Here is a 116,682-nt window from a genome sequence, read left to right as displayed (position 1 = left end):
GTTAAGAAATTGGCCCTCTTCCTTACTTCTTAAATGATTACTAAAGATACTAATATCAGTTTCATTCTTGTCAAACAGAGTCTGTGTTAATGATACTAGTGCTGATATTGTGCATGTTGGCTCACTGGAACCACTCTGGTACACCAGTGGGTCTCAAAATGTGGTCCAGGGACCCTTGTTGTTCCTTAAATAAATAAATGGACCCTTCACGCGTACGTACGCACGCACGCACGCACGCACGCACGCGCGCGCGCACACGCACACACACACACACACACACACACACACACACACACACACACACACACACACACACACACACACACACACACACACACACACACCTTTAGGTGAAGGGGAGGCAGCTGTAATCCATGCTGTCATCCATGCTGGTAAAACTCTTCTCTTCTGTTCAGGAGAACAAACCACACTTCTGTCTTCTGAGTTTGTCTATAAACAGAAATTAGCATTATTATTCCATTAGTTTTCTAGGAGCATTTTTCATTACCTATAACAAGTACCAATCCAATACCCATGTGAAATTTAAACATATCTAGGATTGTATGTGGTTCTCAAAGTGTGGTCCTCTCGGTTCCTTAAGGTGGTTCGGTTCGATATGGACCTTCACAGGTCTGTATCAGAATTTTGTCCGAATTTTATTGAGAGGATGGCCCCTTGAGATGCAGCATCTCGTTTTAGAGGGGGTCCTATACATACAGCTACAACATTACAGCAGTGCAAGTACACAGTACTAAATACACATAGGTGCAACATAACATACAGTACAAATACACAGGACATACACATACAGGTACAGTTAGCTTGCTTGTTTTCAAATGCATGTTGTAGTTACTTTAACAAATGTTACCTGTGTAACTTCCCCTCTAAGGGTTTCTAAGCTCTGCGAGTCTCCCTCCTGCAGGATGTTAAGCTTGGAGCGGGCCAGGTGTAGTGGGGTCCTCCCGGCTCGATCCAGGGCGTCCACGCGTGCTCCTGCACAGTAACATTACATCAAGGATATAATATTCTCTGAAGACATTTACATTAGTAAATGGTTAACCGCTTCAATATATATATCGTCGTTACCTTGATGGTGGTATTGCGGTGACGGAGAAGGTTCTGCCATGAGATACATAGGACCCACAAGACTGTGGGTGACCACAGGGTGGGTGACCACAGGGACCACAACAGGGTGGGTGACCACAGGGCCCACAACAGGGTGAGTGACCACAGGACCCACAACAGGGTGGGTGACCACTCTGGAGGTGTCTGGATGCGACCATGTACAGAAGAGATGTGACAAATTAAGCTAAAGACACAAGTTTAAATACAGAATCTGATCTCACTTCACACATACTGAACCAATTACTACATTATGAGGATAATATATAAGTATATAACTTATATTATATAAGTTTAGTTATATAGCCATATGGCCTACAAAGCCAAAGTGCAGTAACTACGAACACAAATTTCACTGAAAATGGGTTTCAAAGAAAGCAATAAGGTACACCCGCACACTGTGTATCTGCTCGGCACAAGAGTATTGTCTTATTTAATGAAGCAACGTTTCAATCATTTCAGTTACATTCTAAAAATCATTATACGAGAAAAGATGTAAAGACTAATGGTTGTACAAATACATTAGGAAATCAACATAGTCAACAATAAGAGACAAAAAGTCACTGAAAATGGGTTTAAAAGTGTTTCAACTGGTCAGCCAAATGAGATATCGGCATAAGTGATATTACACTTGTTCTTGAGGTAATTGTTTATCCCCCAAAATCCCAATGGCTAATTTCACTTTTGGGATATACATAGTTGGAGTGTCCAAACACATAAGTTACTGCACTTTGGCTTTGTAGGGTTTTTTTTATTTTTATAAATTACCGTAGTTCACAATACTGAGAGCAAAGTTAATCAATGTCCATTCATTGTCCAGGTTAATCAAGAAGCTGACCAACCTATGCTCTCATTTTCATCGCTGGAAGAAAAGTGGATGGCTGTTCTTCCCTCGTGATCTGCAGCACAGGGGTCAATTTTGTCTTGTAGAAGCTTTTGCACTGCAAGGGCATAATTCAAATAATACATATATTACTGTGTGTGAGTGCTATGGAGATGATATCCAAAGCACCCTCCAGCTCATAAAACGCAGTGTTTGTGGACACAGGCCGTAAATCAAAGTCCTTTATTGTGTTCACAATAAACAGCTTATCATTTTGGGAACGTGAAAAACGGGCGTTGTTATTTGGTGCTTTTGCTAATGGTCAATGCCCGTGTGCAAATTCAAATCAATCCAATCAAATCATCCACTGAGGTGAACGGGGCAGAATAGACAGGTTTTTAGGACAGAAATCCTGTAAACAGGTTTTGAGGACAGAGGTTTGCTATTTATAGTATGATAATAATTATAATAAATGAAATGTTTACTTTGTTTATTGTTTCCAGCCTGTCCTTGACCCACATGGGACTCCTTACAGAACGCCTGGTACCCTGTCGTAGGCACTGTTCGATTGGGCATCTCGGGCTGTTTGAATTAAGACAGAGGAATATGAGATTCAAGGACGTATTTGTCATATGAAGTGAAATATTGGTATGCCAGACTGTGCTAACAATGCCCAATATAAGGTAGAATACAAATAAGGTGATACAAACTAAACACATTTTTTAATATATTGAGAATTTAACACACACACACACACACACACACACACACACACACACACACACACACACACACACACACACACACACACACACACACACACACACACAGTAGAAAAGTAGTCAATAGAATAATGGTAGTTGCAGCACTATAACTGTGTCCACTATGAGTGTCACTGAATGGGGCTTCAACGTTACCTTATCTTTATCCTTCTCATGGTTCTCTTCCTTTTCCGTCTCAGTGTCGTTACCATGATGGCGGTGTGACGGTGGAGGAGCAGGTACCGCATGAGCACCCATGAGAAACATAGGACCCACAACACTGTGGCTGACCACTGCGGAGGAGTCTGGAGGAGCCCATGTTTCTGATTCTGATTCTGATGAAGTTGATTCATCTTCTAAGAGATGTGAATAATCAAGCGAAGTACACAAGATTAAATACAGAAAAGTTTGTTGTTAAATTGTGGTGGCCTAGGGCATTAAGCAACTAGTCGACTAGTTTACTAGTAAATCCACTAGTCGACCTTGTTGGTACTAGTTTTATTTTTTCCCCGATTTTGTAGGCCTCAAGATCAGGTAGATTATAGTTATAGTCACCATGTACACAGTTTTTCAATGTACAAATATTAAGTTGTGGCGAGGATTTTTATATTTAAATTCTGAATGTTTATGTAAACGATTTTCGTGTAAATGTAGCGATCGCGTAAAACTGGCTTCAGTTGCGTCATGTTTCAGGGCTACTGAGTTGCTAAATATGTCTTTAAAGTCTTGAATTAAAAGGATGTAAACTACTGCATCATGTTCACCCACCTCCAGATCCACCTCCGTGATACTTCCCTCTTCCAGTCTTCTTCTTCTTCTTCGGTGTACTCTTCTTCGGTGTACTCTTCTTCTTGGGCAGGTGATCATTGTGTGAATCACAGGCACCAAGAAGGACATTTTCTGCTTCCTAATTTAAAATAAGACTGTGTGTTTATACATAATGGCTCACAGAAATCAGTGAGGTCTTCAAAAAAAGTAGTAAGAAATTATCAGAACTGATAACCTAGCGTCTTTAAAGCTGTCTAATGTAAATTAAAAGATAGAAGATGGTTGTGCAAAGATGAAGATTTTAACGAGAACTATTTAACACTGTTACTGAACAAACACTGTATAGCAATGATCACTGGTCTTCCTCACCCTGGAGGTCATGTGATCTTCATCAGCCCTCACCTTGGGGGCGGGGGCGGTCTGTCCTGATGACGTCCCACCATCTGATTCTGATGAAGTTGATTCATCTAAGAAATGTGAATAATCAAGCGAAATACACAAGATTAAATACAGAAAAGTTTGTTGTTAAATTGTGGTGGCTCAGGGGTAGAGTGGCCGGATGCTAACGGCAAGGTTCCCAGTTCGAACCCAGGCTCCCCAGAGTAACGTCAAAGTATCCTTGAGCAAGACACTGAACCGCGAACCCCGTTTGAGAAAAGTAGTCGGGGTGCTCGGATAAAAATGCTTTTTATTAAACAACGCGGGATGCAGCAATGCTAATCGCTGTACCAGCCAATTTCTAACACCCGTGGCACATGTGGCGAGGATTTTTATATTTAAATTCTGAATGTTTATGTACACGATTTTCGTGTAAATGTAGCGATCGCGTAAAACTGGCTTCAGTTGCGTCATGACTGTCATGATAATCATGACAGTCATGTTTCAGGGCTACTGAGTTGCTAAATATGTCTTTAAAGTCTTGAATGAAAACGATGTAAACTACTGCATCATGTTCACCCACCTCCAGATCCACCTCCGTGATACTTCCCTCGTCCAGTGTTCTTCTTCTTCTTCGGTGTACTCTTCTTGCTCTTCTTCATGGGCAGGTGATCATTGTGTGAATCACAGGCACCAAGAAGGACATTTTCTGCTTCCTAATTTAAAATAAGACTGTGTGTTTATACATAATGGCTCACAGAAATCAGTGAGGTCTTCAAAAAAAGTAGTAAGGAATTATCCGAACTGATAACCTAGCGTCTTTAAAGCTGTCTAATGTAAATTAAAAGATAGAAGATGGTTGTGCAAAGATGAAGATTTTAACGAGAACTATTTAACACTGTTACTGAACAAACACTGTATAGCAATGATCACTGGTCTTCCTCACCTTGGAGGTCATGTGATCTTCATCAGCCCTCACCTTGGGGGCGGGGTCTGTCCTGATGACATTTGCTCTGGGTCTTTTGGGGGCTCTGACTCTGCCCACTGCTAATTGAAACAACATGCAATTAATAAACTCAGAGTGTAACTCTGAGAGAGTTGCACCATTTGGTTCCATACTGTATGTACACTCTCAGAGTTACAGACTCACTGGACACACAGGCAGACAGACACACACACAGATACCTTTAGGTGAAGGGGAGGCAGCTGTAATCCATGCTGTCATCCATGCTGGTAAAACTCTTCTCTTCTGATCAGGAGAACAGAAGAGAAGTCTTCTTCGGTCTTCTGAATTTGTCTATAAACAGATTGTTGAGCATTATTATTCCTTCAGTTCTCTCGTAGAATTTTTTGTTACATATTTAAACACATCTAAGACAGTATGTGGTTCTCAAAGTGTTGTCAATGGACCCTGACGGTTCCATAGGGACCTTCACAGGTCTGTCATTTGTGTAGTGTAGAAATGGAGAACAAATCACACTTGAGTTTGTCTATAAACGGAATGTTGAGCATTATTATTCCTTCAGTTTTCTAATAGCATTAAAGCTTAAAACACATTTAGGATAGTATCTGGTTCTCAAAGTGTGGTCCAGGGACCATTACGGTTCCTTAGGGGGTTCCATATGGACATTCTCAGGTCTGTAACTATGAGAGTGTACAACAAATGGAACCAAATGTACCCGCACAAGTGCAGCTACAGGTTAGTAAAAAATAGTTGTGCAACATCAACTGAAGCGTTCAAAATACAACATTATACTTTATACACTTTATAGAAAGTGTAAAAATAGCAGAAATAGTAGAAATAGCAGATCTACAAGCTTTTATTTAAAATAACCTTGGTTTCTTGTAGCTGATGGCCATTGAGAGACAGGGATTTTCCAAGTTGCTGCAGGTGAGCTGCTGCATTGATGGGATCCACATCAGTGACACCGCTGGACGCTCTCGAAGGAGACACCTGCCTTGTCGTGATTCCTACAGCTTTTATAGAACCTGACACACAGAGACAACCGACATTGATTACGGCTAGCCTAAGAAACTACAGTACTAGGATTTTCACAGGTAAGCTTAAAAAATAAATTACATGAACAAAAAAAGAATAATAAGAGTCTAAAGGCCAGTCTAAACTAAAAGTCGAAACGCAACTAGTTGCAACTGAAACTCTTTGCAACTACTACATGACACCGGTCTGCAACTGGTCAGTCCCGACCGCTGCAATTTCTTGCGACTAGTTGCATTGTTGTGAACTGGCCTTAACACTTGGAAGTGAGAAAATAATCTGGCGACCCCCGAAGGGTCGCGAGACTCGCGACCCACAGGGGAGGCAGCACACCAACATAATCACAACTTTCCACCAGGCGTCTGTGTTAAGCCTTCATACAACTTCTTTGTTTGAAACAAATGTGTTTTCTTTAGTGATAATTCCGTAGAAATACATATTATGGAAAAAAATAACTCACCATGTTGTCTGCTATAGTTAGCTTGAGCAAAGTTGGCTTGAGCTGGTCCTGGACCAGCTCTTGGTACAGCTCCAGGCCCAATGGAAGGTGGCATGTTGGGCATGGGTTGCTGCTGCATGCCTGGCATGGGTCTCTTGCCTTGCACAGCCATCAGCAGGTGCTCTGGTAGAGGCTGACGGCGTCTCAGCATCTTTTCGGCCTTGATCTGGGCCCAGAGTTGGTGCAGCTGGTTCTGGTTGAAAAGACTGGGTCGACCTCCTGAACCACTTGGTCCCCCTCCCGCACCGCCAGGACCACCTGGACCCTGGGGACCACTGCGGTTAGGTTGGCCCTTGCCCTGGCCAGGGTTCCTGCTGCCCTCCTTCGGGCCAATCCCAGGGACAGGGGGCCTGGCAACGCCAGGCCCACCTGGACCCTGGGGACCACTGCGGTTAGGTTGGCCCTTGCCCTGGCCAGGGTTCCTGCTGTCCTCCTTCGGGCCAATCCCGGGGACAGGGGGCCTGGCACTGCCAGGCCCACCTGGACCCTGGGGACCACTGCGGTTAGGTTGGCCCTTGCCCTGGCCAGGGTTCCTGCTGCCCTCCTTCGGGCCAATCCCAGGGACAGGGGGACCTACAGGCATCATGGGACCAGAGGGTGGGCCATTGGCTGGGATAGGGCTTGGGGCATGTCCTGAGCCCCCCAATGGAGAGGGATAACCTAGGAAGAACAAGAGTGTAAATATGGTCAGCTAACGACCAGCAATAAGCTTGAAGTGTGTTATAGTAATATATGATGAAGGAAACACATTTAAAGGTCTGGTGACATAAGCTTTATTATTTGTATTTTTCTAACCTCAATTGCACCCAAAAAACCTGAACTTTGAACATTCAGTAGATTTTCTGTGGTCTGGGGTTTTCTGAATAATTTGCCTCAAATTGATTATACACCTGGTAATCAATGTGTTAATACTTTTCATAGTTAGAAATGCATTTTCTTAAATGGATAGTTCCAGATCTCGATTCTGATGACATCACCATCCACAGGCAAATCAGTTTGCGACAACACGTACTCCAAGTCCAGCTTGAGAAGAACACTACACTCTACGTGCTACCTTCACACCCTAACTACACCACAACGACCCATCAATATGATCTATTAAAGCGCATTTCCCACACTCACTGTACATAATTTGGTGTTCATATCTTCGAACAGGTAAGGACTAGTAATAATAATAGTAATAAGAAGAAGAAGAAGAAGAAGAAGAAGAAGAAGAAGAAGAAGAAGAAGAAGAAGAAAGAAAGAAATTAAATGTTTACTTTGTTTATCGTTTCCAGCCTCAAGTCCGCGACGCATGCGGGACTCTTTAAGGAACGCCTGGTACCCTGTAGGCAGTGGCACTGTTCGCTTGGGCATCTCGGGCTGTTTGAATTAAGACAGAGGAATATGAGATTCAACTAGAAGAAGTGCCCCTTGGGGCACAGGTCTCCACCAGGCCAGGTCAGGTTGTGGCCTCCTGGTGGCGCTATAATATAGGCCAATGTGAAAAGCCTGTCATTTCTTCAAATGCCTTTGAGGCAATTGGATGATATGAGGCATTTTGTTCCAAAAATGTGTTTTGCAAAAATCCACCTGTTGGTGGTGCTATAACAGGCCAATGTGAAAAGGGTGGGATTTGGTCCTCAGCCTAGTAGGAAAGTGGCAAGTGCATGAAAAATGTCGCATAATTTGCATGCTGTGTTCATGATATGAGGCTTTTTGTTCAAAACGGGCCAATCTTGCAAACTTTGGAAGCCAATGTTAGCCAATTAGGATGGAATATGAAATATCGGACAGATCCGTCTTGAACACATGACTATACAGAGATACTATGTAACGATGTGCAGAAATAAAAGTTTTACAAAAGTTGGCCTCCTGGTGGCGCTATACAATTTAGGCATTTAGCAGACGCTCTTAATCCAGATCGACTTACAATAAGCGAAAACAAAAAGCATGGCAATACATCACATACATAAAAAGTAGTTATCATGAAACATGCGTAAGCTAAGCGCTTAACAGTGGAATATCTATATAATTAAACTATACATATAAACTATACATACTATACTATACATAAAGTGCTATGACTACATAACATGCAAGTCTGTATAAGTCTGTATAAAATGCTATCTAAGTTCTACATAAAAATCTAAGGGGCTATAAAAGGCAGATGCGAAAAGCACGCACGCACATGCGCACACACACGAACACGCACACACACACACACACACACACACACACACACACACACACACACACACACACACACACACACACACACACACACACACACACACACAGTATATAAGTAATCAATAGAATAATGGTAGTTGCAGCACTATAACTGTGTCCACTATGAGTGTCACTGAATGGGGCTTCAACGTTACCATATCTTTATCCTTCTCATGGTTCTCTTCCTTCTTTTCCGTCACAGTGTCGTTACCATGATGGCGGTGTGGCGGTGGCGAAGCAGGTACCGCATTAGTACCCATGAGAAACATAGGACCCACAACACTGTGGCTGACCACTGCGGAGGAGTCTGGAGGAGCCCATGTTTCTGATTCTGATTCTGATGAAGTTGATTCTGAAGAGATGTGAATAATCAAGCGAAGTACACAGGTTTAAATACAGAATCTCACTTAATGCATACTAAAGCAGTTACTACATTATGAGGATAATATAATGTAAATGGTAAATGGTGCATTTATATAGCGTCTTTATCCAAGGCGCTTTACATAGATTGTGCATTACATTCACCCATTCACACACACACATTCATACACTGATGGCAGCAGAAACCATGCAAGGTACCAACCAGCACATCAGGAGCAATTAGGGGTTCAGTGTCTTGCTCAAGGACACTTCGACACTAACTCTGGGGGAGCCCGGGTTTGAACTGGCGACCTTGCAGTTACCATCCGGAAACTCTACCCCTGAGCCAATAGGTTCTGTGCTTTTTTTCACATGTGCAGGTTCAGTTTAAGCCCAGTGTTGTTTTGTACTTCTGTTGTTAAATTGTACTTTATTTTACCTATATCTAAGTCCTAGCTGGATAAAGGACTAAGGTCTTTCTAGGGGATGAATCAACATTTGTCTTATTACATGGCTTTGTTGAATACTTATTTCTGTCTACCTAATTTATTTGTATCTTATTTATTTGCATCAGTACTTGTTGCCTCTTTATGTTCATGGATACTTGTTCACATATGCTATGTACATAACATAATTTAGAAACGTATGTTCCCTTTCCTTGTCCCCAGATGCTGAGTTGCTTAATATGCCTTTTAAAGTCCTTGAATTAAGACGATGTAAACTTATCTACTGCATCATGTTCACTCACCTCCAGATCCATTACTGTGATTCTTCTTCTTCTTCCTTGGACTCTTCTTTCTCGGTTTTTTTGCTCCCTAATTTAAAATAAGACAGTGTGTTTATACGTAATGGCTCACAGAAATCAGTGAAACAATTTTATTTAATTTTGAATTAAACTGTGAAATTATCTGAGCTGATAACCTAGCGTCTTTGAAGCTGTCTAATGTAAATTAAAAGGTAGAAGATGGTTGTGCAAAGGTGAAGATTTTAACGAGAACAAATACTGTATAGGAATCCTTGTTATCCTCATCTTAGGTATTTTCACTGGTCACTGGTCTTCCTCACCTTGGAGGTCATGTGATCTTCAGCACTGGTCTTCCTCTCGGTCTGCCCTGATGCTATTTGTAACAAAATACAATTAATAGACTTGTTAAATTAATTTCAAAGCCCTCCTAAGTCTGAGAGATACAGACCCTGTAAGAGTCCACTTGGTTCCATTTGTACACTCTCAGAGTTACAGACCTATAAGGATACATTTGGTTCCATGTGTACACTCTCGGAGTTACAGACCTATAAGGATACATTTGGTTCCATGTGTACACTCTCAGAGTTACAGATGGACAGGTACGGGTCTATTTGGAACACCACCAAGGTACCCTGAGGGTTCATTTATATGGCACATTTAAAACAACAGAAGCTGACCAAAGTGCTGTACAGGGTTGAGACAAACAGAGCATCAATAGCACCCATCGGCGCACAGACAAATATGTACACCATTAAAAACACATAAGACGATCAAATGCGATTAAAAGCCAGAGAATGCCATTAGGTGGGTTTTCAGTAAAGATCTGAATACCTCAATGGATTGGGCAGATCGGATGGGGAGAGGCAGACAGAAACGGACACACACACATACCTTTAGCTGTAATCCATGCTGTCATCCATTCTGGTAAAACTCTTCTCTTCTGATCAGGAGAACAGAAGAGCAGTCTTCTTCTGTGAGCTGCTGCATTGACACCGCTGGACGCTCTCGAAGGAGACACCTGCCCTGTCATGATTCCTACACCTTTTATAGAACCTGACACACAGAGACAACCGACAATAATTACGGTTAGCCTAAGAAACTACAGTACTAGGATTTTCACAGGTGTTGCTGCTTCATACAGTACCTGGCCTGGTACATACCCTTGCCTTTCACAGCCATCTTCAGTCTCTCTGGTAGAGGCTGACTGCGTGTCAGCATCTTGTAGGCCTTGATCTGGGCCCTGAGTTGGTGCAGCTGGTTCTGGTTGAAAGGAGTCTGTCCACCTGAAGCACCTAGTCCCCCTCCCACACCGCCAGGCCCACCTGGGCCCTGGGGACCACTGTGGTCCGGCTGGCCCATGCCCTGGTCAGGGTCCCCGCTTCCCTCCATCGGGCCACTCCCAGGGCCTACAGGAATCATGGGGCCAGAGGGTGGGCCAGGGTTTGGGGCATGTTCTGAGGCCCCCAATGAAGAGGGACAACCTAGGAAGGAGTGGAAATAATAACAATGTTTTTTATCGCATCGTCGACCACATGTCTAAATGTACGTATATTCCACAATGTAATATTGTTCCAATGTGAAAGTCCCACCTTGTCAATTGTGTTCAATGTTACACTCAGTAACTTGTCAAAGGCACCAGAGTCCAGACATAAAAATTCACATGAACCTTTATTTATGATAGATTGTGCTCGTATGCAACATATGACTGCCTCTCTGTTGCTAGGCGATTGATAAAACCGGAAATGAACCGGAAGTAAAAATCCGTCTCCATCCACCTCCATTTGTTTAAATTTTTTCAAATGCTTTGATTCTTTTCCCAGATTCAGTTTTGAATCAAGACAAGCTTTATTCACGTCCGATAACGAAAGTATGTTTCGGGTGAATTAAATAAAGATCACTTCCGGCTCGGGAAGACCGGTAAAACAGAATCATAGAGCCTCTTGGGCGTAGGTATCTCAAAAGGAAGCAAGCTTTTGTGACGCACGCGGAAGCTTGCCAAGCTTCCGTGTGCGTCGCTCCAATGAACTGCAGCGGCCAATGAGGCATCTAGGTTTTCATATCTATGAACAGAATCGGACAACACACATTTCGTGTAACACATACCATTTCCAGGTATGTCGAGTTACAGCAGTTGGTTGCCTATCGAATTCTGTTATTGTTCAATTCAGTGTGTGTGTGTGTGTGTGTGTGTGTGTGTGTGTGTGTGTGTGTGTGTGTGTGTGTGTGTGTGTGTGTGTGTGTGTGTGTGTGTGTGTGTTAGTGCTGACAACGAATATTCCATATTCAAATGAATATTCGAATGTAAAAAATAAAAGAATAATTGAATATTTTAAATTAAGATTCAAATTAAAAAAATAACAATAAAATTGCTGTGTGAGTTCTGACGAGACTCTGTGCCACGTAAACTAAAAAAATATAAAATAAAATTGGCTATTAAGATAATTATGAATCATTCAATTGATCTCGCAAGACTCAAGAGAGCGCATTTCTCAGCACCAACCGCGACCCATACAGGACCGGACCATAAGAAAGAGAACGTTTTACAGCATATTAGGCTGCAATATTCATATCATATTCATATTAAAATCATATACATTCGACATTCGAAATCATTCGAAATTTGTTCGAATACATGTGGTGTTATAAAAGGAATATTCGAATATCATTTTTGGCCAATTCTGGCAGAACCTCAGTCAAAACACATGTATCAATAATATGGTCTATTAAAACGCATTTCCCACACTTAATACATCATTTGGTGTACATTCAAAACGGGTAAGGACTAATAATAATAATAATAATAATAATAATAATAATACATGAAATGTTTACTTTGTGTATTCTTTCCAGGATTCCATCCTCCCCGTTCCACCCGGGGTTCCTTACAGAGCACTTTTCGCTTGCGTGGCTGCATATTGGACTGTTTGAATTAGGACAGAGGAATATAAGATTCAAAGATTGGTATGCCAGACTGTGCTAACAATGCCCAATATAAGGTAGAATACAAATAAGATAATACGAATTAAACAAACAGACAATATAAGTACATTTAAGTTTAGAGAACTTAAATGCAATGGAGTATAAATTCACTTTTAGACATCAACTAGAATGTCTGCCCAGTTACACAGTGCGCACGCACTCACGCACTCACGCACGCACGCACGCACGCACGCACGCACGCACACACGCACGCACGCACGCACGCACGCACACACACAGTAGATAAGTAATCAATAGAATAATGGATAGTTGCAGAACTGAGTCCACTATCAGTGGCACTGACTGACTGGGGCTTTAACGTTACCTTATCTCTAACCTTCCTTTTCTTCTTTTCAGGTGGTTTGTAGAATGCCGCCGCCATGGTAGGAGGTGGGCCCAAGAGATACATAGGACCCACAACACCGTGGGTGCACAGCCTGGAGGTGTCTGGATACCATGGACAGAATATATATGTGAATCACCAAGCTAAAGACACAAGTTAAAATACAGAATCTGATCTCACGCATACTGAAGCAGTTACTACATTACGAGGATAATATAATGTAGCCAATAGGTTATGTGCTTTCTTTGTACATTTGCACGTGCAGTTTAAGCCCAGTGTTGTTTTGTACTTCTGTTGTTAAATATTTGTTCAATTGCACTTTAATTTAAAGTTCTAGCTTGAGTCCATTTAAAAGTTCTAGTTGGAAAAGGACTAGGTTTCTTCTACTGATCATGCTCACCCACCTCCCCATCCTTTACTGTGCTCCTTCTCTATATCATCATTCTTCTCCTCCTCCTCATCCTCCTCCTTGGACATGTACAGGTGATCAATGAGGATTATTTTGAGTAATTTCTTAGGTGTGCGTGGTATAGGTGTATAGGTGTGTGAATTCTCCTTGTTCCTGTCCTTCGTCCGAGTACTCTTCTTGCTCTCCTTCTTGGACAGGTGATCATTTTCTTCTTCCTAATTTACAATTACAATTTACAATTTATTTATTTACAAAAAGCATGGCATACATCACATATATAAAAAGTAGTTATCATGAATCATGCGTAAACTAAGAACGTAACAGTGGAGTATCTATGTAAACATACATACTATACTATATAATATATTATACATGTGTACTATAAAGTGCTATGACTACATAAAGTGCAATTCTAGAGCTGTCTACATAACAAGCTATAAGTCTGTTTAAAATACTATCTAAGTCTACATAATGTGCTATCTTAAGGGGCTAGGCTAGGGCAAGTGCTACGGGCCATGGTGGAGTCTGAAGAGGTGGGTTTTCAGACTACGGCGGAAGATTGGGAGTGAGGCTGCAGTTCTGACTGCGATGGGAAGTAAATTCCATAGTTTTGGAGCCAGAAGGGAGAAGAGTTTGGGACGTGTGGAGCGTTGTCCCGGCGTTTTTAGTGAAGGTACCTCCAGCTAGACAATGTTTATATGTAATGGCTCACAGAAATCAGTGATGTCTTCTAGCTGAGCTGATAAGATAACCTAGTGTCTTTAAAGCTGTCTAATGTAAATTATAAGGAGATGGTTGTGCAAAGTAGTCCGGCAGCCGACAGGCTTCTTTTGTTTAAAGTGGGAAATTTGGTATATAGTCTTTTTTATTGGCCTAAAATATTGTCTATATACATACATTCATGTATGCATATAGGCACTTTTTTGAGTGGTGCAAACCACTCCAACAACCAGCTTTGTTTGTATCCGTGTTTGTGTGTACCTGCAATGAGGCCTGAGGCCTACCATTGCGTGGCACATCTATGCACGGAATGTCTATGTTCACAGGCTTCTGTGTGCGGCCTAGAGGGCATCTGAGCATGTGCAACACCATACCTCTTACACCATGTGTCCTTTGGGAAACCGGGCCAATTACCTTTAATTCACCCGACACTGAAACATATCATAATTACGTCACCATCGACAGCCAGTTATAACCCGACATTGAAACATATCTTAATTACGTCACCATCAACATCGGTATATATACCTCCGAGCATACGCATAAAAAAGCCAGCACGACCACAATACTTGCGCATGTAATAACTGGGTGGGGCACGCATTTCCAACTTGCATCGTTCCAAGTAGGCCAGTGCCCAACGGGCACCACTCTATTAATCTATAGGTCAGTCTGTACGTGTGTAATCCACATGACTCGAGAACCGTTCGCCCCACCGTACCCCCACAGGGAGTGCAGTACCTGGTGTCGAGTCGGTCGGACCCACGGTTGTCCAGAACCGCCCCAAAAAGGCCTGGGCTCTGGACAGGGCCCCTGCCCATGGTCCATATATGGAGCTGGCCTGTTCTGACATCACAACACTCCATATTTGGGCATGCCTGACACAGAACTCCATATATGGGCATAAAAGGGACGCAGACAGGGTGGATACATAATAACTGGGTGGGGCATGCATTTCGACACACGTGTTGCACACCACCACAATGATGCGCAACCTCGCTCTTTATTAGCCAATTGGTCACACCTGATCACCCCCCTACGGGCACTGTTCTAGTAATAAATACGTTTAGAAAGTTAGAAGAACTGACCGCTTGAGAAGGTCTGCATGCAGCTTTATCACTCTTCTTCCTCATCTTGAGTATTTTCTTCTTCATCTTTTCATCTTCATCTCTGCGGATGCGACAATTCCAATTGCGTTTTCCATCCGTTGGTTTCCTGCAGAGCAACATCACCACCTTCCCGGGGGATTCCGTAGGTATTTCCTCATCTTCATCACTCATCAGATTCCACGGCCTCGGCGACCTCCGAGTCCGCCGTCGAGGTCTCCTCAAGTTGGCAAGTATTTCGTCATCTTCATCGCTTGTATACCACATATTAGAGGTCATGTGATCTTCATCATCTGATGAAATCCCACCATTTGCTCTCACTCCGCCCACTGCTGATTGGAAAAAAATATAATAATACAATTTGAAAGAGAATACAGTAGATCCTTGTGGGCCCATTTGGTTCCATTTGTACACTCTCGAGTTACAGACCTATAAGGGTCCATCTATCTATCTATCAATTGCGAAATTGTAAGAGAGAGAGAGGTAGGGATATAGAGAGGAGGGGGAGAGAGAGGGGTAGAAAGGTAGAGAGAGAAGGGGGGGCGAGAGAGAGAGGGAGGGAAGCGAAAGAGAGAAAGAGATAGAGAAGGGGGAGAGAGAGGGAGAGGGAGAGAGAAGAGGGGGGAGGAGAGAGAGAGAGTGAGAGATATATGAACAGTGAACAAGGAATGACTGGTTTTATCTTTTATGCCCCAGACAAATGGAAGAAATTTAAATCCAGGACTCTCTGAAACTGGACAAACTGGTCTCTAGAGTCCTTTAAGGCACTACTTGAGGATTCAACACAGCGATTGTACTTGATTTTTGTGTGGATGTGCAGGCCTAGGTTGCTATGTGAGGGCTGCGTGGCGGCCCGAACCTCTAGTGTGGTTACATTTGTACACACCTATAATGAACCTATAAGGGTTCATTTGGAACCCCCTCAAGGAACCCTGAGGCTCCCTCTGGACCTCACGTTGGGACCCACTGAATGAAGGCATGAGGAGGATACAGATTACTTTTCAAAGGAAACAGAGCGTTCTGTTGCCATTGAGCATCTTTCCTAAGGAGGGAAGTCCTACTGTGTAACATCCATCTGTAGTGTTGTAGCAAAACCTGTGGCCTGTCGGTCTCTCTGTCTGTCTGTCTGTCTGTCTGTCTGTGCCTATGGTCTGTTGGAACTGCAATTGCCAGAATTCAGTTCAAAGCACAAACAATAGGCCATACAACAGGAAATATTGTTAAGAAATAGGGCTCTTCCTTAATTCTTTCCTTCACATGTGTTACCAATGATACTAATGAAGACTCCATTCTGGTCAAACAGTCAGTGTTAATTATACTAATGAAGGCTCTGTTCTGGTCAAACAGAGTCAGGGTGCTGATATTGTACATGTTGGCTCACTTGAAACCCTCTGCCAGTGGATCTCAAAGTGTGGTCCAGGGACCCTTGTGGTTCCTTGAGGGGGTTCCAAATGGACCCTTTACGGGTGTGTAACTCTGAGTGTACAAATGTAACACACAAATCAAAAGTTATTTATATAGCACATTTAAAACAACAGAAGCTGACCAAAGTACAGGGTTGAGATCAATAGTGAGTGACCATCGGCACACAGACAAATATGTACATCATTAAAAACACATAAGACAATATAGTGCAATAAAAGCCAAAGAGAATACCGGTAGGTGGGTTTTCAGACACGCACGCACGCGCACACACAGTCACACACACACCTGTTGTAATCCATGGTGTCATCCATGTTGGTAAAACTCTTCTCTTCTGTTCAGGAAAACAAACCATTTAAACAGAAACAGACATTTTATTGTTGAACATTATTCCTTCAGTTTTCTAGTAGCATTTCCTTCTGACCATAACAAGTAATTTCTCAAGTGTGTCTCAAAGTGTGGTTCAGGGACTCTTACTGTTCCTTATGGGGGTTCTATATGGACCTTCACAGGTCAGTAACTCTGAGAGTGTATAAATGGAACCAAACTGACCTGCACAGGTCCATTTGGTTCCATTTGTACACTCTCAGAGTTATGGTAGTCCTTGTAATTAAAAGGTTGATCTAGGAATAAATAAGAATTCCACTAATAATTGTTAAAAGTCCAGCTACAAGTTATAGTAATGTAAATAGTACAGTTAGTATAAAACAGCCTGCATGATAAAATAGCACAATTGTTTTCTACTCGGTCCGTGTCTCATAGGCTGTGGGCAGTTCAGAAACCCATCTTCCAGTGACATTATTGATGGGGAATCCAAGCTAATTCCTGAAAAGTTACGATGCAATAATGAAAGCCATCATTCTCACGATAATACCAATCTAAATATATATTTAAAAAAATCTTCTTTTAAAACTAAATCTGCCTAACGATGTCAATGCAAGACGGGTTTCTGAACTGCCCATAGCTCTCACAGATAAAGCTCAATAGAAAACAATTGTGTCATTTCATCATGATCCTTAGTGAGGGCCAATTATATGAAGATAGGTCCATTCTGACGATCATGAACAAAGAAAAAACATATAGCCTAGATTTAAAAGATGGTCATCTAAAATGATAGCGACCAGTGGATCAGGTGATATTTGAGACAGGCCTACCTCTCTGTCTCTCTGGAGCTCCGTCTTTGTAGCCTGGCTAATAAGCCAGACTAATAGCCAGACTACCGTCCCTGGGCCTAGCTCTCGTCCATGGAGCTCCATCCCTGAGCCTTCGTCCATTCTGTGCGGGTCGATCTGCACATAGTCTTTGTGTAACTTCGTCTCGGGGCCGAAATCTTCTCTGTGCACTTTAATATCTCGGCTTATATCCTCTGTTTCCGGGGTGTCTTCTGCTACCGCACATGTCTCTGGAGCTGGAGCTACATCCTCTTTGCCTAAAACCTCTGCGTGTAGCTCCATCTCTCGGCCTTCATCTTCTGTGCGTAGATCCACGTCCAGGCCGCCGTCATCTTTCATCGGTTCGGCAGCGTCTTCCGTGCGTTGTGACGCGGGCGTTTTGCGTAGCCACACATGTCTCTGGAGCCTAAATCTGGTTTTGCCTAAAACCTCTGCGTGTAGCCCCATCTCTCGGCCTTCGTCTTCTGTGCGTAGATCCATGTCCAGGCCGCCGTCATCTTTCATCGGTTCGGCGGCGTCTTCCGCGCGTGGCGACGCGGGCGTTTTGCTTAGCTCTGTCTCTGGGCGCGTGTCGTCCCGGTCCGTGTCCGCCTGTGGGATGTCTGTGACGCCTGTGAATCCGGGGGATTCCGTAGGTATTTCCTCATCTTCATCACTCATCAGATTCCACGGCCTCGGCGACCTCCGAGTCCGCCGTCGAGATCTCCTCAAGTTGGCAAGTATTTCGTCATCTTCATCGCTTGGGATGTCTGTGACGCCGCGCGTCTCGTCTTCACGTTCCTCTGAGATCAGTGCAGACAGAACCTCCTGGGCCGTGACGCTCTGGAGAGGGCGGAACGCTCCCTGCTCTTCCTCCACGCCTCTCATCTTCTCCTCTGGCGCAGTCTCCTCCTCCTGCTCGTCCTCAGCAGGAGCCGGAGGGCCTTGTGGCTCTGCTACAGAGCTCTCTCCTGGCGGTTCTACGTGCGGTCGGGGTTCTGTCGCCGAGGCCGTGGAATCTGGTGCCGGGGGAGGTGGTGCCGGTGAGACGGGCGAGGCGGCGTCGTGTAACGTCGGGTCTTCGGGCTCGGGGCGAGCTGCCTCGTCTGAACTCTGTCCCACCTCGGTGTCCATCTCTACGGCTTTCCCCTTGGGCACCAGTACGACCACCTCGTCGCCCACGCTCACCATCTCCGGAAGGACAACCTCACGGCCGGCGGCGGCGGCCAGCTCCGATCTCTCTGCTTGTTTGTCAGTTGTCGACTGCATGGAATCAGGCGCGTGGGACGGGGTCTCGGCTACATCTGCCTGCTTGACTTCCTCCGGTACTTGGGTCTGAACCTGCGGTTGATCCGCTGCTCCTTCCATGACCTCTACGCCTGCTCGTATCGCAGGCTCGCTGTCTGTGATGACTTCAACGGGTGGAAGGGTTTGAGCCACGACCATACAAATGTAACACATAAATCAAACGTTATTTACAGTATATAGCACATTTAAAACAACAGAAGCTGACCAAAGTGCTTTACAGGGTTGAGATCAATAGCGAGCGACCATCGGCACACAGACAAATATGTACATCATTAAAAACACATAAGACAATGGATTGGGAAGATGAGAGGGAGAGCGACACACACACACACACACACACACACACACACACACACACACACACACACACACACACACACACACACACACACACACACACACACACACACACACACACACACACACACACACACACACACACACACACACACACACACACACACACACACACACCTTTAGGTGAAGGGGAGGCAGCTGTCATCCATGCTGTCATCCATGCTGGTAAATTTCTTCCCGTCTGTTCAGGAGAACAAACCACACTTCTGTCTTCTGATTTTGTCTATTTAAACAGAAAGAGACATTTTATTGTTGAGCATTATTACACCTTCAGTTTTCTAGTAGCATTTCCTTCTGACCATAACGAGTAATTTCTCTTGTGTGTCTCAAAGTGTGGTTCAGGGACTCTTACTGTTCCTTATGGGGATTCTACTGTATATGGACCTTCACAGGTCTGTAACTCAGAGTGTATAAATGGAACCAAACTGACCTGCACAGGTCCATTTGGTTCCATTTGTACACTCTCAGAGTTATGGTAATCCTTGTAATTAGGTTTGAAAACCGTTGATATAGGAATAAAAAGGAATTCCACTAATAATTGTTAAAGTCCAGCTATAAGTTTGTAAAATAATAATGTAAATAGTACAGTAAAGGTGGTTGCACACTGGACGCGTTTTTCGGAAAACCGATGGAGAAACACCGCTAAAAATCAGAAAAACGTGCTCGGTGTGTGGGGACCTTACGAGTATAAAACAGCCTGCATGATACAATAGCAAAAACAAATCTACTCGGTCCGTGTCTCATAGGACTGTGGGCAGTTCAGAATCCCATCTTCCAGTGGCATCATTGATAAGGAATCCAAGCTAATTCCGGAAAAGTTACAATGCAATAATGAAAACCATCATTCTCACGATAATACCAATCTAAATATATATTTTTAAAAATCTTGTTTTAAAACTAAATCTGCCTAACGATGATGTCACTGCAAGACGATTTTCTGAACTGCCCACAACTCTCCTATGAGACACAGACTGTGCCATTTCATCATGAACCTTAGTGAGGGCCAATTATATGAAGATAGGTTGAAAAGTGGTGACGTCATCCTTTAATTCCATTCTGACGATCATGCACAAAGAAAAAACATATAGCCCAGATTTAAAAGATGGTCTTCTAAAATGATAGCGACCAGTGGATCAGGTGATATTTGAGACAGGCCTACCTCTATGCTGGTCTCCTCTTTGGTCTCCTGCTGGGATATGATCTCGTACCCTGGTTCCTCAGGAACCACCCACGGAGCCTCGTAAATGTCTCTCTGGAGCTCCATCCCTGAGCCTTCGTCCATTCTGTGCGGGTCGATCTGCACATCGTCTTTGTATAACTCCGTCTCAGGGCCGACTTCTTCTGTGTGCACTTTAATATCTCGGCTTATATCCTCCGTCTCCGGGGTGTATTCTGCTACCACACGTGTCTCTGGACCTGGAGCTACGTCCTCTTTGCCTAAAACCTCTGCGTGTAGCTCCATCTCTCGGCCTTCGTCTTCTGTGCGTAGATCCATGTCCAGGCCGCCGTCATCTTTCATCGGTTTGGCAACGTCTTCCATGCGTGGCGACGCGGGCGTTTTGCGTAGCTCCGCCTCGGGGCGCGTGTCGTCCCGGTCCGTGTCCGCCTGTGGGATGTCTGTGACGCCGCGCGTCTCGTCTTCACGTTCCTCTGAGATCAGTGCAGACAGAACCTCCTGGGCCGTGACGCTCTGGAGAGGGCGGAACGCTCCCTGCTCTTCCTTCACGCCTCTCATCTTCTCCTCTGGCTCAGCCTCCTCCTCCTGCTCTTCCTCGGCAGGAGCCGGAGGGGGTGAAGGCCACCTCTCGATGACCTTCGTGGCCATATCTGCAACGGCTCCTGGCGGTTCTACGTGCGGTCGGGGTTCTGTCGCAGAGGCCGTGGAATCCGGTGCCGGTGGATGTGGTGCCGGTGAGACGGACGAGGCGGCATCGTGTAACATCGGGTCTTCGGGCTCGGGGCGAGCTGCCTCGTCTGAACTCTGTCCCACCTCGGTGTCCATCTCTACGGCTTTCCCCTTGGGCACCAGTTTGACCGCCTCGTTGCACACACTCACCGTCTCCGGAAGGACAACCTCGTGGCCGGCGGCGGCGGCCAGCTCCGATGTCTCTGCTTGTTTGTCAGTTGTCGACTGCGTGGAATTTGTCTATTTAAACAGAAAGAGACATTTTATTGTTGAGCATTATTACTCCTTCAGTTTTCTAGTAGCATTTCCTTCTGACCATAAGAAGTAATTTCTCTTGTGTGTCTCAAAGTGTGGTTCAGGGACTCTTACTGTTCCTTATGGGGATTCTATATGGACCTTCACAGGTCTGTAACTCTGAGAGTGTACAAATGGAACCAAACTGACCTGCACAGGTCCATTTGGTTCCATTTGTACACTCTCAGAGTTATGGTAATCCGTCTAATTAGGTTTGAGAACCGTTGATCTAGGAATAAAAAGGAATTCCACTAATAATTGTTAAAGTCCAGCTATAAGTTCGTAAAATAATAATGTAAATAGTACAGTAAGAGTATAAAACAGCCTGCATGATAAAATAGCACAATGTTTTTCTACTCGGTCCGTGTCTCATAGGAGGACTGTGGGCAGTTCAGAATCCCATATTCCAGTGACATCATTGATGCTAATCCAAGCTAATTCCTGAAAAGTTACAATGCAATAATGAAAGCCATCATTCTCACGATAATACCAATCTAAATATATATTTTTTTAAATCTTGTTTAAAAAAATAATAATCTGCCTAACGATGATGTCACTGCAAGACGAGTTTCTGAACTGCCCACAACTCTCCTATGAGAGACAGCCTGAGTAGAAAACAATTGTGTCATTTCATCATGAACCTTAGTGAGGGCCAATTATATGAAGATAGGTTGAAAAGTGGTGATCCTTTAATTCCATTCTGACGATCATGCACAAAGAAAAAACATATAGCCCAGATTTAAAAGATGGACTTCTAAAATGATAGCGACCAGTGGATCAGGTGATATTTGAGACAGGCCTACCTGTTTGCTGGTCTCCTCTTTGGCCTCCTGCTGGGATATGGTCTTGTACCCTGGTTCCTCAGGAACCATCCACGGAGCCTCGGAAATGTCTCTCTGGAGCTCCATCCCTGAGCCTTCGTCCATTCTGTGCGGGTCGATCTGCACATCGTCTTTGTGTAACTCCGTCTCGGGGCCGACATCTTCTCTGTGCACTTTAATATCTCGGCTTATATCCTCTGCTTCCGGGGTGTCTTCTGCTACCACACATGTCTCTGGAGCTGGAGCTACATCCTCTTTGCCTAAAACCTCTGCGTGTAGCACCATCTCTCGGCCTTCGTCTTCTGAGCGTAGATCCATGTCCAGGCCGCCGTCATCTTTCATCGGTTCGGCAGCGTCTTCCATGAATGGCGACGCGGGCGTTTTGCGTAGCTCCATCTTGGGGCGCGTGTCGTCCTGGTCCGTGTCCGCCTGTGGGATGTCTGTGACGCCGCGCGTCTCGTCTTCACGTTCCTCTGAGATCAGTGCAGACAGATCCTCCTGGGCCGTGACGCTCTGGAGAGGGCGGAACGCTCCCTGCTCTTCCTCCACGCCTCTCATCTTCTCCTCTGGCTCAGTCTCCTCCTCCTGCTCGTCCTCAGCAGGAGCCGGAGGAGGTGAAGGCCACCTCTCGATGACCTTCGTGGCCATCTCTGCTACAGAGCTCTCTCCTGGCGGTTCTACGTGTGGTCGGGGTTCTGTCGCAGAGGCCGTGGAATCCGGTGCCGGTGGAGGTGGTGCGGCATCGCGTAATGTCGGGTCTTTGGGCTCAGGGCGAGCTGCCTCGTCTGAACTCTGTCCCACCTCGGTGTCCATCTCTACGGTTTTCCCCTTGGGCACCGGTTCGACCAACTCGTTGCACACGCTCACCGTCTCCGGAAGGACAACCTCGTGGCCGGCGGCGGCGGCCAGCTCCGATCTCTCTGCTTGTTTGTCAGTTGTCGACTGTGTGGAATCAGGCACGTGGGACGGGGTCTCGTCTACATCTGCCTGCTTGACTTCCTCCGGTACAAGAGGCTCAGCTTTAGCCTCTGAATCAGGTTCAGAGAACCTATCTGCAATGCTGCTTTCAGCCTCTGGTGTCTCCTCTGCGATCACCTCCCGCAAAGCTATTTGGACTTGGGTCTGAACCTGCGGTTGATCCGCTGCTCCTTCCATGACCTCTACGACTGCTTGTATCGCAGGCTCGCTGTCTGTGATGACTTCAACGGGCGGAAGAGTTTGAGCCACGACCATACAAATGTAACACACAAATCAAACGTTATTTATATAGCACATTTAAAACAACAGAAGCTGACCAAAATGCTTTACAGGGTTGAGATCAATAGCGAGCGACCATCGGCACACAGACAAATATGTTCATCATTAAAAACACATAAGACAATCAAGTGCAATACACACACACACACACACACACACACACACACACACACACACACACACACACACACACACACACACACACACACACACACACACACACACACACACACACACACACACACACACACACACACACACACACACACACACACACACACACACACACACACACACACACACACCTTTAGGTGAAGGGGAGGCAGCTGTCATCCATGCTGTCATCCATGCTGGTAAATCTCTTCCCTTCTGATCAGGAGAACAAACCACACTTCTGTCTTCTGATTTTGTCTATTTAAACAGAAAGAGACATTTTATTGTTGAGCATTATTATTCCTTCAGTTTTCTAGTAGCATTTCCTTCTGACCATAACAAGTAATTTATCTTGTGTGTCTCAAAGTGTGGTTCAGGGACTCTTACTGTTCCTTATGGGGGTTCCATATGGACCTTCACAGGTCAGTAACTCTGAGAGTGTACAAATGGAACCAAACTGACCTGCACAGGTCCATTTGGTTCCATTTGTACACTCTCAGAGTTATGGTAGTCCTTGTAATTAAAAGGTTGATCTAGGAATAAATAAGAATTCCACTAATAATTGTTAAAGTCCAGCTACAAGTTATAGTAATGTAAATAGTACAGTTAGTATAAAACAGCCTGCATGATAAAATAGCACAATTGTTTTCTACTCTGTCCGTGTCTCATAGACTATGGGCAGTTCAGAAACCCATCTTCCAGTGACATCATTGATGGGGAATCCAAGCTAATTCCTGAAAAGTTACGATGCAATAATGAAAGCCATCATTCTCACGATAATACAAATCTAAATATATATTTAAATAAATCTTGTTTTAAAAAAACGATGATGTCACTGCAAGACGGGTTTCTGAACTGCCCACAGCTCTCACAGACTGAGTAGAAAACAATTGTGCCATTTCATCATGAACCTTAGTGAGGGCCAATTATATGAAGATAGGTTGAAAAGTGGTGAAGTCATCCTTTAATTCCATTCTGACGATCATGCACAAAGAAAAAACATATAGCCTAGATTTAAAAGATGGTCTTCTAAAATGATAGCGACCAGTGGATCAGGTGATATTTGATACAGGCCTACCTCTTTGCTGGTCTCCTCTTTGGCCTCCTGCTCGTACCCTGGTTTCTCAGGAACCACCCGTGGAACCTCGGAAATGTCTCTCTGGAGTTTCATCTCTGTCTCTGCCTGGCTAATAAGCCAGACTAATAGCCAGGCCACCATCTCTGGGCCTAGCTCTCCTTCACGGAGCTCCATCCCTGGGCCTAGCTCTCGTCCATGGAGCTCCATCCCTGAGCCTTCGTCCATTCTGTGCAGGTCGATCTGCACATCAACTTTGTGTAACTCTGTCTCGGGGCCGACATCTTCTGTGTGCATTTTAATATCGCGGCTTATATCCTCCGTCTCCGGGGTGTCTTCTGCTACCGCACATGTCTCTGGAGCTGGAGCTATATCCTCTTTGCCTAAAACCTCTGCTTGTAGCACCATCTCTCGGCCTTCGTCTTCTGTGCGTAGATCCACGTCCAGGCCGCCGTTATCTTTCATCGGTTTGGCAGTGTCTTCCGTGCGTGGCGACACAGGCGTTTTCCATAGCTCTGTCTCTGGGTGAGTGTCGTCCCGGTCCGTGTCCGCCTGTGGGATGTCTGTGACGCAGCGCGTCTCGTCTTCACGTTTCTCTGAGATCAGAGCAGACAGATCCTCCTGGGCCGTGACGCTCTGGAGAGGGCGGAACGCTCCCTGCTCTTCTTCCACGCCTCTCATCTTCTCCTCTTGCTCAGTCTCCTCCTCCTGCTCGTCCTCGGCAGGAGCCGGAGGGTCCTGTGGCTCTGCTACAGAGCTCTCTCCTGGCGGTTCTACGTGCGGTCGGGGTTCTGTCACCGAGGCTGTGGAATCCGGTGCCGGGGGAGGTGGTGCCGGTGAGACGGGCGAGGCGGCATCGTGTAATGTCGGGTCTTCGGGCTCGGGGCGAGCTGCCTCGTCTGAACTCTGTCCCACCTCGGTGTCCTCGGGGACGACATCTTCTGTGTGCACTTTAATATCAGACAGATCCTTCTGGGCCGTGACGCTCTGGAGAGGGCGGAACGCTCCCTGCTCTTCCTCCACGCCTCTCATCTTCTCCTCTGGCTCAGTCTCCCCCTTCTGCTTGTCCTCAGCAGGAGCCGGAGGGTCCTGTGGCTCTGCTACAGAGCTCTCTCCTGGCGGTTCTACGTGCAGTCGGGGTTCTGTCGCCGAGGCTGTGGAATCCGGTGCCGGGGGAGGTGGTGCCGGTGAGGCGGGCGAAGCGGCGTTGTGTAACGTTGGGTCTTCGGGCTCGGGGCGAGCTGCCTCGTCTGAACTCTGTCCCACCTCGGTGTCCTCGGGGCCGACATCTTCTGTGTGCACTTTAATATCTTGGCTTATATCCTCCGTCTCCGGGGTGTCTTCTGCTACCACACATGTCTCTGGAGCTGGAGCTACGTCCTCTTTGCCTAAAACCTCTGCGTGTAGCTCCATCTCTCGGCCTTTGTCTTCTGTGCGTAGATCCCTGTCCAGGCCGCCGTCATCTTTCATCGGTTCGCCGTCCCGGTCCGTGTCCGCCTGTGGGATGTCTGTGACGCAGCGCGTCTCGTCTTCATGTTTCTCTGAGATCAGAGCAGACAGATCCTCCTGGGCCGTGACGCTCTGGAGAGGGCGGAACGCTCCCTGCTCTTCTTCCACGCCTCTCATCTTCTCCTCTTGCTCAGTCTCCTCCTCCTGCTCGTCCTCGGCAGGAGCCGGAGGGTCCTGTGGCTCTGCTACAGAGCTCTCTCCTGGCGGTTCTACGTGCGGTCGGGGTTCTGTCGCCGAGGCTGTGGAATCCGGTGCCGGGGGAGGTGGTGCTGGTGAGACGGGCGAGGCGGCATCGTGTAATGTCGGGTCTTCGGGCTCGGGGCGAGCTGCCTCGTCTGAACTCTGTCCCACCTCGGTGTCCTCGGGGACGACATCTTCTGTGTGCACTTTAATATCAGACAGATCCTTCTGGGCCGTGACGCTCTGGAGAGGGCGGAACGCTCCCTGCTCTTCCTCCACGCCTCTCATCTTCTCCTCTGGCTCAGTCTCCCCCTTCTGCTCGTCCTCAGCAAGAGCCGGAGGGTCCTGTGGCTCTGCTACAGAGCTCTCTCCTGGCGGTTCTACGTGCGGTCGGGGTTCTGTCGCCGAGGCTGTGGAATCTGGTGCCGGGGGAGGTGGTGCCGGTGAGACGGGCGAAGCGACGTTGTGTAACGTCGGGTCTTCGGGCTCGGGGCGAGCTGCCTCGTCTGAACTCTGTCCCACCTCGGTGTCCTCGGGGCCGACATCTTCTGTGTGCACTTTAATATCAGACAGATCCTTCTGGGCCGTGATGCTCTGGAGAGGGCGGAACGCTCCCTGCTCTTCCTCCACGGCTCTTATCTTCTCCTCTGGCTCAGTCTCCTCCTCCTGCTCGTCCTCAGCAGGAGCCGGAGGGTCCTGTGGCTCTGCTACAGAGCTCTCTCCTGGCGGTTCTACGTGCGGTCGGGGTTCTGTCGCCGAGGCTGTGGAATCCGGTGCCGGTGAGACGGGCGAAGCGGCGTTGTGTAACGTCGGGTCTTCGGGCTCGGGGCGAGCTGCCTCGTCTGAACTCTGTCCCACCTCGGTGTCCTCGGGGCCGACATCTTCTGTGTGCACTTTAATATCTTGGCTTATATCCTCCGTCTCCGGGGTGTCTTCTGCTACCACACATGTCTCTGGAGCTGGAGCTACGTCCTCTTTGCCTAAAACCTCTGCGTGTAGCTCCATCTCTCGGCCTTTGTCTTCTGTGCGTAGATCCCTGTCCAGGCCGCCGTCATCTTTCATCGGTTCGGCAGCGTCTTTTGTGCGTGGCGACGCAGGCGTTTTGCGTAGCTCCATCTCTGGGCGCGTGTCGTCCCGGTCTGTGTCCGCCTGTGGGATGTCTGTGACGCCGCGCGTCTCGTCTTCACGTTCCTCTGAGATCAGAGCAGACAGATCCTCCTGGGCCGTGACATTCTGGAGAGGGCGGAACGCGCCCTGCTCTTCCTCCACGCCTCTCATCTTCTCCTCTGGCTCAGTCTCCTCCTGCTGCTCGTCCTCAGCAGGAGCCGGAGGGTCCTGTGGCTCTGCTACAGAGCTCTCTCCTGGCGGTTCTACGTGCGGTCGGGGTTCTGTCGCCGAGGCTGTGGAATCCGGTGCCGGAGGAGGTGGTGCCGGTGAGACAGGCGAGGCGGCGTTGTGTAACGTTGGGTCTTCGGGCTCGGGGCGAGCTGCCTCGGAACTCTGTCCCACCTCGGTGTCCTCGGGGCCGACATCTTCTGTGTGCACTTTAATATCAGACAGATCCTTCTGGGCCGTGATGCTCTGGAGAGGGCGGAACGCTCCCTGCTCTTCCTCCACGGCTCTTATCTTCTCCTCTGGCTCAGTCTCCTCCTCCTGCTCGTCCTCAGCAGGAGCCGGAGGGTCCTGTGGCTCTGCTACAGAGCTCTCTCCTGGCGGTTCTACTTGCGGTCGGGGTTCTGTCGCCGAGGCTGTGGAATCCGGTGCCGGGGGAGGTGGTGCCGGTAAGACGGGCGAGTGTAACGCCGGGTCTTCGGGCTCGGGGCGAACTGCCTCGTCTGAACTCTGTCCCACCTCGGTGTCCTCGGGGCCGACATCTTCTGTGTACACTTTAATATCTCGGCTTATATCCTCAGTCTCCGGGGTGTCTTCTGCTACCACACATGTCTCTGGAGCTGGAGCTACGTCCTCTTTGCCTAAAACCTCTGTGTGTAGCTCCATCTCTCGGCCTTCATCTTCTGTGCGTAGATCCACGTCCAGGCCGCCGTCATCTTTCATCGGTTCGGCAGCGTCTTGCGTGCGTTGTGACGCGGGCGTTTTGCGTAGCCACACATGTCTCTGGAGCCTAAATCTGGTTTTGCCTACCACACATCTCTCTGGAGCTGGAGCTACGTCCTCTTTGTCCTCAGCAGGAGCCAGAGAAGGTGAAGGCCACCTCTCGATGACCTCTGTGGCCATCTCTGCCACGGAGCTCTTTTCTGTCGCCGAGGCCGTGGAATCCGGTGCCGGGGGAGGTGGTGCCGGTGAGACGGGCGAGGCAGCGTCGTGTAACGTCGGGTCTTCGAGCTCGGGGCGAGCTGCCTCGTCTGAACTCTGTCCCACCTCGGTGTCCATCTCTACGGCTTTCCCCTTGGGCAACGGGACGACCGCCTCGTTGCACACGTTCACCGTCTCCGGAAGGACAACCTCGCAGCCGTCGGCGGTGGCCAGCTCTGATCTCTCTGCTTGTTTGTCAGTTGTCGACTGCATGGAATCAGGCACGTGGGACGGGGTCTCGTCTACATCTGCCTGCTTGACTGCCTGCTTCCTCCTATCTGCAATGTTGCTTTCAGCCTCCGGTGTCTCCTCTGCGATCACCTCCCGCAAAGCTATTTGGACTTGGGTCTGAACCTGCGGTTGATCCAGCCAGACTAATAGCCAGGCTACCATCTCTGGGCCTAGCTCTCGTCCACGGAGCTCCACATTTTCTGTGTGCACTTTAATATCTCGGCTTATATTCTCCTTATATCCTCCGTCTCTGGGGTGTCTTCTGCTACCGCACATGTCTCTGGAGCTACGTCCTCTTTGCCTAAAACCTCTGCGTGTAGCGGAGCCTTCGTCTTCTGTGCTTAGATCCATGTCTATCCATGTCCATACATGTCCATAATTTTTCATCGGTTCGGGAGCGTCTTCCGAGTGTGGCGAAGCGGTTGATCTCTCTGCTTGTTTGTCAGTTGTCGACTGCATGGAATCAGGCGCGTGGGACGGGGTCTCGTCTACATCTGCCTGCTTATCTTCCTCCGGTACCAGAGGCTCAGCTTTAGCCTCTGAATCTGCAAAGCTGCAATGCTGCAATGCTGCGATCACCTCCCGCAAAGCTATTTGGACTTGGGTCTGAACCTGCGGTTGATCCACTGCTCCTTCCATGACCTGCTTGACTTCCTCCGGTACCAGAGGCTCAGCTTTAGCCTCTGAATCTGCAAAGCTGCAATGCTGCAATGCTGCGATCACCTCCCACAAAGCTATTTGGACTTGGGTCTGAACCTGCGGTTGATCCGCTGCTCCTTCCATGACCTCTACGACTGCTCGTATCGCAGGCTCGCCATCTGTGACGACTTCAACAGGCGGAACAGTTTCGGCCACGACCGGCGCTCCGGTCGACATCTCGGTTTCAGCCGCGGCTTCGGCACTGACGACCCGACTTATTACAGCCTCAGGTTCTTTTGCTAGGGTCGGCACCTCCGACTCGACGGCCTGCGTCTCGATTGGTTTCTCAACGTTCTCGCCAGCGGCCACGGTTTCAGGTCCAGACGCCGCCGCTTCCTCAGACAAAACCTCAGTGGCTGGTGCTCGTTCAGGTGAATCTGTAGCCTCTTGTGCTCCTTCAGCTGAATCTGTAGGTTCCAGTGAAGTTTTATCAACATCCAGTGTTTCAGCAGCGACCTCTGCATCTTCTGACTGCTCGTCAGTTATAAGGAGCACCTTCTGAGCTGCGTTCACCTACAGGGTTGTCACGATGAGAACATTTTAGTCTACGATCAATTATCATACAAATAATAAGTGTGATTTAATCCTGTTTTTGGCATACTTTGTCACTGTAGGCTTTGTAAACAAAAACATTGCACAAAGCAGATATTGCAAAAACAACACAAATAACTGACAATTTAGTAATTGACTAATAACTGACAAATAATAATAATTATTTGTAATAACTTGACAAATAATGAATGTACTATGACCAAAACAGACCATGCATTTCACAATTGTATACTTATCATAAATGTTCACAAATAGCGGAAACAGTAGATCTGCAAGCTCACAGCAAGCTCAAATTATTCCGATTGTGCCATTGTGTAGTAATATTGTGACGGGCCTAATCTCACCTCAGCCGCCGTCTCCTTTTCGGTGGTTTTGTCCATTTCTTTGCGTCTCTGAGACGGGTGTTGACCTTCACTCACACCAAGCTCCTTGTCTTTATTCTCTGCGTCTTCTTTCTGTTGGACCTTCCTCTCCTCGGTCCCTTCCGGTTTAACGTCCACTGTGTCAGCGAGGCTCTCGATTGGCTCAGCATGGTCTACCGCTGTCTCTCGTATGATCTGGCAAGGCAAGGCACGTTTATTTGTAGAGCACATTTCAACAACAACGGCAATTCAAAGTGCTTTACGCAAAACATGAAGCAAAGGAAACAAGGTATACGTTTGAATTCAGTCAAAAGGAAGAAAAAACAAGTTAAACACCCATCTCCTTAATAGGAAACACCCATTCAAGACAGACACAGAAAAAAACAACGTAAAATGACATTTGAATACGTAATAAGTAACAAATAAAACGGCAATATAAGAGAGTAAAATTACAGTGCAGAAGAATAATTAGAAAAATCACAATAACAGTCAGTGGCAAACCTTCGCTGTGATTTAACAGAACTGAGAGTTGTAGCAGTCAGGCATGCAGTTTTCATCAGGTGGAACATGCATTGTACCTGATCGGCCTCCTCCTCTGCCTTTTCGCTTCCGGTTTCCAAACTCTGTTCTTCTGTCTCCTTGCACTCCGTCGACGGTGGGCGACACGCGTCCTCTGTAGGCTCGGGGAACGCCTCTGCACTGCTAACGGCCACCATGTCTCGGCCCTCTTCGTCACCCGGGGGTGTTTTAGCTTCGACCGCCTCAGCGGTCAGCTCTGTTCTCTCTCCGTCTTTGTCAGTTGTTGACTGATTGGATTCAGGGAAGTGGGACGGGGTCTCGTCTACATCTGCTGCCTTGACTTCTTCTGGTACCAGAGGCTCAGGGTTACCTTCTGGTACCAGAGGCTCAGGGTTACCTTCTGGTACCAGAGGCTCAGGTTTAGCCTCTGAATCAGGTCCAGGGAACACATCTGCACTGCTGCTTTCAACCAACGTGCCTTCGTCCTCTTTGTCCTCTGTGACAGTTGGCTCTTGTCGTCTTTCCTCCTCCGGGACTTCTGTTACTTGTACCTCGGGCGTCGCCTCTGTGATCCCATCCAGCGGAGCAATTTGGACTTGCGTTTGAACGTGCGTTTCATCCGCTGCTGCTTCCAAGACCTCAGCTTCTTTCTCTTGGATTGGAACCTCCTCCGCCTCCTTTAGTTCCTCTTGGGTTGGCACCTCCGTCGTCTCCTTTAGTTCCTCTTGGGTTGGCACCTCCGTCGTCTCAGTTAGTTTCTCCACGTTCTTCAGGCACACAGCTTCCTCAGAAACAACTTCACTCACTTCTGCCTCTTCAAGTGCATCTTTAGCAACATCCAATGCTTCTTCGAGCCCCTCGTCGGGATAAATGAGCATCGTCTGAGACGCCTCCGCAGTTACAGGCACCTCGGCTGCCGTCTCTTCAGTGGTCTCGTCCTTTTCTTTACGTGTCTGAGATGGAGGTTGACTTTCAACAACAGCCTCCTCTTTAATCTCTGCGTCTCCTTCCTCCTGCACATGCCTCTCCTCTGTCTGGTCTGTCTTAACGTCCACCTCTGTCTCATCTGTCTTAACGTCCACCTCTGCCTCGTCTGTCTTAACGTCCACCTCTGTCTCCTCTGTCTCGTCTGTCTTAACGTCCACCTCTGTCTCGTCTGTCTTAACGTCCACCTCTGTCTCGTCTGTCTTAACGTCCACCTCTGTCTCGTCTGTCTTAACGTCCACCTCTGTCTCATCTGTCTTAACGTCCACCTCTGCCTCGTCTGTCTTAACGTCCACTGCGTCGGCGACGCCTTTGATCGGGTCAGCCTGGTCCGTCTCTGCCTCTCGCTTGATCTCCTCCATCTCTTCCGTCGCGTCCGGCTGTGGTTCGGACGTCCCGTCAGACTCTTCTGAAGCGGTTGTGAGTGGAACGGCCTCCTCCACCATCACTTCCTGGACAACAAGGCAGAGACAACGATGGAAATATGATGTTTCCGTTAATTTCCTCCAGACATTTTATACAGATTAATGCAAACAATTTACTTTAGGCATGGCAGACACTCTTATCCATGAGCGACTTACAATAGGCAAGGCAATCACATACATATAATACAGAGACATTGCAGTGCCTCAAGAACCTAGCATCTGTCAAACAATATACTATCAAAATAATCTGTACATTGAAACTATAGGACACCAGGCAAACAAAGAACCCAGCATTCTAACATTTATGTAAACATAATAGGCTCTAATGAAGGCTCTTCACTCTGTTCCATTCTGGTCAAACAGAGTCAGTGTTAATAATGATACTAATGAAGGCTCTGTTCCATTCTGGTCAAACAGAGTCAGTGTTAATGATAATAATGAAGGCTCTGTTCCATTCTGGTCAAACAGAGTCAGTGTTTTTTTTTGTTTTTAATATATTTTTTTTGCGGCTTACGCCTTTTATTGGTTTTTGAAGGGACAGACAGTAGGCTGACAGGAAACGGGAGAGAGATGGGGGAAGACATGCAGTAAAGGCCGTGTCGGGCTCGGGAGTCGAACCCGCGGCACACTGCGACTGGATTACCAGTCGGGTGCCCAGACGGTTACGCCACCGCCTGGGCAAACAGAGTCAGTGTTAATGATACTAATGAAAGCTCTGTTCCATTCTGGTCAAACAGAGTCAGTGTTAATGATACTAATGAAGGCTCTGTTCCATTCTGGTCAAACAGAGTCAGTGTTAATGATACTAGTAATGAAGTCTCTGTTCCATTCTGGTCAAACACTTGGCTCACTGGAAACACTCTGCTACACCAGTGGGTCTCAAAGTGTCCTTGAGTGGGTTCCAAATGGCCCCGTACGGGTGTGTAACTCTGAGAGTGTACATGGGAGTTATGGGGGTCCTTGAAATTAACACTCACATGATGGCTAGAAACCCACCTACTACACAAGCAGATTTCAGTTGCATTTCAGGTCAACTTGACGGTGTTTTTCCTGCGATCCCATTGGCCACTATCTCCCCCAGGGCTTAAGCGCTCCGACACCTTCTCCCACCCGCGGCGGAGGTTGCTATTGTATTTTAAATCGATTAACATTCCAACCTAATTCCTACCGAACATTTTGGCTAGTCTTCATTTGTTAGGCTACAGGCAGACAAATAATATCTAACTATATATAAGGATGAGAATGGGTGACTGGGATTGGAAACGAATCTGATATAAGATCCAATAGCCATGTAAAGTCTTTTTTAGATATATTTTTGAGGGGTGCTAGCCCCTCCTATACACAAGTTTAATGTTTGTCTTTAGTTCAAAGTTTGTTTAGTAAACGCATTGACAATGAAGGGAAAATGTACGTCATAATGTGTCGTTTACGTCATATTGTCTCTTTATTGTTAATGGCGTTTAATGTTGTCGGCTGCAGAGCAAGGGACGACGTGCAGAGAATTAGTGTTGTAGTACTGGAGTCCTTGACTCGTCTCGAGTCTGGTCTCGAGTCCACATCAGCCCTTAGTAGCTTAATGACTATAGTATTACAATTGTAATGTATTTTGTATGTCCAATGTATTTGTATTTATGTATAAATAGAAGTAAACTAAATGCATTTGAAATTAAAACTAAATGCAGAAGGAGGAGAGGACACTGGAGCAGCACGGACATTTAAACCTTTTATTAGGTGCAAATATACAAGAATTGTATCTTATCTTGTATATTAGCACCTAATAAAAGGTTTAAATGGCCGTGCTGCTCCAGTATCCTCTACTCCTTATAAAACTAAATGCATTTGAAATGAAATACTTACTTAGTAATTACTTTTCAGGATTCCATTAAAAAAAGCTAAACATAATTCAGGATTCGATTTTTTTTCTCCAAAACTTGAGCTTGTAGATTGGCTCTTTTTGCTACTTTTGTATATACTATACTTTTGCTATAATTGTAATAATTATTACATGGCTCGGTTGAATGCTTGATTTTGATTGGTCAATCGCCAAATTCAGCGGTGTGTTATTTCTTGATGATAACAGACCGCTCTGCTCTATAACAGACTGGTGCCTAAACAAAGGCTCGGAGCACCTGGCTGCAGCCGCTGCACTGCTTGGATTTTATGCTGTACCCAGAGCCATAGAGTATGACAGTTACGACAACTCTGTTCACTTCATGGGGCCAGGCTCTTCTGCATAGACTTCTATTGTTTTACACCGGAAGTTTACGGAATGCATTGGAGTCTATGGGCTCGCGCGAGTACATGAACCACAGACCTGGCTGTTTTCTGCCCCCTCAATGTCGTAACTCTGTCTTACTCTATGGCTCTGGCTGTACCCAAAATTACAGCCATGTAGACTTAATACACAATGTCATTTAACTAAACAACATGCGTTCAAGAATGTTTTTGAAAACATTTGAAGCGAGAAATAGACGAGGCATTACCCGAACATTCCTCACTTTCTTGTTTCCGAGGCGACTCGTTGCGCTGTGCGGGCCGGGGCAACTTTAAATACTTTCATTACCGTCCGTAAGCAAAGGAAATACTTTGTTTTGTTGTCACTTTTGCGTCATTTTATTATTTTATATTTATTATATATATTTATTATTTAGTAGCCGTGTAATAAGCGGGATAATGTCTGGCTAGGTGGTCATTGTTGGGAAATAATTCACCTTCAGGGTGATTAACCACCCTGTCAGTGAACTATCTCCAAACAATGACAACCTAGCCAGACATTATCCCTTTCACCTAGTGGTTTCTGCCTGACAGTATATGCAATGTGGCCCTCTGTCTGGAGTGAGTGTGGAAATATAGTGTCTGAAATTTCTTTATTAGGAACAATCCCTTGAGATGAACCATCTCGTTTTCAAGGGGGTCCGCTGGAGTGAGTCTTTAAATATAATGCTGGTAATTAATTGCATTTTTTATAATGAATTGCATTTTATTTTTTTATCAAGTGCTCAAAGCGGCTTTACAATGGTTCATTCATTCATACATCGGGAGGTGAAGAAGTCCTCAGTTCCCACATTCAGACACCAATGGAAGCTAGCACCAACTCATTGCCTCCAGTGTCTTGCCCAAGGACACTTCAACATGTAGACATGGAGGAGCCAGGATTCAAACCACCGACCCATGGATAATTGGACGACCTGCTCTACCTCCTAGCGGGCGGCCCTAAACTAAATAGTGAACCTATGAGTGTGGAGTGAGTGTGGAAATATAGTTTCCCTCTGGAGTGAGTGTGGATGAATGTGGAAATATAATGAACCTCTGAGTGACTGGCCCTCTGGAATGACTGTGGAAAAGCTATATGGTGGCCCTCTCCACTGTTATGATTTATGACCTCAGCTGCATGATTCAGTGGCAAAACATCAATCTGCATAAGCATATTAATAACCATGACATGATGACTGTCCGCGCTACTTTATCGGAGGGACTGACTGTATGTGCAATATGATATGAGATGTATGCTTGTTCCTGCTCATTCTGTTCTTATTTATCTTTGATACCATAATCTGCTAGGGACATCATAGATCCACTGTTCTTACTGTATATATTTCTCTGTGTGTGTAATAAACTCCAGAATGTATGTGAATGTATGTACGTTGTTGTGTTGGCATATGTTCTCTGCGACTGCAACTTGATAGAACCTCACCCACCACCCCTTGATTTTAGAGGAAGACTTCTAGAGACCTGTGGTCAGGTCACTCCTTCAAAACCGCTCTCAAAGGGCACCTACGGACGGCTGCAATTCGAAACTGGCCACTGTAAAAATCTGAATCCCCCCCCACCGCCCACCCTTTTCCCCTCACTGTATATGTTTCTTTTCCCTTTTTACCTCCTTTATCTCTAAATGTTTTGATGAATTGAACAAGGTGGACCCTCTTGTAAACAAGTGTAATGCTTAATTGGGTTGTCCACTCACAGTTAACAGTCTTTGTATTGAGTTTGTGCTTGAAATGTTCTGTAATTCTGCAAACTGTTGCACCACCAATATTTCATTCAATCAATAAAATGGTAAATGGTAAATGGTGCATTTATATAGCGCCTTTATCCAAGGCGCTTTACATAGATTGTGCAATACATTCACCCATTCACACACACATTCACACACCGATTGCGGTGGAAGCCATGCAAGGTACCAACCAGCACATCGGGAGCAATTTGGGGTTCAGTGTCTTGCCCAAAGACACTTCGACATGTAGCCAGGAGCCGGGATTCGAACCGCCGACCCATGGATCATTGGACGACCTGCTCTACCTCTTGAGCCTTAATCAATCAATCAATCAATCAATCAATCAATCAAACCCAAATCATTGCCCCCTGTCTGGCCTGTCTATCTCTTGAGTCTGAGGTGGCTGGAGCCCACCTTGTGCATCCCCTTTCAGTTACCCTTTTCACATTGGCCTATTATAGCGCCACCAGGAGGCCACAATGCCTGACCTGGCAGAGGTTTTAATGCGTACAGATACACACACACACACACACACACACACACACACACACACACACACACACACACACACTCTCTCTCTCTCTCTCTCACTCTCTCTCACACACACACACACACACACACACACACACACACACACACTTTGAGTTTTAACTCCCAACATTTCCACCGCTCGCTCTGCAGCGGCTGAATGCGCTATGCTTTCTAGACACGGCTGCAACCACAGCCCGTGGCTTTCAATCACCGCCTAGGCCCGGCTCTTCAAACTGGATGAACACACCGACTTCTATGCATTTTTACTTCATATAGGCCCACGCTATAGAAACACCAGATGTAGTAAAATGCACGAATTCATTAAATGTTACTACCTCTGTGCGTTCAACGATTAACGCCGGTTCGGTCATCTTCTGTAGACAACAATGCGTGGGCTCGGGCCGCCGGCGTGCAGCCTGGGCATTGCACCCTAGGCTGCAATGCCAGCCGGACAGCGTGTCGCGGGTTCGAATCCCGATCCCGACGAGCTTTGCTGCGTGTAACTCCCCATTTCTTCTCAGTCTACTGTCCGAATCCTATCTATAATAATAGGCATAAAAGCCCCCAAAAATATATATATAAAAAGACAATGCGCGTGGACCTGGGGGAGGGGCCTACCGAACGTAACCAATCGGCGCCAAGAACATTATGTAGCCATGCTATGTTGTATCAGCACCAGAGATGAGGATACAACATGAAGTGATGCTTAATAGTAATAGTTAATAGTTTAGCTTAATTGTACAGTATTTAAATTTACATAGATTACATAAAAATAAAAAATGCATGAAAAACATATATGTACTAGATAGATAAAGCAGACAGGAGGACAAGTGTTTCATAAATATATCCAAAGGTAGTTTATTAACTTGTTGATTTTAATCAGATATATCCATTTACAACAATAAACGTAATCATGTTTACAGCACGGCTCACATTATGGACATTTCATGCAAGTTAAGAAAGAAAGGCAGAATGACACAGAAATACATTGTTGAAAGGAAACCAATACAACTCCGTCAATATACATTTGAATGCTTTAAGAAATATTTTCTTCTGTTTCAACACATGACTTTGCTCATAATCATTGGCAAATGTGAATTTATCTGCAAAGACACAATTTTTACACACACACACACACACACACACACACACACACACACACACACACACACACACACACACACACACACACACACACACACACACACACACACACACACACACACACACACACACACACACACACACACACACACACACACACACACACAACTACCTATCCCCCAGATTCTGTTTCTGTAGACTGAGTGATGTGAAGCTGGCCAATAAATCAGTCACCTCATCCACCTGAAAAGGAAAAGTAACTTGGTGAAAAATACACATACACAATACATATATTTGGACTTGTATCATATCATCGCTGTCAGGCAGAAGCCTTGTATCCCCAATTCCCAGTTTTTTGTTTTTGTTCTTCATGAATTAATCTAAATCAATCTACAAGCGGACAATGTGTCACATCGTTATGCTTTGTGAGCTTGTAGATCTGCTACCAAAGTAGCGTGCCCCAGCCAGTGTGATTTCTGGTCTAGAGGGGCGGATTCAAATTTGCCAGCGAAAACAGCCGGTGGATCCTATTGGTTCACCGGTCTTTCCATTCCCTGAAAAGTAACGGGGACATACAAGGTTTCCGCCAACAGTGACAATGTGTGTTGATGTGAGTGTCTACGTACCTGTTCTTTGGTGCGTGTGTGTTGAAGCTGTGTGGAGATGTGGTCCAGTCTCTCTCTGGCTTCACTCTGCCCCATGAGGTTCAGGTATTCCCTCAGCATTTGAATAATCTGTAACAGATGAGGACAGACAGGAATTTTTAGCAAAGTTCCCTGTGTCAGACATCAACATGTGCTCATTTTGCTTATAGTGGATTCCCTTTGTTGTCTCCGTCCGGCCGAAAGGCATGGCCGAGACTATGTTTTGCACCCTGTCCGTCTGAACAGGTAATCTCCGGCATCGTTAGCCCTATCGCAGCAAAACTGTGCACACACTTCCTGGATGCCAGAGCATCATCAAGTGATGATAGTCAAGTGATCAAGACAGATCAGTCAGATTTTTCATATTCCATCCTGATTGGTGAATTCCAAACATTGCTGGCCCACAATAACCTACCTGACCTGGCAGGAGGAGACCTGTCCTCCGAGGAGCACTTTTTCTAGTTTGAAGTTTGAACTACTGTACTTTAATAACATGCGCACGTTGCACAATCCATGTGGAATTGCATACATGTTTACATAATCTGAAAATGCATATCCTCAACAAATCATTGCAGCTTCTAATACACACAATGTGATTTGTGTTGTCTTGTCCAGTCTGACTTAACAAATGGAGGTGTATGTAACTTGTGCCAGGATAGTTATTTAGTTATGATTTACCTTCTGCCTTCTATTACTAAGATCTAGCACAAACCCACTTCCCAAATCCATCAATATACCTCCTCTTCATCCCCTCACTCCTCATCAAAAAAGTTGAGAATGGTAGAAACAAAGAATATCAGAATTTAGGGTAGTTTTAGAAGAATGCTTAATATTTTAATATTAAATAGCTGATCTATAAGCTTGTGATCGAAAGTGTTGAGCTTGTAGATCTGCTATTATCGGCACACACTACCTGTGTAACTTCCCCTCTAAGGGTTTCTAAGCTCTGCGAGTCTCCCTCCTGCAGGATGTTAAGCTTGGAGCGGGCCAGGTGTAGTGGGGTCCTCCCGGCTCGATCCAGGGCGTCCACACGTGCTCCTGCACAGTAACATTACATCAAGGCTATAATATTCTCTGAGATGACATTTACATTAGTACATGGTTAACCGCTTCTTTTATCCCTCTAAACCAAATCTCTTCACCAAAAATAGGTGAGCTTTCACACAGTGGCTACTTTTGTCTAATGTTCACCCCAGAATAGGTTAATTGGGTTCAATTCAGAATTCAACATGTAAATATTAAATAATTAGAATACATATCCATTATCCAACATTCTCACCTCCTCTCAGCAACGTGGTGATTACAGGCACATGGTTGGTACAGGCCGCTTCAGACAGACACATAGACAGAAAGAATGTTAACACAATGGTCACCTCGTTGATGTCTCAAACGAATGAACAAGCAAGGATTAGTTATTAGCTCACACTCGGACAAAGGGGGGAATTTTTTTTTTCTCTAATGTTGCATCACTGTAATGTGCTTTCATTGTATGAAGTAATTAGCTTTAAAATGGTAACTGGTGCATTTATATAGTGCCTTTATCCAAGGCGCTTTACATAGATTGTGCATCAATTAACCCATTCACACACTCATATTCATACACCGATGGCAGCAGAAACCATGCAAGGCACCAACCAGCACATCAGGAGCAATTAGGGGTTCAGTGTCTTGCTCAAGGACACTTCGACACTAACTCTGGGGGAGCCCGGGTTCAAACAGGCAACCTTGAGGTTACCATCCAGCCACTCTACCCCTGAGCCACCGCCGCCCCTTAATTAATTTCACATCCATTAATTAGCTTTCATTTGTACACTCTCAGAATTACAGATCCATAAGGGTCCATTTGATTCTGATTTCTATCAATCACTTAGTTGGGGCACACCCCACAGACTCCCCTCAAGCAAACCTGGGGGTCCCTGGACATCATCATGTCATAGAATGAACAGGTGTTTTCTTATAGCGGTTGTGTAAATAAAAGTGTTGTGATATTCATGGCTGAGCTCCATTCCACAGTCCACACAGAGTCATGAGTTGTTGTTCTGGTGATCTGTCCTACCCAGGTGGAGAGGGGTGTTTCCCAAACCATCTCGCTGGTTGGGGTCGGCACCGTGGCTCAGGAGCAGTTGCACTAGAAGACCAACAAAACAGGACAGAGATCAGTTGTTACACTTTACCTAATGCTAGTAAACAACAACAGTAGTAGTAGTAGAAGTAAACAGAAAGCCAATGCTAAGAACTGGAGGGGGTAGAGACATTGATTGATGTTGAGCAGATTTCGAGTCAAGACGATGTTTTTGGAAATGCGCTCTGCCTCTTTTGCTCTCAGTCTCCACACAGAATGTTTACCTGGATGTGAACCTCGCATCAGCAAAGCCTGCTCAATCATGATTGGTCAATACTACTCGGATTGCAAACGAACTACAAACGGAAACAAGAACATTTCCAACCCCAAAAATATTGTCCCTTGCCTAATGCTTTTTATAGAGATTAGTTCACAATACTAAGAGCAAAGTTAATCATCCATTTTCCAGGTTAATCGAGAAGACCTACCTATGCTCTCATTTCCATTGCAGGAAGAAAAGTGGAGGGCTGTTCTTCCCTTGTCATCTGCAGCACAGGGGTCAATTTTGTCTTGTAGAAGCTTTCGCACTGCAAGAGCAAAATTAAAATATAATTCATATATAAATTAAAAGTCTTTATTGTTTTGTAAAACTCAAGAGTTCTATTGTTTCACAGCGTCTTTACATTGACTTAGCCTGCACTGCAGTTAAATCTCGTACCTGTATCGATGTCGTTGCCATTGGCTGCCTCTCTGAGTCTTTTCATAGCTGTAGGGGTGAGATATGCAGTCAATTGAATTAATTGTCTACAAAACATAACATAACCCTATTTTTTTTAACTTTGTTTTAGGACTGTGTCAGGTGGCAATAGCCAGTCTACAAGCTCAGAAGCATCACAATACAATGTGTAATTGTGAGCTTGTAGGTGTTCTCTTTTCACTACTTTAGTTATATGTTTTTGAAACATTTTGACAAAATAGCCAGTTCATATCGGAACAAATGGCACACTTTTACAGAAATGTCTTTCATTTTTTAGTACAGACAGGTATTTATAAGATAGACTGATAGACCAATTTATTCATGTATCAAGAGATTGTAATTTTCTTTGAAGGGTTGTTAATGACTAACTATACAGATTGCAGTGCAAAGCATTATTAATTCGAAGTGTATATTTGTACGTCTAATGTTTTGATGAATTGAACAAGGTGGGTGGACCCTCTTGTAAACAAGTGTAATGCTTTATTGGGTCGTCCTCTCACAGTTAACAGTCTTTGTATTGAGTTGTGCTTGAATTGTACTGTAATTCTGCAAACTGTTAATAAATATTTCAATCAATCAATCAATCAATTCCTTCCTTTACCATAAATATCTTGATAAGGGCAAGAGCCCTGGTTCCGTACAGCTCTACCATGCCTCCTGGCTCTGTTCCCTGTCATCTTCCCCAGTTTGCTGGGTACACCAGCGCCCGGTTCAGGTCGACTTGTTGGTTCCCATAATAAATGCAGGTATCGAAGTTCTTGATCGGCCGTCTTCCCGGTTCGACCGAGTATAACGTTCCCCTCCCCAATTCCACTTATCCCGAACCCGACCGTGGCGGTGGCCCCATCACTTCTCTCCTCGTTGCTGCTGTTCTGCTGCTCGGGTTCATTCGGGGCTTCGGTCTCCACCATGTATTCCCCCTCGGAGCTAGAGCGGTCGTTATCTGAAGCGGTTCCAACAATTGGGCTCCACCCGTCCATATTAATACCGAAACATATGTAGGCTGTTTTCAGACTTTAGACGGCTGTATTTGCATATGGTTCCTGCTCTTGCTTCGTCCACAAGGAAACAAACCCGTAAATGGTGTCCACAGTTGAAACTTCGAAGCTAGTGCCCACTGTCTGCTGCATGGCATGTAAACAGACACAGCTGTCTTCCCCGCACTGTTTACCTACTTTTACGTTCCTCCGATATGTATTTTATCCATTTGATCTCGAACCAAAATGTCCCCTATTTTCCATTTCATCGACTGAAATGAGTAAAAGGCACACCCATTGTACGATCAACAACCTCCAACAATAACGACGACCAATCAGACATCATGTTGTTCATTCATTCTGATCCAATAGCATCAGCGCAACCAGGCAACCAATCAGATGGGCCCTTTGCTGGGCGCATTGTGTATACTGTATACTATAGGAAATTCCATTGTGGCCATACAGTAATTAACACACAATCTGGCATCATTCTTTAATGCCTGCTTGAACAGAAAAAGTCATAAAATTCTATATATATATATATATATATTATAAAAAAATAAATAGTGCATAATCAACAGCTTTTCACATAAAGAAATCCCACCCATCCACCTATATAATATACATAAACATTCAAATGTATGCTGTCATGTAAAAAAATAAAATAAAATGGTAAACTTTAACATATACAAAATATTTCATTAGTAATAACCTTTGAACTTTCATGGGCCATGGCAGCTATCTTACGGTGGTTTCACAAACAACATATTTGGCATTATGAGGTGAGTTAACATGCACATCAGAGGTAGAGTCCAATGGACATAAAAAAGGTCACCCACTGGCATAGTATACTATGTTTTAAGAGTTAAGATTTTGTTGTCAGCAGTCAGAAATCAAGTTTCAGTCCTGAAGAGACAGAGGCTCCAGCTCGCGTCAGGAAATGGGGGAATGAGGGGTCAGCCTTAGAGAATTGGGATTCCTGCTGTGCAGACATCAGTCCAGCATCACGGGCATGCTGCCACAGCTGTCTGGTGCCGACAACACCCTGCTTCTTCAGATATCCTTGCCGGCAAAACAGAGGTGGCTTGTGATGGGTCAGAGATAGGCGGAAACATGACTCTAAGGGTGGCAGAGAAAAACAGGAAAGTTTAAATGTTTAATGTGCATGAAATTGTGAACATAGAAACAAGCAGTGTATCAAAAGGGCATGTCTGGACATCCAGTCTAGGTGATGTGACATCCAGGTAGTGATGCATCGAATATTCGGCCGCAGAAAATATTCGGCAGAAGATGGCTAAAAATGCATTTTCGGCCTATTCGGTTTCTGCCCGAATAAGCAGAAAATATATCACAGAATAGTGTATGCAATTAATGCATTCAAAAGGGCTGAATAAATGTTTTATGGACCCATAATAGTGATTATTATTTAAGTTAAGTTGCCATAACCATTTATTTTGCCATAAATCAGGTAAGGTACGGCCATGACAGCAATGGTAGGAAAAAATATATATAATATTAATCATATTCGGATATTCGGTATTCGGTTTTCGGCCAACTGTTTCCTATATATTCGGTATTCGGTTTCAGCCAAGAATTTCCCTTTTGGTGCATCCCTACATCCAGGTGATGCGCTGCGCTACCTGCATAGAAGGCCCTGAGGTCGGTGTGGACACAGTGTTCCAGAAAGCGTCGCAGTGGCTGGCTGTGAGAGATGGGACCATCCCACTCTGTCAGGAAGTCCTCAATCATGTGGTGCACTGCCTTGGGCCGTGGCAATGGCCAACCAGGGGGTCGGTGCCTCATGTCACTCTCTGTTGGAATAAATACATAGAAACAGATTCAGATTCAGAAGTATATTGGTAGTAACGACAGAGGATTCACTGGATAAAACTAAAGTGAGCAAATTGGTTTAGTGATGTATCGTACATTTAAAAAATATGATGAATTCTTATTTATAAAAATGTTTATAGAATTAACGAAAATGTTTTGTCTGATGCATTATTAACCAATGAATGTTTTTGACTGGAGCATTATTAAGCCCTTTCAAGATGTCCGTGCTTTGTCGCACGACTATGTTGCACATCAAAAATAGCAGACCGGCAAGCTCACAACGTTTCACAACACATTGTGAGCTTGCAGGTCTGGTGTATCCAACGTGTGACACCATCAAGCAACAAATAGGCTGATCTAGGTTCAGATAACTGCAGCGGAACAAGGCAGCAGGCTGTTGGGATCAATGTAAGCTCATAAAAAAAACTATAATTTTAATGGTTGTAAACTATTGCAATGTTGTGTTACATTAACCAAATACTAATAATAATAGAATAACATGGCATTTTCCCAGCCGGCCACGGTGGCCGGTGAGGTTTTTGAGGGGCGCTAGCCCCTCCTATATGCCCAGCTTTCCGGGTTTGTGTAAACACAAACATTGGCTTGTGATTGGCTGATCACCCCATAGCGATGATTTGATTGGCTGAGCAAAGTACATAACGTTGAAGCTAAAAGTGAGGACAGAAAAGTGAAGACGGAAAAGTGAGGACGCAAATTGTGATTGGCCAGAATGAGATGATGTATTATGATAAGAGCGCCCCTCACTTCTTCAATATAGACAGACGAAACCTTGGCTTATATTGACTGTACAGGTAAGTATTTATTTTGACTTGTATTGAACTGTACTTTCCTGTGATTTACAAGCTTAATAAACTATTCAATTCGATCAATCATACATACCAGTAGGAAGGCTGTCATAGTGGTACAACACAGGGTGCAGGAAGTTGGACCTCCATGCTCGGGTCCACTCTGACTCTGCTCTCCCCGGCCCCAGAAAGTCTGTGCGGTTCAGCCCATACTGCATGACCAGAACCAGCAACCCATGCCTGGACACCTTGTGTCCAGAGAGAGTTGAGAACTGAGGCAGGGCTTGTAAGGGGAACTCCTCCAAGTACTCACAGTGAGAGCTGAGGGGCGAGGAGAGGAGGAATAGTGAAAACATGTCATGGAACAAGGCAAAGTATTGCAGGACAATCCATAATCCCCCACAGGGTGAAGCTGTGATTGTGATTGAGTTTAAAAACTCAGTCAGTGTGACCTCTTTTGGTACGTAGAGAAAAATAAATAAACGCCCACACACTGAGGGCCAAGTGTGTTCGTATAGACGCTCCGACAAATCCAGATGCACCGCGGTGGAGGAACTCACAATCTCTGTGGTCGTAGGCAGGCACTTTACCACTGCACCACCCGAGCGCCATGGTAATGATAAGCTACTGGTAATCATTCTTAACCCTCTGTGTGGGTTTACGTGTTAGATTGTGCTTGTTGTAAGTTGTAACTTGTTTTTTTGTGGCTTTCGCCTTTATTTAATATTTTTTATGGAGGGATAGAAAGTAGGCTGACAGGAAATGGGGAGAGAGATGGTGACATGCGGTAAAGGCCGTCAGGATCGGGAGTCGAACCCGTGGCACACTGCCAGCCAAGGTGCCTGGACCGCTGAGCCACGGCCCAGGCCAACACTGACATTTCTTGTTCAAACCATTCACAACATCCACTTACCCTTTAAGAAGTATGATGTCTCCCAACACACCAAACATTTGGTATGGTCCAGAGGCTTCATTGACCCGCTTCAGAATCCACGACTGTAGCTGAGTGGTCAACAGTTTAGTGAAAGGCCACACGTTGCTATGGTAACGTTGCTCAAGTACACGATGCACTGCCCGCACTGTGGTAGAACATGGGTGTAGATATGAGCTGTACATCAAATAACACAATCTCTCTCTCTCAAGTGAGAGAGAGATAACAGTTACCTTGCCAAATTAAATATACTTCAACATTTTCCGGTAAACAATTGAGAAATCAAAGGTGTGACCTTTACATGCAATTACATGGAAAATCAAGCATATGCAAGTATTTCCAACATCTTTGCAAAACCCTAAATAAAAGTATCTATATGTTGAGGGGTGTTACCTGTGTAACGGAATCCATGGATGAACCCCCCAGCTGATGTACGGTAGTCTCTGGAGTGGGAAGCTGTCCCCAACACAAACAAGCCTGGGGTGCCGCGTCCCTCATACCATGCCGTCACCCCTGGCAACCTGCCTCTGGCTCCCTCGCTGCTGGGTGGGCGGGCAGAGCTTGGGGAGAAAATCATTAGGAAATACGGACATTATCTAAATGAAACAGCCCGGAGATGTTTGAATTGATTACGTTGTCTGCCGAGGGCGGAGATTGGCCCAAAGACATATAATTAATTGTTTGATATCAGTGAGCTATATTACAACTATATTACAATCTAGGAGTGCCTGTTGTGCAACTTTTGACATCATTTCCGGTTTGTGCGTCATCAAAAGTGTTCCCCCTCCATAATAGCGGACGGGAGGAGAAATCTTCTAACGCTAATAACTCTGAATCTAAATCAATGATTCCAATTGTAATCAAAGATCGTGTTTTTGAAGGCCGGCGATCCCCTCTGCCATCTCCACAATCAAGATGGAGTCCTGTGTCACCTTGAAATGGGTTCTGAAGCTGCAAATAGCTGGGCACACGATTTACTGGTTCCAACTAATGTCAAACTGAACAGCTGATGATCTAGGTCCGTCTCGGTGTAAAAATAATACAGAATTTAACACGTTAAAACTTTCTTAACCTTCATACCCATCAAATATGGTGAAGTTGAAATGGAAGCCCAGGCATCGGATGACGCGGTCATAGGGCTGACGCAGGGAGAAGTTATCGCTATGATAAGCTGGCAGGTTGGCTGACGTCACCCCGGAGCCGTTCCTCTCCTGTGGGCCGTCCAGGAGCTCAGCCAGTGTAAGGTACAACTGCTTCCTCTTCTCCTTTCTGCCAGGCCTCGGCTGGCCCTTCTTTCTGCCCGATCTCACCCTTTCATCGTCTCTCCGCTGGACGATGGCGATGTCATCCAGGCCTCCCTCTGCCAGCCCATCAAGGGACTTGAGCTGGTATGTGTCCAACAGCTCATTGTTCACGGCTCTGAGGGGAAAATAGGTCAATTTGACAAGTCAAAGATGAAAGGCCTGTCAGCAATGCACAATTCAGTGAGTCCTGTAAGCCCACATGCCTTGTATGCACTCCTGTTAAGTGTTAAATTGTTCTATTTTTGGGTCGTCACAGCACCATGAGAAGATTCCTAACCCAAGTGTGGTTTACATTAGAAATAGAAATGAAATAAGGGCATGCCGTTATTAGCCATTTAGGACTGAGACCAGATTTTACTAAATGTCTTCTATGTCAGTGGTGCTCAACCTCCAAATATGTTTTCTATTTTTAAATAATTAGCGTTGTTGTTCCAGGGACCATGAATACAATAAGAAAGTTTCATGGAACTGTGGCACTAGAATGAACACTGGTTCACCTAAATCAGCAGTCATTCTCTGGGGCTCATGAAAGTGCACAGCAAGTCCACAGACAGTCCAACAGATGACAGACCAACTGTCTGTGCTCATGATCCTTAAACCTAAGTTTGCATACATGTGTCACACACCAGGCAGCTACCAACGTGTCAAGCTTTCAGACCAACTATTTTCTGTATGCAACACCAGGCACGTAACTAAGTATAAAATAGGCTTTAGAGTCCCACCACTAAAACCATTCAATTCATCAATTGCATAGTACCTGAGATCTCCCACATAATGCGTTTGCCAGGCCAGTCGAACAGGACTGGGGCTGTAGAGATGGATTCGGCTCGCTCTGCCCAGGATGCTCTGGGCCGTTTCAAAGGCAGAGTTTCCTTTGCCCAGAATCAGTACTGCTTGGTCTTTGTAGTCCTCAGGATCTGTAGAGATGGACTCATAACCCTCAGCCAGCTCAGAACCAACAAACTGAACCTTCTGTGGATCCCAGAGCCCTGTTGACACCAGGAGGACCCTGGGAGTGAGAAAAAGTTAAATGCAGTTATGCAACCTCTTGTTTTGTGTGTGTGTGTTTTTTTTTCCTTTTCATTTCCCCCACAATTAATTCACTGCCGTTTCCCCGTGTGTACTGGGGTGTCAATGCAAACACCTACTGTTGGTCTGGTGGGGGTGTGTAGACAACCGGATAAGAGAAGGGAACCCGCACACTCATCTGCTCCAAAAGGTTTATTTATTGACGACGTTTCGAGCCAAGGCTCTTCATCTGGTCAAAACCTCTCTGGGTGATGTGCGTATTTTACTATAGTTAAATACAACCCACATGACTCCTCTGATATACATGGAGCGACCAGCTGCTAATTTTCACCTAACAGCAAGAATTTACATCAGCAGCATAATGGACACAGCTAGTCCCCCACCCTGACCAGCCAGCAGGGGTCACTATTAATACAGCAACAACAACACATCAGTCATCTCAAGCCAAAGGCATGCTGCCATACTGTATTTGACCACATACATAAGATACCTAAAAAAAAATCACCCATGTGACACTCAAAACACTCAAAATTGTCCATTCATTGTCAATGGCATTTAATGTTTGTGTTAGTGTAAGTTTGTGTTTACACACACACACCAAAAGCTGGAATAAAGTAGAATCTGCACACTGGATTTGGCTACATGGGTGACATTTCGAGCTACCTTGCTCTTCCTCAGACTGAGGTCATGTTGTGAGCTTTCAGATCTGCTATTTTCAGATAATTCTTAACACCACAAATATTCTGAGGTCCCTGGCACAAAATCTTTTCAGATGGGGTTTGCAGCCAAATACATTCTTCACAATAAAATGTTCGAGAACCATTTCTCTATTAAACGGTTTAATTTGGACATGCTAAATACCTGCATGTATAGTCCAGGCCACGCTGATCAGTAAGTGTGTACATCCTGCCTCTAGGTGACAGCGATGCTCTGACCTTGCCAATGTCCACTCCGTAGTGGACCCTCAGCCCCAGCTCTTTCACAAACATGGCCAGGTAGCGGAGGAAGGCGTCTGCCGACGGGTACAGCTCCTGGCTCACTCGTTGTAGGAGGAGGTCAGGCCTGTCACTCAGCAGCGAGTTCCAGTCGTGACGCAGGTTGAACTCTCTGTTCCGTCTCCCCGTGTAGATCTTGTTGATACTAATGAGCTTCCTGTGTCTGGGATATCTTGGTACAAAACAACAGAACAATATAAGCACTCAAACGATCTGTGTCAGATAGAACCCTGTTTTAGCACTTAGTTGACTTCATTGAGCCATTGATATCCCTCATTGTGTTTTATTTATTACTTCTTGTATAATTGTGTAAAATGCATTATTATTAGTAGTATTATTGCTATCACTGGTATGGTATTGATAATTGTTTTTTGTTTGTTTTGATTTGATTGATTTGAATATTGACTCACTTGGCACCTACTGCACATGCACAACCTGAAACTATTAAATGCGGTACCTATAGAGCCGATTGTTACTACACACTCACTACTGGCAGTGGCAAGCATCAGACGTTTGGATACTTGGGATAACACTATCCTGATCTCACAAGCTAATTGTTCCTATTCACAAAATTACATTATATATGTTATGTTGTTTTGACACCTACATTTTGAAGAAGCTGCCCGGTTCAGAGTTTCTCTCCAATATGATATAATCTCTTTGAGCCTTGGACAGAAAATGTCCCATCTGCAGACCAGCTGGCCCTGCTCCAAGGACACAGTAGTCATAGTGATGAGTGCTGTTGTGTTGGTGCTGGTTTGAAGAACAGTGGACCAGGCCAAGGATGACCAGAAGATGGAAGAGAAGGAAGCCTGAATCCATAACCTGTAATAACATGACGAGGGACAAGATAGTGATGACATGAGAGTGGGTGTGGGACATTTGAATCCATTATACAATTCAAGGACACCAAAGCCATCTTCAATCTCTTGTTAATTCATCTGCACAACCGAACAGTATTTCTCATGCTGCATAATGCTTATACATTTTCTTATGACTGCTGTATTTACTGTATTTGGCAGCCAATGGCGAAGCGTTTTCATATTTTTACCTGCCGACTTGAGCTATATGGTGGGTTGAACAGTTACAGTAAAAAACTGGCCTAATTAATTTTGATCAGTCGGTATGCTATAGACTCGATCGTACTGTACCCGCATTATGGCTTCAAACCCAATAACCACAGGACAACGCCACCTATCACCGTAGGCTACAACTATACAATGCAGTTGAATGTGGTGTGGTGTAATACGTAAAAACAGCAAGTCCAAACTGCGTGGATCAAACTCATTAAACTCCTGGTCCGACAAGAAACATGTTTGAGGATGAAACCAGATGTGTAGTGCGTATACAAGTTTAAAAAAACAAACTACCTTTTACTGCAGTCGACCCCTCTCTCCCAAAATCCAGTGGCTTAGCATTTGGCTGTGGAAGACATTTCGTCAGAGAAGAGAATCTACATGTTGGCAATTACTTGCATTTCATAATGCTAAACGATGATCCCCTCCGAGTTATAATATGTCCCCCTCAGCCACCAGCAGCGGACCAGCAGAGCCATTTCCCCCTGGCCCCGAGGAACACCAATGAAATGCTGGATATTAAAAGGGGGCGTGGTTATAAGAATAGAACTCAATGGCATAGATTAGAACAGAATGGAACAGAAAGAATATAGAACAAAACTGAATAGAATAGAACATAAGAAAATATAACAGAATTACAGAATAGAAATTAGAATGAGATAATAATAGAACTGAATAGAATAGATTAGAACATAATACAATACGATAGCACATAATACAGAATAGTGTTAATACTTTTTTTCTTTCATACTGTTTTCAAACTGCTCAGAGTATTCAATCAATTCATCTAAAGGAAGAAATGACAATATCACTGCCTATATAATGCTGCCACCCCACCAATTATTGTATTGTGACGATAAACACTTTGAACTTGATATTTGTGGCAGCCACAAATATTTGTAAGGGACCACAGACTATGCAATCACTGAACTCTGTTTGAAAAGCCCTTAAAGTGACTCAGTATTTTTATTTGTGCCCTGTCATGTTTTCTCCTCAGGCTCCTTCGTCACCAAGTGGGTGAAACTGCTTCATCATGTTAGGCTTCAGACATGTGAGGGATGTGTCAGCACTCACACTTCCTATTACATTCAGCAGCTTTGATATAAAACAGGGAGAGCAGATCAGAGGCAGTAGAGTTGACGGTTCACACTTCACGCAGAGCAACTTTACAAGATACACTTCAAGAATCATTCAACTGAGGCTACGACACAGGTAAGTTAATGTTAAATTGTTGTAATGTTTGTTACGGTGCATGTTTAGTTTTAGATTTATCTTTAAGTCTTACTAAATATGAATTAACCATGATGACATGGTTTGCAGCACTGGAGACAATGAAGAGCGCAAGGAGAAATGACACAGATTCCTCAGGATACAGGTATTGTATTCACCTCATACTTGACTCAAAGTGAATATGCACAAAAAATGTTACTGAACCATTTTAGCTAGGAACATTCACCTTCCAGGCTGTGTTCTCGTGTTTTCAAAGTTTCTTTATATCCACAGTGATTTGTCAGAGCAGATCAAGGCAGCCACTAAGGATAGTCACATCAGAGCTGAGAACACACAACTGATGTTGAGCTACCAGAAGGGACAAATCACTCTGCCACAGTACAAGGTGAGCTCAGCAGATTCACAGCATTTAGAGATCATCACAAAGAGTTTGCAACACCCCTCAATTATCCATTTGACAGAGAAAACGAGATTATCAGTCTAATAGGCTATACGGTAAATCATTGCTGTCAGGTGGAAATCTTGTATCACCATATTTAAACTTTGTTTGTTTTTGTAAATGAATTCCCTACTACTTCATAGTATCTTGTCACAAAAGTGCAACACATTCTGAGCTTGTAGGTATGCTATTTTTGCCATTTTTGTTTTTTTTTTAAAGTGAAAGTGGTTAATTCATTCCTGTCTGTGGATTTTATAAATATTTAACAAAAAAGTATTAACAAGAGCTTGCGACTGAATAACACGGTACATTGGATCCATTAACACTGGTTCTTTTTTTCCATTTTACGGTTTAGGACATACAACGTACGTTTCTGCCAACAGTGACGAAATGTGTTTCTCTGTTCCAAAACAGCTACTTCTCTGTTCCCTGTATGAGATCTACAAAGTGCTGGAGCAGGAATTGGACAGGAATGCCTCGCACCCAGCTGTTGTGCCAATATACTTCCCCCAGGAACTGGCCCGTCTGGAATCCCTAGAGAGAGATCTGGAGCACTTCTTTGGACCAGAGTGGAAAAAGAAAATAATCGTTCCTGCAGCCACACAGAGATATCAACACAGACTTCAGCAGGTGAGTGCTGAAAGAATACAAAGGGGACACTCTCAGAAACACTATGCTGTCATGTCTTTGGAACTGATAAGTGATAAAGGTTGAATCGCCCACACATCATTTATATAGAACTTTTTACCTGTGTGTTATGTAACCTCAACAAGAAAGCCATTGTTTCTATATCAGTAATCATATCAATGATCATCAATTTTGACTGTACAATCAATACAAATATAGAGAGAGAACTAAGTGGCTAGTTATTTTCTCAGATTGGCAAACACAACCCAGCATTGCTCGTGGCACATGCCTACACCCGTTACCTTGGTGACCTGTCAGGGGGACAAGTGCTGGGGAAGATTACCCAGAAATCCGTGGGGCTGAGCGGAGGAGACGGCGTGTCATTCTTCTCGTTCCCTGGCGTGACCAGTCCCACTCGCTTCAAACAGCTGTACCGCAGCAGAATGAACAGCATCGAACTGACATTGGAGAAGAGGGAGGCTGTGCTGGCAGAGGCTGTTGCAGCATTCGAATTCAACATCCAGGTGACTGAATGAAGGTTAATCACTTTCAGCCTGACACCCCTATTTGGGGCATGTGCGATAAACATTAGTATAATACACAGTATATACAAGTATTAAAAAAAAGGGTTTAAACTGGATTTGCTGTATTTTGCGATTGTGATTACCGGTAATTGTAAACATAGAGTAAAAATGATTTGAGGTATAAAGAGCACATTTTTAATCTACAAATCAAACTCTTTGAGAGTGTACTAGATTATAAAATACGAATTTAAGTTAAATATTCAACTAATTTATGTTTAAGACAATCCGAGTTTGGCCCTTTGATAAAATGGTCGCCCAAGGGAACCTAGAGAAATACAAAAGTGAATATAAAAGGGGAAGGGCTGATAAATGCAATATAATTATGCATGTTAGCAACTTACTTTATGCTGAATGTTTTTATCATCTTTCCAATCAAGGTATTTGATGACTTGCAGAAAATGCTGACCATCACAGAGGAAATGGGAAACCAACCAAAGGCCAAAACGCACAATTTCCCAGCATCCATCATCCCATCTTCACCTGTTGTACAGTTCACCATGGGATTATGTGTCGCACTGGCCACTGTAGGAATGGGAATGTATGCATTGTAGCCATGTACCACCAACATGCATAGCTAAACCTTAAATGTCCTTAATGAAGCAATAGTACAGCACTTTACTAACAGCTTGCTTTATAAAAAATAAAGCTATTCCTGGTACTGGTTGGCAAGAAAATTGTAACATAACCTTTATAGCCTACATCAAATAATAATGAAATCAAAGTTGACCAGTTATAGTAAATGGAATAGTTTAAATCCAATTTATTTTATGAACAGGATTTTTATATACTAAAGAGTGTATTTCTTTATATGAATACTGTACAGTGAATAAATACTAAAATTTAAACCTCGTCTCCACAACTCATTTACTTGTACCCAAATCAATTCCAGGGACCATAACCGATGACCATCCATCAGACCTATTCACATCATGCCAGCAGACAGAATCCAACTCAACATAAATTCAAATACTTTAATTCTTTACAGAGCATGCAACTTTTCTTTAGTACAAAACATCTTCAATACACAGTGAAATCATTCAATGTCTCCACCTTTTTATTATTTCCATAATATACCAGATTTATCTTGTTATGTATGAAATATTTTGGAGGATTTCCAGAATTAGATGGTCAAGATTCACAAAGACTGATCAGAAATTGCTCCATAGACATCACCTGGATAACAAGAAAAAACAAACTACAGTATTTACATCAATGTCAAACATTGGTAGGTAGCCTAGGGAATACACAAGTTTCCTCTATTTGATTCTATATAGGACCTTCCTCTGCATGCGGTGCTGAATCTCTCCTCTCCTCATCATGAGGTGAAGAACTTTGTAGATGGCGTGCTCTGGATATTTCTGTAAAAGGACAGAGGTAGAAGAGAAGGCCATGGGGGAGAGAAAGATTGCCTGTTAAATACATTTGTCAAACAGACTAAAAGAACATCTAACACTTTCTATACTGAAATTGAAAACTGTATACTATATATTTGGTTTCAAGTTTGAACCGTTGGCAATACTTTAATTAATTTCCCTTAGTAGTTTAATAACAAATCAATCATTCTGAAATTAACTGTATTGTAGCACAACCCGCATGCATGCAGGGTTTGCACATCCAGGTGCCTTCTCATTCAGTTTTGCACAGAACCGTGACCCTCACTGTACAACATGTCAGAGAGCCATCACTGACTGACCTGTTTGGTGAAGTCCTGGATGATGCTGTGCTCAGAGACCTGGGAGCCGATAGCAAAGCGCCTCTTCAGCTGTTTCTCGATACGGGAAATCATCTCCTGGTCCTCCTGAGTGGTGAAGCCCTCCACGCCTACACGACAACACATGTTAGACATGCCCAAACTCCAACTACTTCATTTTGCAATAGCCTCGACGACCTTACAGGCATATGCAAAGGCTACTAAACTTATGGAATTTAGATAGCATTTTATGTAGACATAGCACTCTATAGTACTGTATACTCATAGCTTCACTGTACAGATATTCTACTGTTAGACAGATGTTAGGTTCTTAACTTGCTTATGATTCTTGATGACTATTTCTATGTATTTCCATGTGTTGTTCTTGCTTACTGTAAATCGCTCTGGATTAAGAGTGTCTGCTAAATGCCTAAATTGTAAATTTCATAGTGATCAACATTAAATATTCAGATGCGACTCTGAACTTCTACACCAATAATAGGCTCACGTGTTGCATTGCGACTAGATGTGAGATTTTGGATCACCTATTTTCGGCAAATGTTGTACTATGTACATACAATATACTGTATGTAGATTGTACAGTATGTGGAAGGTGGGTACAGACCTGAGAGGCTGCCTGATTGGGCAGCGTCCAGCGTGGACACCTGGAAGAGCCTGAGGGCCTCGTCCACCTCCTCCTCACCAGCCACCGCCTGAAGCTTCATCTTGGCCAGAGACTCTGCGATACGAATCACAGCCTCCAGCTGCCTGGGAGAGGGAAAGGTAGAAGAAATATTGGATTTGTTTATTCTGATGCCGGAAAATATCTGTTAGTGTTACTAGTGTACATAAAATGCATTGTCCAACGTAAATCAGACGTGCATTAGGTTTGATGGGAGGTTTTTGTGAGCAGTCGAGCGAGGATCAAACCTTCCGCTTCCCAGGCCACTGCCACGATATAATAACATGCCCACAATAGGGACGGCAGGGTTAATATGGTTGGAAATCTCATCTGCAAAGTTGTCCTTCACACAGCCTAGTCTGTAGTTCCATGAAGGTGTCAGTGAGAATATTACAAGACACAGCAGCAAATATCTACTGCATATTATAACAAAATATAGTACAATATAGTATAATATAGTACATAGTTTATGTACATACCTGACAGTAATGGGGATAGAGGCTCTCTTGTCGCTCTGTTTCTCATGCTCTCTTGCTCCACTCCTCATCACCACATATCTGTTCTTCAGCTTCTCAGCGGCCGCCGCAGTGAGACGGGGGCCGCATTTACTGTCAGGAAACACATTCACATCAAACATTAGTCATGACTCATGACATGACCACATGCAGAATAGTGTAATTTTGCTTTCCAGGTTTGCCGTGCTAAAATCCAGAAACAAATGACAAAATGGAGTCTTCAGAACTACATTGCTGCTGGTTTCCAATGATTTGTTTTCTTCTTTTCAATTTAAAGTCTAGTTCTGGATTGTTGATGCACACTGGTGTCTTTTACCTTTCATCACAGGACATGCAGTTATTGTGGTGACCCCTCTTCCACCCATTCTGATCAGGTGAACATCAAACTGTATATTGCATAGTATTGTATACAGTATAAGGGTGTGTGGAGCATGCACACTATTGGCAACAAAACAAAAAAACAGTATAATGTGTCTGATAAGCCTGATTTATTTTTGGCTGGTAAGTTAGTGGCTAGCCTATATAAATGTGTTATCACTAGAGCACGCAATGGAACCTGTGAGTAAACATGACATTTGACTATTTTCCACCGTGGTCTTCTAAAGAAAAAGTATCAATGAAGGACTCACACTCTAGCGTAAGCAATGAATTTCTTAAAGGTGGCCAGTGGAACCTCTCCCTCCACACCCTCGGTCTGTGTGTGAGCACTCAGGTGGACGTTCATCACATGACGAGCCAGAATCTGCGGAAGAGAGGGACATAGAAACCAGAACCATGAGACGCAGTAGATTAACCAGCTTAAACCCTTTAGATTTAAGAGGACCGAAGTCCACAGGGGTCATTAAAAGATAAAGAATAGAAATTAAGAACTGTGGGAAGACGGGAGAGGAGGAATATCTAAATGGCGGTTGAATGAAGGAATACATTGATTTCTCCGTTAGGACATTTGCCTAAGATTTCACAATCAACAAATTCATTAATTACCGTATACTGTGAAGTCTGCGAGTTGAACCACTGACATTCACTTCATTCACAAAACACCCGACCACAACCGTGCAAGTCCGGATTTTGATCAAACTACCATCTACAGTATGTTCTCACCATGTCTCTCTCCTGGTCGTGGTGGTCCTTGATGATGAAGATCATGTCAAAACGGGACAGGATGGTGGGCATGAAGTCGATGTTCTCTTCTCCCTTGGTGTCGTCCCAGCGGCCAAACACAGAGTTTGCGGCAGCCAGCACCGAGCAGCGGGAGTTCAGGGTGGTGGTGATGCCAGCCTGGAATTAGAAAAGTACATTTATCAGAGAACCACAGAACAGTCACAATATTACCATTGCATTGTTCACAATGATACAAAATAGAGGAACAATATACATGGGGGGGGGGGGGGGGGGGGGGGCAGTGAGATATCGTTAGGAAATTAAGGTGAGATTAACCACTTCCAGCCTGAAGTATCTATTTTCGGCACAGCATTTTTACAGGGTGGCTCTGCAATACGCTAGCTGTCAATGAGATATTGTGTGTGTGTGTGTGTGTCTGTCCAGAGCAACCAATCAGTGGCAAAACTTCATTTATGCACTTTGCGAGTAGGCTTATTCTCCCAATGTTATTTAACATTTTAAATAGAGCTAATGATCAAATCTCATCTCAAGACAAAGGAGAAGGTATATAGTATATAGCCGCTGAAAGGACCATACCTTAGCGATGGAGATGGTCTGCTGCTCCATGGCTTCATGGATGGCCACTCTGTCATCCTCTCTCATCTGTGAAGAACAATAAAACCATCTTACTCAAAAATAATTAGAATAAAGAAAATCCAAGTTCAAGCAAAAAAAACACTCTCATCTTACCTTGTCAAACTCGTCAATGCACACCACGCCGCCGTCAGCAAGCACCATTGCTCCGCCCTCCATGATGAAACCTCTGGTTTGGGGGTCCCTCAGCACAGAAGCAGTCAGACCGGCAGCACTGCTGCCCTTCCCAGAGGTGTACACCTGATGGGAGCACAGGAGTAACATTGTTAGCTTGACATAAGCAACACTGTCCTACAGAGTAAAAATATGCCTTCTGCTGTCACCTCACCCTAAACCTAACCTCCCACAGGGCAGCACACCTAAACCTAACCTTAACCCATGTCTAACCAATGACTAGTCTAAACTAAGTATGCACCCCGTCAGGGTTATTTGCACATTATGTGAAATGTGTTCACCACATTTAGCCATCCCATTAGGAGCAGTGGTCGCCATTACTGCACCCAGGGAGCAGTTAAGTCTGGCTGAGGGACACTGACAAAATATGTCGCATAAATGTTTGATGGATTGAACAAACATTTGCTTCCAGTGCATTACAAGACCCACTGACTAATGCACTGGATGGATCATTAATTTCTGGAGAATTTCTGGTTCTGCAACCATAAAGAACCTCCTTTCATGTATTAGTCAATTTCCTGTCAATGCAAACCTCATGTACAACAAAACAAGCAGATGACTAAATTACCCCAATGGGAGAACACCTCTCCACAAACTTGAGCAGCTGAGACTTGGCTGTACCAGGGTCTCCAAGCATCAGCAGGTTGATGTCTCCTCTGCGAGTCAGACCATCAGGCAGTCTGAGGGAGACCAGAGGATACATGCGTTTTTATGACAGCACAAACAAGAGGAATTCAACCGACCGATCACAAAATGCCATGCTCAACACAAACTTGTGGACCAAAAACGAATTCTTGGCTATTGTTCTCACTCTCAAAGATTAATTTAAATGCATCAGCAGTTGAACATGTTTCAGTCTTCAGTGTTTCAAAGTGGAAATGCTTGGGCTCTTGGGTGGCGCAGTGGTAAAGTGCCTGCCTACCACCACAGAGGTTGTGGGTTTGCATCCGGCTTTGTCGAGCGTCTCTATATGAACACAATTGTCCCAAGTTCGGGGGAGTGAAGCCGGGTGGAGAGGGTGATATTTGTCATTAGCGGGTTTGGGCGGCACCTGTCAGCAGGGGGTTTTGGGAGGGAGGAGCTCTACATCTTCCCTCACTATAATTTGAGTTAGGAGAATACAAGAGCACTGACAGCACACAAATGTGTTTGGGGAGGAATCAATTATCATAACGACCAAGTTGGGGTAAAAAAAAGTGGAAAACGCTGCACAATGCAAAAGCACCCAACAACACCAGAGGCAGAACGCAGAACCATTAGACAAGGTGATCTCACCTCTTCCTGGAGCCTCCAAACAACAGGCAGGTTATGGCCTTCTTCAGATCATCACTGCCGTAGATTGAGGGAGCCAAAGAGCGCGCCAGAGCATTATAGACATCAGGAGAGGCAGCCAGAGTCATCAGCTCCTCCTCTTCCTGTGGCGAGACTGAGGCAGTCACTCCACGACCTGAGAGCAATGAGTAAAGGGAATCCTGTGTGCTCAATAGTTATTTGCATAGCTAAAGCTAGCAAAGACACAATGTAATCATGACAAAAAGCCAAGATAGAAAACTAGCATCCAATGGCTGGATTCGACTTCCACTCTACTAGCTTACAACACGATAGAGCCGGAATTTACCAGCATTTGTCTAGAGATGGGTGTCTAGAGATGGGCATTCCCTGAAGAAGGCAACTTGTTGCCGAAACGTTGGAAAAATAAAGATTTTGATGGCATCGTGACTATGAGCTGTGCGGCCTCTCTCCTTTCTCAGTCATAGAGATGGGTGTTAACTGTTAGCCTGGTAAACCATCCCCGTTGTGTGAATTCACATTATCATGTGCCACGCAACCAGGATGGTTTACTAGGCCAGTTAACTGTATAACATCATACAACGTAAAAGCTTCAGCTTTTGATGCGGTGATCTTTACCTGCCCCTTCTGTATCCATCTGGATGCCGACCACACGCAGGTATGAAGCACGGATGCCTACACCGGCTCCCTTGTCATTTCCGCGTGTCTTGGTGAATGCCACCTTCTTGATGGAGTAAATTCCCATGATGGTCACCCTGTTCCCTGGCACCACACGGTCACAAAGATACCTGAGGAAGAACAAGAGGTACAAGGTCTGGCGAGGAATGGTCACACCAGTGCGCAAAAAACAAATCCACATTCCAACCCTTGCATTTGCAGTCATGCGAAAGCATGGCACCAGCAAATTTGGTTATCAAATTGTTGTACTACACTGAATGTAATTGTGATGTGCAGCTGAACTGCAGTGTGGTGGCACACATGCAGCTTATTGTTACCTGTCACCGTAGAGCTGGAGGTGACGGGGCATTTCTCCATGGGGCACGGCATCAGGGGACTCCTGCAGGCGCATGGTTTGGTAGTCCACACACACGCAGCGGTCAGGGATGATGAAGTACGGATCGATGGGACATTTCACTCTGCCGGCCCCCTCACTGGAGTATTTTTTTTTGTCACAGTACATTTGCACATGTTAAATTTGTCCTCTGCATTTACTCATCCTAATCCTAACTATTAGGAGCAGCAAGTCGGGGACCTTCTGTTTCAGTCCGACAGTATACTATGCTCAACCATCAAGCATTATACACCAGTCACCCAGGCTATCTTGAACATTAGAACAAACATCTATTCCTGATAATGTTACATACACACACAGTAGGAATCATGCACAGTGGACAGACATTGGTACTCACGAGTTACACTTGCGTGGCAGAGCGTAGCCCTGCAGGCCAGGCGGCAAAGGGATGTTGTTGATGACTGAGCGACAGCCACGACACTGCAGGCACACACGGGTGGCCTTGGCCCTCACCGCCGTGGCAGATATGATGATGCCAGGCACCTTCACCAAACGGGACACCTGCTCCGACTACAGGGGAAGCAATGAAAGAAAAGACTCAATCTGGTGTCAGAAATGCGGAGGGGAGACGATGTTGCAGAAACAACTGGATGTATATGAAGGTTTTTTTTTTTAAACGTGCACTCAAAGATAGCCAAGCTACATTGACCTTTTTAAAATGTTTTACAAAATAGTACGAAAAAGGGGGTAACTTTAGATCTAACATGGGTTGGGTAAATGCTCATTCTACTACTCGTCCACCACAATGTGGAATACCCAGACATCATCCATTTAGGAATGTGAATCACTGGTTTCCTTCAATACTGGCCTGAGAAAAAGAAAATCTATCCGGAGACTAGGGGAGGTATATTTTAATTCCCATCGAAATGAGGTAGCAAAAGGAAATCTTTTTGCCCCAAATGTCTTACCAACTGTACCCCTGTGTCGTTTCAAACCACTAGAGTATTCAAAGAATCAATCAATACACTCCTCGACGTACATAACGTGTGTGTGCAGAGTTCTGGCTACAATAGACCATCACTTCCTAACCATTATTGAAATGTTGTTTAGAGTCAAAGCATGTGACTGCTGAACTGTCACAAATGACAACACGTTACCTTCAGGTTGCGGATGGAGGCAGGATTTGCATCACTCTTCACCATGACCTGGACGTCCTGAACCACCTCTTCTCCCACTGGCCTGGGACGGGTCACTTCATCGGCCACCTCCTTTGCTGCCTCCTCCAGCTGTCAATCAAGTTGGTTGGGGGTTACTACACAGATTGTGAGTGAGTTTGTCACACATTTCAATCTTCATACATAGGTCAATATTATCTTCTTAGCATCAACTTAGTCAGAGCAAACTGCTCACAGTGAACACCATCTAGTTTGAATGTTTTACTCTTTTCAGGAGTCAAACAGCTGTCAGATTGCTTAGGTTCATTTTCACACCAGAGGTTAGGCTGGGATCACTTCGCTACACAGGTTGCAGATCCGGCCTAGGTAGCAGTGTATAGGTTAACGGTGTGTGTGCACTGCCTCTAGACCGGATCCGAGCACTGGGTAGTAAATACTGGGACAGCCTAGTAGAGACATGAGGTTACCAGAGGTAGGTTCTCAGATGGCAGCTTGTAAAGGCAGTCTGACAGCTCCTCATCGAAGCTGGCGAGGTCCTCCATCTCCACCTCCACCCAGTACTCTCCCAGGGTGTAGTGTCTCTTCAGCTCATCTCTGATAAACAGCACAAATGTCAGCACACACACACACACACACACACACACACACACACACACACACACACACACACACACACACACACACACACACACACACACACACACACACACACACACACACACACACACACACACACACACACACACACACACACACACACACACGTCAATGATAGGATTGTGCAGTGTAAAGTCTGTTGTAACTTGTAATTAGACTACTATTTAGGCAGTCATGTTATAACCAGGACCAGGTCTCTTTGCCTAAATAGCAGTGCCTACTACAAGATGGTGGTTACTGGTTAGCTCATCTCTCTCATCGTTTCAGCCAACTAAACTAACCACGTTGAACTTGAAATGAAATGAAATGAAATAAAAACTATATTTACCCAGGGTATCTGGGCTAAGCTCAAGAACTTGTTTCCAGACAGGCCCTGCTCATAGAACACATTTCATCGTAGTGGTTCAATGCCTTGTTCAAGGGCACTTCAGCGGTGGTAATTTTAACGTGTCGGACGGCTGATTCGAACTAGGAACCTTCCGGTATCAAGACCGCGCCGCTATCCGTTCGGCCACCGCTGCCACTAAATCGCCCACCAGACCAGGTCAGATAAGAATGATAAGCCATTTGGTTGTTATAAACAACTATTAGACAAAGTATTACCTGTATTTGTATGTGAAACCGGTGCGATCGGTTCCAACTCTGAACTGACGGAGGAATTCACGGAATCGTTTCTTGATCTGGGTCCGCTTCACTCCACCCTCATCGCCACCGGCTCCCTCACCACCTCCGAAGCTGTCGCTGTAGTAAACTCCTGGGTCGTCAAAACCAGACATTCTGAATCAAGACGCAAAGTTTATTTTAGTTAAATTGACAGAGATTGCACAACAAACAACACAGGGTATAGCACGATGTGTTTCGCGGCAAAACTCCTTCCCAGTGTCCCTCAATTTCCCGCGAGTTGCATCTTCCAAGAGCCGCCCCTCGGCATGTCATTGGTCCAAGGAAAAGGAGCGCGTGCTTGATTGGTTGAAACTATTGCAAGAGGGTGTGATTTAAAGATAAGGGCGGGACTTGTAGAACCTGGTGGCGCGAAAAAGACAGTAGGTAGGAGGAGCAACTAGCGACGCGCACACGCACGCATACACACACACACACACACAGAGAAAAACAACAACCTGAAACGAGACTTCTGACTGACATTATAATATTATGTGGATGATGGATCCTATTTAAATACACAAACACTTTACATTTCCTCTATATGTTTAGTTTTCCCACATGTTTTATATATGTTTTAATTTGATAAAGAACGAATTATTTATGTCAAACCTTCCAGCACACTAGAGGGCGCTGTTGTGGCACTAAGGACAGGGGCAGCAGGCGTCGGTCTGTCGATCGTCAGTCGTCACATTTCAGGAAGGTAATTCAAGATGGCCGACCGCAAGTGAAACATAACGAAACTTGTGAAAACGAATAGTTAAATATACGAAAATAACCAGGCGTCTTGGTTTCTCGCCCGACACGTACGCGGTGAAAATAGCGTGTAGTTAGATACACCACGCAAGTGAATATATGTTTATTATTTGTTATTTCTGGAGGACAAACATTGTCCACAAAGGCCCAGCGGAGGCCTCAACGTTAGCATCTGGAGCAGAAGTGTCTTTGTGTTGTTGTTCTGTTCAGGATCAGGACAGTCAGACACGTTATTTGAGATCAAACTCTTCAACGCTGTCTGGGACATTTTAACCATCGCACGGATTTCATCCAATGGCTTAGAAACCACGCTGCTTGTTTATGGAACGGTGCTAACTAGCTAACCGCTCCCTGGATCTTTTTATAACACTGGCTTCGGGCGGGGTCCTGCCAGCCACGCGCAGCGTGTTGAAAAGCGCTGTTATCTCGCATCACATTTTGTGCTGTACTTTTATTATCACAAGGGGAATAGCCGGCTAAATAACATACATATTGGACTGCGGATTTATGCCGATAAATCCGAGAAAATATGGATCCGAAACACACCAACAGCAGCAAAAGTCAACAAAGCAGCAGTGACTCTAACAGCAGTAGCCCCGCGTCCCCTTCCAGCCCCGCACTGGGCGCACCGGGGGCGAGCAAGGCAACACCGGGGGGAAATGCGTTCGCCAACGACGGCAGCTTCATGGAGATGTTCAAGAAGAAAATGGAGGCAGAGAAGCGAAGAAAGGAAATGGAGCACGCAAGTGGAGAGGCACAAACTGCAGAGCAAGGACAGTCAACTGAGGACAAGAAGCCCCCTCCCGTGACGAGCTTTGTAAGGGGTTTGGTAGTTGTAAGATGAGCTAGCTGTAGGCCTACATTGAAGCATATTGCACGTACAAACGAAAACTCACTTAAGTTACATATAATATGAACACTTAAATACATGCAGTTGTGGTCATATGAAATTGGCGTTGCACTTGAGACTTTTGATTGCGGTACTTAGAGCTGTAGTTAAGTCTGTGTCTACACTGAATCCAGTGGCTCATTCGGTAAAAATGCAAATTAAATGTAGACCAGACTAGATTGGGACAGCTTCTCATGAGGGCTTGCTGGTGGTGCGGCGGCAGGAGCCTAAAATGTAGACCACCTGCTCTCTCGTGTAATCTCCATCATTGGCAGTACCCCTGCAAGAGCTCGTATAACGGTTTCAGTCTTCTATCCCCTAACCAGGTGGGGAAGCGCCGAGGTGGTGTGTTCCTAAAGACCGGCATGGTTGCGAAGAAACACAAACCAGAGAACGAGGTACGTTTGTTTTTTGCGCCTGACATGCAGTTTATTAAACGTGTTAAACATATATTTCACTGAGTCTCTGTCTCCCTTCTCTCCGTCTCTCTCAGACTGAGCCAGGCAAGAGTGATGCCTGGTCAAAATACATGGCTGAGGTGAAAAAGTACAAAGCACACCAGTGTGGCGATGATGACAAAACCAGGCCTCTGGTCAAGTAGACTCCCGTGGCAACAGTGAAGCGACAATGTTTTCATTATGGCATCTGGGACTGGGGGAAATGTCCTGGAAGACCGGACAGTCCATACTGCCAGACTTAGTGACCTGTCGATCTTGAAACCTTTCACAAACTTAAACTTGTGTACAATTTGCCAGATGTTGCCCAACCCATCCCCCTTTCTGCCTTTTTTTGTATTGTTTAAGGATTTTGCTGGTGTGTTGGACTATTGTGATTGGATGTGGTGTCAAAAAGACTTGAGGGTGCACTTCCCTCAAGTCTTATTGATTTGGTTTGTTCTTAGTCATCAATGTGACCGATTTACTCCTCGGACATCAGTATGCTTTTGTTATATTTTGTCGTAGTTGTAGCTGCTCAATTGAGTTATGTTATATTACACAGTATTTTCTTTATTTCTGTTGCGAAATGAGGCAGTTTGATTAAACGTCCACTGCCAGTTTTGTGGTATGGTGCCAGAGTTGCCAGCTTTACCAGGCTGGAACCCATGACACACTGCCACAAAACCTCCATGTTGGTTCAACTTGGAGTCGAGAGGAAACAGACCCTACTGTGTGTATTGGTCCACTCCCCTCGCTAGGCACTTGGAAAAGCAATTGTTGTGATTATCTCAAACCAATCTTTTCTGTTTGACTGTCACCTGATAATTTCACCCATTGAATAAATTCTTTTTAAGAAGCAGCTATTAACTAGTTTGAATTGCCTATTTTGCATATTGTCGCTGTCTGGTGGAAACCTTTTTGTCCAAAACCATTACTTTTCAGGAAAATGTGAAATGGTCGCGTTCCAGTGGATCCAATGTATTTTGTCACAAGCTCTTGTCAATACTTTTGGTTCAGCATTCATAAAACCCACTGACTACAAGCTCACAATGCATTGCAACATTTTGATCAGCTATTTGCCACAGGCATTCGGTAAAAAAACAATTTGAACTAGAAAAAGTGCCCTTCTGGGCACAGGTCTCCACCAGGAGGATAGGAGTGTGTGAGATGTTTGGCAAAATGTTTAGGAGTGATATAAACATGTTTGTTTTTTGCAACAATTTTCTTCATTTTGTTGAGGAAATGCAGAGCCAGATCACTCATAGCATCTCTGAGGATATAATTCTGGATGAGCAGGACATGTGCAGCATTTTGTACAAAACGGGCCACTCCTGAAGACTTTGGAAGGCAATCTTAGCCAATCAGTGTAGAATCTGAGAAATCAAACAGACTCGTCTTGATCACATGACTACAGAGATCATGTATACCGATTTGCATGAGATTTGGATGAAATCTGTGGGACTAATATAAACAATGTGTTTTGCAGAAATCGGCCTCATGGTGGTGCTATAACCGGCAGATGTGAAGGGATGCAGGGAAAATGTTTTTCCATGGCCTCTAGGGAGTGCGCATACAAAGTTGTACACAGATCGATGCAGTTATAGGTAAAAACAGGAATTGCCCTGTTATAGCGCCACCATGAGGCTGGTTTGGAAAATAAATTGTGTCATGACGTCCTCAGCCTAGTAGAAATGTGCGTGTATAATTTCACGGAAATTGCACACTGTTTGATTTGTGGCATTTTGTTCGAAACGGACCAATCATGTGAGCTTTGGAAGCGAATCTTAGCCAATCAGGAAGGAAGATGGGAAATGGTGCAGATCCGTGTTGATCACATGACTATGGAGAGTGTATACCGAATTGTGTGATGTATGGATAAAATGTACGAGTAATCTACAGAAATGTGTTTTGCCTAAATCGGCCTCATGGTGGCGCTATAACAGGCCGTTGAGGAGTGTGTGTGCAAAGTTTGGCATGGATCGGGCCAACGGTGCCGGAGATTAGCTGGTAACAGACGGACGGAAGGACGGACGCACACACACACACGGAGTGCAAAACATACTCTCTCCCCATGCCTTCGGCCTGGTGGAGACAAATATGGAGATAAGGTTTCCGTCAGTCACACAGTGACGATGTGTAATTTACCAGCATACTGATTTATAAACCTTTAATCTGTGCTAGTCTTGAGTCTTAATTAACAGTCATAGAGATTCATAATAGACTACACTTCACCTGCTCCTGTGCTCACATTTTAATTTCAAGACTGATTTGGCAAAGGAAATTTCTTTCCCCATTTTAGGATATAGCCTCATTGGGTTTTAAATGATAAATTAAATCAACTACTTTAAAAGCAGAACTTTAAGGCATTTTATTTAATTGAAGAAATGTTTTAGCTTTGTACAGGAGGAACAAAAACTTGAATTCAAGTACAATGAAAATGTACAGATTTCATTCAAAAAAGCTCAAATTCATGAATTTCAGTTTACATTTCTTACAGGTATCAGTAATAATTACATTATGGTAACAGCACCGTATAGACATTGACCACACATCAGAGAGGGAGGGATACACACATACAGTTTGTTTTCTGTCTGGCGCAAGGAGTATTCAAACACCTGGCCACATTCATCCTGCACACATTAAAACAATCTCAAACAACTCATTCATCTCCCTTTCCACAGTGATATAGGTCTATCTTGTAAACATTGACAAAAATAGTTGTCATTTTCATGTAGCCATCCTATGAACAATACGTTTAAAAAAGTTATCAAACTGTTTTAAAAAAAAACTGGAGAGCTGGATATGTGAAGTCAAGCATCTTGAGTGTATCTCAGTCCAAGAAAAAAAACTTCAGACCCATCTTGCCGAGTGGTCAGTCCCATCTGTCAGTCAAAGCCATGTATGTCCTGATTTGTCACATCACCATGGACCAGCTCCATCTGGGCGTACAGGTTGAATTGCATCATAGAGTCTTCCTCTTATTGTCTCCTCCCTGGCTTTGACTGACATCTAGACAGACAGAACAGGCATGGTGAACAACTCACAAAAAAAACTAACATTGAAAGACCAAACAGACGACTACCACAGAGATGGAATGGCGGCTAAAATGGCTACGTACAGAGATGGACAGGCATGCAAGAAGCAGAAAGGAGGGTAGGGACAGGACACGAGACAATTTGGGAAACAAAACTGCAAGTGTAGGAAGAGAGAGCAAATGGGTCAGTCCCAGAAGGAGGGAGAGAGGGTCGCGTTTTACCTGAAAAAGCGAGCTGCAAGTGAGGAGGCAGAGCAACCTGTGACCCTGACTGGAGACTCTTATACAGATCTGAGGAGACAGGACAGGTGGCAACGAGGAAGGGATAGACACAAAGGAATAAGACAAGTGGAGGTGAAAGGAAATTAATGAAAGTTCAGTTTACACAAGGAAAAGAGATGGAGATAGAGGGTGGAAGGACAGGAAAGGAGGGAAAGAGCAGACAGAGGAAAAGAAAGTAAGAAAGGGGAAGAGGACACCGTTTTGGGGGTGGCAAAAAAGATGATGGATGATGACATAATGAGCAGAGGCCAAATGAGCCAAAGTATGGAAAGAAAATCAATTGACAGGCAGAATTTCATTATAAATGAAGAAAACATCACAGAAAATGAGGGGAGAGAAGCAGAGAGGAGGATGGGAGAACGTCAAACAACGAGGAGAAAAATCACATCCAGACAAACATACACATAGCATGGTGAAACAAATGGATCAACCACGTAGGACACAAACAAGCTATACATGAGTACCTAAACATTACAAAAAAGGACAGGAACAACAAACTTCTATTCACACACACACAAGTCTAGACAAAAATATTGGATCATCAGGAGATTTGTTTAACAATCAGACTCTTGTCAACACCATGTAATTTGGTTTGGCAGTGTGTTACTTGTAATTAATCCACTGACCATTTTAGTGGTTGTTGCGTTACTTTCAACTAAGTGTAATGTAATGCTTCTTATCAGTCAGTTAATGATACGGTAATGTGTATATTTGGTAGCCAAGATACATTCGGTAGAGGGGAATTTTAGAACAGGTCTGGGAAATGTTTTCTAAACATATATCAAGGAGAATTGAGGTTTATAATGGAAGTAGCTTGTTGTATGTATATAGCCACATGTGTAATACTACAGTCTTTTAGTTGTAGTTCTTTAACAGCTTCCCTGCGTAACACACTATTCACGCCTATTCAGGCAAACATTCAGTGAAAACAGGAAAACGTTTGACGAAAAAAGCAGATCTAAAAGCTCACATTGCATAGTATTGTGATACATTGTGAGTTTATAGATCTGCTATTGCTAATGTACTTACAATACTGTTATTGTTTAAACAGTGAAAATAGGATCGCGCTAAGTACAAAGCCCTGGGTGACCCCAGTCAATGAAGTATACAGGGAGGGTTGGTTACTTTTGGAATGCTATTCCTATGAAACGTATAATAATCATATACAATAATATTAGAAACAACCCTTAAAAGTGTGATATTCAGTAATGCGGCATGAATCCATGCTATGTTATACTCACTCTGGGTCAGGGTGTTGAATGCTACATTGCTACTGGCTGCAGAGACACTGGCCCCACTACTGGAGCCTGCGGTTCCCAGCGTAGGCAAGCTTAACAGCGAGGGGAACTGGAAGGGCAGGGAGACTGGCACCAGGCCTCCCAGCATCCCAAACCCCAGAGGAAGGGACGCAGTGGAACTGAGGAGACCCCCGGCAGCGCCTACTGTGGAGACCTGAGGAACAGCAGGAGAAAAGGACAAAGTGTAATATAATGCTTGGATAGGTTTGCTAAACCAAGAATAGCTTAAAAAACCTGGCGCTTTATAAATTCACACTTCAAGCACCTTAAGGTGCTTATTCAAGATTTTCTGCACCTACATGTTATTGCAAGAGCACAAAATCACATTTACTCTTCATTGCCTATTCCGCTCTACCCTGGCAGTCGGTCTGAATTTTCACAAAAAATTCTTTAATGGCCGTGGCTAGCGATTCAGGGATGGAGCCAGGCTAATTCCGCCCTCCAACTTCAGCCAATTTTAAAACAAGCTATACAACCTTCTGTTAACTGGCAAGCACATTGAGATGTATTTTGTACATGAAATATAATGCATTGAAACCTTGTATCTCCATATTTAAACTTTTGTTTTTCTCCTTGTAAATGAATGCCCTGCTTCATCAATCATCATAACAGTGTCCTACAAAAGTAGCGATAATAGCAAATCTACAAGCTCACAATGCAGGTTTGTAGATGTGCCATTTTCACTATTATTTAACTTTTTTTTTAATGAAATGGCCAAAATTGGGATGCCAGGTTGAAAGTGATTAAGTCTTTTAAGTATTTTACTAATTACAAGTATTAAGAGCTTGTGACTAAATAACAACAAGTAACAACATTGGATTGAATCCATAGGAACACACAGTTGTATGCTCAAGCAAACACTATTGCCCGAAAGTTCTGTCATTGTTCCACTAAAGTGAAAGTGTCCTTGTTCAAGGCATATTGCACACCGCTTTATACTGCACACCTGTGGTCATGTTATAAAAAGTCTAGCATGCACAGGTTGCAAGTTGCATATAATGAGGCCATGAGAATACTCCTTAAACAACCCAGAGGGGGCAGTGCTAGCCAGATGTTTGTCACTGCTGGAGTGAGGAGCACTCCAGCACTTCTAAGAAATGTAATGTTTAAGTTTATGAAAAGACTGGACGTGTCAACAAACAGTATCATTGTAGCGCTTTCAAGCCCCTCAGTGAGCTGTTCACGTTATACATCAAGGTTAAGGGTACACTGGCTAAAATGCCTGTATGTTCTGCCTGTGGGTTAAGTTATGCAAGTTATGTATTTGTTTTACATTCTTTTATGATTTTTATTGCCTGTTGTATCTCTTCTTGTATAACCCCATGTATGTAACCCTATGGACCTGAGTCTACTAATAAAGTTGAATTGACTCACAGGTCCCCCCCCCCCCCCCCCCCCCCCCCCATTTCCTGAAAGTTAACAGTTTGGACATAGGTTTCCGACAGCGATGATATTCAAGCATATCTAAAGCCCAAACCACACCAAAGGGTGTGCATTGGTGTGGTTGACCTTAAAACGGTTTTGTCCCTACCAGTGTGGTTTGGGCACACCTGAGAATCATGCGTGTTCGAATTCCCAACAACACAAACCTGCGGTAACTGAGAAGAGACGGACTGCGAAGAGACAGATGTGATTGGCTTAAGCCCCTGAGTAGTCCCAACCCCTGCCCGTTGACGCTGGCCTTGGTTGGCTTGGCCGGCGGCGGTGGGGGAGGGGCTGGATCCTGAATGTTTGCTGTTGGATGACGTGTTCGTAAGGCTGGTGCTGGTGGCGTTACTGCTGAGGGGCTTTTGGCCCACCTGGACCGGCTTGGCCACTCCGCCCTGGGCACCTGAGAACGGCAGGCGGAAGCCTATGGGGGTTTTGGGGGTGTATTGGTGCATGGTGGTGGTCATCTGAGACCTGGGAAGGGGGGAGATGGCGGGGGAGATGGCAGTGGAGTTTGGGGGGCGGTGGGTGAGTTTGATGATTGGTGGCGTGCTAGTGGATTTGGTGAGCGTAGCCTGCATGGGCGTGATGAAGTTGGACTGCTGCTGCTGGGACAGGGTGGGAGAGGAAAGAGGGGAGGGCTTGATGTGAGGGGGGAGCGGCAGACGAGGGCCCTGGGGGGTTTTGGGGGTGAGGTGAGAGGGCGACGGAGCGATATGCGGCCGGGATGGAGAGGGCGATGCCATGATAAGAGCGTCACTGCTGTTGGCTTTAGTGTTATTGCTGCCTTTGAGAAGGCCCAAGGGGCCAGTGGGGACCCCCGCTTTGGACCCTGGGGGTACGAGGGGGGAGGCGGTTGGGGGCGGGCGAGCTTTGGGCTGGGAGGGTGAACCGGGTGTGCAGGCTTTAACGGCGGTCACTCCGCCGGGTCTCTGAGCAATGAACGGCGAGTGTCTGTGAGCCACGCCCTTCACGACGCTCATCCCTGCCACGAGGGGCGAGGAGGGAACGGACGGCGGCCGCGAGAGAGAGTTGGACGAAGGCGAGGAAGAGGTAGAGACGTAGTGAGGCGCAGTCGAGCCCGGCGTGCTGACGGGGCCCTTCTTGTGCTGCTGGAGGAGTGGTGAGGAGTGGAGGGACGAGGGGGTGGCCGCCTTGGGCCCATCCGGGGACGGGGGGCTGTCCCCGTGAGCCAGGCCCTTGGCTGCGTTGCTGAGGATGGCCAGAGCCTGAGAAATGGAGTCCAGGGAGGGCGCCACCAGGTCCTCGTCCAGGGAGTCCACACAGATGGGCTCAGAGGGCGACTGGGGCTGTCGCCTGGCAACCTGGCCTGCTGGGGACACGGTGGCACCCGCTGAGGGCGTGGTCCTCTGCTGAACCCAGCCGCTGGGTTTGAGTCCTTTGGGAGTACTGGTGATCATCTTCTTCTTTGCTCTGGAGTGGAAGGACAACACGAGTATGAAAGAGATCAGGTTAACCAACCTTAATTTAATAACTTTAGTTTTACATTTGTACTTTGATATTCTTCCTTGATTTTTGTAATATAGTAAAATTAAGCCCAAACCACACCAAAGGGTCGGGTTGGGACAAAACATTTTAAGGTAAACCACACCAATGCAACTCATTGAGTTGCAATGAGTTGCATTGGGCTTAAGTCTATTTAAATTATTTACCTGTATTATTCCGTTTTACTTTAGTGCATTGAAGGCTGGAGTTGCATACTAAATGTTGTTGCACCGACCTTGGTAATAAAGGAATTGAATTGAATGGAATAATGACTCACGTGTTGCCTGTGAGGTGACCGTGAGCCATGATGCTCTCTTTGAACAGCATTCTGGGGAGAAAGAACCAACACATGTCAACCACTGCAATAAATCTAGAACATGTGACATCGCAGCTTAAGTGGTTAGGAGTTTCATGGGGTGTACTAGTAGTTGACCAGACAGCATAAATGCAACATCTCTGATTCGATTGTGTGTGGAGACTGTGTGTTGATTGATCTTCCTCTTCTCTGGTCGGAGTTTCCGTTGGATTGAAGTATTCTTAGCCTGTGCAGTACACTTTTAAAGGCACCATGGCCACTGTTCAATTGATGACTTTCCACCAAGTTGCATAAAACTTGTGTCATTGATTAAAGCAAAAAGTTAAAAAAATAAATAAAAGAAAGTTCTACATTTATGGAAAAGGGTTTGTTATTTTATATCTGCTTCGATATCTGCTGCTAATTGTTGCTACTTGCACAACTGACTGGGATATTCTGCCTTACTTTAAATATAATTTTGTCGATGCACATTATATATATAATTTATATATATTACATTGTGTTCGGTTACTGTATATGTTTCTTTTCCCTTTTTACCTCCATTATGATGAATTCCTGTACTGTTCTTTGTCTATATAGAAGTGTCTATTTGTACGTCTCTAAATGTTTTGATGAATTGAACATGGTGGACCCTGTTGTAAACAAGTGTAATGCTTAATTGGGTCGTCCACTCACAGTTAACAGCCTTTGTATTGAGTTTGTGCTTGAAATGTACTGTAATTCTGCAAACTGTTAATAAAATTTTCAATCAATCAATCAATCTGACTTGTGTGCTTCTTGTGTCGTGTTTATTTCTGTATTCTTATGACTATTCTTGAAACTGCAAAACACTGGCACTCCTTTCATTTCACAAAGTACTTCAACCTGAAGTTGAAGTATGTGTTTCTCACTTCAGTCACTTGTCTGCTCCACTACTACCTGGTCAAGTGTTAGACACCTCAAGCTAATATGCAACAACTGAATTTAACTTGTTTGTATAATAGATGTGTACAATATCTGTATACGACTGCTTATGTGAAAATGCAATAATAAAACGTTAAAAAACAAGGGCTGCCTTGCAAATACAGAACATAGCCATACAGAAAACATATTATGGTGGCTCACTGAGCCACATACAATGGATAGGGCCGCCCGAGGCACTTGAATGCATATCATCCCCTCTCTCTCTCCCGCCTTTCTTTGTCCTATCTGAATACAGCATATAATGCCCAAAATAAATCTTTAAAAAAAAAAGAAGGCACATTACATAAGCGGATATTATAAATTCTGCTGACGCATATAAGAGCACATGCAAGCCTGCACCCACCCACACAATCTTACCTGGCCTGCATCCAGCCTTTGGGCCAGAGTGGTTTGACTTCAGTCTCCATGAAGGCTTTGAGGTAGTCTTCTAGTGACAGTGAGCTCTGGCCTTCCAGCTCATAACAGCCTAGTTTCACACGCACCAAGTTACATAGAAATGACCTGCCAAAACACAGGACAGAGTGAGAACAAATACACCCACAAATGCATGCACAAACACGCATGCACACGCACACGCACGCACGCACACACACGAGAAACTGACCTGAGTTTGTCATCCCAGATGAACTTCTTACGAGGCCCCATCACCCTTTTCCCTGGCTTCTCCTCATCTTCCTCTTCTGAACCATTCTTCTCTCCCTCCTCAGATTGCTGCCTGTCAACACACACACACACACACACACAGTTAATCTCATGCCATAAGTGTGTGGAGAACTAATCTTGCAAACCATGGGTCTCATCAGCGCCAAATATCTTGCACAGAATTGCACATATGTTTTATACCTTTTTAAATATGTTGCTTTCATTTCATAATGGAAGTCAATGGGCCACTCATAGTACTGAAACCTTGCCCACATCTTTGAGTCATATGTCAAATATGTCATAGAATAGATCCATGAAGGGCCTCTGGTTAGTCTCTTAAGCCCCTTAATACTTTGTTGTATATGACAAATAGCGGAAGTAGCTGATCAGATTTCCTTCTCCATTTTTTAGGGTTAGGATTACTTAGTCGTATTCCCATTGGCCCTATACTTTAATGACCAGATTCCCCTGAGAACACTTGTAGAGCTTGTAGACATGCTACTTTCACCAATTGTACACCCCAGAAGAAGAAGCTAGAGTTCAAGTGGTTCAAATGCCAGCAGGGATGAGGAAGTGGCCTTACTTTGCCACCTTGGCGATACAGTCCATGTTGTATCTGGCAATCTGCTCTGGCATCACACTGCACACGGCCAACTTCAGTTTCAGCAGAGGAGTGCGCATGCGGTCGTCCTGGGAGACAGGGAGAGGATGACCACAGGCCCCAAATAAAAAAAGAAAACAACTTACCACATATGCATAGTACCCCACCTACAGGCCTATGTATAGACACAGAGCCAGAGCACCTTGAAACAAGAAATATGCCCTCCACCAAAGAAGATGGATAGGGTTTATGTTTTTTGGAATTCTTGCCCCATCGTTGTCAGTTTTTTGGTATTTTTTTCTTGCCCACAATCAAGGGCAAGGGCAAAATGATATAATAACGCATATCTTATAATGAATTCTCCGTCATTAAAGCTTTTTAATGATATAAAATGATATGTTTTTTGCTTGGCCATGCCTTTTCAGCGATCCTAGACATGGTTTGTGCATGCGCACTGCCGTTCACTTCCTTGTTTACGGCCCGACTAAACTGTCTCATCTCTCTAAATCTACGGCGCTGGTTTTGATCAAAACGGCATGTTCCGTCCTCATATCTTGAAAATAGAGAGGAGAGGTCGCACAGCTCGTAGTCACGATGCAAAAAATACTTTTTATTGAGTTACCAAGGTTTCGGCAAACAAATTGCCTTCTTAAGTACCCTGAAGAAGGCAATTTGTTTGCCAAAACGTTGGTAACTCAATAAACAGTATTTTTTGCATTGTGACTTCGAGCTGTGCGATCTCTCCTTTCTATTATCAAGTTTGTCTCCTGTGGTCAGCAGTGCACCTCCCCACTATTGGTGTGCTAACTGCCCATCCGCTTGGCACTCTAGTCTTTGTAGTCTAATGCCTTTATTCAGAAAAATTCCCCGGCAAACAAGTAAGTGTACTTCTAAACTATCAGCTATATTGGATAAAAGCGCACGCACGCACGCGCGCGCACACACACACCTGGATGTTGAGGCTTAGCTTCTTAAGGCGTTTGAGGAGGGCCTCCTTATTGCAGGGCACGAAGGCCTCAAGGTGAGAGTACACAACAGCGCGCACGGCTGCTGGCTGTTCCTGAACCTGCAGCTCAATACTGAAACACAGATATAGAGAGACATGACACTGTGTGATGTGGATGATTTTAGGATTTTAGAACTTCTATACGAGTCATACGACACCGAGTTTTGATCCATAAGGGCAGACTTGGGTAAGGAGACTCACTCTAGTAGGATGTTGTTCATGTCCAGCGTGAAGAACTTCTTCCTGCCCTCGTCATCAAACTGACGGGAAGCCTGTCACAGGGGAGAATCATTAGAAAGACCCAGAGAATATGAGCGGCCGTTTCAAAACTAAACTGAACAGGCTGTAAACTGACTCTGCATCTACACTCTACACTGCAAGCTTTAAAAACAAATAGACAAGAGTCCCTTACCACCCGCAGGTCCTCAATGCGTTTGGCAAGTGGGGCCGACAGGCCGCTGGGCAGGGCAGGAGGAGACAGCACCCCACCCTGTGACACCCTTAGTTTATGCTGTGCTCCTGCCAGGCCATTTTCGCCCTGTGCCGGGCTGGAGGGCTGAGGGGAGTCCAGCATGCCGAAGTCCAGGTCTCCCATCATGTCCTGCAGCATGTCGTTGTTGTTGTTGGCCGAGCCCATCAGCCAGTCCATGGCCGGGTCCGTGGTCAGGTCGGTCATGTTGAACTCGTTGCCAGTGGCACCGGCCGCCTTGGGGTGGGCGTTGACGAGAGTGCTGTTGTTGGTGTTGGGCACTTTAGGGTTGGGCCGTGGCAGAATGGTGGCAGCAGGGTTGGCCGGGATCTTCTTGCGGATCATGTCCTTCTCCCGGGTGAAGCGACGCAACATGTTGGCCAGGTGGATGGAGTCTTTCATCAGCTTCTTCCTCTTCTGCTTCTGTGGCCTCACTGGCCTGTGGACGTTCAGCACAATCCCTCTGCAGAATAGAAAGATTGAGAGGATGGCGAACATTCAGAGTGCACGACTGCCTGGGAAATTGTGACAGCTCCAGAGGGGAACAACGAGATATTAAAACTCACCCTGGCTTGATAATTTTGTTTCTCCTGGGTTTGTTGTCTTCCATGTTAACACCATCTTGCTTTTTCTTACGCTTCTTTATTACACGTTCTTCACCGTCTTGAATCACCTTCTACAGACAGAAGCATCACATAACAGATTTATTTGTAACTAATGCTAATTTCAGTCGTATACAGCCAAGTTCGAGCAAACCATTTTGATTTGTCAAAATAGCCTTTCCACCAGTGCTCATGAAAAATCACACTTCAACTGTGTTTAAATTAAATAAATCACTGTAAATATTACTAAAGAATGGATAAATTTTTTACACATTTAGCACTAACCTGTCCAACTAACATTACATTGCTTTGCTAAGTTATTGGAATCTTTCTCTCACTAGATTTCAGAATGAAATGTGTGATGCGTTTCTATTTTGTTAAAAAGAAAACAAGATGGGGGTTAATAATGATCACTGTGAATTTATGCCATATTGATGTCAGCCTTGCCGGAGGGACGATGTATCTGTGATTATGAATTCACAAAATGTGATTGTGAAAACATTCACATGCAAAACATTAAAAAATGGGGATTGGCTTCCTTGCTCTATTTGGCAGTGAGCCCAAGAAATGTGGCGCTGATGGACAGGCATAAATACACTCTTCTAGATGGCTCTCTCCTTAGGCGCCATGCCGTATAAACAACGTTGTAACCATTCTATAATTGCAATATTACAGCGAGGGTGTTTACTGTTATTATGGCCACTATCAAGATGCTAAAGGAAACACCAGTACCTCATTCCGTTATGTAATATTGCTTAAAAGAAAACTAATGTCTCTATCGTCTCTGAAGTGCAGACATGTTCATCTGTATGTCTCCTGTGCGTTCAGGCATGAAGAACCCACCTTGAAGTGGTTTCCCTCCATGCTGAAGTCTTCTCCCTCCGAGTCAGAGGCTGGTCTGAACTGCAGGGTGCCTGTGTTGATGTAGAAGCCTCCATGTTTGGTGGTGAGAGAGGCCGGCACCAGCTCGTCATACTGAAGACGACAAGGGCAAATCTAAATAACTAAATCTAAGTATCTAAATATGATAAATTATATAAATTATTTAAAAAGAATTGCATTGCAACATTTGATATTCTTCATGAAAATAGTACAGAAATGTTGGAATAATTCTTAATAAAATGTTTTAATTGCATCCATTAAGATCAAGGTCACAATTTAACCCATTCAGGGCGGGAACCCCTTTTGGTGTTTTAAGCATTATGTTATACTTTAGCTATTGAAAAATAGCAGATCTACAAGCTCATACGAGCTTGTATTGTAGGTCTGCTATTTTTGAAAAATCATGAAAATGTGGTGAAAATCTTTGAATATATATTCTTTCAGAGCGAACGTTTTTAACTCAAATCTTTGCTTCTGGGGGGGGCCTGGAACAACATATTTTCAGATGGGGGTCGGCGGCCAATTACATATACTTTCTGGGGTCCTTGACATGAAATTGTTTGAGAACCACTGACAACATAGGGTTTTTCTGAAAACTGTCATGATTTAGAAGACATTTTGTAGAATCGAACTTAGGTCTAAATGGGTTAAGACATTTTATTTTAGGGATTATCGAGGTGAAAAAAGGATATGGGGTGATCAGAAGAAGGCTGTCGACATCATAATAAGATCCAAGGGGCTGCGCTAGGACATTCATATTGATGATAGAGAGAAGTGTAGGTCAAAGGTGAACTCACAGCCTCTGAGTTATCAATGAATGGATCGGTCTCATCGTAGCCATAACCGATGTCAATGAGATCCTGCATCCTGTCCCTTTTCTTCTTCTTTGGAACAATGCCCTGTAATCAAGAGTAACCACACAATGATCAAACACCTGCTGCCTGAGAGCATCTCTTGCAAGTATTCATTAACATTAGGGAAGGGAATTGATAAGATTTTATTGGTGCCAATATTTGATTCCTGATCATTTGATATTATTTAATAACTGTTTTATTATAATCTCCGAATGCATTGTAGAAAACATATGTAATTTGTAACGGCTCCTAACCCTGATACACAACGGATTGATTTTATTTTCATGCAGACAATATTGCCTGTATCGCGCATGTCATGCAGACATGCGCCTTATCCCTTATGCCTAAACTTTTTTGGATTTTATTTTTTACTATTTTGAAAAACATTTTAAAATAGTGAAAATAGACGTTCTGCATCGACACAGTGTGAACTTGTAGATTGGCTATTTGTTTTTCAAAGTAAGATAGGCACACACATAAGGCCTTATAGGTGTCTGACATCATTGCTCAGATACCATGCAAAGGGGTAAGTGGGATACTGTGTATAAAGGTTCATTAACTGCACTGTGTTGCCGAACAGATGGTGACACTTACATATTTGCTTTCAAATTTCTTGGCTAGAGCTTCCACCTCCCGCCTCTCCCTCTCGTCATCGGCAAAGGGATCGCTGGGGTCCAGGGCAGGTGTCAGGCATTTGGGGACAGTGGATACTGGGGCCGGTGGGGCCGGTGGGGGTTTTACCTGTGGTAGACAGGACCAAAGGAGAGAGCTAAGACCATCAGCTGAGAGAAACTTGATGATAGCAGAGCTGCATGTCAGAACTACTCAGTCTTTGCAACTTGCAACCGTTTACCCGACCAATGACTATCGACTACAGCTTTAGTCCTGTCACTACTAGGAGAGCCCCTTTCTTTCTTTCACACTGACACTACAGTATATCCCCGACGTCACGTTTCTACACTATATACACACTGGCTTCAAAGCATCAGGCCCGTCCCGTTCTCATTGTGGTCTGTCTGTGGAATATATCCATCTCTAACCTGAGGAGGGGATGGATGGACGAGCTCGCTGTAGTTGAACTCTGCGGACCCCCGATCACTGGGCTCGGTCAATGAGAGGTTCAGACGCACGGTGGGTTTAGTTTCCTCCGGTTCCCCCGCGTCACCTCCGCCGAACGGACCTCCTGCTCCAACTCCTCCCGCGGACCCCCCTGCTGCTGCTGCACCTCCTCCGCCTTCACCTCCTCCTCCATCTTTCTCAAAAGTGATCTCGGCCTCATCTTCACGGCGGCGTTTCTTGACATTAGACTCCGATGGTGCCGGCGAGGAGCTGCTGAAGGATGAGATGGTGACGAACGGTACTTTCCTCGGCTCTGCCATTGATTGATGCTGAGGTTGCGGTCGGAGCGCCGCCGGCTCCGCTGCTGCTCTCCGTCCGGGGCGGGAGGGACACACAACGGGACAACCCGGCCGACCTGGCTGCTGCTCTGCCGACTGTCTGTGGAGCTCCAATTGGGAGATGATGGTCGACAGCTAGCTACGTGCTCGGCTAGCTAGCTCCGTCAGAACATGGGCTGCATGCAGGGAACAACACAATGCCTTTTTTAATCACCGCTCCGCCGTATTTAATCCATCTATTAGCCTCCCTTGGTGCTCCCCGGTGACCTACGAGGGATCCGAGTGGCAGTGTAATCCAGTTTCGGATGTGTCCATGAAAGAGTTGGCTAAGCTACCACAAGGAGCTATCCATAGTAGCCATCTTGATTCATTATTATCATTATTCAGAAACGGGGCGGGTGTGTATGAAAAGAAAGCGGAAACGGAGGAGACAGAGAGGAGTCTTCGCCAATCGTGGGCTTGGAACGCCCCTCGGGACCACGCCCCCTACACAGACAAGCGCGAACGTGGAAAGACGATTGTTCTCCAACACGCGGGATGTTTTGACGGGCCTCCTCCACCTTGTCCCCCTCCATCACTTCACAGAAAACAAACAAACACAGCCGTTTAAAATAAATGCTGACCACGTCTGGTGTGAAATAAACATCACTATAGTATTATGTTTTAATCTTGGAATGGTGATGTGACAAGGACAGATTCGAAAACAAACATTACAATACATGACTGCTAGTCTGCTAGAGGGTAGAGCGTTATTTTAACTGCATATCAAGAATCTAAGACTGATACTCCCTGATTATTAAAATGAGAGGATGTCATCAATAGCCTATTATTAACTTCTTGTCAGGAATCAGGATGGGATTGTGTTCTTAATCAAATGTAAAAAGGAGTTTATTTGAAACAGATGCTGGGTATCCTATACTTTCAATGTTGATTTTGTTATTTTAGAGATATTGTTTAGAGTAGACTGATGCTAGGTTCTTGGTTTACCTGGAATATATAATAGGTTCTTGAGGCACACTGTCTTTCAGCATGTATTGTACAGTAGGCAGGCTATGTGAATGATTACCTTGCTTATTGTAAGTTACTCTATATAAGATGAATGTTGGCGTGTTGTCCGGAATAACGGCTGGAATTACCACACTGAGAATTGACAGAATTCATGACACAGGGATCTATTTCATCACCTGTGATTTTATTTACATGCTGCAGTGCAGCAGAGCACAAGCACACCCTGCTGCTGCAGGTATACAATACAATGTATTGAAGCTATAATGTATTGAATACATTATAGCTTACAAAGTACAAATTGTTAACATAATACAGAAAATATACTGTGCAACATCCAACAACACAATTTATTCCATAAACAAAATAGGCCTACATAGAAAGTGATTAAAATGCATAGCATCCTCTCACTGGAGAACCACATGAAACACTGGCAATTGGTGATGAGAGTTGTATGAGAAAATATGATTTGAAAATGTACTATAATCCCATATAATGGGATTATAGTAATCCCATTTCCTATGGGCTGTCAAATGGGTGCACCCTGTGCAGCTATTTGTGGTTGTCGGATGCAAGGGTGTTAGGGTGGAGGGCTGGCAGGCCTCCAATATTCCCCATACTCAAGGGAAAAGTTCTCTCTCCCGCTACCTTTGTTAAGCTTAATCATTTCATTGCACAATGGTGTTGTTTGCCGATAATAACAATATTCAAGCTAACATGACGCATCTGTTCTTTTCGGCAAGCAACACCTATACCGTATAAATCATGTTCATACTGTGGCTGGAAATAACTTATGTTCTCAAGCCTATTAGAGGGCTATGACCAATCAATATTCATTATTCATCGCAACACCCACAAAGCCTATGATGGCTATTTTCATAATGAACACTTCATCTGGCCATCGGTAGGGAAAATACCATGAGCATCTGGAATAGCTTATATCAAACTCGAAGTTACATCAAGTCTGCAAGGATTCATTCACTGATTTTAAAAAAAGATAGCGGGGATGATGGAGCTTGGGGTTGGCCCTGGAAACCATATAACACTGCTCACATGGCTGGTGAAGCAGGGTTCAACCATAGATGATTTGCACCCACAGCCAAAAGGGAATTCCCATACGGCGACATCACTGCATTGGACAAAAATGCAAACAATCATCATGGCACGGCACCCATAACCCTGTGCTCACACAGTGACTGTCAAGATGTTCAAACAATAATCCCAATCTCTCTTCAGCCTCAGCCTATAGCAGATATGTACAATACAGTCACGACGAGGCACGTAAACACACAGACACACAGTCCCAAAGCAAGTATCTCTAGCATTAAGTCATATTTCAGCTACCGGTATACGCGTTTCCCACACTGCCACAATAGGCTCGACCCAGAGTAGACAAAGACAGCATTGCACACACACAGGATAACCTACAACATTAACCTATTACTTCATCTGCTCTCTTCCTCTCGCACGCACGCACGCACGCACGCACGCACGCACGCACGCACGCACGCACACAGACAGACACACACAGACACACACACACACATAAAGCCCCTGTCAAATCATCTCAAATGGTTTCATAAAGTTTACACACACAGAATCCAGTGAGGACAGACTGGAAGTATACTAGCTGACTCCACCACCCAGGTGTAGCTGCCAACCCAACATCAGCTCACACCACCAAATTTAGTTTGGGTTTGATTCTATATTTTTGTATGTAAAGGCAGACTTTGGTAGTGAATCAGTGTTATGGTCAGAATCACCCCAAATGTACAGGTTGTCTTTGTTTGCATCTTCCCCATTTATTGTATGTGTATGTTTCTGTTTGGTTTTTGAAAAAAAATAAAAAATAAAATAGGGACACGCCTCATTGTTTTCATCATAAATCACAATAAAAATATTTTTGAAACAGGATTTGAGCAGTGCAACTGTCTAGAAACACAGTTGCCCATGGTGCTCATGGCCTGCAGCTCTGCTATCCAGACCTGGACTCAGCAGCCTACACACCTGCTCATGCTGTGCAGAACTGCAGATAAATCCACACCCTTGCCACACAGGCATTTGAGCAGCCTCCTGGCTCTCCAGTCTCCTTCTACCACAAAGTATGCCAGGCAGGATGTTTTTGGTCTGCCTAGAAACAGCACATAACTTTGCCAGAAGACAACTGTGGGGTGCAGGGGTGTGGAATTATGATGTGAAGGCCCAGGGTAAGCACAGGGTAGGCACTTTTAGGCTGGTCATCTTATCTGGGTCTACACTACAGCCCCCAGAAAAAAGGCAAAAAGGGGTCAGGGTTGCGGATGTGCTCCTGCAGGGTCTTGGAGAGGATTTGTGAAGTGGCCTATTGTGTCCAGATGGTACACAGGAGAAGGAGGGAGGCACTCCACAGTGACAGCTCTAAACCGTGGGGTTTCCCTCCCCACTCCACAGGGACAGAATGGCGTTATGCTGTGGGGTTTCCATCCCCACTCAACAGGGACAGAATGGCGTTATGCTGTGGGGTTTCCATCCCCACTCAACAGGGACAGACTGGCTCCATAGTGTACGGTTTACTTCCCCCATCAGAGCCCTTCAAGCAATGCTGATGTCAACTTCCTGTTGTCCTTTGCTCAGAGCCTTGAGCTCTGTGCCCCTACCCTTTACTGAGCTATCTGGCTCCAGAGGAACACTGTAAACAATTGCTGTGTCCCAAAGGTATCCCTGCCATACACCTTCATGGACCCCCACCACCCCTGCCCTACATTCAGTAAATGTCCACACGGATACTGAACATCCCCTACTTACTTGTGTGATTCCTGGGGAGCAAGGATAATTTAATTTGGGGAGGCAGTGTAAGGACTTGTACATGCATGTGTGTGTCAGTTTATGTTATATATAGAGTTAGTTAGTTTGGAGACCAAGCCAGCCAATCAATAATGGGCTGTCAACCAATGGGTGCAACCGGGATGCATTGTGGTTGGTGGCTGTACAGATTGAGGTTGGGCTTCAGGTAGTGTACCGGTATGTATAAATTACAAGTACCCAGGGGGGTGTTGTCTTTCTCTCTCCTACTAGCTCTGTGTTATACTGTGGCTGGAAATACTGCTCTTCAAGAGTGTTGGACAACTTTGCAGATATGGACTATGATTGAACAATATCCTGAGTTAGGGCTGGTTCATAAAGTTCAGTAACAATAAGGAAGTGTGTACATTATCATTAGTGGAAAGGTTATCACACTGTGATGAGGCAGGCTTCTGTTGTTAATCCAGTCCAGCACTGGTCCCGTCCTTGAGTAAAATGCATACAATCACAAAGAAATCCGCTTGTCTTTTGCCCATTTCTTCATAATCCTCTTGAGGTATTCGACCTCAGGGCTCCCCGTGTCCCTCAGCAAACGCAACACTTCTTTCAAGCGCTCACTGAGGAAAGACACGCACGCACGCACGCACGCACGCACGCACGCACGCACGCACGCACGCACGTGGCGCGCACACACACACACACACACACACACACACACACACACAAACAATGGTCTTATAACAGTACATTAGAAACATTGTCCGTGCTCTATAGGGTTCTGACATTTGTTCTTGACAAATTTGTCGGTGAACTAGGAAGCACAATCTGTTCGACAGTTGCACAGATAGGTCACTATGAGAATGTCAGCTATATGTTTACAATGTAATGTATCTCGTTGTTGTTGTTGTTAACAAAGCAATAACCAATAATCCAATGAAGCAAAATCCTGAGAGTTAATTAGAGTTTAAAAATCAGCTTTGGTTCCACTGGCCTAAAGGTCAATTTTCACATTCTCAGAAATAATTAACACTGTAATTGTGCAGTGTATGCAGTTTGTGGGTTTGGCACTCTGCCGCAGTAAACAGAATAATGGTGTACTGTACCTTGATTCTCTCCCAGCTAAAATAAGTTGAAAGACTCCCACACAGGCCCCTCGTTTCCCCTCCCAGTACTCTGGTGTAGGGTCCAGTCTTTCCAGGACGCTAAAAGCTTTTGCTGCATAGTAAAACTGCCCCATCTGTGGAAGTGGGGAAATTTGTGTGAAACATCCATAACGCTCACTGCTTGATTCGAACCCCTGGCGGTGAGCAGCTAATTTACCACTGCACCCCCCAAGCACCTTCTCACTGGTACAAAAATAGCAGTTCTACAAGCTCACAAAGTCTATTCAATCCAATTTTCACTGAATGTTCCCCTCTTTTCACCAAATGTTCGCCTATTAGGATATTCCCAAAATAGGGATGCTATAGGGGTTCATACAATTACGTATGATACTTTTTAGCTCTTATCTAGAATGACTTACTCAGTTTAAGTGCCATTTGTTAACAACCACAGGGCAAGTAGCCATGATAATGATATGCTGCAGCAACAACCTGAGCATGCTGAAGTAATAACTTTGTTGATCAAGTAAACAACAAAGTGAATAAGACTGCTGCAGAAGATGGCAAGAGACAATCCTGACTGATGGGGCAAGGAGGGAGAAGAGTCTGGGCCAGCTGGAATGTCAGTGAGGAATTGCTGACTAATGTGTGAGGGATTGTAGGGGGCCCATGGCCACCTTGTAGTAGGTCATCACCAGTATACTGGACGTGAACAGCCACAGGGAACCAGCGGAGTGCAGACAGTTAGCTGTCACTTGTTTCCTAGTACTAACATACACCACCACCCTCCCCCATTTAGTTGTGGAAAGACCTTTCTAGGATGACAATAATATTGTCTCTGACCTATATGTACTCCTTACTATTTGGTTCCTTGTCAAGTTGGAGATCAAGGAATTGAAACATATAAAATACCACTGGATAAGAGCACCATGCAAACATGCTATACCTTGTAACAGTCATTAGCTATGAGCTGCAGGAGGCTGAAAGACTCAGCTGAAGTCTCCATCTTCAGGTAATGCTCCCAGGCCAGCTGAGCTTTGCCATTCATTATGTCTGAAACAAATGACATTTAAATAACTAATAATAAACTAATAATAAACTAATAATAAACTAATATTATTATTATTAATAATAATAATAATAATAATAACCAGTAAGACGCCTGAGAGCGAGAAGCGACCTCGCCCCTTAGGGCGAGAAGCGACCTCGCCCCTTAGCCCCTCAGTCTGCTGTCCGCCTGGGTGACAGCAGATTGCTGGACGAGCGCTGGTGCTTTGGAATGGGGGGTCAGATCAACATATCCGCCTGGGTGACAGCAGATTGCTGGGCGAGCGCTGGTGCTTTGGAATGGGGGGTCAGATCAGCATATCCGCCTGGGTGACAGCAGACTGCTGGGCGAGCGCTGGCGCTTTGGAATGGGGGGTCAGATCAACATATCCGCCTGGGTGACAGCAGATTGCTGGGCGAGCGCTGGCGCTTTGGAATGGGGGGTCAGATCAACAAAAGGGAGACATCGAAGAGGAAGGATGGATGGGGAAGGATCAACATATGGAATGTCAGAACAGGTCAGCTCTATATATGGAGATCTAAGGGTTTGAGGTCAGATGTAGAGTTGCTGGCCAATATTGATGACATCAGGGATCTCCATATATGGGCTTAATATTGATGACATCATTCCTGATGATTTCACGTGATGTCACCTGGGGTGACCAAACAACCAACACACTGACGGGAAATGCACAATTCCATAGTTAACTGCGACCTTTGGTCGCTATAATAGTTTCTTATCAATATACTTTTTACAACACAAAAGTTGATTATCCCTCGAAAAAAATCTGCCCATCTGTCAACTTACATTGCTAACAGACAAACAAACATATTATCTGCTGTAACATAAATTGCGCAGTTTGGGACATACTAATAAACTTGAGCTTGACCTTGAATCAATGAATGACAGATTTGACCATGACCGTCCCAAACTTTAAGATCTATACAACACTTGATCTAATATAAATTAGTAAATTAGTAAATATGATATTTTCCCCATTTTCCCTAACCCTAACCACCACCTCACAAAAGAACAAGGACGCAAGGGTTAATGTGGTTAAAGTTCAAATTAATTAATTCATTAATTCAATTATTAATTAACAACAATATAGAGGAATACTAACGTACAGCTGCGTACCAGCCAGCTCTGGTACACGTAGTCATTCTTGATAGAGTCATTCTGAATGAGCAGGAAGGCCTAGAAGGTAGTGGAATGATCATACACATAAGTGGATTAATATAAGAATTCTCCTTCTTCTATTAACCGTGCGGGTATAAGCTCATGACTGGTACCTCCTCAGCCTCCGTGTAGTTGCCAATGGCAGCTTTTGCTTGACCATAGTTGTAATTGAAGACGTCGTCATTGGGGAAGTACTTCTGAGGACAGGAAAGTCAGCGAAACAGGACTATTGTTGATTAATAATAAATAGCAAGAGTCTAATAACGACATGTGCAGTCAATACATACTGGCCTTGTGGTTACAGTCTAACCACAAGGCCAGCTTCGTGGACTTGTGGGATTCAGCCCTGAGACTGGGAGGTCGGGGGTTCAATCCCTGGCCGAGTCATACCAAAGTCTATATGTTCGGCACTTAGCATTAAGTGTTGGATTGAGGGTGAGTCCCTGTGACACAGTACTAGCGTCATGTGTCCGGGGGCAGGGCAGGGGGTGTACTTTTACATCAAGCTGCCTCACTCTAGTGAAACAGGAGAGAGGCTCCTAACCTATAGATCAATGAATATGACTTTGGTGATCTCCGTACAACTCCATATTTGGGCAACAAACGCTGTTATAGACAGTTGACCCCTTTGGTACCACACCAAGTTTTTTTTATGACTCCTGTCAAAGATAGAGACAAGGATTCCAAACCCATCACCCCCAGAAAATCCAACCCTGAACTTGAACCTGTTCTCATGTAATGCCTCAACACAAACATTTTACCTCAATTTAGGCTCTGCTTGGTTTGTTCATGCAATGCATTATGGGTGTGATACTGCCGGTTGAGGAGCCATTACTTTTGGCTTAAAGGATAAACAAACACATAATAACAAGCATACTGGTATAGAAACAGTATATCAAATGCTGAAGGTCATACTGGTAACACTTTATGTATGTCTGTGAATACACTGCCTTGCTATCACGATTTGTGATATTGTCATGCGATATAACTATTGCTATTATATTCACAATTTCACATGCATATATTATATGCATGTGAAATTGTGAATATTATATCGCTGTACTGTATGTAGACCCCTTATTCACACTCATGTGGCATTTCATTTGCATTGATATACTGCTCAGGGATGTCTCTTAGTTCCACAAGGGAATGAAGGACTGCCTTATTTTGATTTAATTCCTTGAGAACACGTTTATAAACTTTACGTACTTTACGTACTTTATGTACATGATATTTTTTTGTTACTTGACATTTTCCTGTTTTTATGATTATCTATTTTGTAACTACAATTGGTGAAAGCTTGTACAGAAAATAATTTCACCCACTCCTTTACACCTGTAAACCTGCTGTGATGTGACAATGAACACAAACACAGGCAATAAAAGTCTGAAATACTAATAATAGCACAACCCATAAGACACATAGTAGACAGATAAGACACAAGATTAAGAACATCTGTTAACCTTTTACCTTGATAGAGTTGAGGTAAAGGAGAACATCGTCAAACTGGCGAAGCAGAAAGAAGTAGGAGGCTAAACATTGTCTGCCAGGAATGGTGTCTGTTTTATAAAGAAACACAGGAGGTCAGATACACTCAGAATGACAGTGTTACAAGTATGAGTGTGTAGTGCATGGATTCTACGTATATAGTTAATGTAATCCATCGTATGATGTTTTGTTGTCTAAAATAAACAATCTACAAGCTCACACTGTGTTTTGGTGCGATGCTTTGTGAGCTTACATCTGATATTTTCAGTGTGGGACACAAGTATTAATCAGGCTTTACACACAGCAAAAAAGACTGTCAAGGCCAAGGGATGGTTATGACATATGCACCCTGGGTAGGGGATGAGAGGATGGCTGGTGAGGCAGGAGAAAGTGGGTAGGGGATGAGAGGATGGGTGGTGAGGCAGGAGAAAGTGGGTAGGGGATGAGAGGATGGCTGGTGAGGCAGGAGAAAGTGGGTAGGGGATGAGAGGATGGCTGGTGAGGCAGGAGAAAGTGGGTAGGGGGTGAGAGGATGGCTGGTGAGGCAGGAGAAAGTGGGTAGGGGATGCGAGGATGGCTGGTGAGGCAGGAGAAAGTGGGTAGGGGATGCGAGGATGGCTGGTGAGGCAGGAGAAAGTGGGTAGGGGATGCGAGGATGGCTGGTGAGGCAGGAGAAAGTGGGTAGGGGGTGAGAGGATGGCTGGTGAGGCAGGAGAAAGTGGGTAGGGGATGCGAGGATGGCTGGTGAGGCAGGAGAAAGTGGGTAGGGGATGAGAGGATGGCTGGTGAGGCAGGAGAAAGTGGGTAGGGGATGAGAGGATGGCTGGTGAGGCAGGAGAAAGTGGGTAGGGGATGAGAGGATGGCTGGTGAGGCAGGAGAAAGTGGGGGTGTCACACTCACCACATTCACTTGGTGATGAACCAACAGCTTGGAAAAGCTGCTGAGCCATTTTGAGATGATCACCCTGCCACATTAAAGAGAACGTTATTAAATGAGATCACCCTGCCACATTAAAGAGAACGTTATTAAATGATGATCACCCTGCCACATTAAAGAGAACGGTATTAAATGATGATCACCCTGCCACATTAAAGAGAACGTTATTAAATGATGATCACCCTGCCACATTAAAGAGAACGTTATTAAATGAGATCACCCTGCCACATTAAAGAGAACGTTATTAAATGATGATCACCCTGCCACATTAAAGAGAACGTTATTAAATGATGATCACCCTGCCACATTAAAGAGAACGTTATTAAATGAGATCACCCTGCCACATTAAAGAGAACGTTATTAAATGAGATCACCCTGCCACATTAAAGAGAACGTTATTAAATGATGATCACCCTGCCACATTAAAGAGAACGTTATTAAATGAGATCACCCTGCCACATTAAAGAGAACGTTATTAAATGATGATCACCCTGCCACATTAAAGAGAACGTTATTAAATGAGATCACCCTGCCACATTAAAGAGAACGTTATTAAATGATGATCACCCTGCCACATTAAAGAGAACGTTATTAAATGATGATCACCCTGCCACATTAAAGAGAACGTTATTAAATGATGATCACCCTGCCACATTAAAGAGAACGTTATTAAATGAGATCACCCTGCCACATTAAAGAGAACGTTATTAAATGATGATCACCCTGCCACATTAAATAGAACGTTATTAAATGATGATCACCCTGCCTCATTAAAGAGAACGTTATTAACCCATTCTGACCTGAGATCAGATTCTAAAAATGTCTTCTACATCCTGACAGTTTTCTGAAAAAGTTATGTTTCTATGTCAGTCGTTCTTTTTTTCAAAAATAGCAGACCTACAAGCTCGTAGCGCGCCACTCGGTGGCGCGCTATGAGCTTGTAGATCTGCTATTTTTCAATAGCTAAAGCATAACATAATGCTAACACCAAAAGGGGTTCCCGCCCAAAATGGGTTAAATGTGGTATAGTAATGACAAAAACAACAACAACAACAACAACAACAACAAACTCTGTGCAATGGAAAACAATTACAAAAAACTATTATAATATTCTGATATTGGCCTAATTAATATCATGATCGATAATATTTTCTCTGTTTCATGTGTATTTTGTAATAGTAAGGTGTATGTGTTGTCATGCACACTCTTTTTGTTATTAATAGCTCTATTGTGAATTTGTGATCTGTATGTAGAAGTTGAATGACAGCTTGTGATCTATATACTGTAATGATGCTGTGTGCTACCTGTCATATTCAGTGGTCCCTGCTAAAGCCACATTGAGCTGAAATGCATTGGGTGTTTTGAACCTTTATAAGCCATAATGCTAAAATAAAGTTATTTAGATGTTCAACTGAACAGAGTGCCTGGATCATTATTAAACTCAACTTGGCATATGTTTTTCTACAAAGGATAGCAAGGTCGTAACAATTATTATTAAGTTTTTAAGTACAAAATATGGTTCTATTAAATTTGGTGAAAGGTTAAATTGAAAAACAACATAGCAACAAAGCTGTACAATTGAGCCAGTTTAAAAAGGTGAGCTTTGAGTTGAGATTTCAAAGCTGACATGGTAGTGCTGTCCAGAGGGGTACAGTTAGTGATCCATGGTTGGATGTTGGCAGGGACAGAACAGGACCAGCCTTAGGGGCCAAATTAGCCCAGTGGGGCCGTGGCCCAGGGGCCCGTGGCTCTCAGGGGCCCTTTGAGGAAACTGGACCGCATGGTATTGGGTTTGAGGCCCTGAAATTGGCCATTGATTTAGTTACATTTAGGTCAAAAAGGTGATAAAAACACGAAAAACACAAAAAGATTGCACGCACGCGTGCTATGGGGGCCCGAAAAACATTACCGGCCCAGGGGCCCTCATGGGGGTGTACACATGTATGTGATCAGCCAGATAAGATATATAACTTCCCAATTGCAGGATCTTCTACCTAATCCTAACTTTCATTGGGAGCCAGTGAAGATTGTGAAGACTGTTTTTGCTATATTTAGATAGGAAAGTAGAGAGACAGGATATGCAACTAAGGTCTCCAGCTGGAATCAAACCAGGTACATTGTGATTATGATCACAGTTAACGTTTTTGGAGAGTTGGTGTGATGAGAACTTGCCTACCATAATGAAAAAGGAAGGCAGTCCGCAATTTCATTTTTCATTGTACGTATCCTTTTTCAGCAGTTTTAGAATGTTTTGAGATGTGAGTGCTTCCCTTTGGACTCTAACTTGCATACCATGGCCATGGGCTACAACAAGGATTAAAAAAGAAAACTCCACAAATCTCCAAAAACTTCAACCAGTGCACCAACTTACTGAGGCCGTGTCTTGTCCCAATACTGCATTCACCACCGCTTTCAAAATGTATTCCTGAGAGAACAGAAAGAATTCAAGTACAGAGGTACAGTATGAAGAGAAGATGTTCTTCACAGCGCAAATGTCCGTGAAGCTTATAGCTAAAACTGAACTGACTCTGGCATAGAGGGGGGGGGGGGGAGAGAGAAAAAACACACACACACTTACTGGACGCTGAGCTGTATTAAAACTAACACTGCCCTGAACCAGAGAGAGAGAGAGAGAGAGAGAGAGAGAGAGAGAGAGAGAGAGAGAGAGAGAGAGAGAGAGAGAGAGAGAGAGAGAGAGAATGTGTGCGAGAGAGTGAGAGAATGTGAGAGAGAAAGAATGGAGGGAAGGGGAGGAGGAGGAGTGTGTTATTACACAAATGCTCACCACATGTCAACATCACTGTGTACTTGTATGTTGGATAAAGATTAATAGAGAAGGAAATTGGAAGGGGACAGCACAGGTCTTCTTATATCCTAACACACATGGAAATGTGGGAAGCCACGAAGAACATGGAAGGGGAAGTAACAAACATGAGAAGGGAATGATGATTCTACCTGTGGCATGCTGAGATCTAAGTCTTTGATCAGGTTATATGCCTCTTGGACCTCGTCTGTGAAAAGCAAGCACATGTCCTGTAATATATTAGCATCATCTGCACACTGAACATGTAAAAGAAATCTAATAATCATGTGGATCCACATGGGAACTGCGTCATCTACTGTATGTGTTGACATTCTATATTGGGAATAACCCCTTGGGATGAACCATCTCATTTTCAAGGGAAATAATACAGTATATACAAATACAGAATATGAATACATAATAATACATATATTTAGAAAACAAAAACCAAAAGTATACAGAACAAACTAAGATAACTATCTATGACGCACGCACGCACGCACGCACGCACGCACGCAGGCAGGCAGGCAGGCAGGCAGGCAGGCAGGCAGGCACGCACGCACACACGCACGCACGCACGCACACACGCACACACACACCTTGTCTGAGATGATAGATGACCAGGTTGAGCCGAGCCTCAGGTATAACATCTATCATAGCAGGAAATGCCTGTAAAGCTCCTTCCCCACCGCGAAACACAACCTGCAAACCCCAGACATCAGCATCACCATCCAGTTCATCGTTGTTCATTGTATGCCTTACCTTGTACGCACATTGTAATATTGGTGTAAAATCGCTTTCTAACAGTTGTGAGGTCACATTGACCTAGACCTTTTGTAACACCAACTTTTAGCCATCCTTGGCTAAAAGTTCATTCTTGAGTCCAAGTGGACGTTTGTCCACTGTCATGAATTTCCCTCAAGCAATTCCGGAGATATTGCGTTCACAATGGTTTGAACATACATACTGTACATGGACGTATGGACAGACGTATAACCCAAAGAGACATAATGAATACAAAGAAAATTTTGGAACAACCAAAAGCTATTTGTGTAAGGAGAGTCAGCTGCCATTGAGATTCAACTAAACTCTACAAGCCAGTCAGTAATAGTACCTCAGTCTTACCAGGTTGTGTTGGATTAACTCCTTGGCAAATTCAAAGAAGGAAGAGGATATGTTCATCAGGTTCTTCAGCTCAGCCTAAGAGGTGGGATGTTTAAAAAAATAATCAGACAGAATCAGATGTAACATCTCAAATAGCCTCATACCGGCTTAAAGTGACGTGAAATGTTATAAATAAAGAGTAACCTCGGCTGCTTTCCCATTGAAGAGCCTGAAGTGGTTGCAGGCGTTGAGGTTGAGGGCGACGGTAGAATGTGGGAAATTCTGCAGGTAGACCGCCAACACCTGCTGGGAGACATCGTAGTAGTCCAGTTTGTAGTAGCAAAGAGCCACGTACACATTGAGGGCCAGGTATTCTCTGAAGAGGACCAAAACAGCATGGATTTGAACATGGTTTTGAACAAGCTAACACCACTCTGCACACTTTTCATTAACAAGACTCCATTATACCGTAGGTCTACTTTTCTGTTATCCAAAAACCCTTTTCAACATCTTTCTTTCCACTCTCAAAACAAGTAAACCCCTCTTTCTTCTCCCCTCTCACAGTTCAATATGTGTGAATGAATGTGACATTGTACTTAATAAGTTGTTCAAATTAGAATTTAATTGATTTGTACATAGTACACCTTGCAGTGAAATGAGTGGTAGCATCATCACATGGGGGAAGGAAATGAAAAAGTAAAAGCAGACATAATACCATCCACAAAAGAGAATAGCAAGCAAAATGGGTCTTCTCCTTGTAACAGAGTGTATCTACAATTGCAGTATTGATACTTTTACTTAAGTAAAACCTGTGAGAACTTCTTCCATCCACCCCTGCCAGAGGGGGGGAATATCAAAAGCAGATTCTGTCCCATATCCCCCTGGCTGTACGGTCTGTTAGTTTTGTCACACAACCTCACCTGTTCTGCAGCAGAACGCGCTGGTAGATGTCAATGGCCTCCTGGTAATGGGAGCGCATGTAGTGGATGGATGCCAGGCTAAGCTGGTCTTCAGTGATGTCCTCCAGGCTCTGGTGGAATGACATCAGCTTCTTCTCATCGTTGAACTGAGAACCAGGAAAAGAGCCTTTAATACAAGGAAACGTTACTGTTCTGTACATACAGTATGAGCTATAGTCTGCATGGTGATTCTACATTGTCAGGCAGACATATAAAATTAGGGTTATATTTACATACTGTACATTCATGAGCAGTTAGATTAGTAGATATTTAGTAATACAAGCTATTTGAGAATTGCTAAATATATTTTTTCCATCCAATGTTAACAATCATTACCATAAACAAACATGTTACGGCCCCAAAATACAGTTCATAGTTAGCCCTTCCATGAAGATCTGAGTTAATGACCAAGAGAATAAATAGCCTACATGTCTCAATGCTATTTTTGAGTATTTTTTGGGTGATGAAGCAACCCGTTTGAACCACTGATTGGACCTTTAAATAAGAGAGGAGCATTCATGGGAAAGGCTGACCTTGTGTGACAGGTGGAACAGCAGTCTGCTCTGCAGATGACTTTTAGGGGCTGTAAAAAGACAAAGGTAGTGTGAATGCAGGAGCTCAAGGGGAGCTATTGTATTTACTTGGATTATTCATGGATGAATGTGTAAGTGTGGAGTAATGTGAGAGGTCAGGATGGATGGATGTGAGGTACCCTTGAGTGCTGCCTCCTCAGCTTCCTTGTAGTGACCCAGTAGGAACAGTGTGCAGGCAAGGTAGACCCAAACCTCTGAATTGCATTCTGGCTTTATTGTCAGGGCTTTGTACACCTATGGAAGTAATTAATTTTGCAAAAGCATAGGATATACAGTAAGAATCTCACTTAATTAATCCCATGTTGTTTTACATGTATAGAACATTTATGGTGCATGAAATAGGCTTTTTGTTTTTCGACTGTTTCAGACCTCCATAGCTCTTCTGTAATCCCACAGATGGAAGTGGCAGTAGCCCAGCCACAGGTTTGCATCCACTGCTTTCTCACCTATATCATGCTGAAACTATCCAGAGGAATAGGCGTTAGGCTTTATTATAAATATGATAAAAATTGTTTCACTCATGTTTGAATGTGAGAAAAATCCCTGTAGCATTTTCTAACACCTCAATTAATTTATAAAAATTAACCTTCAACAAAGTTCACAGCATGTGGCATTACCTCCAATAATGTAATTGCTCCGAGATAGTCCCTTTTGGTGAGAAAATCTTCAACATGGGGCGACTTTTTCGCCTTTATAGGTTTATTTGCCGGCGTGGCATCTCCAGTAGCTGGCTTTATCCTAGACAAATTCTGTGAAACATGACCACGAAAATCTTTTAAAGAATATTGTTCAGCTTTAGTTGTGTAGTGGAGCTGATATGGTAGCATTGCATGCATAGCTTTTGTAATACCGAACTTTTAAAAGGTTATCAACTTAGCTTACCATGGTGGAAGTGTTAGCCTTAGTTTGTTACATGAACAAGCATTAAAACACGGCGAATAGCCTAAAACGTTACTCACTCTACGGAACAAAGTCAATTAATCGCCGACAGCCGTTCATTCCAATACGCTCCGTTGACACCTAGGTTCTGGTTGCCAAGCAACAGTGTCTCCTCCTGGACAACTTTGTAGAAACAATGGACACCTAATACTAGTTCCGCTGGAGTATTTTGGTTAAGGTTCTAAAAAGAAATTCCCTACACAAACGGTCCCTAAAACCAACCTGGGACTGTTAACATAATATTTAAGCATAATACTTCTGGAATCTGGCTAAAAATAAAACCTAAATATATTTTTTCATCATGATAGACGGATAGACATGCCTTGGATTTCATTTCTTGTGTGTGCAACACCATTTGGGAGTTAAGTAGTGTAACTACGTTTTTGTGTTACACGGTTAAATCACTATATTCTGATAGTAATCATTGCTAGTAGCCTACAGCGTGCTTGTTCGGTAACAGGGGTATCCCTGTCTCTCCAGCTCTTTAAACATAAAATACATTTTCAGGTAAGTGTCAAAAGTTCAGCTAATCATTTATGAGCTTAATTTTTTGTGTTCGAATTTTATCTGCTCATTTCTTTCTATCACTTACAATTACGAATTTAATCTGTATCCTGACTGCATTCTCCATCCTGATCAGAATAAAAGACTGGTATAGTTTCAGAAAATTAATTTTCTATTATAAAAAAGCTGAAACATTGGGACTCCCGTAACTGAACAAACACTTTGGCAATGAGTACTATCACAATAGAGCCTTAACACTTATTTTAGCCAAAGCAAAATTTCTATGAAAAAAACCTTTGTTCAGTCATTTTGTATTTCCCAAAAAAAAAACGTTTTACTCAAAATGTACCCAAAACCATACTGGGAGTTTGAAAAATTAATTAGGTTTATACCATCATTGCTGTCAGACACTTTGCAGTCACTGATAGAAATATTATATAAATACGTATATTATTAAACAAAGGACTGTAATTTTGATAGCTCATGAAAAGACCAGGCATTAAAATACCCCTTTAAAGAAAACCAAATATCATAGGCGTTAAAAGCCTTATATTCATAAATTAGGATAACCTTTAACCAGAAGAATGTGTAGTTTAACCATTATTTTATCTGTAGGAAGACTAGATGTAAAAATGTAGAAATACTCCAGTCAAAATGTACCTTTTATCATACAGGCAAGTAAAGCCTTTATGTAAATATAATTTACCAAAATAGTTAAACCTTTACTGTTTAGAATTGGCCTTAGCATGAATACCTTTTAGCCATATATAGAATACCAAGCTTAAATGATAGAGTATAAAAAGTCAGTCAGTCACACTGCGCTGAGCTTGTATATCAGCATTTTTTGTAAAGAAAAAAAGTGGCTGCGTGTGGGTACAAAATATTGAACCAATGAAAATTATTAAAAGCTTGTGACTTAATTAACTATGGTGGAAAAGGTTATTTTTCCATTTCCTGAAAAGTTAAGGTTTGGGACATTTGTAAGGAGAAATCCATAATAATCCAGGTAGTTCAAAAACTACGTTTTCTGAGGTGACCCAATAAACCTTTGGTTCACATCAAATCAACAGGAACAAGTCATGCGTCAGATTGTAAAAAGAGCTGGTTTATTGTTATCACCAAGGTCAGTGATCTAAGCCCAGTCAGAAGTGGCTCCGCCCCAGTCTGATGCCTGGGCAGTGGGGGCTGCAGACCAGTCCTCAGTGGCAGGCTGGGCACTCCAGTCCTCTGCAAGAAAACAATGGAATAATTAAAATATATATTAAACAATTGAGCTCCATTTTAAGATTGTGTCGTGCAGCAAAAATGGCCTATCTACAAGCTCACAACATGTCGTGAGCCATTTGAAAATCTCACCAGAGAAGCCTTCGCCTGCAGCCGGCTTGGCGGGAGCAGCGGCGGCAGCAGCAGCACTAGTCGCTGTAAGGAGACAGGATAAGTTGTGGTTTACCAAATGCTGAATGCAAGTAACAGGTCATAAATTCTATCAGTGTTATCAGTGTTCTTACCAGCAGGGAACTGCTGGATGGGCACAGATGGAACAGCCACACCCTCAGACCAGTCAGTCACCTCGGGCTGAGTGAACTCAGCAGCGGGGGCGGTCCACTCTCCCTGGAACTCCTCCTTGCCAACGGCCTTCTCAGCTGCGGCCTGCTCCTCCTTCTCAATCTGCAAGGAATGGTGACATTTAAAATGAGATGAGATGTGACAATGGCTGCTAAAAAACATCTGTAACATACGGGGCCAAATAGTCATCAAATCCAGCATCATGTCAATCTCACCTCCTCAGGATCCCTGTAGAAGTACAGATCAGGCATGACCTCCCAGGGGTGCTCCCTGGAGATGGTACCCCTGAACCTCAGCACCTCCCTGGCCAGCATCCACCACATGAGACCCACAGAGTGGTGACCCTGGAACACAAACCATCAGATATGTGAACTCTGTCCATTGTCAATGGCGTTTTTTTAAACCTGTATAGGAGGGGCTAGTGCCCCTCAAAAATAAATAAGAAAAAACACTGCCAGTCATTGTTAAACATGATAAACCCACAAAGATATTAAGAAAGATATAGAACAGAAACATTTTGACTGTAACAAGGCCTATGTATCCACTTCCCAAGGAGAACCTGGGAGATGGGGAAACAAGGCCTTGCATCACTATAGCACACATTCTGCACCCAGAACTGCACTAATGAGACAGCGACGGGCTCTAACTGTGTGCACGATAGTCTTATGAGACCATTAAACTTGACCAGAAAAGACAGCATAAAAACCTCTTATCCAGTCACATGCCATCACAATACAACAGATTTGTGAATCAATCCGCCTCACCTTGTTGTTACAGGGGATGGAAATATCCACGTATCTGAGTGGGGAGTCTGTGTTGCACAGAGCAATGGTGGGGATGTTGACGTAGGAGGCCTCAGTCAGTGGCTGATGGTCAACACGAGGATCCGTCACGATCAGAAGGCGGGGCTCCCTGAAGGCAGCCTGGATCTGATTGGTGAAGGTTCCAGGGGTGAAACGACCTTGGAAGGTGCTGGCACCAGTAGCAGAGGCAAACTTCAGCACTGCTCTCTAAAGACAAGGGGGAAATTACAGAAACAATGCAATTACATTATTTTACACATGTTGCTTGAATGACTTATATGATTTGTACTTTGACAGTTAGTGTGTCAAGTGTCATGCACCGAAATAGCCGATCTAAAAGCTCACGACACATTTGTGAGCTTTTAGTTGAGTTACTGCATTTTCAGCACACAGCCAAGCACAAATCGGGTGTTATGTGACACAGGTTGTTGGTAACCCCAGTCATAGGACTTCAGTCCTCATGGCGTCAGAAAACCCGGCCTATTACTGTAGCACACTTCCGACACCCAAACACCGACATCAGTGGCAGGTTTTAATAGTGTGCAACAAACAAAATTATTTGTGAAGTGCATTATTCAACTAATAACTATTCTACCCATTGTATCCCTCTTCACTGTAATGCTTTTAAAGAGACCAGGTAAAAAGACTACTTTAACCATTGTAAACCCTATATACTTAATGTCATAGCAAAAACAGCCAATCTACAAGCTCACAATGAGTTGCAAGAAGGTAGATGCTATTTTTGCCCAATGTTGCCCATTTTCACAGAATGCTCACCTATAATGGGGATGCTAGGGTCCATGTGGTTAAAAAAAAGAAATCATGTTCATACCTGTCCAGTGTTTCTTGAGGAGATGACGCACACATCAGCTGGGTTCTCAATGGCAACAATGGCCCTGGCAGCCAACAGCAGCTTCTCCCAGGTCTTCCTCAGATTGATGATGTACACACCTGAAGACGGCGGAAAGAAAGTGAGCTACACGTCAATTGTGTTCCTGACAGGAAATGAGCCATGGCTGATCTACAAGCTCACAATGCATAAATTGTGAGATTTTAGATATATATATTTAATTTCACTCATGTCATGTCCAAAATAGGGACATAGTATATTCCCACATGGGGTAAAACACTGCCAGTCATTGTTAGACATGATAAACCCACAAAGATATTAAGAAAGATATAGAACAGAAACATTTTGACTGTAACAAGGCCTATGTATCCACTTCCCAAGGAGAACCTGGGAGATGGGGAAACAAGGCCTTGCATCACTATAGCACACATTCTGCACCCAGAACTGCACTGATGAGACAGCGACGGGCTCTAACTGTGTGCACGATAGTCTTGAGACCATTAAACGTGACCAAAATAGGGACATAGTATATTCCCACATGGGGCAAAACATGTGAATGTACATAAATTGATATGCTAAGGTTAACCTTTATAGTATACACAATACACATGGATTTTGTATCTCACCCCGAGTACTTAAATGTGCCCGTGTGCAACTTTACAACATATTGAACACTGACCATCGCTTTTCCTCTTGTAGACATATTGCTCCATCTGGAAGTCCATGTTGGTACCTCCCAGGTGGGTGGATGCTGCTAGGAACTTCAGCACATCCTCCTCCTTCATCTGAAGGACATCCAGACCTCCGGACATCGTGACAGCTTTCCCTGACCGCGTTACGAGTTAAATGGGAGAGCTAGAAGAGAGAGAACGAGGTGCGTGTGAGACTTAGCTGAAATCAAAGTAGTTTCATGCAAAACTTTAGTTTCAAGGACCTCCATTTTAGTATGCATTAGGCACACAACACTTTGAAAGTGTAGAAATGGAATCCCTTTGTACACTCAGGCCTGTCCGACTGATTTTGGTTAAAACATTTAGCCACTTTGATCCAGTGTAATTTGATTGAATGCTTTACTGTTTGCAAAAAAAGGCACGGTGGCACAGCTTCATACAAAATAGCCTATGCTAAAAGGATGGAGACTGCCCATAAGTTCGACATCCCGTTACCAAAAGGATAACCCACTAAGCCAAAGGCTTGTAATGTATACAATGAATGCATAGTTTCCATTTTGTTTTGTCAGCAACGTTTTGGGAAGCACTCGGAGTTGAGGGCAATCTGTTGAGCAGCAAAAGCATTTGTAGACTTATACAATACCGGGGAATCGGTTCCTGGCAGCCTAGAGCTTTTGGGCAAGACACTGCCGAGAAAGGAGTCTATATACCAAGTAAACGTTAAGACACAGCATACAGCCGCGCGCTTCCGAGTATAAACGATGGAGAAGGGCGCATGAACACAGCTATCAGTTAGCTACCTACGTTAGCTTCTAATTCTATTGGGAAATTGACGTCGTTTAAACAGTCGCTTTAAAATATGGCCGTGTATGCTATACAGAGTTGAATTTCCTGTGTTTATTCAACTTGTTTGGGCGAAATGTGAAGGCTTTTATACGTAAAATCGCCACTTTTTCCACTCACCACGAGACAACGCCGTATGGATATCTGGGCACTCGGTGTGAAAAGAACGATCGCAGGAAATGACGTTGTATTTATACCAAGCCTGTCTTGTGGTGACGCTCTGGTGACGCGAGGTTACCGTCTTTTTCGCCTGTGTCATTCTGACATGTTGTCAGCAGAGGGTGGCGTTGTCTGACATTCACAGTTTTAGTTTTATTGAGGAAGGTAACTGGAGGTCGGACGGGAATCCCATATTAAGACAATGGGGAGATAGGGATGGAAAGACCATATTAAGACAATGCTGAGACGCTGACTTCTCGGTTAAAGAGTGGCCTGTGTTGCAACGTTATTTGCTAGAGATAGTGGGGTCTAGGTTAAGGTACAAAATATGTACTCAGTGACACAGCGCTATATCGAGAAACATATTGAAATAAATTGTTGAATAGAATTTCATGAACTGAAAACTGCGTAAAGCTAGATGTCACCAGTAAGCCATATGGGAGAGCCTAGCTGGCACCCTGGGCGTTGACTTGAAAGACATATGGAAAGAACAGAGGAATATGCTTTAGGCTAGCCATGTTTTCTGCTCCTGCTTGGTGTTGACCTAAGGGTTTTTGGGATAAGGTCGAGGACATCATGATTCATGGCCCTGGCCTGAGGGACATTGGGTCTTACAAATAAAGTTAATGGAGTGAACTGGGCGATGTGTCACCTGAAATAACATGTTATTGTTATTGTCACTTCCATTTCCAATAGACACTGTTGATTTGTTGGTTACAAGTGTGTGTAACCAACAGTGTCGCCACCATGGTTCCCTGAAGAACCCAGGGGTTCTTGAGGGAGTTCCAGGGGGTCCCCAGGTAAATTATATGGTTAAAATGATTATCATTGATTTTACAATATAAATTGGGGTCCCAGAGATAGAAATGCCATAAATGGCGGTCTGTAGACTAATATGGATGTCAAACTGGGGGGTCCTTGAAATTATTAAACGGGTTGCAGGGCTTGACATTAACTTTTTGAGGCACTTATCCTTCAGACAAGTAAATTTCCCATCCACTTGTCCGGGCACAAAAGTCACTTGTCCGGAGCACGAGCACACACAAATAGGCCTACATTTTAAATCAACTAGCCTAACTGTAAGTTGATTTTGGTGAATACATGTTTGAATATTAGATGAATATTCTCAGTTTAAAAGTTAATACCCCTAGAATGTGATCTTACATACATTTCATGTATTCCAAATACACAACCATAAATTTGGTGTTATCCGAACAGTTACTATAATAATCTCATCCGCATTTAAATTGTACCACTGCGTCTGCAATCACACAATAATGAATTCCTAAGATTTGGAGTCGTTTTGGGGACTAGTTTCATATTCATTTGAAATTTCTGGCAGAAAACGTGTATTTAGTCAAATATCACCACTTTTCCATAAGCTGTACATGGACGACATTCTCTCCGGTGAGGGGCCCGGAATGAGTGCAGGACTGAACATTTCAAAACTTCCTTTAGGAAGCACAAATATATGGGACACACAATATAGGCACATGAAAGCGCAACACACCTGTCAATTGTGTGCCCCATACATTTGTGCATCCCAAACATCAACTGTTCCCAAAGGACATTTTCATATTTTCAGTCTAGCTTTTCCTCCTGGAAAAGTGGGGATATTTTACTTAACACACGTTTTCTGTCAGAACTTTCAAATGGATATGAAGCTAGAGGACAATATCTGACTCCAAGTCTTCGGAATTAATTACTGGGTGAGTACACACGCAGTGCTACAAGATTCAATTCCGACGTGGTCAGTCTGCTAACCGTGCACGGATAGGACCTACCCAGATCTATGGCTGGGTATTTGGAATACATGAAATGTATATAAGATCACAGACATTCTAGGGCTATTAACAATATTGGAAAGGTGATTATTAGGAAAGCCAGACAATAATGCCAGAGTAAAATTTAAGTAAAAATGTAATGCACTTGTCCGGAAAGATTTATTACTCATCCCGGACGGTTGAGAATCACTGCTAGAGCCGTAAAAACCTTCTCTTATGGAGGGTCCCTGGTCCGAGAGAGAGAGAGAGAGAGAGAGAGAGAGAGAGAGAGAGAGAGAGAGAGAGAGAGAGAGAGAGAGAGAAAAAATACGTATATTTTGAAAACAAAGCAATACTGTCTCATCAAAGTTGGTGTTGACTTTATAATGTCAATTACATGCATGGGAGGGGGAGAGGTGGTGGAGATCTCAGATCTAGCTGTTTTAGAAGACAGTTTGAGAGTCCAATGGAAGAGGATTTGTCCAAAGTGCTTTTTAATACTTTTCATTGTTCAAAACAACACACAGACGTAAAGGGTGTTCAATACTGATTTATGCAACAAAACAAAAATTAAAACCTAAAAAATGGAGTTGGTGGTTTCCTCCCGACAGAAACGATATACGTATGTAAATGAACAAGGAAGTATGGCATGTTTCTTGTTTTACATTTAGTAAGCTACATGCTCTTGAATATAAAGCTTGATATGAGCCTTTCTCAATATTGTGCTCAGCTACTATTTGATGTCACGTCACCACTCCCCCTCCGCCTGCTTATCTTGTGTCTCAGTACTGATAAGCCATATGGCCTCTATGTGCTTGGCAGTACAATTAAATGACCGTTATGTATTTTGAATCTCTTGGAAATAGCTCAATATAACTTAAACAGCAAGCAGTCCTTTTGTAGACTGTCATGACTCTAAAGTAAAGTACCGTTAAAATAAATGTATCCTACACACGAATCACGATCAGAGGGAATAAACACCTGATGTAGAAGACTATCTGCTTTTTCTGGCCTGTCTGTCTGGACTTTGTGGGTGTAGTTAATAACTAGAGGATAGATTGAATGTCTGGAGTTAACCGTCCGTACTGCTGAGTCAAACTGTGTCAAGACATTGTCACGGTGACCTATGGCATCTCAGCCCACATCAGGATTACAAGTTCATGAGAAAAAATGTCATAGCAACACTGAGGTTAAGCTTTTGATGTTTAACCTCATGTGAACAGGTCTGTCACTTTCTGTTGAATAATTTACAGTAAAGGAAGGTGAAGTGACAATAGGTGAACAAAGAATGTGCGCTACTGTGTGTGGGTTTGTGTTTGGTATTTGTGAAACAAGCACAGGTATTTGAACAATAAATTCAAGACAATATACTGTACATTTATTTTACTTAAAAAAAGATAAAATATATTTAAGAACATACAATATCACTACACATACAAAAGATAAAAACACATGAGATCGTAGTTCTATTGTAAGGCAAATCATCTGTACAGGTCAAAAGGCAGCAAGCAGAGCAGATTCTATGTTAGAACAATACTAATAATACAGTGACACAATTACACAGTAGAATCCTGTGTTTACTTAACTCTGACTTAAATAAACACTGAGGATTTTACTGTGTGAATGATATGAGGTTAAAGTGCAATGGCTCACTAATACTCTAGCAGATACTGGCACTAATGAATACATGACATGCCAATGCAGTCTTTCTGAAGTCACACACATACTGTACGTTGCAAACTCTACAGAATGTCAGAGAAACTGACAAAGGAATTCCCAGCAGTGTTTCCAAAACATGGAAAATCACAGTTAGTTATTGTGAACAGGAGCAGTTCATTAGCGAGAGAAATGGAACAACTTCTAGTGCAATACAGAAGGCAGAGAACACTCTAATCTATCTAATACTAGCCTGGTTTCCAGCCCATAGACCCCGCCCACTCCACTGAGGCTCAGAGTCTGACAATTAGGCTAATCTAATACAGTAGTATAAGACATTATAGTTCTTCATTCTACTTTTTTCCCCATGGCATTTCTACACTTTATTTCTCAGAGGAGTGTGAAGAAACACAGGAAACCAAGGCCAGAGAGGCGAGACATAACAATAACCCAGCTCCCACATTTCACTTGGTAGTGTGTGCCAGTCATTCTGAGCTCTCTTTTCTCCACTGAGCTGCCAAATACTTCTCTCCACCACCTCTAGCAGAGAAAATCTCTTGTCCTCTGCTGAAGTCCATCATGCAAAGTTACTCGAGCGAACAGCAAACACGGTATCAGCATGCTCCGTCTCCATTATGTAACTTGACTTTTATCTCTTTGACTCTCTTTCCTCTTTTCCCACTCCTCCATTAGACTCCAGCATGCCCCCTCTTCAGGATCGGAGTCCAACACGGGCCATCATCTGCTCGTACACCGTCCACGCCATGGCTGCCATCATGGTTCTCCTCAGAGAACGTGGAACTGCACCACGGAAGAACCCTTGGAACCCATGTTCCTGAGAGATAGACACACACAGAGAGAGAGAGAGAGAGAGAGAGAGAGAGAGAGAGAGAGAGAGAGAGAGAGAGAGAGAGAGAGAGAGAGAGAGAGAGAGAGAGAGAGAGAGAGAGAGAGAGAGAGAGAGAGAGAGAGAGAGAGAGAGAGAGAGAGAGAGAGAGAGAGAGAGAGAGAGAGAGAGAGAGAGAGAGAGCGCGACACACACAGACAAATAAGCACAGGTGTCATAATCAATAAAAAACAAAACAAAAAACACACAATGTACTACAATGAGAGAGGAGGGGAGAAGGGGCGTTATTTTTAACCTTTTATTTAACCACATTAATCCTACATAATTCCCTATTATTGGAAAAATTGCAATTAAAACCATAATACATTCATGTATTTTATTTGTTCAAAATAGCTAGTATAGGTATAGTATATAGGGGTTAATATTGTTTGCATTGACTACAATGTCCTCATTCCACTGATGAGGTTTACAGTATACATTATACACTAGTTAAATGTGACACCCAACAGTGTCGGAGAAGAGTGGTGAGCTTTAAATAGGTCTGTCTGTCTAAATTAAATCAATCAGATTCAAGTATGAATAGAAATTTAAAGTTGGCATAGAACTCATACCCAAGTAAGCCAACATGTTTTATGAATAATAAACACTAATGAAACAAACTGATTGATACGCCTCTCTGGCTCCCGATGCTTTAGTGATTTACTTCACATATTATGCCATGCCACGATAGCCAACTTCCCTCATACAGTCATTCATTTTTGATCGACTGTATACAGTATACTCATATATTTACTATGTTTCTTCGCAGCTGAAAATGGCAGACGCTTGCCTAAAAACACTTAGCGAAATATTTCAGTTCTCGGCAAGCAGATACAAAACGGCACGCGTGAACATGTGAGTGCAAAGCAGACACAGGCACCCTGCTGGAGTTTGCAAAAATGCGACAATTCCGCTGTAAACAAATAAAACATATGCTTGGTGGACACGGCCCCTCAATGTTGAGAGCTGGCCGACACTGTACATAATATCAAGCTCATATTCACTGTTGATAGTTTACGTACATATTCATTCGCATTTCGCATGCATATATATTCACTGGTGATAGATTTCAAATTGTACTGCTATTTATTGATAGACTACTATACCGGTACATGTTAACTCAGTCAGTCAAGTCTATTTATTAGATCTCATTCTTATCTCTGTTTTTCACTCAAAGGCTGTACACACACACACCAAGCAATTTAACTATATCTATATCATTCACAACTGTCACTGTTATAGTTGGGGTGTGAATTTTTAAAACAATATATTTATAGTTATAGTTAATAGTGCTTATAGTGCTTGGTGTGGATGGCACTTTACTGCTGTCACTGCTAAGATACAGAATTCCCCCACAGGGATCAATAGTAGGTCTATCTTATCTTTTCGAAAGGTCATTCTGACCAAAATGTCAACCTCATTAAAACATTCTTATCATGACAATGTATATCAGGTGATTCTTCTCTTTTATTATCTATTATGTATACATAATATATATATATTCTTTGTGTGTGTGTGTGTGTGTGTGTGTGTGTGTGTTTTAACTTATATAAGAGGTGATAGTTACCATGTAGATGAATCGGACAGCATCTGTCGTCCTCTTGTACAGCTGTGGGTTCACTTGAACGTGCGTTTTGACCACGTCGGCAGGCTGGGTAATGATCGACGCCAACACCCCTGACACCAAGCCACAGCTGAAGTTTGCCAGCGGGGCGTAGGTAGACATGCTGATCTCTGAACAAATGGAAGGAGATTTTGTTTTGAAATGACACAGTTGTTACTTTTGAACATACTGTGAAGACAAATATCCCTTCAGGGACAATAAAGATGATTATAATAATAATTATTATTAGCTCTAAATTAATTAATTAATTGTTAAAACGTACCCTTGGGCAGTGCTGCTTTGGACTGACTATAGAACATGACGTAGATGCCAGAGAAGGGAGCATCTCTCATGAGAGTAGCCGTCAGGCCAGAGAACAGAGCCATGGGTCCCTCAGTCTGATACACACTTCGCAGAGCCCCAGTCACACTGCCGTAGTTATACTTGCCACTCTGAAACGCAACAACACACAGGTTTTAGACCTCAATCCCTGTGAAACATCATGAAAATAATTACACACAGTATAACTAAAGGTTTAATATTTTCCTTTGCCAACCTGTATTTCAAATAACCACGTTCACAGTTATCATGTAGTACTGTAAGCAGTCGTTTTCAGCCTGCATCGGGTGCAGTACTTAGTTTAGACAGTATTTGGTTTAGACATTGTCATTGGTTAGACCAGTCATTAGTCCTACAACTACAACCTATCTCAAACCCTCACCCTAAACCTAACCTCCCACGGGGCAGCACACCTAAACCTAACCTTAACCCATGTCTAACCAATGACTTGTCTAAACTAAGTATGCACCCCGCCTGCATCACATCATCATCACCTCTACTCACCTCAAAGCGGGTCTTAATGACTGTGACGGGCAGCATGAAGACCCCTGCAACAGTGCGGGCCCCGGCCCCCAGCAGCACAGCATCCATGGCCCCTAGGGTCCTCTCCTGGAAGAAGTGCTGCTTCAGTGAGTAGTAGGTGCTGAAGTAGATTCCCACTCCAGGGATGGTCCTCGCGAAGGACTGAAGGAGGAGTAAGGGGGAAAAATGATATGAGACCTTTCAGTAATATGGGACATGGGTGGTGGGTGCATGTGCGTGGCAACAAATAGTAGAAGGGCATACTTACAGGCGATATCCCCTTCCACAGTCCCAGCAGTTTCTCGGTTCGCACAACACTCAAAATCATGGTCACCATCCCCACTCTGGCTGAACTGAAAGACACAGGCGGCTGTTAGAAATACACTTTAACCACTTTCAACCTGGTGTCCCTATTTTGGGCAAGACCATGGTACAATGATGTATAAAATAGTGAGAGGTGCATTGTCAAGGTCTGGCAGAATATAGGGCCAGCTGACTAACTGTGTGTCCTGTGACTATGCAAGATACGGCTACCCATTAACCAATCACAGATTAGTTTCTCACATATTAGGAGAAGCGCTTTGTGATCCTGCTACACGTGCCTCTAATCTAATGCATTTCATGTGAGTAAGTCGTCAAAATGAACAAATGCTGGCACTGTCTGTGTGCACGTGAAGCCATGTGCACTCACTGACTGACTGACTTGACTGAAAGGTCAGATTACTTTGAAATGAACTGAAAGAAACATGGAGCGATTAGAAATATAAAACAGGGCTCAAGTGGTTAAAATAACATATCTGCTCAGTCTGCTGTCGGGCAGAAACCAGCTAACTCCAAAATGTTCGTTTTTCAGGAAATTTAAAATATATTATTTTCGTGAAATGAAGAACAACTTATATGACTCATCAAAGTTGGTATTGTGACTTTATATACTGTCAGAGGCTGGAGTTAGACAGTTTGATGGTCCAGTCGAGTTAGCTGGTTTTGTCAGAAGCACTTTTTATTGGTTTTCATTGGTTAAATATTTTTCTTAAGATATTGTTTTGGCTTTTTGCCTTTATTGATAGGTTGAAACTAGACTGACAGGATATGAGGAGAGAGATGGGGGGAAGACACGTGGCAAAGGCCGTCAGGATTGGGAGTCGAACCCACGGCACACCATCAGGCTGGCTCAGCAGCCTAGGTGCAAAGACGGTTGAGCTAACCGTCCGGGCCTAAATATATTTTTAACGAACACACAGACGCATTGCTGAGTTATAGAAAAAAAATAAAGTTAGCTGGTTAGCTCGACACCGATGATATACAATATAAGTTGACATTGGAGAATTTTAATTTTCTCCCACATTCAAGGCAATGTGTCGCGCACGTTGTCTGTTACCCACAGCACGCACCAGAGAATGTGCGTGTGACACGCAAGCCCCGCCCGCATACGCACATACGCATACATAGATCCAATCCTATTTTAAAGCCCTCGTATGCGGGGCTCGCGTTATCTGCACGCCTGGTGTAGCCGGTATCATTGATATCAATTGGATCTGTCCAAACCATTCCAAAAACGCTGTACGCGCGCAGTAAATTACACACATAGGCGCGCTTTGAAAAGCCTGGTGTAGTTTGGGCGATACGAGAGGAGTGCTCCGTTGATGACTGTCGATAGAACACCAGGCACTGTTGGGAGGTCACATAAGCCAGAGGGCATGCAATAAGGCCAGCCAGCAAGCTAGCTATCCACACTGACCACACTGTGCATGCATGCATGTGGGTGTGTTTACAGCACACACTCACCCAGGATGCGCGCCGGCGTGCAGGGTCTGCAGGCGTGTCTTGACCAGGTCCAGTGGTTGGAAGAGCAGTGTGGAGCAGGTTCCACTGAGAGAGCCGCACATGAAGGCTTTGACCACAGGGTGGGTCTAAGGAGAGAGAGAGAGGGAGGTAGGAAGAGAGAGAAGGAACAAAGAGAAGGTGGTTAACACATCGATTTCACAGCTGCATGGCAGGATAACGTTTGTTGATGTAATGTGGGCTTGAAAATATAAAGTCAAAGATAATAAATTAGGAAACACGTTAAGGACAGAGACGTCTGGGTTTGATCACATCGTACACTACACAGACATGTACGAACTACGGACGCAACGCACTCGTTCTGTGTGTTCCTCCATGTCAAGCATCACCAGTGCTATCCACAATTAGTCACTAATTGTAAGGTGGCAGTAGAAATTCCATGCAGTCTGCCAATACCACAGCACAAGTAGCTAAAACATAACCTGACATGTGTGCGGTTAGACTGCAAAGTCATTTCCAACTATTGGACTTTATGGTACCACCACAAGTTAACACATTGTTGTAATTAGTTTGTAAACAAACCACTGCCTGTTCATCCCTATACCTTCCTCAGGCCACTTGCTGATTTCAAAAGCACATCCTGTTTTGCAGGATTTGTAACTTTTCACATTTGCGTGGTGCATTTACACGGGCAGACACAAAGACGAATGGGAGCAGCTACATGCATCATTGTGTCTTTGCATCGTCATGTCGCTGGTTTACAATTTAGGCATTTAGCAGACGCTCTTAATCCAGAGCTATTTACAGTAAACTGGCTTCCATTGACAATAAATGATAAACTGTGTTGTTGCGTCTGGTCGTGTGAATGCAACATTAGAGTTGCTGGTTGCTCAATGCAGATCACAGGAGCATCTTTCTGCAGACAGTGCAGCACAGTTTCTTATCACTTGGTCCTACATAATCTATGTTCCTACTCCTTATCGCTTGAGACAGAATGCAGTGTCATGGCATCCTGCCCTGTTTAATTACTCTGGGACTAATGTTCAGTGACATAACAAAGGTTTACCACACGGCCATAGCGCTTTACAACCCAGTAGCCATTTCACCTGTGCTTTCTTCAGTTGGACTTGAATCTACAGCAGTTATCACTTGCCTTTTTATTACGCATACTAGCCACTTTTTTAATGCACTTGATTATACTCTAATTCTCTATCTATCTTTTAACTGCATTGATGGGCCTACAATTTCACCAATGTTACATGTAATGTGATGTGACAATAAAGTTTGATTCTGATTCTTAAAATTCCATGCCTGTGGAGGAACTGCAGCGATTTTCTGCCGTTTTTCATATTTTGCTTTTTTTTTGCAAAATGTAGAGGGACAGGAACCGAGGGCAGAGAGAGTGCAGCTGTGCTAGTTGTAACGGAGCACAGGAATCTGATTCAATCTCTGATATTTAAGATGTAAAACAGAATTTGGGTTTGACATGCTTTGGAAAGGAACTCAGAATAAGGGAACATTGTTATAATATATATCAGTAATATTTTATAATATTGTATTTCCCTAAATGTATGCATGTACCCAGAAAAATCTCAAGTGTTAGTAACTGAGAGCGTGTCGTGTACATGTACTGTACCTATAACAGTCCATTTTTCCACACTCAGATTTAAACGAACACTGATCTGTTGTTGCTGTGTTAGCACTGTGGAATAGTAATAGTAAAAAATGTCTTCAATTATTCCAGCGATAAGACTCACCATTGAGAGTTCCATGGTTCTTCAATAGAATAATCAAGTGCAGTCAAAGTCTCTCTTCCAACTTTATCGTCAGTCTTCACTCTCACCAGCGTCCTTCCAGCAGCTACTGCAGAACACTTCTGGCAAGAAGATCAAAACTTTATTGAAATGTCATTTCCAAACTTGATGTCAGTGCATTAGATTAGCCTATTTATACAGACAGAACGAATTGGCACAAAATCAACTAGGAAAGGTTGTGTCCGTACATTTGAAGCTGAGAGGTGCAGCGTGGAGGTCTGCCTGTGACTAACTGATGGGAGTTCAGGCAGGTACTGAAGACTATAGGGCCAGCTAACTAACCGCCTGTCCTGTGACTGTCCAAGATACAGCCTCCCATTAACCAATCACAGACGAGCATCTCACATATTTGGACAAGTGCTTTGTGATCCTGCTGCACATGCTTTTAATGCAGTTCGTGTGAGTGTGTCATCAAAATGAATGCATGTCTGTGTGCAGTCATGTGTGCTCAGTAAGTGACTGACTGTCTTAGGTCAGATTACTTTGAAATGTGTTACTCGTTTGTAATTAGCAATATAATCTCTTGGGATTCCAACATGTTTTAAATCTAGTAATCGGTACGCACTACGCATTAGGTTTAAAATTACTGCAACATCAAACATTGAAAATATTTCATCATACAAGTAAGTAGCCTTGGGAAACAACAGGTCCTGAGCCATGTGGCCCATAGGTCAGTTGTCTGCTCAATTTGTATGTACAGTATCTATCTATCGGGGTGGGGAGTTCAGAGTCTGAGGTGTGGATTGGGGACAGGGAACAGGGTTCTGGACTGGGTGTGGAGTTCAGAGTCTGAGGTGTGGATTGGGGACAGGGAACAGGGTTCTGGACTGGCTGGGTGGGGAGTTCAGAGTCTGAGGTGTGGATTGGGGACAGGGAACAGGGTTCTGGACTGGGTGTGGAGTTCAGAGTCTGAGGTGTGGATTGGAGACAGGGAACAGGGTTCTGGACTGAGGACCCAAACTGAACTCTCTGGGATGGGAGTTGAAAATCATAAGCTTCTATGACAATGTAACTAGTCTAATTACACTTTATGTAATCTAGTATAGTAATATGCATTAGGCTAATGACCACCTTTGCTGACTGGCATGATTGGACTCACAATAACACATGGCAAATCAAGGGGAGTTGCACAACTTGCCATCATTAATAATAGATTAATAATAAAACTGAATCATAATCACAAGGCCATCATAATCCCACCATGGCACCTGTCCTTTTAATATTTCACTTACCGGCTGGTTTCTTGTAGAGGCAGACAAATGCGAAGATTGAGAAAGTTAAAACAAACAGAAAAATACTCTAGTCGATGTTTTGTGGTAAAAAACAATCCTTTAAACGAAACGGTGGGTTCTCTATCCTCTCCAGTCTGACCTGCTGTAAACAGAGAGAGGAGCAATGCGTCGATGCTTGACAGTGACTGCTGCTCTTTGATGAGGGATTAGACCACATCAGTCCCTCTATTCTACTCCTCCTGGCAATGAGTCGATGCGTTGCTAAACCGGCCGGTTCCTGTTTAACTACGTAACGACAGTATATCTATCGCTATACCAAAAAGAGCAGATCTACAGCTGATCTACAATAAACAACGCGTCGCATTGTTAACTTGTAGATCTGCTCATATTGGTTCCGCCTCTCCGACCAGACTGCGACTGTCGCCCGTGGCCCCACCCATTTGATATCCCAATACATTTAATATTTGACTGGTGCTGTAAACTTTTAATATTAAACATTAGACAATGTGGCGTTGAAAAAAACCGCCAACTCACTGTCTGGCAGTGAGTTGGCGTTTTTTGCAGACAGCCTGCATTATCTCAATAGGAACTCAATGGATAAACCATGAGCATGTAATAGTTTAAGTCAGATAATACAACTTTGAACTGTACAGGGCAGGTGCAGGCAACAATACATATTTATAAGCACTTAGGTATGAAGTTAAACCGTTTGGACAATAGATCATAAACATTTCCCCATATTTTCCCACTCCCTCAGAGTATAAGATATTAAGTGGAATAACAGCGTTTTAAATTCAGCGTGTTTAACTACCTGCTGTATTTTAATGTTTACTAAAGTTCTCGTCTGAAAATCAATGTCAACTACACAATGAGTGAGGCTAGGATACCACACACAAAACGATGAAAATAAAATCTGTTCGTAGTGTCTTACCCAAAATGTGTCCAGAGTCAGAACCGGTTCAGACTTGCTACATCATTATGCTCTGCTGCTTGTCCAGTGGTCCACTGTCCAGTAGTAAACAGAGTCTGGACTGCCCTCTGCTGGTGATGTCATGGCATGCCAATTAAAAAACAACTGGCTTTGACAGTGTCATCTTAGATACAGCAACCACCATATTAAACACAACTGTAAAATAGCCACAAACACCCACTGGACAAGACGTAGCAGTTTAGAAAGCCTCTTTATTGCGATAATACCAACAAATCCACAAATTGTCCTCAATGTTTCACTTCCAGAGGTGCAGACAGAACATTTTCAGGTATTTCTCTTCATTTCTTGGTTCTTAAGTGCGAAAGAATATAGACACATAGATCCTTTAGTTGTCCGTTATCCTTAATAACAGTCCTCTCACTTTCCAGCAGTGTGAGCCAAAAAGCAGACCTGGAGCACAGCCGGTGGGGAAGACCTAACACTGTCTCATCTATTCTTACTGTAACATCACCATTTTCTGATATGATAGATCCTTCTTTGCATCTGATCACTTTACTGTCAGGATACAGTGTATTTTAGGCTAAAGTATACAGAAAAATCCTATGTTAAGTCATGAGTATAAGAATATAGCCAATGATCCGGGTTCACTCTTAGTTAAATTAACACTCAGGATTTTGCCGTGTACTGGTCACCCATGTCCTAATGTGCCAGTAGTCACAACCTCCACCTTCCCACAACCTCCACCTTCCCTTCAAACTCCCTTTGGTGTAGAAACTTCACCTCCTCCACCCCATCAAGCTGTGCCCTGAGAATACAGTGCGTGCTGTGAGTATTGATCAACCCCACCACCCTGTTTTACCCTGCGCATCAATAAAAAACATTGATAGTAGTAAAGAAACATACAGGAAAAAAATCTACATGTGTCCAGAGCAGTGGAAATAAACCTTGCACAGTAGAGAACTGTATTTAAGGCCAGTCGGCATATTGGGTGCGTGACTATATGAGCGCGTGCATAGTCGTGTGAAACATTGTCACCATTGACATGGTTTACAATGCCTTAGCATTGCAAAGCCTCAGCCACCATTGTACATGTCAGTGCAAAATCTAGCACAATCCACCACTTTCGTTATGCGCCAACGGGACACAATTTGTGTGATGCTGCACATGAATCCATGTCGTTAAATGCACTTTAAATGTGTATCTATCGAAATCATTAAGCCCAACAAGCATAGTCGTGTCGAGTACTAACGACAACTACATTAAAAGGGTACATGTCAGCACATAATGTTAACAACTAAGGTGAGAGCGAGCTAAGAGCCATAAACATGTTGTACTTTTCATACTTAACCATTATAAAACTTCTCGAATAAAATACAATTCTATAGATTGCAATATTACTTTGGTCCTCTTCCAGTAAGCTTTCTTCATTTGTTTATAGTTCTTTCATTGTTTCTTTCTTCAATTAGAAAAATAGATCCTAAAACAGGACTATTATCATCGGAATGTTTCCTTATAAAAATATCATTCATATCTATTTCATGGTTGTTTTTCTTCCCATAGCACAAAGAATGAAGCATGAGAAAAAAAAAGTTTGGCCCAAAAATAGTGTATGTGTGTATATAAGTACATGTCAGAGTGGTGATTGTCAGCATATTTATGCGTTTACTGGCTTCTTCATCTGGGAGAGTGTACTTGGATTGTCAACGTTAAATGAGACGTTATGAGGGCCTTTAGACTGAAGACTCCCTGCCTCTTAATTCATACAGTATCGTTTGCTTGTGTGTCCTCTGCATACAGTAGGTGTGTGTGTGTGTGTGTGTTTGGTGTCAGTATTTGGGTCTCGTCAATCCATGATGCATTCAAAGAGCAGGAAGTGCATGCTGGGGTTCTTCATTCAGGCTTGGGCTCAGGCGTGTCCCCCTTGGGCTCGCTCTCCTCGTCGCTCTCGATGCCAGCGCGGCTCACGATGCGTCGCATGGTAAGAGGCAGGTCTCCACGCCTGGCAACAACCAAAAACAAACTGATGTTACTGAGATTTAAAAACAACCATACATAATCCACTGTAACAAAAACAAAGAAAAGATACACAAAGAATCCTGAGGTAAAGATCATGTAAACACTTAACCCAGATATATAATAAAAATAAAAATAAAGTTTCTTCTCAATCTTTCAATGTATTGTGTTAGATCAGTTTT

At 44.0% G+C, this 116,682-nt stretch overlaps 10 protein-coding genes across 16 annotated transcripts in view; 2 read left to right on the top strand and 8 right to left on the bottom strand.

The window, feature by feature from the left end:
- Positions 1 to 38,099: 38,099 nt before the first annotated feature.
- On the bottom strand, positions 38,100 to 43,099 carry ankrd54 (ankyrin repeat domain 54). 2 transcript variants are annotated; one of them, XR_013791605.1, is made up of 9 exons: positions 42,429 to 43,099; positions 41,789 to 41,836; positions 41,559 to 41,657; positions 41,065 to 41,136; positions 40,288 to 40,335; positions 39,922 to 40,046; positions 38,991 to 39,098; positions 38,469 to 38,607; positions 38,100 to 38,363 (listed from the first exon to the last, which is right to left on the bottom strand). XR_013791605.1 is itself a non-coding variant. In XM_079521197.1 (8 exons), exons 1-8 carry the CDS (start codon positions 42,805 to 42,807, stop codon positions 38,533 to 38,535), a joined length of 954 nt encoding a protein of 317 aa, XP_079377323.1. In that variant the 5' UTR covers positions 42,808 to 43,098; the 3' UTR covers positions 38,359 to 38,532. The 2 variants fall into 2 exon arrangements, 1 of the variants encoding a protein (XP_079377323.1); XM_079521197.1 differs by having other exon boundaries at positions 38,359 to 38,607; positions 42,429 to 43,098.
- Positions 43,100 to 43,283: 184 nt separating this feature from the next.
- On the bottom strand, positions 43,284 to 51,252 carry foxred2 (FAD-dependent oxidoreductase domain containing 2). Its single transcript, XM_079520498.1, has 10 exons — positions 51,070 to 51,252; positions 50,307 to 50,524; positions 49,566 to 49,871; positions 48,433 to 48,684; positions 47,452 to 47,790; positions 46,765 to 46,931; positions 46,354 to 46,519; positions 45,535 to 45,761; positions 44,445 to 44,615; positions 43,284 to 43,923 (listed from the first exon to the last, which is right to left on the bottom strand). The coding sequence occupies exons 2-10, from the start codon at positions 50,519 to 50,521 to the stop codon at positions 43,691 to 43,693; spliced, it is 2,076 nt and encodes a 691-aa protein (XP_079376624.1). The 5' UTR covers positions 50,522 to 50,524; positions 51,070 to 51,252; the 3' UTR covers positions 43,284 to 43,690.
- Positions 51,253 to 51,903: 651 nt separating this feature from the next.
- hmox1a (heme oxygenase 1a) lies at positions 51,904 to 54,463 on the top strand. Its single transcript, XM_079519344.1, has 6 exons — positions 51,904 to 51,987; positions 52,096 to 52,150; positions 52,279 to 52,390; positions 52,859 to 53,074; positions 53,323 to 53,595; positions 54,033 to 54,463. The coding sequence occupies exons 2-6, from the start codon at positions 52,107 to 52,109 to the stop codon at positions 54,204 to 54,206; spliced, it is 819 nt and encodes a 272-aa protein (XP_079375470.1). The 5' UTR covers positions 51,904 to 51,987; positions 52,096 to 52,106; the 3' UTR covers positions 54,207 to 54,463.
- Positions 54,464 to 54,606: 143 nt separating this feature from the next.
- Positions 54,607 to 63,531, bottom strand: mcm5 (minichromosome maintenance complex component 5). The gene is made up of 16 exons (XM_079519343.1): positions 63,209 to 63,531; positions 62,416 to 62,542; positions 61,931 to 62,059; positions 61,171 to 61,343; positions 60,757 to 60,912; positions 60,380 to 60,549; positions 59,747 to 59,918; positions 59,040 to 59,151; positions 58,394 to 58,537; positions 58,241 to 58,306; positions 57,644 to 57,820; positions 57,172 to 57,284; positions 56,507 to 56,635; positions 55,971 to 56,113; positions 55,349 to 55,476; positions 54,607 to 55,013 (listed from the first exon to the last, which is right to left on the bottom strand). Exons 1-16 carry the CDS (start codon positions 63,379 to 63,381, stop codon positions 54,912 to 54,914), a joined length of 2,214 nt encoding a protein of 737 aa, XP_079375469.1. The 5' UTR covers positions 63,382 to 63,531; the 3' UTR covers positions 54,607 to 54,911.
- Positions 63,532 to 63,974: 443 nt separating this feature from the next.
- On the top strand, positions 63,975 to 66,210 carry trir (telomerase RNA component interacting RNase). Its single transcript, XM_079519345.1, has 3 exons — positions 63,975 to 64,838; positions 65,237 to 65,308; positions 65,404 to 66,210. Exons 1-3 carry the CDS (start codon positions 64,551 to 64,553, stop codon positions 65,509 to 65,511), a joined length of 468 nt encoding a protein of 155 aa, XP_079375471.1. The 5' UTR covers positions 63,975 to 64,550; the 3' UTR covers positions 65,512 to 66,210.
- Positions 66,211 to 67,700: 1,490 nt separating this feature from the next.
- LOC306936837 (ubinuclein-2-like) lies at positions 67,701 to 81,077 on the bottom strand. 3 transcript variants are annotated; one of them, XM_079520466.1, is made up of 16 exons: positions 80,271 to 81,072; positions 79,825 to 79,971; positions 79,174 to 79,275; positions 78,338 to 78,469; positions 77,459 to 77,568; positions 76,836 to 77,355; positions 76,625 to 76,695; positions 76,367 to 76,496; positions 75,400 to 75,506; positions 74,779 to 74,889; positions 74,532 to 74,675; positions 73,173 to 73,223; positions 71,551 to 72,823; positions 69,905 to 70,115; positions 68,604 to 68,672; positions 67,701 to 68,356 (listed from the first exon to the last, which is right to left on the bottom strand). In XM_079520466.1, exons 1-16 carry the CDS (start codon positions 80,607 to 80,609, stop codon positions 68,310 to 68,312), a joined length of 3,564 nt encoding a protein of 1,187 aa, XP_079376592.1. In that variant the 5' UTR covers positions 80,610 to 81,072; the 3' UTR covers positions 67,701 to 68,309. The 3 variants fall into 3 exon arrangements, with proteins under 3 accessions (XP_079376592.1, XP_079376594.1, XP_079376593.1); XM_079520468.1 differs by lacking the exon at positions 79,174 to 79,275 and having other exon boundaries at positions 80,271 to 81,077; XM_079520467.1 differs by lacking the exon at positions 68,604 to 68,672 and having other exon boundaries at positions 80,271 to 81,074.
- A 3,821-nt stretch (positions 81,078 to 84,898) lies between these two features.
- Positions 84,899 to 95,117, bottom strand: LOC306936524 (intraflagellar transport protein 56-like; the record flags this gene model as incomplete). Its single annotated transcript, XM_079520068.1, has 13 exons — positions 84,899 to 85,030; positions 85,517 to 85,650; positions 86,460 to 86,566; positions 87,689 to 87,758; positions 87,854 to 87,937; positions 89,211 to 89,299; positions 90,130 to 90,193; positions 92,537 to 92,590; positions 93,121 to 93,176; positions 93,568 to 93,670; positions 94,094 to 94,168; positions 94,277 to 94,448; positions 94,993 to 95,117. The coding sequence occupies 13 exons, from the start codon at positions 95,115 to 95,117 to the stop codon at positions 84,919 to 84,921; spliced, it is 1,245 nt and encodes a 414-aa protein (XP_079376194.1). The 3' UTR covers positions 84,899 to 84,918.
- A 3,034-nt stretch (positions 95,118 to 98,151) lies between these two features.
- Positions 98,152 to 102,059, bottom strand: LOC306936865 (small ribosomal subunit protein uS2). Its single transcript, XM_079520501.1, has 8 exons — positions 101,921 to 102,059; positions 100,966 to 101,141; positions 100,269 to 100,387; positions 99,398 to 99,643; positions 98,849 to 98,977; positions 98,576 to 98,735; positions 98,424 to 98,486; positions 98,152 to 98,294 (listed from the first exon to the last, which is right to left on the bottom strand). The coding sequence occupies exons 2-8, from the start codon at positions 101,096 to 101,098 to the stop codon at positions 98,200 to 98,202; spliced, it is 945 nt and encodes a 314-aa protein (XP_079376627.1). The 5' UTR covers positions 101,099 to 101,141; positions 101,921 to 102,059; the 3' UTR covers positions 98,152 to 98,199.
- A 3,049-nt stretch (positions 102,060 to 105,108) lies between these two features.
- Positions 105,109 to 114,504, bottom strand: LOC306936705 (mitochondrial glycine transporter A-like). 3 transcript variants are annotated; one of them, XM_079520317.1, is made up of 8 exons: positions 114,488 to 114,504; positions 112,268 to 112,373; positions 110,514 to 110,638; positions 108,997 to 109,081; positions 108,711 to 108,890; positions 108,151 to 108,319; positions 107,832 to 107,998; positions 105,109 to 106,213 (listed from the first exon to the last, which is right to left on the bottom strand). In XM_079520317.1, the coding sequence occupies exons 2-8, from the start codon at positions 112,280 to 112,282 to the stop codon at positions 106,091 to 106,093; spliced, it is 864 nt and encodes a 287-aa protein (XP_079376443.1). In that variant the 5' UTR covers positions 112,283 to 112,373; positions 114,488 to 114,504; the 3' UTR covers positions 105,109 to 106,090. The 3 variants fall into 3 exon arrangements, with proteins under 3 accessions (XP_079376443.1, XP_079376441.1, XP_079376442.1); XM_079520315.1 differs by lacking the exon at positions 114,488 to 114,504 and adding an exon at positions 113,557 to 113,817 and having other exon boundaries at positions 112,268 to 112,386; XM_079520316.1 differs by lacking the exon at positions 114,488 to 114,504 and adding an exon at positions 113,557 to 113,817 and having other exon boundaries at positions 112,268 to 112,383.
- Positions 114,505 to 114,720: 216 nt separating this feature from the next.
- LOC306937481 (myosin-9-like) overlaps positions 114,721 to 116,682 on the bottom strand; it is a 42,728-nt gene continuing 40,766 nt past the window's right edge. For both annotated transcript variants that reach the window (XM_079521283.1, XM_079521282.1), the window contains one exon: positions 114,721 to 116,486. In XM_079521283.1, coding sequence (XP_079377409.1) covers positions 116,378 to 116,486 — 109 coding nt within the window. In that variant the 3' untranslated portion in view covers positions 114,721 to 116,377. The remainder of the gene's footprint in view (positions 116,487 to 116,682) is intronic.

The sequence above is a fragment of the Electrona antarctica genome (assembly GCF_951216825.1).
Source record: "Electrona antarctica genome assembly, chromosome: 14".
Classification (NCBI taxonomy): domain Eukaryota; kingdom Metazoa; phylum Chordata; class Actinopteri; order Myctophiformes; family Myctophidae; genus Electrona; species Electrona antarctica.
The sequence above is the reverse complement of the archived record's forward strand: the minus strand, read 5'-3'. Positions and strand labels throughout refer to the sequence as shown.

Bases quoted from the DNA above. Each gene is read 5' to 3' on its own strand.
- ankrd54 (XM_079521197.1), bottom strand. From the start codon at position 42,807: ATGGACGGGTGGAGCCCAATTGTTGGAACCGCTTCAGATAACGACCGC. The intron at 41,837-42,428 runs GTAAAGGAAGGA...TCACCCCTACAG, and splicing joins CCCTTATCAAGATATTTATG to CTATGAAAAGACTCAGAGAG. The intron at 39,099-39,921 runs GTAGTGTGTGCC...CATCTGTTACAG, and splicing joins TTAGAGGGGAAGTTACACAG to ATTATTCAAATGCTGAGGGA.
- foxred2 (XM_079520498.1), bottom strand. From the start codon at position 50,521: ATGGATTCAGGCTTCCTTCTCTTCCATCTTCTGGTCATCCTTGGCCTG. The intron at 46,932-47,451 runs GTATGAAGGTTA...TTTCTCCCCAAG, and splicing joins AACTTCACCATATTTGATGG to CTCTGCCCGCCCACCCAGCA. The intron at 46,520-46,764 runs GTAACACCCCTC...GTTCTACCACAG, and splicing joins CCATGGATTCCGTTACACAG to TGCGGGCAGTGCATCGTGTA.
- hmox1a (XM_079519344.1), top strand. From the start codon at position 52,107: ATGAAGAGCGCAAGGAGAAATGACACAGATTCCTCAGGATACAG. The intron at 52,151-52,278 runs GTATTGTATTCA...TTATATCCACAG, and splicing joins ACAGATTCCTCAGGATACAG to TGATTTGTCAGAGCAGATCA. The intron at 52,391-52,858 runs GTGAGCTCAGCA...GTTCCAAAACAG, and splicing joins TCACTCTGCCACAGTACAAG to CTACTTCTCTGTTCCCTGTA.
- mcm5 (XM_079519343.1), bottom strand. From the start codon at position 63,381: ATGTCTGGTTTTGACGACCCAGGAGTTTACTACAGCGACAGCTTCGGA. The intron at 62,060-62,415 runs GTAACCTCATGT...CTTGATTGACAG, and splicing joins CATCTGAGAACCTACCTCTG to CTGGAGGAGGCAGCAAAGGA. The intron at 61,344-61,930 runs GTAACGTGTTGT...CTTCCCCTGTAG, and splicing joins CCTCCATCCGCAACCTGAAG to TCGGAGCAGGTGTCCCGTTT.
- trir (XM_079519345.1), top strand. From the start codon at position 64,551: ATGGATCCGAAACACACCAACAGCAGCAAAAGTCAACAAAGCAGCAGT. The intron at 64,839-65,236 runs GTAAGGGGTTTG...TCCCCTAACCAG, and splicing joins CCCCTCCCGTGACGAGCTTT to GTGGGGAAGCGCCGAGGTGG. The intron at 65,309-65,403 runs GTACGTTTGTTT...CGTCTCTCTCAG, and splicing joins AACACAAACCAGAGAACGAG to ACTGAGCCAGGCAAGAGTGA.
- LOC306936837 (XM_079520466.1), bottom strand. From the start codon at position 80,609: ATGGCAGAGCCGAGGAAAGTACCGTTCGTCACCATCTCATCCTTCAGC. The intron at 68,673-69,904 runs GTGAGTATAACA...CTGTCTCCTCAG, and splicing joins ATTCAACACCCTGACCCAGA to ATCTGTATAAGAGTCTCCAG. The intron at 68,357-68,603 runs GTAAAACGCGAC...CTGTCTGTCTAG, and splicing joins CTTGCAGCTCGCTTTTTCAG to ATGTCAGTCAAAGCCAGGGA.
- LOC306936865 (XM_079520501.1), bottom strand. From the start codon at position 101,098: ATGTCCGGAGGTCTGGATGTCCTTCAGATGAAGGAGGAGGATGTGCTG. The intron at 98,978-99,397 runs GTGAGGCGGATT...TTTGTGTTCCAG, and splicing joins CCATCCCCTGTAACAACAAG to GGTCACCACTCTGTGGGTCT. The intron at 98,487-98,575 runs GTAAGAACACTG...GTCTCCTTACAG, and splicing joins CATCCAGCAGTTCCCTGCTG to CGACTAGTGCTGCTGCTGCC.
- LOC306936705 (XM_079520317.1), bottom strand. The intron at 108,891-108,996 runs GTAAGTATGCCC...CTCCTCCTTCAG, and splicing joins TGTGGAAGGGGATATCGCCT to TCCTTCGCGAGGACCATCCC. The intron at 106,214-107,831 runs GTAACTATCACC...TCTATCTCTCAG, and splicing joins CTGTCCGATTCATCTACATG to GAACATGGGTTCCAAGGGTT.